Raw genomic sequence first — 144,179 nt, forward strand, 5'->3', positions numbered from 1 at the left:
GTCGAGACAGATCCCCCATTGGGGATTAAATCAGTTCTGAGCTTCTTCTTACGGGATCTGATCACAGCGATGGTGGAGCTATCCTTGAGATCAGGAGCATCAGGAGGTAATTATCTCCACCAGAGATCTGGAAAAACACACATTCCTGCAAGCTGATGAGACTTTTCTCAACGACTATATATATATATATATATATATATATATGTATGCCTATTAATCTTCTGGACACTCAACATAATACACCTGCAAACTATATTAACAGAGGATTGAAGCGTTCCTTTGAGCAGCTAGCATCTCCATTTGCTGTCATTTGTGTTTCAAGTAGACTGATTTCATTAACAAGGCAGTTAGAGGTCGGCCCTTTTCTCTGCCATATGACCGCTACGCGAGGGGGGGGGTCTGAGAGCAGTCCTGACTAAACGCCTGCATATTAAGTCAATCAGTTACAGACAGCGTAGCTTTCGTTTACTCACTGTTTTGTGGTTAAGGTCATTATCGTTTAAATAGAATGTCAGCTCCCAATGTACAGGTAGCAGTGTGGAGTAGTGGTTAGGGCTCTGGACTCCTGACCAGAGGGTTGTGGGTTCAATCCCCGGTGGGGACACTGCTGCTGTACCCTTGAGCAAGGTACTTTACCTAGATTGCTCTAGTAAAAACCCATCTGTATAAATGGGTAATTGTATGTAAAAATAATGTGATATCTTGTAAGTCGCCCTGGATAAGGGCGTCTGCTAAGAAATAAAAAAAAAAAAAAAAAAAGGTACACTGCTGAGAAAGAAAGAAAGAAATCTTTTTCCATACCGAGGACTAAATAAATTTGATTTTTGTGTGTGATTATTAACACATTCGCACGTGGTATTATTGTGTTCCTCTGCTTATAAATGGTTCATGGCATGTACGGTAGACCAATTCTGTAACACCTACATCTACCAGCAGCACGCAGAGAAAATTGTAATCGTCCCTCAGTGAATGACCTGTACCTCTTTGTGTCTCTGTGTGTAATTAGCTCAAAACAGAGTTGTCATGCATCGGAACCAAGTAATTACATGTAAGCATTTCAGAAGTATACCAGACGGAAATAGAAACAGCGTTTTTTTTTTGTGTGTCGTTTTGTTTTTTTTCATTTACAGAAAAAGGGAAAATGCAAAACAGGTGCTTCCGAAATCCTTCAGTCATCCTCCTCTCTCCCTGCCTCTCCCACCCCGCCTGTCTGCTATGCTGCTTGCCTATAGCTGCCTGAGCACTAACATCTTGTGGAAAGATGTACAGTACATGTTTGGTGTTTGGGGATCTGAATGTTTTCTCATGCTAAAGGATGTAGAAAAATGCTCTTGGAGGAATGTCCTCCTTTATTAAAATCACCGGCCTTGTAATCACTCCTGATGTTGTCTCCCTGGGAGCTACCAATGCAAGCCTCCAGAAGCGAGCCGCTGCTTTCAGTTGTCTTTGGTGCACCGACTTAGGGGGCACGTGGAGAGGAAAGCATGGGAAGTGGGCCCTGGGGAAGATTTCAGAAGCTACTGAAGAGAAGCGGTAATTGCAACACCCACTTTCTGGTTTCTTAAGAGGTTACCCCACAAACCAGTCTGCCACAGGCATACAGCTACTTAAGACAACAACCATTTGACTATATAAATGATTGGTAAAATTGACTTTAAATGTACATTTTGTTATTTTCTTAACCCAGCTGGAATTGCTGTCGAAGGCGATGGGGGTGGAGAGGTTTTTTTACCTAATTCACATACCTTTTTATTTTTGTAAGCTTGATTAGAGACTCTGTTAAATCACAGGAGTAATGGCTTTCGTTTTGTGAGCCTGTACCAAAAAACAAATCGCCCTATTGCGAAGCTCACAGCTAAATATTATATTACAGCACGCACATGTTTTCAGGTGCATTGGAAGGCTTTTGTGAAGAAACTTACACTTGTTTTTCAATAATAATAATAAATAAATTGTCATCAATGCAGCGATTATTGGAGAATATCACCTGACCAATATTCAGTAAGGAGATTGGTCGCCGATTTCTCCTCCCGTACTGACCCAATTTGTTTGCTGCTTGATAAATACATTTGGCACACATGTACTGCATAACGGAGCCTGGCAGTCACACAGCTGCCTTCTGTCTTGGGCACAGTCCCTGGTTTTGTGATTAATGCCCTGGGGCTGCTGTTTCCCTACCTGAGCACAGCCATTAGTGTAAATCAGCCGCATGATTACACAGCCCCCCCCCCCCCCCCCCCCCCCCCGATTGTAAATCACGGGGTAATTTTAAGCAGCTCTGTATGTTTTTACAAAGTTAACCACTATGTGTGTTACATATCACAGCCCAGCGTTCCAGGGTATGGGAACATTTTTCAGTTCTCAACGCCCAAGCCAAAATACACAAGACAATTACATTGGTTTTTGACTTAGCAATGAATACATTTCTTTATAAAAAAAACAAACCTTTCTTTCTTTCTTTCTTTCTTTCTTTCTTTCCTTCTTTCCTTCTTATACCTTCTTTTCATTTGGAAACAAAATTACACTGTCATGTTAAAAAATCAGAGCTTTTAGAGAGGAAAATGACACTGAACATGATTAGAAAGGACCTTCTATTTCTGATTTTAAAATGTAATCTATGCCAGAGATTTCAATGGAAAGAATTTTTATAAACAGTTCCATCTGAATCATTTGGAGAGACTCGAGGCTAATGGCTTGATTGTGTATGCGTGTGTGTGTGCGTGTGTGCGCGTGTGTGCGTGTGTGTGTGCTTGTGCGTGTGTGCGCGCTGGATGAGGATATGTACAGGGTATAGCAGTGGAAGATTTTAGAGTTTTACTGGTTTAGATTTATTGCTGCGGTGTCGCACATTTTATCTGAATCTCAGTTACATGTGCTTCAATGTTCCTTCATCACACATCCTGGGGAAGTGATCAACTGGAGGATTGCTCCCAGATTAACTTCACTGCCCACTTTCTCTTGCTATTGAATATATATATATATATATATATATATATATATATATATATATATATATATATATATATATATATATTTCAACTGGTTTATTTTTTTATGTAAATGCATTTGTTTATTTAATAACTTTATTCATGAATGCACTTGTTGTTAGAAATAATCCCTTCTTCAATCAAGTCTTTGGAAAACAAAGCATATTTCAATATGTTCAGAGCTTCTGAATTCTGGAATCTGTTACCATTCGAAATGCAGCTTCACTGGGTACATTTAAACATTTGTTTACCAAGCTTTGAAAATACTGTTATTACCGTAAATCATCATTTTAAACTACAGATAACAAAGAATGAACAAATCCTAAAAGTGGGAGAGTGGCAAATTCAGAAGTCCAATGTGTTCTTTTCCCACGAGAAAGTGACAGGATGTAGCCGATTCATTACTAAATTGTTTACCCTGCCTCTCCCAATGTGTACGCATTGCATTTCTTGTGTGTGTTTGTGGACCAGCTTGGACATTGCTTTACAGCTGCGTCTGACAGAAGCAGTAGATTTTGGGTTAAATTCTGCTGAACTCTATCGACAAACAAAACTTACAAGGACAGATCGCACTGTATAGTATGTCGAGGCATTGCAAATAATAATTATATAAACGTTGTCAGTTTTTATTTTGGTGCAGCAGTTCCACGTTTTGAAATAAACAGTTCTCTGTTTTTCAATCCTGGGTTCCAGAATTCATCTTGGGTTATCATTTACAATGATATTGATATTTACAATGAATTTGAGCAATCAGGCTAAACCTCTTCAGGGTGTAATACGTCTTACCTGTTGATGCCTGTACCTGTCTGGGGTGGAGTGGGCAGCTGCAAGGGTTGATGAACAACGGTCTTGTAATCATACGCAACAGTTCGTTTTGTAATTGATGGTTTTGAATCCAGAAACAAACATACTGAGTTTACAAGCCAAACTCAGCTGGGTCCGAAGCAATCAATGCTACTGAACCCCTCCCCCCACCCCCAAATGTTTTACATGCAGAATAGAAAGAGGATGTGGGACTCAATTCCTGAAATAGGTAGCTTGGATCTGATTAGCTCACATACACAAGGCTAATGATGGAGGCGTGAGCTGAAACAGTTTGCTGACTCTAAATGTATGTTTATTTTAAGTTATAATAAATGAATAATTGTCATTTCTGCTGAAGGTAATGTGCAAAATAAAAAATAGGCCGTCCCTTTAAGGTGTTGGACCTGGGTGGGGCCACATGCTTTAAGACCGCATGCAGTGTATAGTAGCCCAGTGGATTTCCTGCTCTGGCTAGCTGCTGGCCAAGCTTTTGTTTTAGGGAGACAGGCTAGTAAACGTTATTGTTGGACGGTGAATAAACCTTCTTGTGGTTTTTCCTTTCTCTGTGGAGAGTGACAGAGCGGGGTGATGTTTGTTATAAAATAAAATAACACCCATTACTCATATTCTTCCTCTTCCAAATATTGATGCAGACCCTCGTTCAGAGTGAGACGGCCTGTCTGTGCAGAGTCTGCTCTCAGCTGGGATCGGACCGTTGCTCCGTCAGGCTGTCTGTCTGTCTGTCATTACAGAAAAAGATCCCGTTTACATTGTGAATTCAGGGACCTGCCACTCAACGTGACAGGCTGCAAAAGTCTCTGCTAATAACGAGGCAAAACAAATCAATGGAATGATCCAAAATCAATAAGATGTGTACAGGATCAGTAAAAGCCTTGCTGGTCTAACGGGAACAGTAAAAACCATAAAAATGATTGTGCGACAAAGTGCATAGTGTGTACAGTATTTCCTCGCCTAACGCTTTGACAAGTAGTATTTATGTTGCTCGATTGCACAACCAATCAATGCACTAAACTGACCGGGAGTTGGTATACAGTCTCTTTTCTGTTTCCCCCGTGTGCTCAAAGCAGTTTTCTTAACATTGTGAAATTCCTTTTTTGGCAGCTGTAAAAAGCCTATCTATCCTCACCCTTCCACTTGCCCACTAGCCTGCCAGCTGTATGAGGCTTGTGTTAGCTGATCTGCAGAGCCCCAGCCCAATCCCTGGTGCAGCAGCAGCCACCGCACTCAGCCCTGCCCAAGTCTCCTGTTCCTCTTAGCTCTGGGTTCAGCCTGTTCTCACAGTCCGGGGGTGAGGGAGGGGGGGAGAGTCAGGTGCAACAATAACATCAGCTTTTCCTGTCTCTTTTTGGAGGAGTTGGCTGGAGAACGGTTATTTTGGTAAAACAGAGAGGTGAGCCCTCCTTCTCCAGTTCTTTACTTGCTTCCATATTCCATATTTGCAGTGCATATCACTTCAAAGGAATGATTGCATCATTACAAAAGGGGATTTGGAAGTGACTGTACTTGAGTCTCATTCATGTAAATGACTCTGGTACCCGTTGAAGCTTAAAAGCAACAATTGCACCAGTAGCAGAATAATAATATTATAATCACTTATAACTTTCTCTGTTACATGGTAATACCTGTTAATAATGCTCAGGTAAAGATAATATCACTTGTGACCCCAAAGACGTCCATTGATCGGATTTCGTTCCCCTTTGAATTATCTATAAGAGACCCAAAGAAATCATCTTAGCAAACAGTAATAACTAAAAACAATGTAGGGGGCAAGAGGATACCTTAAAACAATAATGATCTCTGGTAACTGTTTCCCAGATAATGCAAAGCCTCACCAGTGCTTTATAACACGTTATTTTATTTTCTTCCCGGCTGTCACAGGGTTGTTCATCATCATCGGACAGACACACAGATAGTTGCTCGGTGTCTCTGTGGTGTAGACAGGGCTCTTGGCAGGTTCACACGCACTCAGGAAGGCACTAGGCTCTGAGTCTGTCATCACGTTCCGCCCAGGTGAGACAGGATGGCCTGGGGTAGGAACTGCTAGAAATTCTCACACATATCTTCAAATGTATGAAACATATAATGATCATGCCCTTGAAAGAAAATGTATGAAACAGAAAACAAAAGAAAAAGATACATATCTATGTCTATGTGTGTGTGTGTGTGTGTTTGTGTATGTGAGTGTGTGTATTTCCATGCAGTAATACAACGATTAAAATGGCATCTTGCTTACATAAAAGCATGTGCATGTCATCCAATTCCTTGTCTGCTGTCTGTGTGGTTGATTCCTTGTCTACTGTCTGTGTGGTTGATGTGTAACTCTTGGAATATTGTACATAGCCAGTTTGAACTTTGCAAATCAAATTCCAAATACATTTTACTCAACTGTATTGTTAAATTATTTAAAAAATGTTCTTTATTTTTTAGCAGACGCCCTTATCCAGGGCGACTTACAATTGTTACAAGATATCACATTATTTTTTACATACAATTACATTTTTTTTTTTTTTACACACATTATTTTTACATACAATTACCCTTTTATACAGTTGGGTTTTTACTGGAGCAATCTAGGTAAAGTACCTTGCTCAAGGGTACAGCAGCAGTGACCCCACCAGGGATTAAACCCACAACCCTCCGGTCAAGAGTCCAGAGCCCTAACCACTACTCCACACTGCTGCCTATTTTTGATTGTAAAACGTGCTTTTTGCCCTTGCCTGCGGTTGAATTTCTCATCTGAACGGAGGCCGGTGTGTATGCCACCTTCTGGAACCAATTTAATATAATAATCCTTGCATTCTTTTATTCAGAGATCCCGACTGATTAAAACACAGCCTTTTCTCTTTTGTGTTTGATTCCTACAAAAACAGGGGTCAGATTTCCGTGAGTCAGTCCAGTATATGAGTACACCTGTGAGCCCCGGCAATGAGCCCCTGCCTGCCTGCCTGCTCAGCAAACTACAAAATCCAGTGCTGGAATAGCAGCTGAAAACAAGAGACAAAAAACACATCCATAACTATATATATATATAATGTTTATAGTGGCACAGTATTTAGAGAATGTTATACTGGCACCAAAAGTGTGAATTTAGGACTCAAAATTAGAAAATAATGATATATCAACGTGCCATTTATAAATAGTGTATTACTAAGTTATAGATGCTAAAAACAAATATGTATTATAATGTCTCAATAAACGCATTTTAATTGTTGTCAAATATTGTAACTATTACTGACCACAGTTATTTGCTCCGTTATTGAATCGTATTTTGTCATATACTTGTACTTGCTAGAACCGAAGTCATTGTATTTATCTTGCTCTTACTTGTATTAATACTTGTACTGTGATTCTTGAAATGTATTTTTGTTTACGACTGTAAGTCACCCTGGATAAGGGTGTCTGCTAAAAAATAAATAATAATAATAATAATCATTTTTGTCATCTATGAGGATACACTTGGATCCAAGTTCACATTAGCTATAGTCCTGCATATTATTTTGAATTCCCTGTATGTATGGTGCATGTAAAACTAAGCCTATGAAAGCATCCTGTCTTTGAGCCCATATCCACTAGCAGCCTAACCCATAAACCCCATATGGGTCTTAGAGCTCCCCTAGTGGCCTAGCTTGAACAACGCATGTCAAATGTTTTTTTTAGACCTTGAATAAATTCTTTGTAATACAGTACAGTCCCGTTCATTCATATGGGCTGCAGGGTGGGTCTGTTCGACAAGCAGGTGGAAGGTAAACTATTATTAGTTTTATTGTTTTTTTTTTAAATAACAGGTCCTTTGAGATAGTGAGAGTATCCAATTTGTTAGAAGCTGTTTATTTTTTTTATTGATATATTCAGGGGAAGCCAGAGACTCCACAGCTTGCTTTCCAAGGTGTGGCCATGCAGACTCATATTAAGCAATACCAGTTACAAAGAGCCTGCTTTTCAAAAGTCGAGATTACGTCACATGGCAATTTGCTCGCTCTGATTTGCACATTCGCTCTGCTTGGTTTACATCATCATAGTGTTCTGTTTTCTACAGTAATCGTCTGTCCTTCAAAACCAAAGTCGGAGCAGAGATTGATGGCCGGGGAAGTATTTTTTGTTCTCCCAAGCAAACCTTATTCCTAGACCCTGTATCACAAAAATAGCATTTGAAAGGTAAACATGATTTTAATTGCACTATTACATGTTTAAATGGTATATAATGTAAGGAATTTTTCAACAGGAGTAAAAGGTGTGTATTTTTTTTTATAACAAGACCCTCTGTAGTCCAGTAATAATTAGGGACGTGCCGAATACATCCTCAACGAGTATGTACATTTTTACTCTTATAAGAACATAAGAACATAAAAAAGTTTACAAACGAGAGGAGGCCATTCAGCCCATCTTGCTCGTTTGGTTGTTAGTAGCTTATTGATCCCAGAATCTCATCAAGCAGCTTCTTGAAGGATCCCAGGGTGTCAGCTTCAACAACATTACTGGGGAGTTGGTTCCAGACCCTCACAATTCTCTGTGTAAAAAATTGACTCCTATTTTCTGTTCTGAATGCCCCTTTATTTAATCTCCATTTGTGACCCCTGGTAATTGTTTATTTTTCAGGTCAAAAAAGTCCCCTGGGTCAACATTGTCTATACCTTTTTAGGATTTTGAATGTTTGAATCAGATCGCTGCGTAGTCTTCTTTGTTCAAGACTGAATAGATTCAATTCTTTTAGCCTGTCTGCATACAACATGCCTTTTAAACCCAGGATAATTCTGGTTGCTCTTCTTTGCACTCTTTCTAGAGCAGCAATATCTTTTTTGTAACGAGGTGACCAGAACTGAACACAATATTCTTGGTGAGGTCTTACTAATGCATTGTAAAGTTTTAACATTACTTCCCTTGATTTAAATTCAACACTTCTCACAATGTATCCGAGCATCTTGTTGGCCTTTTTTATACCTTCCCCACATTGTCTAGATGAAGACATTTCTGAGTCAACATAAACTCCTAGGTCTTTTTCATAGTACCCTTCTTCAATTTCAGTATCTCCCCTGTGGTTTTATCTCTGTCTATTTCCGTTGTGTAACAAATATTCATCAGGGCTTAAACCAATCAAAATCAATGTCAGATAATCTTAAAGCACTGCCTGGTGTCAGAAATTCATTTTTACCTCAGTTTCAACAATGATACAACAAACTTTTTAAGCAAAAAATGACTAGTCTTAACAGTTCTGTATCTGTTGAATTTGCAGACATTCTCAGAGTCATACAAAGTATTAATCAAGGTTTTAGAGCAAAACTGGTAACAGAACAGACCCTTGCACTTAAACAACATCAAAAGGAAATACACTGCACTTAATTGGTGAAGCTAATGATGCCATTCAAAGACTGAGTCTCATTGTAAAGTACCGTCATTACAAAACTATGTATTCAAAGAAAACATACTCTGTAGGAATAGAATAGTTCAGCAGCAAGATCTTTTTTATCATGCATGCATAAAACGCTGCTGTCTGAAAAGAGAAGTCAAAAAGACTGAAAGTAAATCTTTAAATTGGACATTGGAGGAGTCATTTCAAATTCCCTATTTGCATATTGCAGGATTCAGCATTGTGATAAGAACTTTTAGTTTCCCATAAGGATGGCCTAATATATCACACCAGGATGTAAGACTCCTATTGCATCACAGTTTCACCCATTCCAGTTTTTAATATGTTCTTGATTTGCCCTAGTGTATAGGTAACAAGCTCAGGTGTGTCTTATTAAACTCATAGGAAAACCAGGAATGGATAAAAGTGCTATGCAATGGGAGTCTTATTTCCATCCCTGCACACTCGACCAAAGTTGCTCCTATTGTTCCAGCATTCCAAGCTGGCCCTAGTCAATGCTGACACTGTCGCTGCTACGAAACAATGTTGCATTCGGAGCATCACATTGGATCTGGCCCTCCTGTGAATTAGGGAGGAGAAGTCAGCAGGGACGTAGTCACCTCGTCATGCTATAGCGGCCCCTACTGGCCAGTCACCCGGAGAGCACAAGCTGGCACCTGTCGGGCTGGCCTTTGTCCCTTGCCGGCATCCGCTGTCGATCTCCCTGGGTGCAAAGAGGTGATTGGCTTGGCTGTGTGATTGGAGGAAGCCTACTGACCTTCAGTTCTCCTGAAGGAACATAACTGGGCATTCTAAATTAGGGAGGAAAACAGGGCAAAATAATTCAGCACTCAATATATATCATGCCCATTTCCAACTCAAGCAACAACATGGCAAATCTACCTTCTACATCACGTTTTGTTCTGATTAATAAAGACATGGATTCGAGTTACAGTAGTTTTTATTAAAAGAGATCCAAGTAAGGCAGTGGTGTTAGAAACATACAATTCCTGATGCAGGGGGGTGGGGAACAGGAGCTATCGAATATAGATTCAAATAGATGAAACGGAAAAGGGATTTCCAAGAAGGTATCTGACGTCTTTCCAGTGGTTCAATCAGCCTCGGGTTCACGGGTTGATTAATTTGAACACATGGGTAGTGTTAGAACTTTAGTGGCAGCATGTTCTTACGTCACCCTGGTGCAAAGGGCTGGATACACAGTAGAGGTCTGTTGGGTACCAATAGGTACCTTGTTTTAAGGATTTTGTTCTGGCTTCCTATCCCCCTATTAGGCAAACACTCTCCTTTTGTATCTGGGGAACTAGGAAACAATCCTTACTTGGAAGACGCTCAAAAAAAAAGAAAGAAAAAAAAGAAATCCAGACCTTTGGTGTGGGCTTGCCCCATAACAATCCTGTGAAAATCCTGCTCTCTGTGTCCGTAACACCCATTTGCTGCAAAGCTGTGCTCAGTGCCCTACCTCTCTCTCCCCGGTCCTCTCTCCCTCCTACTCACTCACTGACTGCGAGCCTGAAGGTGCCTCTGAATGCTACTTAAAGGGAGAGACTCAACAAGACGCTGAAGAAACCGAGTCCTTGCTTATTGCAACCCCGCGGAGTAGCCTTGTAACAGGAGCACAAGACGAAGGAGAAGAAAAACATTTGTTTATTTCTGCAAGCAGCTATTGCCAAGTTTTTCCAAGCTTTGCTGGAACACAAAAAACGAAAAAAAGAAAGAAAGAAAGAAAGAGAGAATTGTAGAAAACTAAAAGCCTGAAAAAAATAAAGTTCCCAGCGGATCCTGCAACAGAGAAAAGAGGTAAGAATATATTTTGATATTCATATCCACTCCACCTATTTAATATCCCATGCTGCATTAAGCCATGCAATTGAAAAGGGGGACAAAAGAAAAAAAGAAAACAGTCTCTTTTATTTTCTAAGTCACAAGACCAACTTAATTTTAAGTGGTACAGTAATACCAAGCAGAGACTAATACGGTGGAGAGATTAGAAGCAGAATGTAGATTTTCTTTCTTTCTTTCTTTCTTTCTTTCTTTCTTTCTTTCTTTCTTTCTTTCTGTCAGATGCAGAATGATTATTCAAAAGCTTCAATAACTATTGCTGGAGCAGTACTCTGTGATTCCATTTTAATAAACTCAGAACTTTACATGTTTTGTGAAGTGTTGAAGGAAATAGACAATTTCCAGTCTTGTTCATTTAACTCATGTGCTTATTTTATATTTCCGAGCACATCAACTGGAAGTGAGTTTTCCGAACGAGCACATCAGAAACTTCTGCATAAAAACTGAACACGTAGTTTCATTCTCTCAGCCCGGAGGAGAGTGCACATATATTCGGTATATCATTTTATGTAAATGCATTTTTCTCACTTTTGGCATAAGCAAGCATGTGTGGTTCGTATTCTCTTAGAGGCTACAAAGGTGCGTACACCAGGTTCATCCCCCTTATATTGCAGGTCATATGTTATTGTTCATGTCAGATATTGGCTCTAGCATCAAGTGTCTGGACTTGAATTAATGCCGGGTAGGCTATTGGTAAGTCGTTGTAAACCCATTCCTGGACAGTTAGCACATTTGGATTAATATTTGTTTTTACAATGAGAATAGGAAGTGCCTGATCTAACTGGGAAGGGAACCCAGACCTTCTGGTTATAGTCCAGGTGCTAAGCTAACAAGGCTGCCAGGGCAACTGGCTACTTAAAATCAACATGTTTTTCTTTTTTTTCAATGCATTCCACTCCGCACATGTTTAAATGCTGCTGTCGTGAGAGGCAGTACAAACTTGTTTTTTTTTTTTTTTTTTTTTAATTCAGCTGCATATTTAGATATCAAAGAGCTGGTAACTGAACCTAAATCAGTCTTTGCATACTGGCCACGTGCCTTTGTGCTACCCCCAAACAACTTGAATTCGACATATGTGTTGGGTGGCAGTGTAAGATGATTTGTAGCTGTTAAATCAATGTGTAACTTATAGGATAGTGCATATAACCAAATAGGAGACTTGAACCCAGATCCCATGCATACTGCTCAGGTGTCTTTAACAGTTAAGCTACATGTTCTAAACTCATTGACGGTTCAAGATTGTTTCTAAGTATTTAAAAAGGTAGATAGACATGCAGAATATGACCAAACTGCGATTTGAACCCACATACCATGCTGGCCAGGAGCAATAGGCCTCTTCCAGCTACACTTTGTTGCAGACATAGTAAATTGTGATATAAAGCATGACAGGCCAAATACAATCCTTGTAGAAATCTGCATCCCCCTCATCCAACCATGGACTAAACAGGCACACTTGCTGGCACTTGAAGAACATAATTACTATTTCAGCCCGTCAGTTTTATTATTCCTTTTGGCAGGGAGAGCGGCACAGTTTTATTACATTCTGTCAAATTGCTTGTGTAATTATTTAATGTTGGCTGTGTGTGAGACCCAACAAAAACCAACAAAGAGGCTTCAGTCCTGTACCCCACCAAACACTGTAACACAATTCTCTCTGTCTTTCTGCATACACGTGTTCTTTCAGGTGAAGCTGTGGTCTTTGCAAATAAAACAAAGTGCCATAAATTGAACCATTTAGCTTTCTGTATACGTCTCCAGCCTGAGTGGCCCCCATTCTTTATTCTACCCACGCCTGCCAAATGCTGACCAGCGTCCTTCCAATCAGTGTCAGTGTGATGTCACGTTTGGACCAGTCTGGAAGTTCATCTCTATTCCCAAGGGTCTCGCTCGGACGACTGTAAGCTCTCATGAATACAGAGGCCTGGGAGGGTGTGTGTCAGTTTGTCGCTTTTTAAACGCTTCAAACCTGCAGTTGTTTTTCGTGCACTGAGATGACTCGGAGTCCAGGGGCTTGCTTAAGCCTCTGCCTTGATTGCTGTACAGCAGGGAGAAGGAGGGACTCTTCTCTAGTGGTTAGGCTTGGCACAGTGTTAGTGTAAAGCATGTGGATTGGTGATCTGTATCACTCTGTCTATTGTTACAGAGTGGTGATTGCAGGCATTATTTATTTGTTGTAATGCTGTAGATTATGGAGCTTAGTTAAGCATGTAATAAAACACGGTAATAACTGGGTAGCTACCAATGTTTCTTGCTTTTGCATAATAGCTATTGGTGCAGTAAGTTAGCAGAGGGTTCCCCCTTTGGAAAGCGATCATCCAGAGCCACAGCGAGACCACGCTTTTTGTGTTCCGACTTATATCGAGAATGTAAGTGCCTGTGGAATGAAATAATAGATCAAAGGGGAGCCACCTTAGAACTATTTCCACGGTATGAAGGGACCGCTGATAAAGAGGCAGATTTCTTTATTAGCTAAAATTATTAATCAATAACAACAACCATGGCTTGATAGGCTTCCGCGTGCAATGCTTCATCTAGGGGCGTCAAAAGATAGTTATTAAGCAGGGTGAATAATCATCTCAGCGAAAACGACACAGCCCACGTACAATTAAACAGGTAAGAGAGTAGAAATGTAAGCAACATGTGCAGTATATGTAAGGGTTTCTGTTTTTCTGTTTTTATTCATTTCATTTTTCTGTGCTTATTTTGTAGCTATTTTCGAGTTTTATGTAAATCGTTTTTTTTTTTGCTTTTTCTATACTGTATGAAATTGTTGTTTTCAGTTACTTTCCAAAATGCTTGGGCGTTTTTTTTTTTTTCTGTCACAATATGTATAGTGACTCGACAGTACTTGTACACTTGTGCCTACTTTCCTTTGCTGTCTTCCACAATGAAATCCTTATGGTCAAGCCACTAGCATGTAAAGCAACTCTATCGAACTCTAATATAGCTTCAAGTCTCTCGAGCAAGAACAATGCTCCGTATTAAATTGTAATCTCGTTTTTAAATCTCACAAGCGTGTACAATCCTCCAATAAAAATGTAGGAATTTGCTGCCACTCAGTAGTTGGGGTGGGTTTAAAGTATTCTAAACAAATCAATGCGCAATATCAGTCAGGAAGAAGGGACATTGTCCAAATACACTGGGAAAATATATATATATATTTTTTGTAGGTTATTTTATTTATTTTTTTCACTGGGAAATGGGTCAAGTCAACGTGAATTGAGGAACCATTTCCAATGTTTTTTCTGGTGTTTATTTGATAAACACCGATTTCATTTTTCTTTTTTGTATGGGGGGTGTTTTATCCTTTTTTTATCGGTTAAAAACGAAAATCAGAAACTCTAGGTATATGATATAAAGTATCCCTCTTAAAGCGTTTTACTACGTTTCAATACGCTCTCTGATGTTCACTTGTCTTGTTTCATCCGTTTGCTGTCTGCTCCCCAATTGTAATAAGATACAGCTGTCACTGTATCACTTCAGCAGAACCACAAAATCTGTTTGAGTTATAGATCTGGTTTAAACCGCTGCCAAGGAGGATAAGCGCAGGTGGTAATTCACAGACAGGACAGGTTTCTAATCCTTTATGAGAATACCTGTCGTCAGCCCCTCTCAGATTCGAAGCTACTGCTGACAGAAGGGCTTTGTCCTTGACAGGACAGAGCCCTCGTGGTAGTCAGACTGATAGGAACAACTTTACTAGGCTGCAGTCCCACGAGCAAACAGCTACATAGCAGCATGGTGATCCTTACAGAAATACTGCAGCACAAATAACGGTGCTATTCAGAATGCACAGCCACATATGTAAGCAGAAACTGCCTTCATTTTAATTGAGTGATTAAGCATGTACAGTAGTTGCTGTGGCCTGGATTTTCCCTTTTTTAAGTCGTGTTGAAAATGTCCCTGCATTTAAAACCAAAGGAACAGGTGTAATTTCAGAGTCATTTTAGCATTTGGACCTCACTGACTCATTAGTACAACACAGTGGAAAATAGGGGTTTCAGTGTAACTTCACAAATTATTGTGCATTTACTGTGTTATCACATGAAAAAACACCCCCAATACGAATTTTAAAGTGTGCGATTCTTGATTTGCTAACTGAGCCCTGAGTTGCTGTTTAGATTCTCCTGGAGGTTTTGAACCAGCAGGAAATGCTTTGCATTCCCTTCAAGAACAAAAGCCGCCCTACCTTGGAGCAGCTGACGCCCTGATCCGTTACTCCGGACTCCTGTTCCTTTCTGTACAAAAGTACAGGAACTCTGTTCCGCTAAGCAAATAAATCGAGGAACCCAGTTCTTCCTCAGTTCAGTCGCAGGGCAGCACCATTTTATTTACAGAGTAAAATCCCATCATCGGCAGTGTTCTGCAAATGAATCGTTTCATTGTGTGAAGACATTCTGGGGTTTTTTATCCCTTTTTAAAAAAAAAAAAAACAGTCTTTGGAACATTTCCTAGTTATATCCTACCCAGAATCTCAGAAGAAACTGACAGGGGTTAAGATCATATTGTTCCTGACAGAGTGATTATGTTATGTGCGCTGCTGCTGCTCCTGCTTCTGTCCTCCAGGACTCCCCTGGAAACAAGATTCCCTGTCCAAACAATGAAGTATCGAATTACCGTAAATTATACTCTTTTAATTTGGGATAGGTCTAAACTGTTGGCTTCAGTAATTGCCCAGCTGCAGTTGATAATACAAAACATAGATGACTGAAATACTCCTGGAATTACCATAGTTTGTTTCTTTGTCAAATGGCGTACACTAAAGAGACTACCATGTGTCCATATGGCCTTTGCTTATATAGTCATGTTTGAATGCGTATTGGACAGTTTAACGCTGCCGCTCATCCAAGTCCATAAATGCAAGTTTAAAATAAGAACAAAGCAACGACGATACAGGGATAAAGAAGGATTTTGTGCATGCCTTAAAAATACATTACAATGCAAGGGTTATGTATGGGTGAAGGATAGGATGCAGCGGTCCTTCCTGATCTCTGTATCATCCTTGTTTAAACTTGCATTTTATAGTCTGGCATCCTAACATATTCTTTGCATCATCGGTTCTGAGGTTCTGTTCTAGATAGATTCTCACCAAGATGAAAAAGAATGTCTGCAGTGTACACCCCATGCATCACGCTATACAATGAACTAATTTTGCTTCATGAAGTCGAAGGAAATCTGCTGCATAATGCTATGTTAACATATTGAATTCCATACCACTTTGTCGTTTTCCATATACTGAACGAAAAACTGACAACAATGGAAAAATGTGATATTTCTAAATCTAACATGAAATACTGTACTACTATTATGGCTTCCGGTAGACTTTTGCGATATCATTTTGTAGTTTCTTTTATTACATGATGTTGAATAAAAGATCTATAAAATATGTTTATACAGTCTTTTTTATTATTATTACGTCTCAATCCTAAAATTCTAGATGATGCAAAACATTTGGCCGTAGCTGCACAGTATCTTCACAAAGTAGGAAGAAGGGATTAAATAAAGAGAAGGACATTTGGGACTCTCAGGGAGGAGGTACACAAACTTTACTGTGTCTTCCAAATGGAAACATATAACTGTACAGCATGTTCACCTCCAGGCAACCCAGCATTGAACTGAATTCATTAATAGCATGTGATTCCAGCTTGGTCCAAGTCTACTGCGAGACTTCAGATACTTGAAAACACTTTCTAAACTGCCGATCACAGGGAGACCCCCCCTCCACCCCCCACCAGTCCCCCTCTTGTCAGTTGCAATTTGAAGCGTAGATCAGTAAAGCGATTTGCTTTTCGAGTGGGACTTAACAGAAAACAAAAGCTTTGCCATTGAACTCGAAGGAGGAGACTCAACATGTGTTGATAATTGTCGGTTAAATTCAGAAGAGCATGTGAATTGGCTGCAGAAACTCAAGGGGCTGCTGTATAAGTATGAGGCTGCAGCGCTGTATGGGTTAAAGAACCAATGTGCATGTTTGTTCCAGCTTTTTGGATGGGGGAGCCTTTTTCCGTTGGCAGGATAGGAATCGGAGCTTGGCAGGGCTTCATTATAATTTTTCCTTTACCTCGCTGTGAAGTCTGTCAGCAGTCTCTTTGTCATTGTTCTGTTTAAAGGCTCCATATAAATCAAAACTCTTAACACAAAATATGCTAACCTAACACCGTATGTCTTTCATGCAGGGGACAGCATGGCTATTGAGATACATCCTATTTGGAGGTCTGCTTTGTGCATATACAATATTCTTTAAGTTCAATACAACATATGCACCATGCTTTTGAATCTAGAGGAGGTTAACTGTTGGAAAGTTCAGCTTAGATGCAACATCTCATTTCAGGTGCATGTTTGAAGGAAAATAAACTGTGTTAATGTATTGTAAACCAGCTGATAAGAATCGAGACAGGATACCATTTAATATGAGCACATGACCCAATCTGGGCTGAGTAACCGTGTGTGACAGTGCAACTACGCAAGCCAACAGCTGAGACGGGAATAATTTAAGAATCACACTGCTTAGCAATTTGAGCCACCCCAGGTTTCCCAGTGACTCTCATTGTAAGCTACCAGTACAAATGGTGTGTGGTCTATCTGAGTAGGGTACCATCCTTGATGGTCATGGAAGGGCCTCTTCTTGTTCCCTAAATTGTCTTATGTTCTTACGTCCTTCTCATCTTTGTCTAATAAGCTCACACAAAATGCTGGAATGGCTCAAACTGTTATGCAACGGCAGTCTTAAATGATACCGTTGCATTGCTTCTTCCTTAGAAGCGGGGGAGCAGGGAAGCAGGGAAGGGATTCAACAACGTGAGCGACAGCACTGTTAAAAATCTGTAAGTCGAGAGGACTGTGTATAGAGAGGCTCTGTCTGCAGTCCAGCAAGCTTCTAATTAACATCCTGCAAAGCAGACTGGAACATTCTGCTGTGGAACGCTCCAGAACATGGTGTACCTGACAGCCACTTGCTTTAGTTGAAGAGTAAGGGCTGAGGGGGTGGGGGTGGGGGTATTGATGTGTAAATGACAATTCAGCCAGATCAGTGTCATGGCAGCAGCATTTCAGTCACAGTGTATTTTTTCAGGCGTTGCTGATTGGATTTACATGTGTGAGCGAATGACAGGCTGCGATGTTGACGGGATGCATGTGAGACCACTTTGTGCTGGTGAATTAAGTATTAAAAAAGAGGGAACAGCTGTCGTGTCGGAGGTTTCAATAAAAAAGCAAGTTATATGCAGTTCCAGTTACCTTATTACCCCTTCCTCCAGCTTCAGCTGAAACAGTTGCCTGTCCTGATCCAAGCAAAAAAAATGCAGCCTCATCCGTCTGCAAATCCTAAGGTATACCGCAATTTTCTGCACCCTCAGCGTAAGTAAGTATTTATAAAATATAGTATTTGCGTGCTAGAAAAGGCGTAGGACTGCCTTGGGAAAAGCATGGTAAACTACAAAAAAAACCTGTAAATTTTCTATGACAAACTCTAAAGGGGTAACCTCAGTTATTATGGACTAAACTGCATTTAGTAGAACATATGAAAACTTAGGAATGGGATTCAGTCCATCGCTAGTTGATCTCAAAACTCAAGTTGGTTCCCAATGATTCAGCACCAACAACATGTCTTGGTAACCCATTCCATACACTCACCACACTCTGTGTAAACTCTCCCCACCTGTTTCGGTTTGGTTCTGTGCTGAGAGTACTGGCTGGGGGTTTAGTGAAGTACCAAACCCTGTTGTTGATGCTTTTTTGGGATCCTTTAAGACACGACTTGAAGCAGTTCTAAGATCAGCCAACTATTCTAGGAACCAGGTGAGCATAGGTGGACCACATTCCTAAAATATATAGTAACCAAAATATGTACCATACAACCCATCCATTATTCCATCAGCTAAATTATCCCATTTGCTGTGTAGATTTTTCATTTTAGTCTTGTGTGTCTCTGGATCACAGACACATCTCTCACTGACGATAGTCGTGTGCAGCTGAAGAATACAAGTATAAGAACTTAACAGCCTCCTTCTGTTCTGCGCTGGTGGAGCAGAGCAAGGCAAGGCTCTTGCAGCATATTCACTTAAAACTGATAAGATTCAGGAGCAGAAGTGAACCAAGCAGCTGTCTCCTCCTTCCCCATCAGATACTGGGCGCAGCTCATGCAGAGCAAAGCGTGCTAAGGCACAATGCATCTATCCACATTGCCCATTGAGCATCCCTACACTCAGTACATTGCAACATGCTGTGACGATGGAGTGCGTCTGACCTGCCAGACCCCTTTACTAAACATTTCATGGGGTCCTAATGCAATGCAGGCTTCGTCTACATGGGACCAGCAACCTGCTTTATAGAGCGTGGAAAAAACAGAATGAGCATGCCAGGAGCAATCCAGAAATGCAATTTTAAATCAAAGGCAAATTGCTTGAATGATGCCAGGGTGAGGAAGGATTTCATGTATAAATCTTGCATAGCTTTTTATTTCTTCTGTGTGTGGTCCTTGCAGCATCCAAGCACATCCCATGTATATGTATTGCAAGGGAAGCTGGTGTCCCGATAAATCCACATAAGGGTTTATCGTAACACTACTGTATTAATATAGCTCTTCTCAGCCAACTTTATACAGCAATTTAATTGTATTAAATGATGTCAATAAAGGAGTCAATAAATCAATGAAGAGGGTGACGTTCTTTAAATCCTTACCATGGACCCCGTACTGTTTTATTACAGGATTTGAACATTTCAGCGATGTTTTTTCTGGCAAATTCTCCTAGTTGTTAATTACTGGGATTTCAGTTAATTACTGAAGAGTTTTCATGTGGTTTCTAGCTGGCAGGGTTTGCCCTAATTCAAAACAGAAATCTGAATGCGCTTTCAATGTGCCACATCTTTCTAATAGCAAATTAATGACTTGCAACGTACACAGAGAAGCAGAGAATTTAACAACGGGATCAAAACCCAACTTAGCCAGAGCGTGTAACATTACAAACGACAGTATCAGTGGATGGCGGATGTCATCTGAAAATCATTTCCCAGGCCTTGAATTGATTGTCCGTGGGATGTCTTTGATGTCCTTGCTTGCTGGTTTGATTTCGGACCATGTCAATAGAAATGGAATGGGTGTTGATCTAGGCAGGTGTACTGCTGTTTGCTGATTGGTGTACACAGTTCCACTCTTTGTCCTTCTAACTTTCTAATCGTTGGCTTGTTGAGTGTACAGGGATCCTATGCCACATGCAGCGAGACACTAATGTATTGGGTCAGGTTGGATGGCTGTTGTGGGTAATCACTGAAATTTTGTTATAAAACAATGTATCAGTCATTGTACTATATGGCATAAGCCGTTAACCTTCTTTTGAAAATTGCGGTACTCCACTTTGTGTATACAGTACTTGTTTTAGGGTCAGGGGGTGATGTCTTACAAAATAGGCAGCACTAGACCTCTGTAGCAAAATACAGATCCCAAGCAGAAATACATTGCTAAAATAAGTAAGGCCTTCCAGAAAGGCATCATACTCTTAGACTGCATGTATGGAGCACAGCTTGGGCCAGGTTTGCTGTGTGGTCTCTGGCAAATTATACATAAATTGATGTTCCCATCCAATTTCCCATCCAATGTTGTTGGCAAGCATGGACTATATAGACCTTCCCTGGGTCAGCGTGTGTGCTGCTAACACATGAGAACAGCTTAGCATGTCTGTCCCACAGTGTCTGACAGTGCTGACTCCCTTTATAGAAGAGGTGGTTTGTGCGCTGAGACGCGCCGAGTTTATTGTTTTGTCTATTTCTGGAGATCATGGTTTATTTTTTATCTTCTCTTGTATGTTTGTGTGCTTCAGCGGAACCTGAATGACTGTCAGTGAGCTTATCCGGGATAAATATTTATTTTATTTTGTTTTTATTTTATTTTCGGGGGGGGGGGGGGTGAGAGATTTGGACAATAGTGCACCGGTCTGGTGGCAGCCGTAAAGAGGGCTTCCCCTGGGAGGTCTGAGTAGAGCCAGTGCACCCAAATCCTGACCTGAACACCCCCTGCCATTCATCACCGGGCCTTAATCAGGGTCTGCCGAATTGCAATGAATTGTGTGGTGGCTTTGTAATGTGTTTTCTGAAACAGTCCCAACAGTACAATAAATAAAAAACAGCACTTTAACTGTAAACACACTTTATATGCCAGCTTGGAACCGCAAATGGAGATCAAAAGAAAACAGTGGCTTTGTGAATTAGATATATATATATATTTTTTGTTCTGGGTCTGTTTTCTATCCAAAGACCCTAAAACCCTGTGATTATTATTTAATGTTTGTTAAATTGATGACAACCGCACACTTGGATTGTGTAATGCGAGTATGGATTCCTCTTTCTCTCACAAGGGTGCAATTATCTTCTCCCCCCAGATTAATTTTTTATTTTTTTTGCTGTCGTAGGATTTTGGAGAGTGGCTTGTGTAACTGTCTGTTATGTGTGAGCCGAGATTAAAACTGAAAGGAGACAAAGCTTGACGCTAAAGATAAACTGCGACATCCTGGTACCATTGCTGTAGATCGCATGGTCTGATTACAGCTAGACCACTGGAGGTTTGAATTGCAACACAAGTGACTACGAACCAGGAAGCAGCAACAACTTGTAGTGTTATCTGTAGTGTTGTCTTTGATTGCAATTGTAAATTGAAAAGACTCAACAAAAGAAGATTGGGGGGGGGGGGGGGCAGTGATAATTATGCAAGTCCCAATAAGAAAATGAATTCTGTAAAATCTTGGGTTAGCAATCCTTTTATTTTTTGGTAACACTGTACATTGTGTCTCTAATTACTGAGTATTTACATAGTAATTACTTATTAAATGCATACTTACAGATCATTACAATGTTATAATGCATAGTTACAATGTTCTTAATGTGTAAATCTGTTTGCATGATATAACCCTAACCAGTTTCTGATACAATTGTGTAGTTACATAAATTGAGCAAAAATATTTACACATTAACTATATTGTAACTATGCATAATAACATTGCAATTATGTGTAAATACACATGTAACCACTTTGTACATACACAGTAATTACAGACTCTTTTAATTGGAATCACAATTTGTTAAGTGGATTACGTGCCAAGTGGATCTCAAGCTAACTTGAAGACTGATTTGTGTATGTTTTTTTTAAAATCATTTAGCTGCTTTGATACCCTTTCATACAGTAGTCTGTTCCCCCTGATTGGCTGGCTGTTCAGACTTGAATGCGTTGCTTCTGTTAAAGAACTGGATCACCTCTGTTTGTATTTCTGCTGCCATCACCTAGTACGATTTCCGATTCCCTTTAAAAAAGAAAAAAAGAAGAAGGAGATTGAGGTGTTATATCTGGGTTGTGTTTAAGACTACAGCTGCAGGGAGATCCAGAGTAAATTAGTTAATCGTATTTTTTCAGACAATACCCTGTGGTATTTGTATTGCAGCAAACTGTGCCTGTACTCCATTTGAGAGGAATGACCTTAGACCAGAGAAGTCTGCTGGAGAGCAACAGTTCGAACAAGTTTCTGGGATTGTTTTGTTTGATTTGATTTGATTCGTGAGTGCTGTAGCTTTTCCCCTCACAATGTGAAACCGCATTCCCCTCTCATTCCTCCAGGGGAGTCCTCGAGCTCCTCTCCTCCCCAGTTTAATTCAACTCTTTGAAGGTGAGGATTTTTTTCAGAAAGGGTCGTGTTCAAATATCAAAGGATCCTTGTTAAAATTTTACTCGGCTCTGATTTTTATGATATTAAAACAACACCCCCCGAGTGCCTCTGTTTATTTTCCTTCAATTTTAGTAATTCAGCTTCCCCCAAAGACTCCCCATTTTCAGACAAGGGGAGCTTTGTCAAAGCTGACACAGAAAAATACAATTATTTAGCCTAACATTTTGCATCACCTAGAATTTTAGGATTAAGACAAAAAAAAAAACTATATGAACATAATTTAGATATTTTATTTAACGCCATGTAATCAAAGAAAATACAACATGATATTGCAGAAGTCTACTGGAAGCCATAATAGTAGTACAGTATTTCATATTAGAGTTTGAAATGTCACATTTTTTTTTTTTTTCTTTTTTTTTGCATAGCATATAGAAAACTACAAAGCGGTGTGTAATTCAATATGTTAAAGTAACATTATTCAGCGGGCTTCATTCCATTTTGTGAAGGGTGATGCAAACCTTTTTTAATCAAAGTGACAAGCACTGTGTGAGGTTCTGTACTGTTGGGTGAGGAAGTGGTCAGGTAGGTTTTTACGACAGCTATCACCCGCCTTCATTGTCCTTCTCAATCAATCACAAGCCAGATGTGCACATTGTAAAGAGATGATATGGGTTTCCTTCAGTGAAGTTAGTCAGAAAACCACACAGCGCCAGATGCACGCCATGTTTCAGCTGAGAGTGGTGGCACTTAATAGCAGATTTATAGAGCTGTCTGTGAAGAACAAGAGTCCATAAATCCAAACTTCAGATAAAACGTTCAGCGACCTCTTCATTTCAAGCAAAAAAGCTGTCTACAATTAGGTGCTAACTGGTTCTCATTCAGTCAATAGTTTCCCTTCTAAATGTTTACTCACTCAAGAGATTATAAAACATACTGCATGGGGTGGTGTGTGGTAAATGAGAATGTAATGCCTGCCCTCGGGGCGGGATGCTTGGATAATGTAGCATCCCACCCCTCGACGGGGCATTACACTCTCAAGTCACACACTACTCCACGCATTATTCTCTATATGCTGCATTACTGTGGCAGCATTAAACAAATACTTACTTACTCTAAGAGATTAGCCCCACATGGAGGAGGAGAACTGAGGGGTTACCAGAAAGTGTTAATGGCTAATGACTTCATCAGAGCTGTTGATGGAGTTTGACTCACAAGGAAGTTACGCTATGCCATGTACAGCTTCCTGCAGAACACACATCTGTACAATGGTGACCCAGCAGCTGCTGTTCTTGTAAGACACCATTCAGAGATTCAGTTTGCAGGGTCCGGCTGACAGTGGCTGTTGTGGATTGGCATTTTGTTAGTTAAGAATCTGACTGTAGGCTGCAAGTCTAGTCAGCACTAACGGTTACATGGCAAAATGCAAAACAGATGCAGCTAAACTATATTAGATATAATCGCAGACAGAGTAGTTATAGACTGATATTTACCTGCAGCTGCATTGTGTAACAGAACAGTCATTATCAAGCAAAAGCTGTCTGTCTTTTCACAGGCTGCAAACTGCTGCGGGCACCGGAATTGTTTGGACTGAAGCGGTGAAGGGTGTGCCTCCAGAGCTGGTACTTGGCTCCTGTTGTTTTTCCATGTGATAGCAGCTAGGTTTTTTTTGTAAGCGCTCCATTAGGAGCTAGGCTTTTGTTTTCTGTTTTACTTTAAAAAGTGTTTTGTTTTTTAATAAAAGCGCTCACAAGAGCTTTAACTGCATATTTGTGAGGGTGCTTCCTGATACACACCCTCACCAGCAGATCGGGACATCCACGGTACAATTGTAACATTGGACGTAGGGATTGGTTCTTAAAGAGTGCTTAAAAAACTCTTAGATTAAACAGTGCTTTGAGAAAATTTGTATACACTTCCAACCGTCTCTAAAACGTTTGTGATTAAATACTCAAGACTTAATTAGAGAGAGGTCTGCCTCTCTTCCGATGAATTAAACAGACTCCCCTACCTGTCATCACTTGATCGTGAGAGTCTTGTGTAGAGTTTGGGGGTTCTAATAACTGAGCAGGACAGCGTATATGTCTCATGTGCACACTCGATCTATTTAAAAAACACATGTCTGCATGGTGGTCCACTGTTTTCCTGTTTATTTATGGCGAGCGTTTACTCTGAAATTGCTAGAACCCCAGCCAGATGCACTCACTCTCTGCCAAAGTCCATCAGACATCTAGACCAGTGCAACCCAGAGCACAAAAATGTAATAAGACCAAGGCCCATGGATGTCTGAGCATTGTATTATTTTACATGGAAATTAGTGTACCAAGAAACAGGCTGGGGAACGATTGGCACAGGGGAATGGAAACAAGCGCGCACACACACAGGCTCCGAGACATGGAGCAAAGGGCAAACCATAAGTCATTCCAATAAAAACTGCAAATGCTCCGTAATAGAGCTAGAAATTAAGAAAGAGAGAGAGAGAGAGAGGGGTGAGATGAGGTAATAGGTCGCTTTCAGTTTTCCTTTTCTTTTTTCTTTTCTTTTTCTTTTGTTAGGAGTTTTAATCAGCTGGCTTTAGCTTCCACGATGCTGCACTATTAATCCGCACAGTAAATTAACCGGGAGCGACAGATTAATAAGGGTCCATTAAGGTGTAAATCTGGGAGGATACAATCGCACTTGTTTGCTTTCTCAGGCCGTGTCCCAGACAGCCCGAGCTCCAGTTGGGAGAGTAAGCAGGGGAGACGCAGTCAAGGGATGAAGTGCTCCTTTGAAGAAGTTTCTCACGACTTCAGCAGAAACATATCATATAAGTTAATGGGAACAGCTGCCCGTGTCTCTTCGGTATACAAGGGTCTTCTTGCGAACACCTTGGGAAAATTTTGTCACCCAAACTGTCCATATCACCTTATTATTAATCACGTTTTATATTTATTTTTAAAAGAAAAATCCATAGTCAATGCTGTTTTCCGTGTCTTTAGAGGGGTTTTTTTCTGCTGGTATTCTGCCATGGATGAGGTGACACTTACAGCAAAATAAAATGGGCTGGAATATTGTGAAATGATTAGACTGGTTTTGCGATTTGCTGGAAAGAAGTTTCTGAATTTTGGGGTGTCCTGAAAAAAAAAAAAAATGATATCCCACAATTTAATTTTCTTTAGATCTTTGGTACCTATTAAGAAAAAAAAAATCTGCAAAGCGGGGAGGGTTATGACATTTTTCCAATATATCTTTTTTTTTTGAAGAAAGTAGTGCTGTCTTCCTCTATTTTATCAAAAAAATGCATTAGTTTGTCAAGCACACGAAACTCAAAAGGTTCCCCTGATCAGTCCCAGCTGCTAAGGTATAACAGCTGTGAAAGCTCCATGTGTTACCCAATCACATCTTCAGGCAGGAAGAGCAAAGAGACATCAGTTATGACATTGCCGTTGCGGAATTCATATATTAAATATTTTTACAGCACTTCCCTGTGTCTAGTTTTTAAATACTGTCCGCTCCTCCATGCTGTTAAAGCAGATTTTTATAGGACAGCCATGGGTTCAGATCTGTTGTGTGTTAAGTCTCATTGTGTGGTAATGTTTTTTTTTTCCCTGGGTAATCACAGCTTACTGTAAGAATGACGTTTCCCAATGTGAGAACAATGGCCCTTCTATTTAATGCAGCATTTGCTTAGACCCCTCCAATTTCGGAAGTGGTTCTTACTGTATATCTGAAAATCACTTCCTAAGGGGAGCATAAGCCGCTGATATTTGTACTGTACTGGAGTTTATTGTACAAATAACGTCAAGCATGAGTAAAAATCACGATGCATGTCTTTAACTGAGCATTTCTGAAACACCTGTCGAAGTAATACTCCACTACTGTAAGACGTTCCTTTTGAAGTCAATGCTCTTATTAAACTGGTCAGACCAAGAGGCACATGCATACTTTGGCACCAGGCACACATGCTTCTATAAAGTGGCAGCTTACGGAACAAGGTAATTGCTATTCCAGAGCCTCTCTCTCTCTCTCTTCTTGCTTTCTCCATTGCTTTTTTCCTCGCCTCTCGTTCAGGCTGGGCTGTGGGTTTGTGGGTGTTGCTGTCGTTTGCAGTGTGATGTCACAGAGAGCAGATGAGTCACCCGGGACGAGGGTGTTATAGTAAAGACATGTTAACGAGAATCTAAAGACTCTGTACATGACGAATAGAGTGGGCATCATCTGACATAATTGAGGGAGACTAATGAAACTTGGTAACAATTGCATAATTGGTGAAACCATGTAAGTAAAGGGTTAAAAAGGTTGTGAAATACAGTGACCGTTTGTCTGACACATGTCTGTGTAAAAATTAAACTGGTGTAATTATGTTCTGTTAATCATTGTATTTCCTATTTTAAATCAGTATAACTGTACACTCTACAATCAAAACAGCAATAGTGTTAGTTTTTCTTACATTATTAGTAAACCCTGTAAAAATGAAAAGAAGGGAACATAACTTTCTTACATCTGTTCCTGTGCGTCCTGTTTGTGTTTTGGAGGTCATGTGACCACTCCCCATGACGTAATGTATATTTTTGGTTTTCAAATTCACTGTTCCTTATTTTGATAATAAATAAAATTGTACTGCATTCGATACCTATATTGTTATTTTATTCTTACATTTATTTATTTATTTTTTACCTATTTTGACCTTTGACCTGCCCACATGTGTCATGTGATGCAGAGTCCTGTATATAAGCAGGCAGAGCCACAGAATGGAGTCGGCTGATCTCTAACTGTGGCAGAGATCAGAGCTCTGTTTAGAGTGTGTTTTGTACATGCTTGTCACTGTGATTGTGTACTTCTCTGCCAGAATTGCAAACAACCTGGCAATTTCTGCAAATTGAGAAACCGCCCAACCAGATTAAAAACTTGCATTTTTGAAAAATCATCTTGGCAATAAAAGAATGCAATGATTTCCAAATAAATGCTGCTGTCCTGGTTTCATCCTTACAAAGTGTGGCCTTGAGCTACGCTGCAACTGCTCGTACATTACTTACTACACCACAAAATCACTTCTAAAATATAAATGACGGTTGTTACTAAGTGGTTATCAAGCACAGTAATGCTAGTAATAATTGCCTGATGATTACAGTATAATGACTAGGAAACATAGGAACTGAATGTAGTGTTATTTTGTATATGAGGCACCTGACAAAACGTGTCCAAAGCCGACCTCTGTCTCCAGTGATAATGTTACGCTAACCCTTGCCCCCTAACCAGCCGCTTCCTTGCCATGTCAGTCCCTCCCTCTTTATTGGAAAGCAGTTACTCGTTCAAGGTCTGTGAATGCTGGTGTGGGCCCTTGCGAGCTGTAATGTGATGCGTATAGGATTTCTGTTCTGCATTCTCCACGGTGCGACTCGCTTCAGGCACATTCGCTGAGCTGTACAGAAGCAGGTCTGTGTTGCACAATGCTTCGACTATGGGTTTCAGCACTCCAGGCATCGATTGATATCTCACTTCAGACCAAGCGTCAGCGCTGAGGAGTCTTTTCAGTTAGTGAGCATGGCAAACGATGATCTAAGCAGTGTCAAGAATAGAGAAACACAATCGGGTTCCAGCAGGTAGGGAATGCAATATGAGGGCATGCTGATGATGTAAAGGTTTAGTTGGTGCAGTTTGACCCCACCTGGTGGCTACAGTATTACTGTATTATCATGAAGTGACCGGGTTGAATGTATTGGACTTATTTATGTATATAGTAAGAGGTGATTACATTTCTTTAGGTGAAATTGTGTGTGATTTGTTTGCTGTTGTGAAAACTGAAAGTAACAGAAGGCAGTTCAAAACTGCTGAACTGGCAGCGGGATGAAAAATTTCATTGAAGCCTCAGCCTCATTAAGAATAACATCATAGCCTTATTAAGTATTTTGAAAGCCGAAAGAACCCCATTGGCACCCATTTCGAATCCAGCTTGAACGTCAACAACATAATCACGGCCACTTTTCAACAAAAAAAAAAAAAGTCTCTTCTAAACAGGAAACTTCTCATAAAATACCAGCTTTTTTTGCAAAGCGGCGCCATCCCAGCCAACAGCTCTGCACCTGGCAAGCAAGAACACGGCTAGTGTTCAAAGAGAGAGCCAGTCTGGCATTTGCAGAAGGAGTTATAAATCAAAGAAAGAATAAAAGAAAAGAACAAAAAAAAAAAAAAGGTTCTCAATAACCTTGAGAACTTCAGAAATATTCCGGAACCAGATGAAACAAAAAAGCGATAAATATGGGACTGGGAAGCATAGCGTGTGAGTATGTGTGAGTGTGGTGCTGTCCCGAGGTCTAGCCTTTCACATGTCTCTCAGTGGATCACAGAGCCTGAGCAGGACACAGACCATAAAGAATGAAAGCCAGAGAGCCAGGTGATTGACGCTGGTTTTGACTGTACTCAATCGCAAGCCATGTGTGTTTTATTAATATCAACTTCAGATCTGAGTGATGAGAATAACTTGTTACACAATAGTCCAGACTCCTGTTAGCATTTACTAGAAAAATGTTGAGCATACAAAACTTTGAACAGCGAGCCTCTTAACCACAATGCAAAAGAGTTGGGCTCATGTGTACGCATTGTTTTAACCTCATCTCAGCGACCGGGCACAGATTGCGCAAGTGCACTGTATCACACAACACCTCCCGTTACACTGGAACACCACACCCCACACTACAAAATGCTGCCCATACATACATGCATACATACTGTGCAGTTTATAAAAAATGCTTTCAATTGCAGAGGAAGTAGATGCTTATAATGGAGCACTGTAAATAATAAAAATCACACTCACTCACTTCCCACTGGATCTGACCTGTCCGGTGTCTGAACCGTGTCAAGTCTGGCAAAGTAGCTACTTCAGCTGATTCATTACTGACATCAATCACAGAGGGAAAGTGACCCTCCCAGCACTCACTGGCCTAATGAACTCAGAGCTGCAGCTAGTAAACCTGATTATTACTCCAGGGGTAGTGTGTTCAGAGCAGGAGCTAATGGTGAGCGATGCCGCCACCTTTGACCTTCACCGCGGTGGGAGTTTGCTGGGCTGCTGTATTGCATGTTTATCTATTAAATGAGGTGGCCTTGAAAAGGATACAACACAGCTGTGCTGACCATCCTTATCTGCCTTGAGTCTCTTTGGTTTAATTCAGTCGTTTCCTCGACACCCACACCCACCACAATTTGAAATCTCACTTTTTTTTCATTTCTCAAGCTTTGAAAGCTCTAAAGAGCACTAAACTGGAGTATTTAACTTCTTGAATGCAGAACTTAACACAGTGAAATGATAGAGGAGTGCGGTAGGTTCAAGACGGTTTACGAGATCAGTGAATAACGCTTGAGGAGGAAGGGTTTCACTAACCCTGTCACCAATACAGGCTTGACTTTGTCTAAATATCTTTCTCTGAAAGATTTATACCAGGCAAAGTGAGTTCCCCTGGTTTTCAGCAGGACGTTTGAGAACAATTTTTTTGTCTAGTGTTTCCAACTCTATTACAGTCTGCGAGCGGGCCAAAAAGTTTTTGCTAATTTTTTGCAGGATGCCATTTGACTCTAACAAGACTCAGCAGCTTGATCATTTCAATGTTATGGGGCAGTATTCATAAAATCACTCAAGTTTTGAAATGTTAAGTGGGGGTGCTTATCTGGGTCACGCAAGTAGGGCACTTAAATATTGCGGAATTCATAAAAAGATCTTAATCGTAGTGAGGTTCTTAACTTGTCAAAGTAACAGTAGTACCCGAGCCTGTATTAAAACACATAACTAAAACATGTACCGTGGTATAGGGTATCCTATATGGAGAGACACAGCTCCATACGGCTGATTAGAATGCTTGATTGCAAGCTTGATTGAGTTGTGTGTGTGTGTGTGTGCGTGTGCGTGTGTGTGTGTGTGCGTGTATGTCTGTGTGTGTGTTGTTAGTGTGTTGTGCATAGGAGTAGTTTGCAGTGTCGTAGATGACTCCTTCAGTGATAAACTTATTTAATGTATCAATACTGTATCCTATTTGCAGACAATAGATATTAAATTAAAAAGTGTTTACTATAAATATAGGAAGGGGTCATTCATAGTGACCAGCTAGAGGTGGAATCGAGTTTACTACAGTCCATCCTTCTGCGCTAACCAGCTCAGCAAGGCTAGCGGATAAACCACTCCAGACCACTCTGAATCCAATGCTACATACAGTGCAACTGTCCTGTGCTAACATACGTTCAGAGTTCACCAATGCAGAAGAGTTCAACTGGCGGCAGTCCCTGGTTTACATTTTTTATTGTATTTATTGATTTATTATTATTATTATTATTATTATTATTATTATTAGTTTATTTAGCAGACGCCTTTATCCAAGGCGACTCACAGAGACTCGGGTGTATGAACTATGCATCAGCTGCAGAGTCACTTACAACTACGTCTCACCCGAAAGACGGAGCACAAGGAGGTTAAGTGACTTGCTCAGGGTCACACAATGAGTCAGTGGCTGAGCCGGGATTTGAACCGGGGATCTTCTGGTTACAAGCCCTTTTCTTTAACCACTGGACCACACAGCCTCCTATTTTTTAGGGTCAGGGCAAGGTTACAGGTTTTATTTTACGAAGAATTATTTGACACAACAATATCCGTCTATGTCTAGGATAGCACTCAGGGACCAGGGCTGAAGACCACACAAGAGTCATAAGCAGTTAATGTGAAGTGAGGGACAGGTGAAACTCCAGGGCTGTTGAGAAAGCATTGACTCAAACGTGAAAGACGAGTAGGAGGGTTATACACCAGTGGGGCAAACACTACATGAAGAGAAATACTCTCAAGCAATGTTTTCACTCTGTTTATTTATTATTTGAGAAAGTTAAACTATTGCAGATTGGGTGAAGTGTTTGCACTCAAAGACACACAAGAAGAGGAGAAATCATGAAATGAAAATTATTAAACTAAAGCAGGGGACAGGAGAGCCATCCGTGGTTTTAAAAGAATAACTGTCTGTCTTATTTCTTTTTATTATACGACTAAGAGATTTATTATTTGCCAAAAGTGGATCAACACAGCTTAACATCAACACAAACTAAGAAAGTTATTGACCGAATGAGAAAGATCTTTTCTGTCATGTGGCCTGTCAGGGGGGAAAAAACTAAAGCAGCAGTAACATTCCTTATTTCAGCAATAAATGAAGAAGTATCGGATTAGGACAGAGTGTCACTTTAATCACTTTCAAGCATAAAAATCCTTTAAAATGCAGCCCATGCTGCCTGGGACAATGGCACATAACACATTGCTTGTTTATTCATTCAGTTGTTAGTACGAAAGGCTGTCGACACAGGCATCATTCAGGACTCTAGTGTGAACTTGAATGGAAGTTTGGTCCACTTTAAGAGCCCCCTTTATAATAATAATAATATCTTTATATAGCACCTTTCATAGTGTGTGGGTTGTGCATTATATGCAGAGTCACTTACAATAGGACATTGATTTAACATCTCATCCGCAGGATGGAGCACAAGGAGGTTAAGTGACTTGCTCAGGGTTGCACAGTTTGGTGACTGTTTGATGACTGTTTGGTGTTTGATGTGAAACAGCAGAATGGAGTTTATTATATCTGTAATAGAACAGGGTGACATTTCACCTTATTGAAGAGATCTGACAAAGATTGCCTGCCCCCTATGGAAATGCAATCCCTCAGAGATGTAAGCGGTGCTCATTTTAATAGGCTCTGCGTTCACACGGCTAGCGCAGTGCGAGGAGCAGGAAGAGGGATTACAGCCTCACAGCCCCTTTCTCTTATTGTAACTATAAAGAAGTGGCATTAACCAGGATCTGACACAGTCAGACTTACGAGATGCTAAGTCAAGAGGACAAAACGCCTTGGCAAGGGCCTCCATCAGTGTTATTGAGGTAAAACTTACAAGAAACTAACTCAAGAGGACAGACGTTTTGGCATTGATGTTTGTCTGCTTGACTGTAACGCTGGTCTACTGGAGTTTCTTGTAAGTTTTACCTTTGTGATGTTTTTTTGAAATGATGAATGTGTTTGCCATGGCATCAGACACAGTTTGAGGGACACAGGAAAATATGGGAATGCCACAGTTTAAAATTACATATATTTATAAAGCATTTGTAAATGTGGTTTATAACATACCCTATAGTGTCTTATTAAGACACTTGACATAATCTATTAATCACATATAATAAGTCTTAACGTGCTAAGGGGGGAGGAGGAGGCGGGGGGTGGAATTAGTGACCCACACATTGCAAACAAACATCCAAATAATGCCATTGTTTCTGGCCTGAGGAAATTGAGACCTACAGCAGGGCAGGAAGGATCTATAAGGAGTAAAGGGTTGATGACACAAGTCTTGTCCTTGCACTTCGAAAAAACAAGTTATTTTACCCTCCCTCGACGCCTTTAGAAACTCTACAAAATAAGCACTTTCTCCGCGAGCAGTGCATGTAAATGTTTAAAGGAAACATGCTAAAGTGGTATTATGGTATGCCAGTGGCTGGCACTGCATGATAAAAGTATTCACCCAGCAATGTGCACTGCAGCTGGAGAGAGGGAGAGTTTGTAACACAGGAGCGAGAATTCCTGGACGCAGAAATGCATTTATAGCGTTGCATCCGAAGAAACAGCAGGCACTGAATCGATGTGAATAAAAATAGATTAAACAGGGGGCCAGCTAATAAGAGGTATTAAAATGGACTGTAAAGCATCGGTTAGCAATTTAAATAGTTCAGAAAAGAAAGTATACCTACAGGATATCCACCACGTAGATCATGAGCTGCAGATGCTGGCTTTCCTCAAATGAAGAAAGGCTGAAACAGGCAGGCCTTTCTCTGGAAGGGTGACCACTTAGCTATCTTGGAAGCCTTGGGTTTCCATGCTGGCTGTCTTCACAAAGCACAGCGAAAGCATGGCCAGGCCATGTGACTTGACAGGTCTGGACAAGCATGGGCCAAGACTGAGCGCATTGCCAATGGTCTGTCGTTTTAAAGATGCAGAGTTTGTTTCATAGATCTGAAAAAAGCAGAAGAAATAAAGAAGACTAAAGAAAAGTAAATCCTACTTTTTTAACCTCTAGATTTGTGACGAGGTTATTGCTAGTATTTCTTTTATGAACACAGCCCTTGTTTTCCATTATATGATCTAAAAAGCATAGTTATGTTAACAGTTAGAGATTATAAGAAAATATTACAATTACATAATTTTTTTTCGATAACATTTTATAAGAATGTTATAATACGTTGTTTTTCAAGGTCCATCTCTGTAACCACTTAGTGTAGCTGTAAGATGTGCATTGTCCAGCAGGTGGCGAGTGTGAATATCAGAATAATGCAGGTGGGTTGTCTTGAGTGTTCACCAGGTGTTTAAGCCTAAGCTACAATGTAAACGATGTATTTATTCTCAAGTACAGTACAGTACAGTAGAATCCATAATGTGTATTCCTTCAGCAGGTGGCTAGGACTAATATAAAATGCTGGTTTTGCGATCCCAGCAGGTATCTATTGAGAAATACAGTAAAGAGTCAATGTGGGTTGAATCCTAGACCCTTACATCATGCTACTGACAGTGCTATTGTACAGTGTCCCAACAGTGTTGCTCAGTAACGCGACATTCAGATGGCCAGTAAGTGACTCAGAGGGAGATCAGACTGGAAATCACACCTCAGCTGGCTTTCACTTACTCACACACAGTTTTTCTTTTTTATGTATATACACATATTAAGTGTGTCATATCCTAGCAAGCTGGTTAGCTGCAAGGGGTTGCCAGGGTTAGAGATGGCAAGCCCAGATTCACACCCGTCGATGGAAACGTGTTAAAGTCCGTCCGTGCATCCAGCCAGCATCTCATTCTCCATGAGAATTACGAGGTCACATCACAGCTGGAGTGTTTTACTGTCAGGAATGCAGGGCCTGTGTTTTCTCTGCACTGTGTCAGTGGGATTCTTATTTGTATGTACAGGTGCTTCAAAAGCTGCTTAACAGAACCACTGGTTTATTGAATCAATCTCATGTTTTGATAAAAAAAAAAATTGCACTGCCTGTTCAACCAACTTTTAAAATAACTTTTAAAATAACGCCTGCAGATATATAATGAATTCCAAACAGAGTATCCAAACATTAGAAGCTACTGCATCGGGTTTCATGAAAATCAGCAACCATTATTTCTTTCTTTTGAGGAATGCGTTTTCAGACCTCCTCCTGGCTTCAACTCGTGGCATTAATGTTATTATTATTTATTTCTTAGCAGACGCCCTTATCCAGGGCGACTTACAATCGTAAGCAAAAACATTTCAAGCGTTACAATACAAGTAATACAATGTTAAATGGTTTTATTCATATTATTATGACTGTAAAGTTGCTTTTACTGTTTGGAGTCAGGCGTCTCACTTGTCATTTTTAGTTGTATTAATGAAGTGTTATTTCTTGGGTTGTAAGCAGATTTGGGGTGGTCATGACTGGATTTTGTGGTGTCTCATTGGCTGGTGGATATGTCAGTTTTCAGAAATCTCTGGATATGGTAGCTCCTGGAAAAATTCCCCCGTGAACGGTTTCCCCAATCTGTTTCAAATGAAACGGCAATACCGACAATTTATTTATTTTATTTTTTTTAAAACAGTTCTGAACAGTTTTAATTGCTTTTGGTTCATCGGGTCTCGAGTGCTGCATTATTAGTTTGTTGACTTGCTGGATTTCAGTGATGTGTTGAGCATCTGGCAGCAGCCTGTTGTCTCGTTTTGTTTCAATGGCTGTTTGCACAGAAAACAGACAGAGGGTTTGTGCCAGACCACTAGCGTGAGACACTTTAACTACGTCTAAAAGCAGTTCAAACAGGATTTAATCAGTTCTGTTAGAAATCTAAAGAGGAAAAGAGTTGCTCCTGGCCAGACGTTTTATAATCATATTTACTCTAGCGTTGGCTAAAAAACTAAATAAATACATAAATACATAAATGCCTTATTGACGTCTCTAAAAACAAGGAATAGTGATGGAATTCTCTTGGAATGTTCAGTATACAGACACGGGTCCCACATCTGAGTTTAAATGAACAGTTTGACAGGACAGTACAGTAACAAAGAACAGCTTTACCTAAAAAAAAAAAAAAAGTTTAAATAAGTTTCTTTATTTGCAAATTGAATATAGTCCAGCTGCTTCTTAACCCACGTAGCCACGTTGCAGCTATTTTGCAGAACAGGTTATTGTAGTTTTTTTTATTTATTTATTTATTGATTGATTCTAATATGTTGTGGGAATGAGGAAGCGCTCATATTTTTCCCTGAATTAAGACTTTCCGTAATTCCTCCTCAAAATCATGTACAGATGCTGCAGTACTGTGAACGTATCCTGGCAAGAAAAAAAAGAAATTACAAAAGATCCAAAATCCAGACACAGCAGCAGAGCCGTTTTCTAAAACACATTCAAAACACTCAAGGGCAATCGTTTGTTACTTGATCCGGCATCTCTACATATTCATTGCTTTAACTCAAAGCAATGCATGGCCGTGAATACAAATCTATTGCTCCCTGGTGCAGGGTATAGGCAGTGGGTCCGAGTTGGATTCAAGGTGGAGGTGTGTGGGACAGTGCAGCTACTTGTAATTTAATTAACCCTTCTAGCTCTTGAAGTGTGCTTCTGGGCCCTGTGAGATTTTGATATCATAAAGATATCAGTTTGTCAAAATACCGAACCTTGAAGAGGAAACGCTTCCCTCTATCCCCAATGATCCAGGTGGTCCTGTATTGTACTCACCTGCTGTTTCAGTAATTCAGTTCAGCATCATACTATAAAAACCCACTGCTTCAGTGTCCTTTTATATCTGCCGCTAATAAAATCTAAACTTTTGAAGACTTTTTGAGGGGGGGCAGGGGGTTACAGGCTTGTTCGCAGCTCAAATGCCAGATTGGAAGGATTGTGCAGCAGGAGACTGGTTTTCAGTCTCTAACCCATCGGGTGGAGACCTATTGAGATATCAGATCACATTCTCACAGGAAAAATAAATAGCAGCAGTGAAAACGCGAGTTTAGCAGCTTCACACCGGGGGTGCACTGGTTATCTACAGCACACACTCAGTGTGTAAATACACGTAAGTCCCTTAGAAAGGTTTAACACAGTAAAAGCACAGAAAAGTCTAATAAAGAAGAGTGAAAGCATGGCACAGCATAAGTGTTGTAAAGCCCAGAGAGGTGTGGAAAAGCATATTAAAAACAAACAAACATGGCCAACCATGGTAAATGTCAGTTTTAGTCACTATCAGCAATCCTACCCTTGCAGGAGGATGGCTATCTAAACCTCTCAAACAGGTTGAAAGGAAGAGACTCCCTGGGGTAAATGAATGGCTTAGTGTCTGAATGTCTGCGTTGTACCTGATCCTTCCTCCCCCTGCTGGGGTTGCCATGAGGAGGAGATGACCCTGCCTTCCTGGAGTGCATTACAGAAAGCACCAGGCTGCTGTCTGGAATGGCAGGTTAAGCAAACTGCCCTCCGCGTGACACCGGCTCGCTCTGCTGCGGGGTTACAAAAACTTCTCAGGCTTAGGAAGGAAGCGGGGAGCTGTTCGTGTGAGACAGACAGAAAGGGCCGGGGTGCTTCTTGCAATGGAAATGTGGGTTGCTTTGCATGATAGATGGGCTGCTGTGAATTACACGGACGTTCCCGATTAACTTCCCAATCTTGCATTTCCAATCATGCCCGTGTTCTGTTCTCACGTGCAGTGCATGTCCCAACCCTTGTGCTCTGTGTGTCTCTGCAGGTTTGCACCCAAGACCAAGGCAATGATGCTGCTACTGCTGCCTGCCTGTCTGCTGCTGGCCCTTGGCACTGTCTCGGGGGGAGGGTACCCTCCACTCCCCCAGATGAAGTACACGCAGCCCATGATGAAGGGGCCTGTGGGACCCCCTTTCCGAGAAGGCAAGGGACAGTACCTCGGTAAGTGGCGGACTGCGGAGCTTCATCGGGGATCTCTGGGATAATTCCCCCTAGCAAAAGTCCTTTCTCCTGTGGAATAATGTTCCCAAACTCAGATGTAGGTACAATCCCTTTAAAATTTAACACAGAGACTAGGATGAGAAGGCAAAAAATAGAAGCTGAATAAACGTAAGTTTAAAACAGAAGGTAGGAAAATTTATAAATGCATGGAATAACATACCAGGTAAAATAGTAGCATCCAAAACACTAACAAGACTCCAAAAAACAATCTGCTTCCGTCCTGTTAAATTAGACGGCTTCAATTGAGGGAACTGAACGACTATCGTTTCTAAATTCTTCTTCTTAAATTCCTAAAAAATAAATAAATAAACCATCCCAAATTGTGAATTATAGATTTGAAACATCAACAGCCTTTTATTTAGAAGACAAAAATGGAGTTAGCCTTTCTCTGGAGACCTAAATCCAGGACTACTGTATATCTTAAGCTATTGGTGTTTTTCCACGTGTGGTGGAGCAGAGAGCAGAGGGAGTGAGGTGGGTTGTTGAACCTGAGAGGCCTGCTGTGCGAACAGAGAGAAGAGCCTCTGCCTCACTCAGGTAGAGCCACTCCAGCAGCAGGAATGCTGTGTACGCACTGGGAACATTCCCAGAATTCCAGAGCACTCGTGTCTCGGTGGAACAGAGGAAAATACCACAGCCGAATTCCTCGGGTGCCTGGGGAGCAGATCCCAGATCAGATATGGAGAGTGCCAGACAAATTCAGGGAAAACTCAGGGGATCTAAGAAAATCACTATAAATATTAATATTACAATGAATAACAATGGCCCTCGTTGTATTTATCAAAGCTTTAAGCTCCCGGGACCATTTTTATGAAAGAAAACTAGCACTGGTAATGTTTCAGAACTAATGAGTAACAATCACAGTAGCAATTTAGTAATATATATATATATATATATATATATATATATATATATATATATATATATATATATATAAACTGAAAACTCACTGTTTTAGTAATTAAATAATCAAGAATTCCCTGGACATCAGTATCGCTCTTTCAACCAAAAAATATTGAATAGCTCTGCTTCTTGTGTTTTACCTTCACTCAAAGTGAATTGTATTAAAAGCTCACTGCAATTGTAGAAAATTATGGCTAAGATTAAGATCAAATAACAAATTCAGAGACTATAAATTACTTAAATATCCAGGAGCCTGGAAAAGTTAAATATAATGAACTGCCGTTTCAAACCTGGCAGGAGAATGTACTGACATTAATCTGAGAGTCAATATAGAATGTTTCTTGAAGGACCTTTGTTAGAAGGCTTTCCAAGAACATGCTACATTACAGGAAAGCCTCAAGAAACAGTTTTCTCTTAAAAAAAAAAGGTTACTGTGGCACACCAAGGCAGAAACAGGGTAAGGTCATGGTAAAGCACAGGCAAGGGTGGTACTTCACAGATAAGTTTGGCAAAGCATATTAAAACCCAGTGGTTAACCATGATAAATGTACACCTCAGTATGGCCATTTAAAAAATTTTTTTTTTAAAAAGCAGCAAGGATCAGGCAAGACATGCAGACCAAATCTTTGTCGTCCCATAAGGATTATGCTGGGAGACATGCAGGTTAAAAGCGAGAACACACAAGGGACATACAAAGATAAAGAAGGGTTTCATGCAGAAAACATGCCAGGGTTCTTTTGAAAAAAATTGTAAGGATCATGCATGTTTTGAGCAAGGCGTGCTTGAAATCTTTATCGTTAGCTGTACGACCCATGCACAGTGCTCACTCTAAAGCTGCTTGATCCTAGCATAATCCTGGTGGGATGCCAATGAACTGGGAATGAAGAAGTTTGACGGGTCTTTGTTTCTGGGGCTGTGTGATTTATGAGCTGCTCCGTCGTTGAGGAGAGGTGCTCGCTTGCAGACTCAGACTCTGATGCTCCACGGGTTGCTGTCTTGGCAGAGTGTCCAGAATGCAGAAGCAGAGGTGTGTGGAGAGAGGGAGAGGGAGAGAGAGAGGGAGATAGAGAGATCTACTGAATCAGAGTGATGGTGATGAGAAACGCACGTTCACTGTGCATATTCACCACTGCATGTGTGTGAGTGTGTGTGTGCCCTTGCAGTTTACTGCAGTCACCAAGGTCAAAGCATAGCAAACAGATGTAAATATAAAATCAAGGCAAAGCACAGGACGAGAATGCTCAATCACATGCCATGGTTAAAGAAGATGAATGCACCCATACTGTGCAAATGTAACCTTTATCTTTATAAGGGTAATGCGAACAGCTGGCGTTAGGTGCCCACTATTTCTCCTTCAGAAAGATGAGAGAGGGCTGGTCCCATGAAACACAGCGATTGTGTGTCCCTTTCAATCTTGAGAAGCCTCAATGTAGCCCCGCTTCCAGGGGACCGATGAATGGAAAATGCCATGTGTCACCCCTTGTTTTTTTGGAAGTTGCTGTGGTGATTTGCTAGTGAAAGCCCAGGGTAAATTAAAATCAGCGAACGACCCACATCCCTGGCACTAAATGGTGCATGAGCGCGTGATTTATTGAGTGGCCAAGACCAATGGAAGCTGTATCAATGGCTCTCTGGAATTGTATTTTCCTGCATTTTCCAGTTGTAATTTTCTGCTAAATTCCTGGCCTTTGAGCAGCTTATATAATCAAAGTGGGGCTGTGGGATTCTTTGTTTCAGGGCTGGGGGTGCACAGAACACAGACCTATTTATCAAGGTCTACACACAATTTCCACCGCTTTGAAAACCAGAACAAAACTGTTAATGTTACAGAAATAGTAACTCAAAAGGTTCCATGTAGGTTTTGACTGAAGAAACCATTCAAAGTTTATTATCGAAATAAGTTAACCTTTGGCAGCAACATTTTGTTCCATGTATGCTCAGCTATGCTAATTTAAGCATTAACAGTTAGACGTTACCATAGCCAGCACTGCACCTGAATCGCCCTCTGACCACCGTAGCACACAACCTTATAGGCTCATTAATCCTAGCCTTTCCCCCAAACAAAGGCTGACCCTAGTAAAAGCACAGCAAAGTGTCAAAAAGCATAGTGTAGCCATGGTAAAGCATAAGCAAGCATCGTGAGCCGAGAGAGATATGGTAGAGCACATACAAAAAAACAATATAACAAACCATGGTAATCTGAGGTACAAGCATAGCATAACCATAGGAAAAGCACTGGAAAACTGCAAAATGACCATGGTATACTTTAATAAGGCAAGTCCTTCACACATCACACACAATCCGTGTTGTTACTGTTGGCTTTATTATTGCAGTTTGCAGTACAAAAAGACACAGCTACATTTACTGGATATTAATGCAGCTGTAATGTGTTGAGAATACCGCAGGTGGCTAGAAAAACTAAGGGTCAACAGAATGCAAGCAGCTCCAACGCAATGTCTATACCACCACCTGCTGGTAGTTATCCAACATGACAGCCATTGGCTCTGTAATAAAATTGCTAAGTTTTGGGCCAGTCTTTAAATCCGTCTTCTGAAAGCCTCCTGCATGCAGCCCAGCCTCGCTTTGCTGACAGACCCTCGACTGGAATGAAAAGCTACTTCTTGGCCTCCTGGTGTTTGGTATCCAATGGAGGGAAATTTTTAAAGCCAAAGGCATTCAGCAGAGACACGCCAGAGAGCTGAGATCCAAAAACCACAGACGGTAATACAATATTTCATCTGGGTTTATTTTAAAACAAAAAAAAAAAAGAAAAAGAAAGAAAGAACTTTCTCTTTTTTCATCATGCCAAACCAAAGACATTTTTGTTCATTCACTCAATACTTTTCAGGAACAACTTCATTGACCACAAGGAGAAGCAAGCTTTTAGTTGACACCCAGATTCATTATAGCGTGGGCACTGTCTGTCTGTCTGTCTGTCTGTCTGTCTGCATGAAGCATTTTTACACTGGGGTTGTAAATCGAATATTTAACCCTGCAGTCGTCAGAGATTAGCGTTAGCTAACTTATTCTATGAAGTGATGTTAATAAGTGAGTCTATAACTCACCACCTGGGGGGAAAAGAATCAGACTGGAGTTCAAGAGATTGGTAGATCTGCCTCTGTTTAGATCCATACAATAGTCTTACTGTATGTTCACTTTGAAGGGAAGTTGAATTAGAAGTGTCTGCAGATGTCTGATTCAGACCAAGCAGTGTGTGGGTATCCCCCGGAGAGAGAGAGAGAGAGAGAGAGAGAGAGAGAGAGACAGAGAGAGAGAGAGAGGAGGGGGGGAGGGAGGGAGGGAGGGAGGGAGGGAGAGGAGAGAGAGAACGAGAGACAGAGACAGAGACAGAGACAGAGAGAGAGAGAGAGAGAGAGAGAGAGAGAGAGAGAGAGAGAGAGAGAGCTGTGTTTCAAGCAGACCCACATTTCGACTGAGGGATTATCAGCAAGATGAAAACATCAAGCAGTGTTTATCACAGTGTGGAGGAACTCTGGTAATAACTATAAAAGCTTAACGAGGGGTCTCATACAGACATAACCTGCAGCAATTACCCGCGCAGGCAGCTACTGTGTGTAGTGCAACTATGTCACAGCAGCCTGTTTTTGACATTCAAATAACTGGATTCCTCGCAGGCGAGTTGTGTAATAATGTCATCAACAGAAAATCTATACGCAATCTGTCCCCCTGTCTATCTGACCTGACCTTTGCAGAAAAAAAAAAAAGATGACTGTCTTTGATCAATTCCGAAACTTACGTGAAGGTTCTGTTTTGGTCAAAGGTTCCAAGAATTATATTTGGGCTGCACTTTGAGATCAACATATACAACATGTACAACTGGGGCCCTCTTGTGGATATGTATAGTCAAAGCAGTTGGTTGGATCTCTAGGGAGAGCAAATCTAAATTAAAAACTGTTTAGAGCTAGTTTACGAACAAGTTAACACAAGTTGCTCCTTTTGTGTCAAGAATATGACCAGCTAGGAACGACTTGACGTCAGTTTGGGGGAGGGGCTGGAGCATGAACCCAGCAGGCCCCCTTAATCACAGACAGGCTGCACAAAGCATAATGCCTCACAGTCATTCGAAGTTCACCAGGCTTCTGCTCATGAGGGTTTATCATTGTCGGCTTGGACTAGCGTAACAAACAACAGCCATTGCTCAGTAGCAAACAGTGCAGATCTCCAAATAGCTAGCTGTGTACAATAAACAATGCATTTAAGTTTAAAAAAAAATAAAATAAAAGCATATGTTTCCTATCTCCTAATCAGCAGACGCGGTCTCATGTAAAATTACAAGCATGTGCGCAGTGATTGTGAAACACAATGATGATCCTTTGACACGACAGTTTAGTCTACACAGCAGCCAGGGAAGTTTTAGCAGGTTCCTGTGGACGCTCAGAATGATTCATTGCGACAGCCCCAGGTACATTTCAATGATGAGGTCACAGTGCTTCTGTGATTCAAATCCTTTTCTACCACAGAAAGGTTTCGCGGTCTGTAGTTTCTTACCTGGTGCATGTTTAGTAGAATGGAAAAGGGTTCAAAGCAATGGATTATTCTTTCACCCACGTGTCTTGTTTGGTTCCCGATTCTTGTCTCGTTTCTGTTTTTTATCACATCACTGAACTCTGCAAGAGTCAGCCACAAGCCTTGCTCCTAAAATCAATGACATGGGACCTTAGTTCATTATCCCGCAAGGGCTTTTTGCATCGTCATGGTTTGATTAAAAGACTAACTTGATTATTAGTCCCACCTTCCACACCTGTGTGAGTGCTAATAAACAATGGTTTAAATTGTTTTCTTACCTCTTTATGAAGCTGTGACTGTTGTAGTTCTTCAGTGTTTTTCTTTAGTTGTTTTAATAACTGCTGCACCCTGGTAACTTTGTCGTAGGTCACATGGCCTTATTGCTGCTGTACTATTGGAGTGAGTGGAGCGTGTACGGTGTTGTCTGTGGTTAAGACATCACTTTGCTGTCTGGGTAATTAAGACAGACCAACTCAATGTTTTTTTTTTCTCTTGCCCCTAGACATGCCCCCAGTCCTCCCAATGGGTGAGCCCGGACCACCAGGAAAACCAGGACCAAGGGGCCCTCAAGGGCCTCCCGGAATGCCAGGGAAGCCAGGAGTCGGAAAACCAGGGCACAACGGACAGCAGGGTCCCGCGGGGCCGCCAGGATTCCCCGGAATAGGAAAGCCGGGATTGCCCGGCCTCCCGGGGAAGGCAGGTGGGAAGGGGATGCCGGGACCCAAAGGAGAAGGGGGCCTCAGAGGAGAACTTGGGCCTAGAGGCTTACCCGGGCAACCTGGCCTTCCAGGTCCAGTCGGTCTGTCTCTGAACGGCAAGCCTGGACTTCAGGGTGTCAGAGGAAGCCCAGGGTTGAGAGGGGAGCCAGGACATAAAGGGCTCCCGGGGAGCCCCGGAGAGCGTGGACCTAAGGGGGAAAGTGGAAACGGCAATCCAGGTTTACCGGGGGCGAGAGGTCCAGTCGGTCCGTCTGGTCCAGCAGGGCTCTCTGGCCCGCCAGGGCTTGGCAAGCCAGGGCTGAATGGGCTTCCAGGACCAGGCGGGCTCAATGGAGAGAAGGGGAATCCAGGAGAACCAGGCGCACCAGGGAAGCAAGGAGATCAGGGGTCACGGGGGCCCCCAGGAGTAGACGGGGTGGGGAAACCTGGTTTAGATGGACTTCCAGGCATGTCAGGGCCACAGGGGCCAAAAGGTGAGCTCGGGAACAGAGGGGCTCCTGGATTCCCAGGGGCCCCTGGCTATGGCAAGCCAGGGTTGCAAGGCATGAAAGGAGATAAGGGCCCCAGTGGCATTCCAGGACTACCGGGGGACAAGGGGGAATCAGGGATGGATGGACTGCCAGGAGAGATGGGCCAAGAAGGAATTCAGGGGCCCCCAGGAATACCGGGCCACATGGGGCTCCCAGGGAAGTACGGACTCCCTGGTCTGAAAGGAGATATTGGCCCTGCTGGGCCGCCAGGGGCCCCCGGCATCCTAGGCAATCAAGGCCACAATGGCCTTGCAGGAAAACCTGGGGTTCCAGGAGAAAGAGGATTATCGGGCCCTCATGGACCACCAGGGCAAAGTGGACCTAAAGGAGAACCTGGACATTTCGGTCTTCCAGGGGCCCCTGGGTTATCAGGTGCGCCCGGGACCAAAGGACAACCAGGGAGCACTGGCTCCCCGGGGCCGAGAGGCATTTCCGGCATCCCGGGTATCCAGGGCCCAACTGGTCCGATTGGTCCCCAAGGAATCCCAGGACTAAAGGGGGAGCATGGCCTTCCTGGCCTCCCAGGGGAGGGGAAACTGGGTCAAAAAGGAGCTCCGGGGCCCATGGGCCCCCCCGGCAAGGAAGGTGAAGCCGGGCTCAACGGCCGTCCCGGACCCCCAGGGCCGCCAGGTCCTCCCGGCCCGCCAGGAGCCTTCATCAATGGAGAAGACACCAGCATCGCTGGGCTGCACCTCCCGGATGGCGGGGTGGAGGGCGCCTCGGTGCCGGGGGGTGGGAAGCCGGCGAAACCGCAGTACGGCCGGGGTGAGCTGTCAGCCCAAGTGGCTCCAGCCTTCACCGCCATCCTGTCGACCCCCTTCCCCCCCTCCGGGATGCCCATCAAGTTCGACAGGACTTTGTACAACGGCCTCAACGCCTACAACCCTGCCACCGGAATGTTCACCAGCCCTGTTTCAGGAATCTATTACTTCTCTTACCACGTCCACGTAAAGGGAACAAACGTCTGGGTGGCTCTGTACAAGAACAATGTGCCGGCCACGTACACCTACGACGAGTACAAGAAAGGCTACATGGACCAGGCTTCGGGCAGCGCCGTCCTGGAACTGAAGGAGAACGATCAGGTGTGGATGCAGATGCCTTCGGACCAGGCTAACGGAATATATTCCACCGAGTACATCCACTCATCCTTCTCAGGGTTCCTGCTCTGTCCTACATAACAGCTGTTCACAGGGGGCATCGCCTTGGAAGCCATAGATCTGAAATAACAACAACAAAAAATACAACTTAACTGCTTGAAATAAATGAAGAGCAGGAGAGCAGAGCTGGAAAGAGAGCCAGTACTGTTTTTACACGGCTCTTTCCAGTGTTTTTTTTTTTTTTTTTTTTTAGCGGATACAGTTATTTGTTTTTAATTCATGTCATTTCATTTCATTTTTTTAATTATTATTATTATTATTATTATTATTATTATTACTATGTTATTACATTTTGGAATCAGCCTATTCATTATATTCCTTCCCTTGTTACTGCATGCCTTTGTTATGTATTTAAGACACCAGTGTATGCTGCAGGCGACTAAACGTCGACAGGGAGGACTAAAAAGATTGACGATTATAGTCTTCCAACTTCCAAAGGACTTGAATTAATTTTCAATCACTGGCAACCCATGCCAAGCTCCACAACAGAACCTATTGCATAACTGATAAGAATGCAGTATGCTTGAGTTACCCGGCCATACGTGTGTTAATGTTAAAAAAAGGGACGTTGTAAGGGGTTGAAAATATGTTTTCCGATTGGTTGAAATTATTAGTCCTGCCCCAGGCCTCTTCAGATTGGTCCAATTGTTCAGAGATTCTACTTGTGCACCCATGCATATTTACTGCGGTGAACTTTTATAAGGGACCAACAAAGCATGAAATGATGCTTCACTTTATTTCAATGTGTGTGTGTTTTTTGTTTGGGGTTCAATCTGTCATTTTAAATGTGCAGACATGTGTTGCATTACTGGTGAGAATGAGTGAGTTTACAGGCTTCAGAACCCATTTTTTACATTTGACAGCAGCATACGTTTAATAAACTAGTGTGATTACCACTGTATCTCAGCCCTGTTTGATTAATATTATTAATCCAGGCCATTTGAGCTCTACTGGCATTCAGTATATGTTGCATAACATGGCTTACGAGAAAAAACTTCCATTGTGATCCTTTATATGCGATCCTAAGACATGTCTAACTGATGCTGTACTAATACACTGATATCAGTGACAGCTATGCATTAAAAAGTAACCAGAGAAGGACGGGGTTGCAAAATAAGATATTATACTACAGGAAGCACTTACTTGAATAAATGAAAAATAGATTGCAATGGTCATCACTCTGGCAATGTATTATTGCTTCCTGTAAGTTCTTGATAAGCAACAGAGTGGTTACACAAAAAAGAAAAAAAGATTTGTTTTTTGCCTCTATTATATCATGCATAACTTTAAACATTTAACCACAAACCCCTTTAGTTTAGTAGTTTTAATGCATGCCTTCTTATACAAGCACTGTCAAGGGATCAAACCATTCTATGCTGTTCACCATTGGACTGCACCTGCCAAGATTGTTCCACCGCACAGCACAGACAAATATATGCATGTTAGCAATGCAGCTTCATTAAGACCCAAGAACAACAGATAACGGAGAACTCTGTGTTAAGTAAAGCTACTGTAGTTTAATGCCATGCACTGTCACATCTTTTTGTTCCTTGGTTTTTGCTTGCAATGGCCATAGTTTTTGCAAATGCTGCGACCCACATTTATTAACCATTGTTCTACTTTCTCATTAATATCTGTGATATTCTTCTTCTTAAAAAGTTTTAAACATATTTCTTAATATTGTGTACTGCTCTTTCTTGTGTCTGTCCTAGAACACTGCAAGGCATGTTATTGTTATTTATAATGCCATTTGGCTTTACATTAATTCATTTTTTCTAATGTACTTTAGATATCATGACATACATTTAATCATTTTCTTGAATTTAAGTGTCATAAAAAAAGAACGCAATGCATTAGCATCGTGGTACATGGTGCTGAAATGCATGAAACTGTATGTCACATGTACCTATGAAAAAGGGTTATTAAAAGCAGTGTATCTGTAGACTACTTTAAAAAAATGCAACCAATAAAAAGTGCCTTTTTTAGACCTTGAAGGAATGTAATGTTTCTGAATCTTAGTTGACAGCATTCACAGTAGTGTCTTTCTTTCCTAGGAATAGGAGTTAGGATTTATATAAAGGAACAGAATTCAATGCCATGTTTCTTAAAGAATTGCCTTTGTGTATATACTTTTTTTTAATTAAGTTTGTAGGAAACTGTAAGTTTTTTTTTGTTTTGTTTTGTTTGTTGTAAATATCTATTACCTGAACTGCCTGTAATATGAAGTGGGTTTAAAATGCACTCCTTTGTTTAATTGTGATTGAAAATAAAACTGAGGTGTTTCTGTCAAAAACTAAAACTACACTTGATACAACATAAATAAAACACTTTCTTGTACAAATTCTATATTATTATTATTATTATTATTATTATTATTATTATTATTATTATTATTATTATTATTATTGACAAAGCTTTTATGTTACAACAAGCTACAAAGTTTAGCAGTCTTAAACTTAAATTTTACTTCTGCATCTTTAAAGGGGAAAAAAGGTTCAGCACATCGAAGTAGATGATGTGCAAGTTCACAAAGCGGAAGCATTTACTTCTGAACCATGAAACCAATCTGGAAAACTCAACCACATCTCGTTCCCACTGCCAGTATCAAACAGGGGGTGCAGCTGATTCTATCTGCAATCTACAATCCCATCTGCAACCGGGTATTGCACAAAAGTCAAAGATCACCTACATGTAGAATTCTTAAGTATAATTAATGAATTCACTCATTCATCAGTCTCCAGTATTTCCCCGATAGTGTAATACAGGTATATTCACAGCCATCATATTTCTCTGTGCAGTCAGAGATTTCAAACCTGCCTCTTGTGTCCAGTGCATTGGACACTCAGGAGATAACTTCCACCACCAGCAATGGAGACACCGAGTTCAGCCAGCCTGCAATCCTGTACTTCTTTCCCTCTATCGAAGGAGGCAATTTATTTATAGCAGGAAATCATGCCAGTTATCAGCCTTAGCAGCAGTAGGAAGTTATAAATTAACTCTTAAAGCTATAAAAAAAGGGGCTAGCCTCTTCTCCATGAGGTTCTTCTCTAAAGATCAAGTTTACAAGAAACATGTGCACATATTTTCACTGTTTTCCCATAAGATGAAAAACTTCTGCAATATAACCATATAAAAATGCAGGCTGTAATAACACACATGACCCCCGACCACAGTTAAAACATTACAGGTGACAATGCCATTAAAACGAGTCACTGCAGCTCACACACACTCAGCAGAGCATCCCAAAACACATTGCAATGCACTGGTTCATTCAACAAAGTGTTACCGTTTCTCAAGATATAGCCTACAGTTGCTCAGCCAATCAAGTTTCAATACCGTTGACGGGTTTTGCTGGGACTGACTGAAAATAAGAGAAGAAAGTGATGTATGCCCGTCTTGTTGAACGTCACAGAGCACACGAAATTCTTAATGCAATTACTTTATTTCTCCTCCAGGTGGCAGTCAAAAACATCCGTTTGGTTGGCAAACAGTACTGTACTGAGAGTTTTTCTGGCAGTGTGCACAATTTGGGGACAAATAGTATTTTGGTCGTGATTTGATTATTCCATACGCATGAATTTCAATTTACCCCCGAATTGAAACTGGTGGATTGAGCACAGCAGCTGAACGAACATGGCTTGGGTTTAATATTAAACCCCAGATTAGCTAAATAAATAATTAAACAACCACAAGCGTGTTCATTCTACAGGTCGTGCGAAAAGGTGTCAGGATAACTTACTAATGATTGAACAATCATTATCAATTGCCTACCAGGACAGGACCCCCCTCCCCCAGTGCTTCCTATAAAGCTGCTATGGAAAACCAGGACGCTTTGAAGTTACAGTGTTTCACCATGGTGTTCAAATGTACACTCAAACAGAAACACCATGACACCTGCTTTCTGCTTCTTCCTTGGTGGCACACACCTTATTGACATCCCAGTTTGATCAATTTGTAAATGGGCTTTCACTGCCCAGCAATAGACAGGTCAAGCAACCCTTTGCAAATTAGGAAGCTAGTTCTGGTCTTCTGTGTATTGCAGTGTATTAGATCTGCAGCTCGTCTTCATATTGATGGAAAAGTAGACAGACACAGGCTAGACAGAGGGCTAGTGTCTGTTCTGATGAATCCCTTTGAGTCTCACATTACTGAAAGCTTGCTTGGCCCCTCTGGTTTCAGCTCTGGAAGCTGTAAGAATCAGACAGTGCCTAAGGGCTGGACTCCGTGTCATCTCTCCCCTGTCTTATCTGTGGGAGGAGCAGGAGAGGTTCCTCTGAAGCTGCTCCACATGTTATTGCTCCTTGTCAGACTCAGCAGTGAACCTGCTGCAGATGAGCATGTTGGGCTTGTCAGACTGAAGACAGGTGGCCTTGATATCGAATGTGACTTTGCATTATCATCAATAGGAGCAAAGAGGCATCGCAAAAAATGCAGACACGCTAGTTTAGCTTATCATTATTTCCATGGCATGCATTTTTAATGTAAATATATATATATATATATATATATAGAGAGAGAGAGAGAGAGAGAGAGAGAGAGAGAGAGAGAGAGAGAGAGAGAGAGAGGAATTAAATGAGTGTATTAAATTAGTTCAATGCATGTATGCAGATAATACATAATGCATCGTGTTGTGAGTTGAAAAGCCTGAACTGTCCCGCTAAACAGGATTTATTTACATATCACCACACCGAACAGCTCACGTGACACTACCAGCAATGGCAATCTACAGTCTCTGAACTAATCTGCTCTGTTCAATAATAAACTAGCGTTGCTGGAGAGCTTGATCATGGCATAAGGATATTTAATAAAAAAAAAAAAATGCGATAAAAGTGATTTCTGCTTTTTTTTTTTTTTTTTCAAATCCACAGTTTGACCTGGATTATAAATGCAATAAGGCCCTTCAGGGTGTCCGTATACGTCCAAGATACCGACTTCTCGGGGGCAGAGTTTGAAAATTCGTAAAATAAACAAAACACAAATAAACAAACAAAGAAATAAATACATACATAAAACAGAATATATACGCCTGTAGCTTTAAGTTGTGTGAAACGTCATCGATGACGTCCGGGCGCAGTGCGTGGCAGTGACGTTTTTCACAGGCAGAGTAACCTCCCATAACCCAACACACAGCCACTGGGAGAGATACGCTGTACCCGAAAAAAAAGAGAGAGAAAGCCACAATTAAACCGGTCTTTATTGTCCACATTCTCTGGGGTTGACTCGGGATTTCAATGAACAGCCTGCTCTTTGTAAGTCTGACTATGTTTTACATTTATTTCCTTTTCCCCCCTCCTAAAACGAGCAGGAAAAATATGTGCCTTGAAGAAGTTTAAACCGAAGAAAGTACAGATCTGTCTTCAGTAGGAAGAAGGCAGCCATTGTGTATAGTAGTAGTATAGTGCTGCTGTTTTACTACGAACGCCGCTGGACTTTACTTAAAATCACATTTTAAATAAAGCATTTGTATTTTGTTTACAGCTACGGTCTCTTTTTGTAAAATGCGATAGTAAGCGCGAAAACTCACGTTTTTCAGTTGCTGTTTGATTGCCTCTTTGTTACTAAACTGATAGTTCAAATTTGGGGTGTTTTTTCTTTTTTGTAATCGGCAGTTTCCTTACAAACAGCAGTAAGTACGTTTTGGATTGCAATTGAATTCCAGACATAAATAACATTGCCACACGTCTGATTTGTAGGACTTCTACAAATAATAACAGGCATTAACACAATTAAACCGTCTTATTCGGTGTGGATTTTCAGTATGCGTGTTTTTACAGTAATCTGTTACGGTTTTACAGAATCGGGACCAAATGTCTGTGGTTTCAGTTTGTCTGTACATTTCGTGTTTAATTCCTAGTCGTTTAGATTTTATTTAATTGTTTATTATTGTAAAGAAATGAGCACAGTCCTTACATTTTAATATATTTTGAATTGTAAGCAGTTAATGTATTCGATATAGGCTGTATTTTAATACAGACGCGTTAATCTGTAGTTCGGTATCGGCATATGTTGAAAATGGGCGGTTTTTGGCATTGACGACAGACAAGGAAACCACCCTTGTTAAGCATGCTGCACCCTGAACAGAACGTTGTCTATTATATTTCAGTAGTAATAAACCAGCCGGTGCGCCACAATATTCCTATCCTAATTCCTTGAAGTCGGAATTGTTATATTCCAGCACGGGTTACCATTAAATGCACAAGGCGTGCGTTGTGAAACCGACCCCAGGGGCCAAGCAAGCCCTGTAACGCGACACTCATGGCTGGTGTCTTGGTTGAGTTAGATATTGCAGCTTTAGTTTTAAGTTTTGTGTAATCGTAGTATTTGCAAGTACGATCGGTGTAGCCAATCTGTCATCCGGCCGATCCCGTGTATTTGTCCTTGTGTTTGAATGCATATAGTCGGTGGTGTGTCAGTCGGTGTGCAACAAGGCCCTTCTCACTACAGCAGGCCTGCTGGGTGCCTCAGCACAGTCAGACCTGACCCACTTTTTTTTACACAGGAACTAGTACTAGGAGCACGTTTCTAGCTGCAACATTTTTAGATCTGCAACTAGATGTGTATGCCCTTAAGCGTGCTATCTATCAGATTCAAAGTAAGGGACATGATTATACTGCAGGGATTGGAGTAAGACTCCCATTGCATAGCAGTTTTCATCCATTCCTGGTTTTACTGTGAGTTTGACACACTTGAGCTTGTTAACTATACACTGGGGCTTGCATTAAAACCTGGATTGGGTGTGACTACTATGCAATAGGAGTCTTATTTCCATCTTTGTAGTATAGCAGAGTCCCTGATTCTGAAGTCTGATGGATGGTAAGCTGAAGGGCATAAACATTGAGTTGCTCATGTCTTGACCGTAGCAAGTAAAACAAGCATGCTTTCTAGCAGAGGCTACTAACCTCTGCTCTAGGGGCAAATCGCACACAAAAAAATAACCAAAAAGTCAATTGCATCTAAACATTTCCACCCAAATTAATACTTTGCTGCACTACCCCTAACGGGTCTCTTAAACTAAAAAAAAAAAAATACATGTTTATTTTCTAGAATTGACAATTAACTTAACAGGTTTGGAAATGCAGTACAGTTTTGCAACATCGACAAGGTGGTGGTGTTGCGGGTTTAAATCTTGCACTTTTTTTATTTAGAGGAACCAGTCTAGTATGTAGTAATATGTGGGGGCTCATTTTTATAATTCTTTTGGTCCTGTGCTAGCAGTGGACTGTGGGGGAAGTCCCTGAACAAGATGTACCCTACACTGAAAGTTTGACAAGGTCTGCTCTGTTCCGCTCCACAGCTCTGGTGCTACACAATAGACCAGCCCACAACATCTTTAACCAACAAACTATATAAACTTTATACTTTCAAACGCATAAACAACTTCAATACAGTGTCAAACAAGGTTAACGAAACCATTGCACGCTGCACTTTACTGTACACAGGAGCTTCAGTGAGCAGCGTCAGGTACAACAGTACCTGTGCAGCTGGTTCCTGCTGGCTTTATGAGGATATCCCTACCAAAAATACAGGTGTTTCTAAAAATATGTGTGCATTAATTCAGTAAGGGTTTGGAGGGAGGAGGCTGCATGGTGGTGGTGTATATTGTACTCCTGTGAAATGTGTTCACACCACCACCTTTTTCGTTCTCTAGAAGCCAGCTGTATAATATAGCAAGCATATTTCTGGGTTGTGACTGTGCTAGATGTGAGCAGTGGTATTGTATCGCAATGTAAAGCTAGCTCTGCTGCACACTAGACCTTCCAGAATACAGTTGTTATATTTCATTGTAGTATCCTTGTCTGTTGTATTCCATAAATCCTATTTTAAATGCGATGGCTTAATTCACTTTAGATGTTTAGGTTGTCCCACGTGTAGCTGCATGTTTGCACTGTGTTTTGTATTCTTTTTATTATGAAATGTTTAGTTTGTGTTGGTTAAATTCTTATCAGGGGGACCATCTAGTGGTTCTGTATTAAATGCTGTCACATTTAATAAACCAAACACTGGCTGCTGCCTGTTTTCAAGACTAGTTTTATTGCTGTCCAGCCCTCTCCAACAACCATACTGTATCTAATCAACCAGATGATCCACTTCCTCCCCAGAAATTTCCAGTCACATCCATTTATTGAAATGAATCTGTTGTTTTTTATTGAGTGTTTGTAACGACCTGAGAAGCAGCAGCTGACAGATGTATTTGTAATCCGGCCATTTTTAATCATTATTATTATTATTATTATTATTTATTTCTTAGCAGACGCCCTTATCCAGGGCGACTTACAATTGTTACAAGATATCACATTATACATTATTTCACATTATACAGATATCACATTATTTTACATACAATTACCCATTTATACAGTTGGGTTTTTACTGGAGCAATCTATGTAAAGTACCTTGCTCAAGGGTACAACAGCAGTGTCCCCCACTGGGGATTGAACCCATAACCCTCCGGTCAAGAGTCCAGAGCCCTAACCACTACTCCACACTGCTGCCCGTAATGCAGTTCTTTCTTTGGTTTTATGTCTTTTACTTTGATACTTTTTTCAGGTTTGATCACCTTTTTTATGACCCAAGTAGACCAACAAGATATGTTTTAACATACATGCAGAAGGATTTAGTTTTTAGGTACAGTAGAGGTAATTCCTCTATAAAGCCCTGCTCTGTTTGAGACCATGTGCAGTCCCCCCTGTACCACATGTTCTTCATATCTTGCCTGGCAACTCAAAAAGACGTTTATTAAAAATTAAAAGCCGACAGCTGTTTGGGGTTCCTCACAAGACCTTGTCACAGCGTGAGCCCAGTGCCTTCTGATGTACCATCACAGACCACCATGCATGAGACGAGATTAAGTCTGCTTTCATCAAATCCTCTGTCTTGGTGGGTGTCAGCTACTACCAGAATTGGCTAGCCTGCTGAGACAAAGCATTCGCTAGCCCATTCAGTTAACAAAAAGTGACTTTTCGTTTGATTTGAGTATGAGCTTGCTGTAATATCTTTAAAGATTAAATATGCTGCATATTTACAGTATTGATTTAAAGCGTGCAGAAATCTGGCCTTGGATACCTTAAAGGTCAGAACAAATCTATTTTTGGCTCGCAGCTCTAGCAACCAAGCACCTCTTGCCTATTGATTCAGTAAAACAGACGATGTAGAGATTATTAGATGCTTTTACACGTAGACTGTGTTAAGAGAAGTTATTCCACGTTCTTGGACATTTTTAGAGACTTACTTTTGTAACTGCATTTGACATCTGGTTTGCTGTTGATGGCTATATTTTGTAATGCTCACCACTCTGTTGTAAGTAATTGTCTCCTTCCCTCTGTCATTCTCCACTTAATTTCGGCATTATGCATTCATAAAGTTAATAGGAACTGAAATTCTCACCTTTTTATTATTTATTTATGTAGCGTGTTTATTTCGGAGTTGTATAATAAAACACATGGAATCTTAGACAAGCGAGTGGGCAGAGAGCAGTCATCTCTGGTTTGTCCCTGGTGTGTTTAAGTGATTAATCCGGGACTGTATCAGACAGGTGACACGGCGATTAGAGCTGGCAGCGTGGCTCGTTCACATGCACACTTCTAAGCCTCTCCTGTCTGAAAGGGACGCTGTTTATCCCAGCTGGGACTTTCCATTCCCAACCCTCTTTCTCTTGGCACTGCTTGCTTCATGGTCTGCAGCTTCCGAATTTCATTTGGAAATGCCGCAGCGATAGTTTAATTAGGGATGTTTCGAGTAGGTATCGCAGGCATGGTCAAATCCAGCACCAGACATAAATGCCTTGTGTTTTTATTACTTAAATGATGTGAATTCTTGCATTTTTTAAATTTGAAGAGATAGGGGGGGTTTGATTTCATCCATAGGAAAGTGTCGCTTTGTTTGTGACTGATAAAAAATAGTTTGAAAATTTGAAGCTAATTGTCTGTGGAAAGTCACCAGAATCTTATGGAATAATATCATTTTGGTATTAACCTTTTTTTTTTTACTTACGCCCAAATGAACCTTTTTTCCCTTTTTGAAACATTCAGTATTGCATATGGGTGTTGCAGTACAGTACAGTCTGTACATAGTGACCTGAGCCCAGCTCCACCATGCTGGGTTGATTTGGGCTGGGATCCTAGTTTGTGCCTCATTTGAAAGTGCTTTCGGCACTCATGGTTACTGTAAATATTTAAAAGTCCAAAGCGACTAGGGGGTGAACTATGCATCTACGACTGCTGCAGAGTCAGTAAACAGGTTACTTGGGGTTCAGTTTTCACATCCTTTTATTTCTGAACTTGTCCTTCACCCAGTCCTGTAAAATATAAACAGAAACTGTAATGCCAGCAGTAAGATAAACAGGTCTTTTCAAAACATCTTTATTTGTAGACTGAACTACAGTGGCAGTGGAAGACTGTAAATATGATTCTCACAACAGTGCTCAACATGTGTTTTCTGAACTGTTGTAATATAATTAAGTTATCCTGCTTAATTTAATGCCAGCAGTGAGCCAAGTGAAGTTTATAAACACTTACATGTAAATGTCTTCAGGTGCTTTGCTTACTAATACAGCAACAGGAGTCTGATTGAAAATCTTGGGAACCAAATTATTAAACTTATTCGACAAATTAGCTTGACCCAAAAGACAGGTTTGAGCTTGCCTTTTAATGCTGTTTGCTTCTGCATGCTCAAGTTTATTAGGGACCTGCTCATTTCCTGTGTGCCTGTGGCTGTTCCACACGCAACCAAAATACTACTGTCTGGGATATTTTCATGCACTGGGGATGGTTTCTAATAAGGATTTGAAGAAGAACCTTGCTGACTGATGGGGGATACTTTACAGATTTTCAGCTTACAGATCCGGGAGATGATCTCGGGACATGCCTTGCTTATAGTTGTAATGAATTTCTCTGACAATTAAACCAGAAGGCTAAAATATGACACGCCCCTTTGGTTTCTGTTGAGTCACCCAATTCCTGAAGATATTCTGGTTTGTAATCCTCTGCACCAATCCCTTACCTACTGGCTACCAGATGCCAGAGCTGTTTTAGATATCCCTATTGTGTTTGTAGGTTAAGTCTTTCTACCATACACCTGTTGCTTGGTTGTACCGTGGCCTCATTTAATAGGACTAGTTGTTTGCTGGAGTGCTGTTGGTTTTTACTGTATCTTTTGAGAATCTTACTTGGATCATAGTGGGCCATTTCGACAACATTCATTGTCAGTCTTAGTTTGCTGTGCATGTCAGTAGGAAACAGCAGAATTTATAAGCCCATCTAACATGGAAATATACGCGGTCCTGCAATGCTACAAAGAAATGGAGCCGCAGCAAGCAAAGAATGACTTTAACACACTGCATTTACTGTGAGCTGCTCACAGCATATTGAAAGTGACTTCAGGTGATTCAAGCTGCATGTTAGAAATGTCGCATTACATTGTGTTTTATGAATTTCTTTGGGCCGGATAATGAAAAGCTGCAGGGGATTAGTACAGTACACAGAATTCTATTTTTGTCTGTGAAAGAATGCGTGTGAAAGTTCTGAACTCGTGGCACACCTGTATTATGAACAGCACTTGCCTGAGGCACACATTCTTTATAAGAAATCAAAAGGGGCGTAATGTCCCGTACCGTAAGCATGGTAGGATTAAGAGTGACGTGAGAGGTGGGGAGTGAGTGTCCTATATAGCCCGATGAACAGTGGATCTTCCTCATTCCAGTGTGTGTTTGGCACCTCCCCCTCTTCCACTTTGTAGGAATTAATCAGCCCCCTCACGCTGGCCTCTGGACTTCAGCACTGATTCCTAACCTGCAAACAGGTTTATCGACTTTGCTGTTCTAAAGCATTTCCGGTCCAGTTTCAGTGTCACACTTGCACAGGAGCACCACAGGACTTGATGTTCTTTTAGCGTGTTACTTCCTCATGCAGTATACTGTAAAATTGTGTTTTTAACCTCTCTGCCTCTGTAATCCTCTTATTTCGAGTACCTCCTGTGTCCTCCCCCTGCACTGCAGTACCTCTGGTGCCTTGGTACACTGTTTGCTCAGGGCTGGCTCAATTAATTCCAGTCCAGGACCGTGTTCTTTGTCCTTCATTTCAGAAGTGGACAGCCTGCAGGAATTATTTAATTGAACATTGGCGTTCAGTTTAAACAATTCCAAAGACCTAATGGTTGGATTAAACCAGGTTTAATTGGAATGGGCTGAAGGTGAGGACCACTGTTCTATGCGTGCTGCACAGTGATGCTGTAGATGTCAAGACCGGTGATGTTTTATTGCTGTTTCCTGCTGACAGCTATGTCAGAATGGAAGGTTATGGGTTTAAAAGTAAAACCTGTTGAACAGGACAGGTCACGTGATGTGTTCTGAAGGGAGGTGCTGGTGACGTCCCCGTGCTGTTTCGTACTGTACCAGGGCATGTACTGGCATCATTAATACCGGTACCTTCCCAATGCAGTCACAAGAAGGCTCCAATAAAGCCTGCCTCTCTGCAGAGTTTCTGCTACAGAACAAATATATTGAAATCAACCTGCAAGATTGAAAAAAGAAAAAGACTGGCCACCTGCCAAGGTACTTTTTAATTTTTTTTTTAATAATTAAATTAATACAAAAAAAGTATATACAATGGGATAAAAATCTAAGAAGTGGTGTGATGGGTTACTCCTGAAACTTTTTATCCTAGATTTTAGAAGGGACCAGAGACTGATAATAACTACAGTATAACACTTTTACATTGTGCATTCTGGTCTCTTAATAGATGCAGTAAATCTCCCAGTGCTGTGGTTATAGCTCTTAACTGGAGCGTGGAGTGACACAGTTGCAAGCCCCCCTACACACACACACAGGGTGCTTGTTATTTGTTAACCCCAACAATGATTGATTGGTTTCTTGATTGCTAAACCTAAAACAATTGAAACCCAAAGTGCTGCAGCTCGCTGTCGGTCAACTGTGTTTGTGGAAAGTTGCTGGGAAATGTTTGACATGAGGTTCTGGCAGGAAGACAGCAAGAAATTACCTACCGTTCACGTGGTACCATAGACCAGTGACTAAATTAATCAGATTCAACTCAGACCAGTGACTAAATTAATCAGATTCAACTCAGACCAGTGACTAAATTAATCAGATTCAGATGTTATTTGAGCACAAGTCAGATTTGACAGAACAGACTTGAATATGCCAAAATAAAGAAATAAAATTAAGTCAATTTCTGTAGAGCTGTCCTTTCTTTTGAAAAGGTAATAACTGAAGATTCAGTTTTTTTTGTTTTAAAGGCTTAAAACTCAAAGATAAGCAAGAACACACACTATCAAATAGTTTGCAATTTCATTTTTGGTTTCTGCTGATCCCTTTCAGAATTCAATTCCACCTTTTTTTTTTTAATATATCTAACTAGCACAGCCGGTTATTTGAATCCTTTGTTTTTGTACTGTGAGTTTCCATAGCCGTACCTCAGTCTATTTTAATTTTACTCTGGAATTCAGTGTATCCAGTGTATGTTCAGCAATAAAGCACATTGATTCCTTTGACAGAAAGCTAATAAATAAAAAAAGTAACCATCACCTAAGCTGGACAAAATGCAATGCAGGTTTAGTGGTTTAGGGTTTAGGACTAGGAGCCAGGAGAACCTGATCTTGAATGGCTAACCAGAGTTGCACCCAGACTGGGACCTTGATATGAGCTTTGAAAAGAGTTTGTTGGAGAGTTCAGCCTTTTCTTTACAAAACCAAATCTGCACAGAACACCCTTTTAAAGGAAGTCCAGTGATTGGGATGGCCATGCTGCCCAAGAGAGCCCTGCAGCATGCTCAGTGCTGGGCACATTACTACAGCTTAAATAGCTGGAGCTGCAGTTTCCTGATCTACAGTAGCACCTCTCATAAGCAGTTTAATAGGAACGACATGCATCCCAAATATGCCTCTTGTAGTTATTTGCTAGCTAGCCCTTTCCTCTGGTGCCACTCGTGATGAGAGCTGACAGGTGTGTGTGTGTGATCCCAGAACCTGACAGCCGAGGCAGGCCGTGCTTCCAGGAGGCAGCATGTCAGGTGCTCGAGTGGCAAGCCAGCTCGAGTGCCTGGCACCTAATTCCATGGGCTCATACCAAATTAGCAGGTCCCCCACTAGCTGTTTTGAAAGCCGATACCTGTAACCTTTCCTGGGGCGGGTTCTCTGTAGAGAGAAATGTTCAGCTGCTGCCGTCCATGTGAATTGACTGTCAAGGCCCAGAAGAATAACCTATATCTGTGCCCTGAAGTCTTCAGTGGCCTTTTTCACATTGCATGGTTTCAACCGTTTCCTGATGATTGACTAGAATCATTCAAGCTCTTTTTTTAAACATGAAGCTTTTCATTCTAAAATGCTCCTTTTTTTCCACGAAGAGCTCATTTTTCGAGCTTGCACTTTTTTTTCCTGTTTTGTAGTCCGGACTAGTGTGATGGTAACTGACCTGTACAGTTTTAAACAGTATGGGAATAGCTCTGAGTTAGATCTGTGCAGTCTCTACAGTACAGTGCAGTGACATGAAAGACCTTATCAGAACTCAGGGACTGTATTAAGCTGTCCTTGACATAGAGTACCATTCTCAGTCACTGTCCTAAATCGAAGAGGAATCAGGCTACAGTATCTCAAAGACTAGCACTGAGATTAAAGGTAACCTCCTAATTGAGGAACTCACAGTAGATTTACAGTTCTGTTTTGACTACCTTTTTATAATCCACTATTAACCCGACATGTTGTGAAGTGTTCATCTGACACATTTCTCTAAAGAGAACGTGAAAGCTTTTTTGGTTTATTGCCCTGCAATCTCACATTTTCATTGAGCACAGAGTTTCCTGAAACCTCTTCTATAGTCCCTTAACTAACCTGCTCCCACCACAGTTATTGGCTTATGTAGCAGTTCATCACTGGTGCAAGTAAGATTGATTTTGCCTTGCCGCTGTTGTCTAAATTAGGAGAAGTGTGGCTAATTTCAATTCTTGCAGCTAGTAAAACCTTCATGCCTGTGTTTGGAAATGCAGTTATATTGCACGATGATTGCTTGTCATTTTAAATTAATATATTTCATAATTGGGCTATGTGTTAGTTATTTGATAGAAAATTGCATAGTTCCATTGTCTGGGATAAATGTAAATGGTGTCCATGAAAGATCATGTGTGCCATAAAGTAGTTGTGTGTGTCTTGCACGAGAGGCAGTGCTGGTAAGCTCCTGGGATCTCTGGCTGCTAAGTGTATTTTGGAAATGTTCTGTTGTCTACCTGCTCTAGGTTTGTGTCGGCTTTGTGATTAATGGTGCTTTTAACGGAGTTGCTAATCCACCGGTTCCTTGCCTCTTACCAGGCCTCTCGGGATCAAGACTTAAGTGTTCTTTCATAGGGATTAGTTTTTTTTGGTCCCTGGAAAAACTAAAATATGTTCCGTCTAGTCTAAACGATTTAAAAGTTTCTTTTCTTTCAATTCCTTACCTATTTTTTGACCTGGGTTTTGCCCCTTTAAGAAACACATAAGTAAATGCATGCCGTACGCACACAGTTTTTATAAGATAGACCACGCCGTCCCTGGTAAGCGTAGTGACAGCACAGTCCCCACGGTTGAAGTGTTGTGAGAGAGGAAAGTGTCAAAACGTTCTGCATCTTAAATTCTAGGAACATGTTGCTTCATTCTCAGAGGCTGTAGCTTGAAAGTGCAACATTACTGCTACTAAATGATTCTGTGTAGTTTGTGTTTGCACATCTTGTGTTCCTGTTTTAAATGTTACTACTGTTACCAAATGTACTTTTTAACTAATGTTTAGTAACCGATGTTCTGTGAATAAAGGGTTTTTGTTTTTTGGTGGGTGGGTCTGCAGTGCAATGCATGACTGTTGGATAACGCAGCATTGAATTGATACAATAGCATTTGAGTCAGTATTGCGTCAGCCAACTTTTTGCATGCGTCACTAACCATTTTAAAAAACAAAACACTTGTTTAATCACTTTTACTGTAAGCGTATTTAAATGCAGGGTTAACACCCTGACCGGGTTGTATTGTTGACATTCTTTCCAGAACCAGTTTGTCGACAGCAATTTAGAACGAAAATCAATCAGACAACTTTGTATTTCCTGCTGCTGCAAGTTTTGAATGATGTATTAAGATGTCGTTACAAATTGTATCCCAGATAAACAGGTACCCCCCCCCCCCCCTGCAATGGGAGATCCCAGAGGGAGCCGTGTAGCGCAGTGTTAAACTCTGGGATCACTAATGGAGGAAGCTCTGAAACAGACTCCCATTCGCTTCTACAGTAAATATGCAGTGTTCAACTACGGCATGCAGCAGGTGCCAAGATGGCTTGCAAAGGGCAGGCTCTAAGTGCTGTTGGCTAAGCCCGAGATAAAGGAGTTTATATTAAGGTGTTGGGCATGTGCTTTGTAGTTTCCTCTAGCAACACCTCAGCTCTCGTTGCAAGTGTGGAAACGCCTTATCGCCGAAGACACAATTGAAGCAGATTCGCCAAGCCAGACTTTATTAATGCATTGGAACAATTCACAGTTAAACAGTGGCCCCCAAATTTTATACAGATGGCAGCTGTAAAGATATCTATAGGAGCTAACAGCCACTCATTAGTTACTGTTAGGGATGGGTCAGTGTAGTTGAATACATGATTATACGAAAAGAAACTAATAATTTGAATAGCATTTTATATATTCTAGTACACAAAAAAGCCTTGTATGTTAGCTACTAGTAGAAGCAAATGCGTTTTTGTTTTTTGTTTTTTTAAATGCTGACGCTTGATTAGTGTTTGTTTTAAAAGTCATTGTTATTTGCATATTAAATGGAAGGACAATTTAATTATGCAGTGCTTGTAACAGCAAAATTCTACAGTAAGTATATTCTGTTTTGAAATTGTTCCCAGTTTTGTTGCCTTGTTTTTAGCTAATGTTAACAGATCCTTGCTTGACTTCCCCTGGAGTGACTGAACAGCAGTTGCTAGGCAGTTGTGAAACAGCTTCCGGGAGCATGGGACTGGCGAACTTTAAATGTGTAAACTGAAATAAAATAAAATATATATAGCATAGGGTAGCATTGCAATTAGAACGGTCATTTTAACGTTTATGATGAATCGCTAAGCAGAACAACGCAGTGACTAACAAGAAAAAGCAAGAGTTGGAAAGGCGTTCTTTTTTAAATCTGGACTGCAGTTCAATGTGAAACATCTACTGTTGACTTTGTGAATGGATGGAGTAACGTCAACATTTGCACTGACCTTGAAAAGTACAAGCAGGTATGTTCCTTGAATAGTTTACAGCTTATTGAATAAACAAAGTAACTTGACTTAGATTCATCCAAGATCAGTACTTAATGGCTAGTTGTAATTGGTAGTAATGTTAAACTATTGTAACGTTGGAATGTATTTTCTCTTGTTTTGGCCAGGTTACAATATTTGCACTATTCACATTATTTTTTATGAATGTTATTGTTTGTTAGAATTGAACAGATGTAGAATATTTAGGTTGCTATATGAATACAGCAAATATGTGGTACTCTGTTTTGTACTGCACAGTATTATGCTACTGTTGCTTTAATTGGAAGAGATACACGCTGGGACGTTGCTGCTTAACTGCGTCTTGGTTCAAGTTTCATTGAGTTCTCTATTAATTGGATAAATGTAAAAACGTGTGCCTAAGAGGGGTTGGTTTAAAGGGCCCTTGCTTTATCTTGAATGTAAGACTGGCTTACTTGACATCTGCTCTATTCTACATTTATAATGTTTGTCCTTGCTAACAGTATGCAGCACGATACAGTAACACAGAGGGAGTGGGGGGTTCATTAATGTATGGCGTGGGATGCAGACTGTAATGGCAGTTTGGCAACCAGTTTCAGGGGAGTTTAAGAGTTTCTGGTCACTGCTGCTTGTCATGTAAGTAAGTGATAGATTAACTTTTAAAAACAGAGTCTGGTTGGAAACGGTGCTTTGAGCATGAAAGCGTTAAGCCCTTTGGGACAGGTTTAATTAAACCTGTGGGGAAGACTGTGCAGCAGATCGTGATCCGTGTGCTGTAGACTTGGAGGTGCACCTGCCTATTGCTGTATATGCGCATGTGTGTCTTTGAGAGTGTGTGAATGTGTGTTTTCTGAGTGTGTGGTTAATTTGTTGAAAGTGCAACACTTGCAGAATGTCTGTGCTGAGGTTGTAATTGCAAAACTAACTTGAGCGGAAATTTGCATGACTTCCCGGCAAAGGGGAACACAGCGACGCTAAGTTAAGTAAAGCTGTGATCACACTGGTTCTGTGGCAGCTGTGATGCACTTAGTGAATGTAGCCTGGGCTGTTTCACTACACTGGGGAGTGGCAGTAAACACTTTGAAAAGTGTCAGATGTGAAGTTGGGCTTTTCATTTTTTAAAATGTTTGAGAAGGGGGATTTTAATTCAGGGGTACCAATCCAGGAAAAGAAGTGAATGAGTAAAATGCATAACTGTGAAGTAAAACAATATTGATGTCAATCAATGCAGGTAGTTCCATAGGAAGGCAAATTACTATAATAATAATAATAATAATAATAATAATAATAATAATAATAATAATAATAATAATAATAAGGTTGAAAATGAAAATGTTAAAGTGAAAAAATAAGCATTTGTAGTATTGTATCTTGCTGCATTGTAAAACTAAAAGTAAAGTGTATGAATACGACATCATGTCTACTTGCTCTCTCCTCTTTCCGCAGTGTTTCTGTGTTGATTTGGGTCGCACATTTATGGCGTTTTTGAGCGTCAGTGGGGATTTCTGCCAGGCTCAGCACCTCGCCTTTGCAGACAAGTGAACCGACGGCACCCCAAGGCAAGACCACGCCAGCCGGAAGCCTCCCTAGACAGACACCAGGGCGAGAACACTGGGACTGAAACGCTCCCGCGGCTGGGGAATACCTCCTCGCTTCTACAGACTTGCTGTACTGGGCTCCCTGCTCTCTGTCTCCTCCCTCTTATTTACTCTTCCTGAATGGGGTAGACATTCCCTGGATCTCTGATTGGATGACTGAAGGATAGTAGGGTATTTTTTTTCCCCTCCCTGGAAAGGGGTTCAGTGGAATTAACAAACCCTCCCCTACACATTTCTGCGGCTGCCATTTATTTAAATTTTTTTCATTTTATTTTGTATCGTCAGATCTACGTGTACGAAATATCTCGAAGCCACAGAATCGTTCCTAGCTGACATCTGAGCCAAAGTTGGGGATTTGTCAACCCTACTACTTTGCTTTTTTTTTTAAATTAATAAAACAAAGTTTATTTTTATTATTATAATTAATATTTTTTGAACCTTTTTGCTTGCCAATATGAACCGTCCTGCTCCTGTTGAGATTACATACGAAAGCATGAGGTTTTTAATAACTCACAACCCAACCAACGCAACCCTCAACAAGTTCACTGAGGTAAGGCCTGCAAGTAATTCTGTTTATTTGTTTATTTATTTTGCTTGTGTCACTGAGCAACATTTACAGAATGTGGAATAACTAGCAGTTATGAACACAAAGTAATTTTCCATGCAGAGTTTCCTCATTGCATTTAGTCCAGCTGTATGTAAAATGATAAGATTGACACACTGGTGTCACTCCCTTTTTATTCAACTGAGAAAAATTTACTTTTAACTGTCTTGTATCCACAAAACCTGAGACACCAACTTGTTTAGGTATCATCTGGTGACCGCCTTGCTTAGTCAATTATTTGACTTGGGACACTATTTTAAGTCTTGCATGGACATTTTGTTACAGCTAGTTGGTCCACATGCTGTGAAAGCTTATGGTGTTTCCCCCTGGTTTTCAGTATGTCATCGATAGTGTTCATGCATGTGGATGTCATTTACTGTGATCACCTTTTTCATGTTGCTGAAACCTGTGATGTTTTATATCCTTGGCAATGGACGAGGGATGTTGCTCACATACTTTGTTACTATGGGGTTCGGCCAAACCCAAAGGGGGGGGCTTGGTTCACAGTAACAGACGTCAGAAAACAGCTTTGTGTTTACTTGGAGACAACCTACAGGTTGTTAACGAAGACGACTTGCACGTGATCCAAGTGTTCAGATCATTCCCTTTGTAGCATTTCTGTGTGGTCAAGCATAGGAATTTAGTGTTGTGACTGCCTTTTTTTTTTTTTTTTTTGGTTCTGTGTCTCGCAGGAACTAAAGAAATATGGAGTCACCACACTGGTCAGAGTGTGCGATTCCACCTACGACACGGCACCAGTGGAGAAGGAAGGGATCCAGGTGGTGGTAAGTAGCCTGTTGACTTGCATACACAGCAGATCATCGTTTGTGGATCTTGCTCCCATCCCTTTCACCTCTGTCCTTGTTTGAGAGGGATTGTTTGGAGATGACAAAGCCCACGTGATTGTGCAAGGGATTTTTAAACCCTTTGCTCAGTCGTTATGAAGGAAGACGTTAAACAACCCTCCGCTTCCAAAAATGAGCCACAATCCTTTTTTTTAATTTTTTTTCTCTCCCTCCTTTTGACTATCGCTTCACATTTCATAGTGTTGCAATTTTTCGTGTGTTGATTTTACTGAATGAGCTGTTACCCCTAGCGTTTTTGTATGTGTGTGTTTCAAAAACAGTGCTGTAACTTAGTAACCCATCTGGTAACACTGACCTGGTCACAGCTGTAAAAAAGATGCTGCAACTCTGTCTGCCTGCCGTCCTGGAATCTATTCGAAATAGAAGACGTGTCTGAGCTCTGTGTTCATTCTTGACCTTTACTGCCGTCCCAAAGTGTGATCAAGAAGATGGTTCCTTTACACTAGTACTGCAAGCTGCGTGTACTAATAACCTATTCCAAATCCTCTCTTGCTAAAACTGGACATTTCACTAATTATTATTAAATATATTCTGCTCCTATTTCCTAATAGCTTGTGAAATTTAGGAGCATTGTTTGTGAGGGTTTTTTTTTTTTAAAATATATCTCTCTATCTCTATCCCTGGTTTCATTATGACTCTTAAAAGAATCCTACGAGGCTGGTAGATTACTAGGGGATTTGTGTTTTGGTTGTGCAGTGATTTTCCCGTCTATAGTCCTCTAATCCCGACGGCTCCTGTAGAAAGCTCCATGCTGCAGCTCGGCCCTCTCTGAACAGACTATCGCAGGCAGCTGTGCCAAGAGCAGGGATGCATATCTGTCTGTCGGGTTCCTTGCGTGTGAACTTATGGCTGGTCTCCCAGTCTGTGTCTCTCTCTCTCTTTGCAGGGCTGTAGTCTAGTATCAAATCCCTTTTTATCATGCTTGTCTTAATGCAATGCTTTTTAGACAGGGTATGATGCAGACGTGTGTTCATAAATATAAAACGTACATTTGTTTTTTTTACAATTGAAACTTTGCAATACAAAACTAGTGTGATTCAGCTGTGCTGTGCAGAGTGAGATCCAAAAAGGCTTCAACATTTGTATCCAGGGTAGACAGACACAGGTGTGGTTTGCATTCCAACTTCATTCTTGGCAAACATGGGTAGTAGAGTGTAGGTAAAAATCCAATTTTGTATTTAAACGGCAGACAGCTGGTGACCTTATAAGGTTCATCAGTGTGCAATGTGTATGTGTTCTTGAAATGATTCCTGTTTTCAATGCAAATATATATATATATATATATATATATATATATATATATATATATACAAATGTTTGCACTTGTCTTTCATCAGAACTAGATGGTATGGCATAGCCTATATTTCTACAGTTGTGACACCTATAATAGAACAAGTGCCAAAGCACTGTACCCTACAGTAGCTTGCAGGAATTAAGTATCACATTTCCAGTGAAGAGGAAGAAGGTTTTTATTGAAGTAAGCTGATATTTAGACTAGTAACATTTTTTGGGAACATTACAGCAGTAAAATTGCCCAGATACTGTTCTAGTGGCTTTAACAGCAATTTCAAATCTTCCTTTACTGTAAACAGTTCGCTGTTTTCAGAGGCTGTATTCTTGGTATAGGAACTTGTGAGTTTTCTTCCTCAAATCAACATCCCCTTAACCTGTCCTCTCAAAGCCACTTAATACTGCACTACAGGACCTGGCAATCGCAGGCTTCCCTTCAATAGCTAGCTGTTAACTTCCGTCTTGGCTGGCTAGTCAAAGTCAACAGACTTTTCTTACTGCACTACACGCTTCAGTCGGTTCCAAATGTATCCAGGTTGCAAATACGAGTGCAGTCATGGATGATGTTTAATACAGTATCTTCTGATGGACTAAATGCTTGCTGATCATTTCTGATAATGCAGGAAGTATTAAATACAGCAATACATCTCTAATGGCTGCATTTTGACCGTTTTGTGAAACGTCTATGGAGGTATGGTCTTTTACAATATCAGTCATTTCTTGTAGGTGCAAAAGTCCCACAAAAAGTCATAGAAAATTCCCCAAGGACATGCAAACTTGTAAGATGTCATATCCAAGACTTGCTCATTGCTTGCCGAAACGCAGACATTTATTGACGGATTATCCAACAGGATAAAGTGAATCTTTGCTCAGCGCAACATAAACATGGTGAAGAAGAGACCATACAACCTTATTCGATTTGTTGTTTGTTTCAAGATGTAGTTATTTTATTTTTTTAAATTATTTTCTGTTCTGGTAGAGTCTTTGCTTTGTCACTGAAAAGATTTGATTTGTCCCGAGATTAACTTGTTCTGGAAATCGTGCTCCAGTACAGCAAAGCATCTCCCAGGGAGCAGTGCCCTGTGCCCATCGGCCACTTCACTCACAAAGACAATAATCTGGTGCCTGTCGGTCTGTGGAAAGCCGATTCTCAGAGCTTGATAAATTGTTGTTGTTTCAGCAGCTGTCCTGGCTATATATAGGACTGGCTGTGTGTGTGTGTGTGTGTGTGTGTGTGTGTGTGTGTGTGTGCGTGTGCCAGGGTGCACTGCATGAGGAGCAAAATACCTGGATTAGTGTGTCGGGTCGCTGCTCAAATATAGGACACGTTTTATAGAGGCTGGAAATAGCTTGCCTCCTGCGATTGCTGTTAATTTAGAACAGCTCTGTGCAACAGCCGTTTTAATCGACTGAGGCATCTTACCCTGTGTGTTTTTTTTGCTTTTGTTGTGGTAGAAGTGGACATTCGCAACATGTGGGTGTCATCTTCCTGCCAAAGTAGAAAAGATGAAGAGGGATTCAATGTTTTTTTGCAGACACACCTAGAGTACCACCTCTCTTACCGTCACCCCAGCACGATATTCAATGTGGGTCTTTACTCTCACAGCAGTTGTTTATGCTTGATCTACTCCCTTTCTGTCTTCCAAATTATCTTGTGTAGCATAGCCAAGTTGAGGGTTACGGTTCTATGTGTGTCTTTCCATGTGCAGTTATGATGTTACAGTAGTTAGTTTGACTTTACTGGTGGATGTGTGTGTGTGAACTAGGTTTGTATTTTATTAATAAGTGCGATGTTGTTCCTGAGGCAGTTTCTCCATATCTTTTTTCCTGTCACTGCTGGAAAGTATTGTGTGCTTCTGACTGGAGTTTCTGCTGTCAATTTGAGCTCTGTCTTGCTTTTACTGTCTGCTTGCCATGAATTGAAACCGATTCCTCCCTGCATTAACATACCGTCTCCGACAGTCACTCCTCCTCGAAGATGTCACGTTGCGCTTTGGTGCAGTGAATAGTCAACTGCTCCTGGACTACTGTTTTCTGTGCTTTTCTCAATATATGAAACACACGTTTGGTAATATAACAGAGGTGTACGTATGCATAGTGCATTTTAGTCTTGTGAACTGCTTGTTCAGTTGTGTTGAAACTTGGTACGGGCATTCCTTAGAACAAGTTAGGTTTGTATGCCTTTTAAAATCCTTGGCATATCTGATAGGGCTTCATTTTTTGTGCCAGGTGTGGTAGATAATAATAGTTTTTGATGTGCAAAGTAGCTGCTGGTTTGTTCGAACCGATACTGTGAGCAAACGATGGCCAGTCCTACACCGTTCGGGAGCACTGAATTAAAACTAGATGTATTTATGTATGTAAAGGGTAACCTTTGCTTAAGGAAGCTCATAGCGTACAGGGAGTCCAAAGGAAAGCCCTGCTGCAGCCTCTGCCCATGCTGATACAGTGTCTTGTAATCAAAAGAATACAAAAAATGGATAGAAAAGAAAGGCTATACACCGCAGTATGTTTGTGAAGCCCAGCAGCGTTTCTTTGTGGTGAAAGCAATGAACCTGTTGAAACCAACAGAGTTAGCAAACACACAGCCACAGAGACAGATGAGGAGAGAGAGAGAGAGGGGGCTGCCCTTGTAGTGTTGAGCAGAGAGCCAGCATGCAGCCAGCATTCTCTTGTCTGTGTGGGCATGTTTTTATAGTGCAACAGGACATGCACCATGTCCCCGTAATATTGTTAAATACAAGTACCACTTTAAATAAAATAAATAAATAAATAAAAAAAGTATCAAGAGGTCATTGATGGAATTAAAAAACTAATCCCGCAACGGCTACATTTTCTTTGTTGATGATTTTATAAACATGATACGAAGAGTCACTAGTTAAGTAGAGCAATTAAACCCTACATAATTAATACTCTCTCACTTTCCCAGTATCAGGCCAGCCAAAGGACAGGCATCAAGTATATGCTTTTCACTCCTTGATTAATGTTTTTGCTGCAGAAGAGCCTGTTTGCATCTGTGTAAATGCCAGCATTTTTATTCCAGCCTTTTGAAAGCAGACACCACAACGACATACTGCTGTTTAAATGTGCTCTCGCCTTCGTGATTGCATGTGTGACCTCCTCCTAAGAGAATTGTTGTCCAATAACAAAACAAGCTTACTGACACAGGGCAGGAAACACATAGCCCGGAAAGATCTTTTGAACATGCAAATTAGTCTGTTTCCTCCAGGTGCTGGTTTCAAGGGACGAGGGAAACAAATTAGGGGAGATCCCACCTATCCACCCTCCCCACAGACCCCACACCCGGTTTGGTAATGGCTCAGTTTTATCAGCAAGGTTTTAGTTTGCTTTTTTATTTGTTTGTTTGTTTGTTTAGTGTGTTCAAGAGATATAAAACCAGATCCTTTTACCTGGAAACTGTCTTCGTGTCTGTCGTCTTTTACTTAGCGGTAATAAGCGGAGTCCGAAGAGAAGGATTTGCATAGTGGGTTTTGTATTTGCAAATTGCAAGCTGCTTTTTTTATTTTTTTCCTCCCATAGGGAAATTTCAGCTCCAACAGCATGTTAATGATGGTATGTGGTACTATGGTTGAGGTACAGGTTGTGAAATTTAATATGCCGTTTTTAACCCTTAAACACCCAGCCTTTTTTTGACAGGGTGTATATGATGTATATAATATTCTGTGTAGATTAGTGCACAGGATACAAGAAGGGCAACATGGGAATTGAAATCCCTTGGGTGGCACAGATGACCACGACCCCACATGGTTGTGATACTGATCCTGGAACAGTGTACCCCTCCCTAGTTTACTGATGGATTTACAGCTTCTTCCTGTCAATTCCATTGTGATTTAAAGCTCGATATTGTAATTTATTTGCCCTTGGTTATCATATTCAAGGTTATGGTGATCTAAGTGTGTGTACGTTCTTGCATCAGATCGTCATATCTTCGTAGCACTTGGGCACGTGTTTACAAGAAGACTCCTTTCTTTGTAGTTTTGTTTTTGGATTGATGTGTGTGTGTGTGTGTGTGTATTTAGTGCACAGGTAAAACAATATTTTTTCACCCAATAGGACTGGCCCTTCGATGATGGAGCACCTCCCCCAAGTCAAATAGTTGACGATTGGCTGAACCTCCTGAAGAACAAGTTCCGAGAAGAGCCTGGATGCTGCGTGGCAGTGCATTGTGTTGCCGGGCTGGGCCGGTAAGTCATGCTGCTGCGCCCTCAGATGTCTTCACGTGTAGAGCATGCTATCATGTTGGTCATAGCGCCTGTGCATCTGCCCACACAACACCACATGAATGTCATTACGACACATTGCTTACCGCTGGATGTGCTGTATTGCAGTGACCAAGGCCATTAAAGAATTGCAGAGCGACCAAGGGAAAGAAAGGATAGGGTTTGTATTCCTTTGTAGCTCTCTAGAGAGAAATTATGATGCAGCTTGGTTCCAAGTATAACATTGGTAAAGGCTTGAAAAGCTACCTAAATACCAGTGTAGGCAAATGGGGAAAACCAAACCACTTGGCACGGGGGAGGAGCGGATTTGAGTTCAGCTATTTATTTTTTATTTTTGTGTCTGTCGGCCAAGTTTGATCCCATGACTGTATATTAGTAAAGTGCTCTCTGCCTCCGGAGCAACATTTAACTGCAGTTATCTCTTCTCTCTCTCCCTCTCTCTCTGCAGTATGCGATTTAGAAGTCACAAACTAGGAGACTAGAATTTCCCCTTTTGTTAGGTATTGTACCGTTTTCACCTGCCCCCTTATTGTTAGGCAATTAACTTTGCTTGATGCATTTGACTCCCCTTCTAGTCTTCTGAAGTCACCCATTGACGTCCTCCATGTAAAGTTTGTTGGGCAGTCCGAGCACCACCTTGCACATGCTGTGCATTCTCTGGGATGAGTTCCTCTGAAAGATGCACTGGGGACCACGATTGAGGACGGGAAAGCTTTTATTGTGCTGCGCGTGTTTTTTTTTTTGTTTATTTGTTTTTTTTGTTTTTTGTTTGTATAACTTTTTCAAATACATGATCCTAACCTTATTGCTAAAGTCATTTATTTCAATAAAATGAAAAGTAGGTCATTTTATCTTTGCCAAAGTGTCATTTTATATTGTTTTTGAAGAGCTGGCAGTGAGTAGCCTTCTGTGATAGTTTATGGCCAACTGAATATTTTGACTTTTTTTTCTTTCACATGAACGTCAGAGTTTTATTTTTATCCAGACAAGCTGCGACGTAGCGTTTGGGGATAACTGAAAGAAGCTCTGAGTGTTCTATAAAGATATTGCAGAAATCTGTGCGCGGTTAATGTAGAAGTTCCCCGGAGATCTCGTTATTTGCTGGTTCACATGAGTTCAGATCTTATTTTGAAGGAAGAAGCTGGATTGTTTACCGGCTATATCTCATTTTTCTACGGGGCAACGTTTTAAATGGGTGTTTTTAATTTAAGCAGAATTTGGTCAAGGTGGCAGGCATGTTGCAATACACGGTTATGTGTCTTTATACTTTTATCTCTAAATATTTAACACACTGGTGCAAGTACAAAGTAATCACAAGGTTAATACAGGGATTGCTCAATGCATGTCGTCTTATGCAATCTGAAGAAATCTGTTGCACGCGGTTAATGGTTAATCTTCATGTTGTGGAATGCATCCCTAACCCTACTCTCTCTGTACCTTCCTTTCAGAGCGCCTGTTCTGGTGGCCCTCGCCTTAATAGAATGTGGAATGAAGTATGAGGACGCAGTCCAGTTTATACGACAGTAAGTTATTTGCGAACCCAAGATAAGACGGACCAAACTAAAATAGAATTGACTGCAGCTTTCTGAACTGTTAAAGCCAGTATTGCAGAATGTAGAAACCAGTGGTAAATTACAATCCTAAAATTCGAGTGCATTGCCTTGTTAAATTACGGTATAAATGAAGCTTGCATTTCATGTTCTTTCTTCTGGGTTACTATTGGCTTGCCGTTGAGTGTATTTCTTGGAATGGGCTGATTCTCCTGGGAACGCTGTTGCAAAGATGTAAATGAATTGCACTGAAACTCTGATAACTTATCTTGCAAAACTTGGCACAACATGATAAGATCACAGTTCAATTGATATCTGATGTGTCGGGGAAGTATGGCAGACAAAACTTGGGTAAGACCCAATTAAGGATGAGATTGTCACATGAGATTAGGAGAGAATCCCTCTGCACATGGTATACCAGATAGAACTGTTTTAATACATTGATACTTTTTTGAGTTGCAATGATAATAAAAGGGTGCAAGGTGGCTGTGACCAGGATGGCTGGTGGTGATGTCAGATTAAAGACAGAGGACACATACAGACAGCAGTGCTGGGATATGAATAAATGCGCTGATGCGCCCGTTTATTGTAAAAATAAAAAGGGTTAAACAAAACAGAACACTTACTCAAAATAAACGGCATGTTGGCCAAAACAGACAAACAAAACAAACACGAAACCAAACAAGTATCGTGCTGGTGTATAAACCAGCAGGCGTAGCAATTGTTTATTTAATAAGCTTTACTTGGCTTTACCTCCCAACCCTTGTTCCACCTCCGAACACACACACCAAAGCTGCAGGACTTTTATATTCTGCCCGAGGGATTAACTGGCTATTAATGATCTTATTAACTCCTCGGCCATAGTCTGCAGGAGTTTAATAAATCTGCGTGACTGTCAGCTAATTAAATAATTACTTGCTGACAGTCACGCGTACTTACAAAACTAGCCACGTCACAATTCATTACGAATGGCACTGGGCATCTTTGCAGGCACTCGCATTAGGTGTTCAGTGTTTGGATGCTGATGAAGGCTCAGTTGCTTGTACTGTCACTGCTCTGTGGATAATATAAATCAGAACTTTTTTTTTTTTTGTCTTTCAGAAAGAGACGTGGCGCTTTCAACTCCAAACAGTTGCTTTACCTCGAGAAATACCGACCCAAGATGCGTCTACGATTCAAAGATGCCAACAACCACAACTGCTGCATCCAGTAAAGCGAGGAAAACGATCAAAGGAAAACGAAAACAAATCTTAGCCTTTTCGGACTGTGCTGTCGCCTGGGAATGTCAACGTCGAATCGAGCCAAAGTCCAGGAGTGTTTTAATCATGAATAAGGCTGCCACGTTTACGCTTTTTTTGTAAACCGTGTAAACCACCACCCGCAGTAACTTTTAAACGTCGGGCGGGGCCTTTTCAAGCAAAACGATAATTAGAAAAAAAATCATTGGGGGTAGTAAGCGGAACATAATACGCTGTAGTAAAAAATACAAGTGGAGCTAAAACTTGACAGCTTAAAGAATTATTTGCACAGGAGCTTCTCTGGTGGGGTACAGAGAATTTGGAAAAGTATATGGCTAATTTCAATACAATGCAATGTTAAGCACATAACTGCCTTTTTACTGTCAAATACTTACACGCTGCAGCTTAATGCTGATCATCTGACAATTCTGGGAATTAAACCTACACCAGCAAACTAAAAACAACTGTCAACCAAACGGATAGAGGAATAAATAATCCCTACGTCATGAAATCCAAGCAAGGCACTGCCGCTACACACAATCCACAGTCTTGGAGTATTCATTTGGCAGTATCTCTGCACAAAATGGCTAGTTTGTCTAATAATGGACCTGCGTGTCATAGAGTTAGAATGGCATTGCAACACAATATTAAAACAAACCAGAGGTAAATTAAGAAGACCGTCAGCTGGTCAATATTAGTTTCTAGTTTTATGAAATTAAACAAAATAGAGACCCTTGCATGTTTTTAAAGGTGGCAGCCTTAATCACAATGTTGTTTTTTTTTTTTTTTTTTCTTTTTTTTTTTTTTTTTGTAAAAACCAAACTGGGTGGGTGGGATAACCTCTTAGTTGTAGGATTACATTGTCCTTTTTTGTATTCTGTTTGATCTGGTCAGATTGTATCAAAGGAGAATGTAGAGTGTGACTTGTCTGAAATCAGGGTAATGGTGCAGGAGTACACTTCTGGGTTTGGGTTGGGGAGTGGTTGATTGGTGGGGTTGACAGTCCAGATTTAGTCTGTGCAAATCTCAGTGATTTGTATTTTTAATTAAGCAAGACCGTACTTTAACGTAATTTAAATAAAGTCATGATTTTTGCACAAAAATAAAAGCTTCCAAAAGGATTTCCTTCAATGCAGTAATGTATTTGGCCCCCCATGCAATGCACAATGTTGGGGTGGGGGTGGGTAGATTTGCCAGTTAGCTAGCCATATTGTTCATTACAGTATCTTGTCTATCTTGAACACGGATTCCCTCCTCGCTCCTGTTTTGTAATACAGATTTTTATTTATCTGTACTGATTTGGGAATACTCATCAGAAGTCTCAACAACAGCAAAAGTCCTTTTGAAAACTGTTACCTACCCTCCTCCGAACAGCTACCTTTTCAGACTGGGAGGAGATCAGCCAATGTGATTTTCGTCTACCCAAGTGGGCACAGGCAGGCTTCCAGTCACCTTACTGGGTTACAGGGATTTTTTAAATTTTATTTTAGGGTGACGTTTTAGTTCAAGAGCAGTCGTTTGTACGTTGCAACATGCATAGTGGAGAGGCTTTCTCTACTGCCAGATAAATCCCCTATGTTTGTGTGTGTGTGATTATATATATATATATATATATATATATATATATATATATAAACTCCAAAATAAAATCTTTTTGCTTTTAAAATGTCAATTCTCTCTCTCTATATATAAAAATATATATATATATACCCACACACACAAAAGTAAATCTGTATTCAACTTATTTAGCATATGTTTTTGAGAATCTTGATGGATAAGTAGATTCTTAAAGGATAGATGTATTTAAATTAAATTAAAAAAAAAAAAAAGGTTAACGGGGGTGGGAACACAGACCCATTTAAGCTGCATTTTCAAAAGAAGAAATGTTTTACAATAATAAAAATAAAACAATGTTGCAGTTGTGTCCCAGTAAGCCTGTCTGAGTATTGGTACTGTGTGTCGTTCTAGTACTGTACGTGCTGGTATCACTTGTCATTGTAAGGCTGTATGGTTGGTTAAACTTTGATGGTTCTTTTGTACCGAACATGCGTGTCCATAGCGTGGTTGTGTATGTCCATGTGATGTTTTGATAGCAATGTGATACCAAAGGAGGGGAGAGGGGAGGGGAGGGCGTTCTCCTGCTTCTAGCATTGTGCCCACAAGGCAAAAGTGATAATCTATGTAACTTTAGTCAAAGTGTTTGGTCAGCTTCACAATGTTGTCATCGTTCTGTTAAATATAAGTGACCTGATCTATAAGATAAAATATGATGTACTCCCTGACCAAATTCTTGACTAATGGTTTTTGTTATACCCTGATTTAACACTAGTTTTGGACTACGTTGTGTTATTTAAGTTATGGTAGTTTAAGATCAGTGCTAATCTCAGGGTCTATGAAACCAGTCGTAAGGTATGTGCAGAAATGTCTGTATGTACTTCACTGTGGTAATTACTGTGTCAGCCTGTCGGGGATATGCCCCCAAACTTCACCTAAATGGACATGTTGTGCTTTTGATTTATGTATGCAGCTTTTAAGGTAACCAATTAAGACTGCAAAATAATATAAATACCACACACACACATTCGCATACAAACACCTCAGCACCAAATGTGCCAGGAAAAAAAATATAAAATCCTGTTTCTTTACCAGAGAAATGCAAGCTGTCTTTCTCTCGATTTCTCTTCTGCACCAGTAAGCCTCACAAAGTGCTGCAATCATGTGATATCATAAGCTTGTGTGATTAAGGCTGAGCTGTTGTACATAACAAAGGGGCAGGTGGTCACAGAATACTAGCAACCACTGACCAAGGCTTAAAAAAAAAAAAAAAGTGATTACAAGTAGTCTGACAAAGTGGACACAGAGGGGGATACAAATATTCACTAAGCTTTTTTTAATTTGTCTAAAGTGGCAACGTTGGGCCATTTTAAATCTGCCTTGCATTCTAGGTCTGTTGGGAACTATGTATATTTGGAGGGGTTTACAAAACAGGTAGCAGAAAGAACGAGCAGTTTTGTATTATAATGTAGTTGGGTATACTGTAAGTGTTTCAGATACTACTCGCTGGAACATACTTTCTCTGTAACCTTAGAGTGGTGAAAGAATCGTGCCCAGAAAGATGGAGAGCGCCCCTTTTAACTGAGCTACTGCATTCAGGTGCGTTTGGTCCTGATTCTGCTTTTTCATTGCTAGCTACCACCTCCTTCCCATGGGCTCTCGTTCAAGACAAATCCCAATATTGAGCTTGGTACACCTGCCTTAGCCCTGTGGTGCACCGTGAGACACATTGTTGCACCCAAGAGACCATCTCTGCTCGGCTGAGTGGCAGGGAAGGGGAAAGGTGTGTCAAAAGATAATGCCAAATCGGCAATTCATGCATTATGGCTGTGTGGTGTTTTATTAATATTACTATGTGCATACTTAATGCACAAACACAGTATCCCTGTTTCTCTGGACAGAATTGCGACAGAAGCAGCCAGCTCTGCTCCTGGAGTCCCAGCGCTCTTTTTGCTAGTGTATTTTACCAGTCCGGTTTTGGATCTTGACCCAGCTCACAGTTCCCATCAACAGATATGCAAAAGGCTGAAATGTAGCATTTTAGTGCATCCTCAAACCTTACTTTGTTTGCAAACGGTCCAACTGTGAATCTTAGCGTTCCCCAAACGCCACAGAATTCCTGCATACGTTTTGGGAAAGCTTTAATTGGGAGTGTCTTTTTCAGAAATCTATTTTCCAGATGTTATGTTTGTTTTTGTGTGTATGTGTGTGCCTGTGGGTCGATTGGTGTTAGATGTGATTGAAAGGGAGGGCGGAGGTTCGGTGTTTTTTTAATATTATGATGGTCCTAATATCATTAGTATTTTAAGTCGCTTTTTTAATTTGTCATTGTATAAAAATAACCATTCAGCTTGAAAAATGTTTGCAAAGCTTCCAGAGCGTCTGCCCCATGCACAATGTAACCTGGACCCAGTACTGGTTGTTCAGGCACGTTTCAAAAAGGGTGCAAAACACATTTTGAGGATGTTGCTGTCAATGTTTATTCCTGTTTTCTGTGGGTTAAATTGATTCCGATCAGTTTTTGCCAAGTACCATCACAATTTGAAAATCTCACTTTTTTTTTTTTTTTTACGGCTTGTACATTTTATTTAGTAGACCCTTTTAAATAAAGTTTGAATGAAAGAATACCCAGAATTTAAACTGTCTATTTTTACACACCTTTACACTCAAATACAGGACCATTGCATCATTATAACCACTGAACAATACAACAGAACATTGTCAAAATGATTGAAATGTGGGGCTCTAGCACTCAAGGGTGCGTTCAAATTCACATCCTAGAGGAAGAAGATGCAACGTTCTTCATTTTGGTCCAGTAGCACTCCAGACTGAATGTTTTTGTGTTTGACACTTTGCCATGGTCGACCAGGCATCAAGTATTTTCTGGGGTTTTTTTTTAAGCATCTTACAAGACATCCAACACACACAGCCACCTCCGGAACCTAAAACAACAGTGTTGAGTTTTAATACTGGCACAGAACAAGCCATGTGGAACACAGTGATACAATTAAAAATACCCCACTTTTGAAGCTCATATCAAATAGTTATTTAACTGAATATCATGACGTGATGTGATGCTGGGGGAATATGGTAGGTTTGTATGAACACAATCAAGAATTTCTTTTTACAGGCCAAAAAATACCATTGAAGGTATGTGAGTGTATAAAGAAAGCTGCATCAATTCAAGTTTCCACTGCATTGCTCGTGTCTGCTTTTTCCCATCTCTAGATGAGCTGTGGCCTTGTGCTGTTTGAAAAGCGTGTTCCCCCACGGTGCAGTCTGGGAGTTTCAGAATTCACACTGCAGCACCTGTGCCCTGCTATGATAACGGTGTACTGTATTCGGAGGAAACGCAGAGATAGGGAGCGTCTGTGTGATAGTGCTGCTGTGAGTGGAACTCCACGATAACAAACACGTATGCCTGGTACACTGACAGCACTACCACGGCTGAAAATAAAGACTTAGAGCAGCCCCGATGCTTGCCTTTCAGGTCTGGGCTCGGGTTGCAAACAGAGACTTGCGTTTGTGTTGGATTGTGGGGTGGTGGTGGTGGTGTAGTCGAGGGTATAGCGTTTGCCCACTTCTATATAAAGGATATACAGTTTACTCATTTCTACTGTCCTGTGATATGCACATCCTGGATTAAAGACCCGATATTTTAACAGTAAATGTCTGTGTTGTAGTGCTGCACTTGTGACTGAGAGCTGTCAGTCAGAACTGTGGCGCGAGCAGGGGGCGTGGTCACTGGGCTGCATGATCACTTTGTGTGTGAGTGTTCTATGATTGGTTGTTTATGTTCTGTTAATGTTCGTTGTTAGGCACACTGGACCTGCAGGGCGGTGCTAGTAGCCTTCATCCTAGTCCGTAAAAGGACGCTTACAGAACTGTTCATGTGAAGCGCACCCTCGGGTGTGTGACTTTTCATGCGAACAGCACCCAAGAGGGGCCGTAACTGTGTGGGGGGGGGCTCTGGTTGGCTGAGAGTCCATAACAATGTATCTGTTCATGTTTATCTGTTCATTCTATCTGACTATGAGTTATGTTCACATAACCGGCTAAGCAGACTTCTACCAACACTCCATTGCTCATTTATTATTATTATTATTATTATTATTATTATTATTATTATTTCTCTCCACAGCAGCGTCAGAGAGTGGATTGGCCAATTTGTTTTACAGTTTCCATGTGGTTTGGAATCAGTAACTATTCAGGGATGAACTGTACACGTGCCTGTAAGATACAGTCAGAATCAGTCTATTGCATTTGTTTTAATGCAGCCTGGTCAGTTTTCTGTCGTCACAGAGACGTCACTGGTTGCAGATTAGATACAGCACAGCTCTGCCTGGGACTGGAGGGGGATGCTTGGTACAGAAAGCATGAATCGACACGTCTCCTTTTTTCTTTTCATTTTCTTTCTCCATCCCCTTCAATGACAAGCACACTTAGAGATAGAGAGAGAGGCTCTCAGAGTTGGCAGTGCAATTGCAAGCTGCTTCAAAGAATAAACACAATTATCGCTGTGAAGAAGATTACTAAACGCAATCCCTGTGTGTGTGTGAGTGTGAGTGTGAGAGAGAGAGTGTGAGAGAGAGAGTCAGCTCCATCTCCAGTTTGGCTCCCTGGAAAAAGAAATAGTTCAGTGTACTATAAACCTTGCTTAAGTGGTGCTGGAATATAAAAACATTTTTCTTAGCTTTTACATTTTCACTCCTCCCGAGATCATCGTATAGTTGATGTTGACACGTGTATCGCAAGCTTGTCCAGATCTCGCATGTCAATCCGTCATTAATATTTTGCACAATTAGTGAAGAGGTAGGCAGAGGATCGTGATGACGAATGTGTCCCAAACATGCTCAATTGGATTGCGGTCCGGGGTTTGTGACACCAGTGGAATATGCCTGAAGTCTATGTCATGCTCTTCGAACCATTCTGACACAGAGGAGAGGCATGGTATTAATTTGCAGGCAGCTATTGCCGTCAGGGTGTAGCATTGTTGGGTGGACTCAATCTGCAAACTAGCAGGAGGCACACGTCACGTCACACCATGAACCTCGCTTCAGGGCGACGCCAAACCCAATCGGGTAGACAGGTTGTGATGCAAAAACAAACTGAATAACGAGCGTCACCGACATGCGAGAAGTCCCTGCCAGGCCCTTCGGTGAGCTGTATCCTCTCAGAGCCTTTCAAACACCCCTCCTTTTTTATCACAGCCAGCAGAGTGCTGGTGTCCATTGTTGCTTGCCTGGGTAATGACATGGGGAGTTCCTGTAGGGTCCCAGGAGGGGCTGCCACACGCCCAGTGTAATAATACAGGAAGTTATGATGCATTAAATATGAAAGGGAAATGACTGACCTGCTGGTCACCTCTTCACAGCTCTGAACCAAGCAGACCCTCCCCATCACTGGAAGCCAGCAATTACTCCTGCCTGCTATCAGCTGACGAGGGTGTGTGTGGAGGGATCTGTACATACCGTTTCCTAAACTATAATTCGGTATTGGCTTCTCGACTAGTTAATGCGCCATCGATCCACGATGCCTTTGCACTGCAAGCCAGTCCAGAACTCACTTTGAAAAAAAGAATTTGCTTACACAATCGCGAGTTAAAGAAAGTGTTTAATACTTTTTAACTTGAGGCTGAATGAAAGCAATACACAATGTGTGTGTGTGTGTGTGTATATATATATATATATATATATATATATATATATATATATAATATAAAACATATTTAAGTAACATTCGCTGTGGTTAAAGTGCTGTTTCTTAAACCATATTAGTGACATGGTCTTGATGGCTTTTCTGTTGCTGGTCCTCTCTGCTGTCGCTGCCTCTCAAACCAGCTCTATCCAGTCAGATCCAGTGCTTTCAGTTTTTGTCAGGTATTGGTAAAGGAACCTCACAGATAAGAGAGGTGGGTGACTCAGATTCTCAACCCTCTATTCATTTATCTCTTTCCCTCTCTCTGCCTCAAACCAGTTGTAACCGGGTCAGTTTTTCAGTGGCTGCTGAGGAACCCTTTTGTCTGTTTCTCTGTTTCTCTCTCTCTCTCTCTCTCTCTCTCTCTCTCTCTCTCTCTCTCTCTCTCTCTCTCTCTCTCTCTCTCTCTCTCTCTCTCTCTCTCTCTCTCTCTCTCTCTCTCTCTCTCTCTCTCTCTCTCTCTGAGCTTGATTAGCCACAGTGTGTATAGGTAACATCAGGTGTGACTTACTAAACTCATAGCAAAACCAGGATTGAATCTATATATATATATATATATATATATATATATATATATATATATATATATATATATCTCAAAGTGTTGACAGTTTTCTGCAGGTTATTTGATCACCACAACACTGGATATAAAGCCTTTTTAAACTGCTTTGGCATCTACATGGAGGTCACTGTACCGTAGGTGTTATACAGTCTTTATGCATTGATTCCCACTCAACCTTTCCCTTGATCCCAGAGGGAGGCCCTGGAATGTGACAAGCAGTACTTCTCAAAGGGGAAAGGAGTTCACACATTAACTAAAGGAAGTGTTTCCTCCACTCATGTTTAAAACCACTGTACTGTAAGTCACTTCACAGAAGAAAAAGAGTATCACTATATTAACCAGACTGGAAAACAGGCTGAATCCAGAGGGGAGAGAGCTCTGAGAGTTTCAAAAAGCAATCCTGAAAGCATTCCTTCTCATTGCTGTATGGGTCACTCAAGATAAAGTAACCGGTGCTACCCGTAGAGAAAGGTTACAAACGGAGAATTTCTAAATCCATTTATTTGGTAGTTGATCTCATATACATGCACTTCATTTTGAAAAAAAAAAAAAAAAAAAAACGCCTCCTGAATTATTTACTGAAACTTTAGACACTGTTCAACTTTCTTCTCTAAAAAAAGGACTTCGGGGGATTCAAATAACATTGAGGAGGGCTACTTAATAATAACGTACCTTCATAGATAGTGTTAAGAGTTCAACAAAATGACAAGGAATGAGGCAGTGAAAATGGTAAGCTAATTAAGGCCAGAAAAAGTGCAACACCTTCAAGCAGTTGGGGACATTTCCCAGGAACTGTGGGGGTGTGTGTGTGTGTGTGTGTGGTCCCTACCCATCCCTTTCGGGTATTTCTCATTCATTCTCGCTGTGGTATATAGACAGCCGGTTGGTCTCAATGTTTGTGCTGAGAGATACAATGATTCATTATTGCTCACTCTGTCGTATTAAAGCTGCCAATAGGCCACAGGGTGTCGAGCATGGAGCGATACAAGATCATTTGTTACCGATTACCTCTAATTACTTCCTTGTGAAACACCAGCAATTTGTATAGTTTCGGTTACGTAAGCACCTGCCAACAAAGCATCTACTATCAGCCTTCTTTTTATTGATGTGTTGTAGGTCTGCGGTCCTCGTTTTCTGGGCTTCACGCTGCAGAGGAATCTAGCAGTGCCACTCACAGTATATTCAGGTACATAAATTTCGTTTAGGTCTGAAAACAAATTATTTTATTCTCTTCACTTCTTTCATGGGCCTGGAGTGCTAGAGGCAACCCTGTCTGTGGTTGCCAAGGTGTTCTCAGAACTCCCAGAACTGTTCCAGGAAAAAGTCAGTGTCACAGGTATCAGCTGACAGCTGTCTGCTTGTGAGGGTGGAGCCACACGCTGTCTGGGAGGAGGCTGTGCAGCAGGAGGAGGCTGCAAAGATCAGCAGGCTGAAAATAAAAGTGTGCATTAACCCTACTGTACTTTCAGGAAGGACTTGCTGTACTGTACTTACCATCTTCTTTAATGATTTCAGCAGTATACAGTTTACATGAGGGCAGCTAATTAACAGCAAAGCTCGCTATCCTTGGCTATTCTTGACAAAGCTAAAATGTTGAGGCTGTTTATTTCTGTCTAGATTCTCAGTGTGGGATAGCTATCCTGAGTTAAAGCAAAGATAGCTATAGGGAAGACTGGTTGTGGACCTGCCTTAATTCTGATTTAATCCAGTGCCCCAGTCCTGTTAAATGAGGTAGCACACATTGAGAGCATTCTGTCACCTTCTAGAGGGAAACACACAGCAGTTCACCAGCATTTGTAAATCTGCAGGGGAGCTTTGCAGTTTATCAGTGCCTTTTCCAGGAGTTCCTATTGTGTGCAATAGATTTATTTTTATGTTTAAGTGTCTCCTAACTACATTGCTTGTTTAGAAATACGGAGTGTAGTTATTTTTCAGTTTTAACTACACAACCATGTGTGTCATAACAGTGCAATTACAGTGCAGCTAGGAACATAATGTATTTTTTGTAAGTGCATTACGTACATCTTTCTGTGCTGTACCATGCTTGCCTATACTTTTGCTAGGACTCTCTATCCTTACTAGGCTTAAAACAACTTTTGTATTGCAAAAGGGAAGTTCTGTTTTTGTCAGAACACTGTCAGTTTGCATAGGTTTGCCAATCTGTAATTACTGGAGCTGAATCATTATCCGTGGAGATGTAATTGGCTTCCTTTGGGCTTGGTGGGTGAATCAACACGGCATTCCACATTAACACCCACAAAGGCGCAGCCGAAATTCGGGATTACAATGCAATTAGCCTGTTGATTACTGCAGTCATTTTACAGCATGCATACATCTTTTTTAAGGCAGCAAATTGCTCTCGATTGCTTACAGTTTAGTTGGCAGTGGTGGCAAACGTTTGCTAATTGAAAAGAGACACAGGTGTGCTGTGGTTTTGAATTGTGGGTTTCGCTTCAAAAGCCACTTCATGAATACATTTAAAAATGCATAATGCAAATATGAAGCTTTTGTGCTGTTTCCCTGTAATCTCTAGAGTTAGCTCTAGGGTAGTAAAATATCCAAGATAACGATAATGTTATAGAACAGGTAATTGTGTCATCATAACATAGCATTGAAAAAGAGACACATGCTTTACACACACTAGTGAGCTGGCATTCATGTGCTGTAACATCTCTGCCATCTAATGGAGAAATTGTGCATTGCTACTAAAACTAAATGCTGCTTGTAACGCTGGCAAGGCATGTTTGCTGTTAATCCAGTATAGAGTCCAGACACAGAGTGTGGGTACAAGCACAGAGCATGTTTATTACAGTAGTCAAATGCTTCAGACCATGCATAGCCTAGTCCCGCAGGTCCATTCTATAACATACCTGTCACACTATTATTCAGCCCACTAGATAACATCCGAGGCACGTCTACACAGCTCTGTCCTCCTCGCAACTGAGAGATATTCCAGCAGGGGGCGCAAATGAACTGTATATGTTGCTTAAAGGTAAGTAACCAACATGTAAGGGATCATTACATGCTGGAGACTTGTTCTATTGCAGTGGGACATTTTAATTCATTACAGCATGTTAAGGAAGACATCCACACTATTAGACAGACACTACCTCTCTGCCTACCTGCCTGTCTGCAGGTCTCTTTCATCAGATGTGCTCTGGGCTAAGGTGGGATGATAGTACAATATCATTTTTGTATGCATCACTGGGGACTAAACCACGCATACCTGATCAATTTCACGCTACAGTGATCCTGAACTCAGTGTGCATTGTTGTGGTCTGAGCAGAAATGTTTCATTTACAACCTGGGCATTAACAGCTTGATTGTTACTTAGATTAAGCTCTTCTTTCTTTCTTTCTTTCTTTCTTTCTTTCTTTCTTTCTTTCTTTCTTTCTTTGTAAATAACATTTTACTGTAGGATGTTTAAACACCACAGACTCTCAGTTTAAACAAGCTACTCTATTTATTACATAAGAGTAGCGCCTGATCCATGCTATAAGGCACATGGTACCTGAGTTTTACTGCCAACATATCTCTAACGAAAGCATGCATTGCTATTTTTAAAAGTGGCTTTCTTTCTTTATTTATTTATTTGTATCATCCAGCATAAGTAAGGACACTTTTACAAACACAAGAAATGCCATTTTCATTTAGCTTTAACTTTGGCTAAATGAGTCTAAAAACCTGACAAACTATCATGTAGCTCTAATGCGTGGGTAACACTAGAACAGTCAGTATGAAGGGGATGGCGTCCCCCTGACAAGCCTGGAGCAGGCAGGAACAGATGGTGAGAGGGAACCTTTCTCCACACACATTTCTCCGTAGCGCTGTACTGACCACTAACAGCCCTTGATCACTGCAAAAAATGACATGGTGACAAGGAGCTCACGGAACAGAAAGTCCAGTAACAATGGAGCAGCTCAGTGTGTTCATTTTCATGTCTTATACTGAAGTACAGCAAGTGAGGCCAAATGAACTAGCGACAATAAAAACATATGAACTGGTGTATAGAAAAACAAAAAAAGGTTTGCTTGGCTTTTGTTTATTAGAGAGCTATCAGACTTACACATCAAAAACACTGTGAAATATGGGGACAGTGAGTTAGCGAAGAGTCCTTATGCAGGAAAAACTAGTGCTGGTTCAATTTACTGTCAACACGGCCTAGCTGTGAGTTAATATAATAACTATGGGACGGAGCGCTGTATATATAATGGTCAGTGGAGCCACGTGGGCAGCTTGTGCATCTCTCTGTTAAACTTTTACAAAAGGTCATGACTGTGCTGTACCTTCATCGCTGTTGACCAAATGACTTATTGAGAATTGCTCAGGACAGACACACAGGACCTCTATCAGCGTTGCACACAGAGTTCAGGACAGACACACAGGGCCTCTATCAGCGTCGCACACAGAGCTCAGGACAGACACACAGGACCTCTATCAGCGTCGCACACAGAGCTCAGGACAGACACACAGGACCTCTATCAGCGTCGCACACAGAGCTCAGGACAGATACACAGGACCTCTATCAGCGTCGCACACAGAGCTCAGGATAGACACACAGGACCTCTATCAGCGCCGCACACAGAGCTCAGGACAGACACACAGGACCTCTATCTTCTTATTAAATGTACTTCATTCTGTTTCCAGTAGGTGGCACCAGAGCTCTGTCTAATACGCATGTTCTGTTCCGGTTGCTACAGCACAGCAGCAGAAATCCTCTTCTATTCCAGTCAGTTGCCTCTAACTTGTGGATACAAAATGCTCAGGTGCTTCAAAGAAGTCCAGCCTCCAGCTTTGTAGCTGTGTGCCAGATGGGCCTTCCCACTACTGCTGTTTGGTAGCCAGGTCTAGCTGATCAGCGGAACTCAACTTTTTTTGGCTCTGTATTTTTAGCCAGAGGGTGGAATGTGACTAATGAAGCTTGCAATCTACTGCTCTCTTCAGTTCTGTATATATTTAGAAATGCTGCTCCATCTGTCTTCTCTTCCCTTTTAAAAACTGTAATGATTAAACAAAATAAAAATATGATCTTACCATGGTACGCTCCTGTAAGCTGGGGTATCTCTATTACTACTGTAATACTTCTGTACCCCTCAAAACACTACAGAATCCATAACAGGAAGTATTACAGGCAGATATCGGTCATATTGTAAGTGACTAGGCAGCAGCAGTTGTGATGCATAGTTCACCCCCTAGCTTCTGTAAGTCGCTTTGGATAAACGCATCTGCTAAAATGACTAATTAATAATAACAGCATGTTTCCCTTGCTTAGGACACTGGTAGCTTAAACCTTTGGGGCTGGTTAGATATTAGACAATATTTTAGAACACAGAACATAGAACATAGCCAACGGTAATAGCAAGTACCATTGCAGCTTGTGTTCCGGAACTCCTGCAGCACTGCAGAGCTCTGTTTGTTAGGCTATACTGCGATCCAACCAGATCATTATATCTGGTAAGTGTGCAGGTATCGCCTTCAGCTTCAGCACAGTCCATTTATAATAAATGTGTTTTTTTTTTTAACATGCACGCTCCGTGCTTTACCATGTTTTTGCTGTAGAGTGGAATTAGGGTACACTGGAAGGGAAACGGTTTACTGTGGTAATGCCTACACAGGCGTTTCACTGCAGTTCAAAACTAGCGAATTAAATGTAAAATACATGTTGCAAGTGCACCTTTAAACACCCTCAATGTACCTGCCTCTCTTCCACCATTTCTGATCCGGAGATTTATTTGTGTCTAACTGCAGTCATTAATAGCCTCCTTGCCTTGTCTGCTCTTGTAGAATCCTGTCTGCTTTATTCTAAATCTTTTGGACAGTGACAGACCATCAGAACCGCTAATTATTCCATGATACATGTCCTCTAGAAACTGTTGCTCACCGTTTAAACAGCAGCTATGAATGCAGAGCACTGCAGCATAGCAAAAGCACAGCAGAGTGTTATTAACCAATTCAGAAAATGGTAAAATGGTAAAGCACAGGCAAGCAGGTTAAGTGGAGTTAATATATGTATATATATATATATATATATATATATATATATATATATATATATATATAGAGATAGATAGATAGATAGATAGATAGATAGATAGATAGATAGATAGATAGATAGATATGCATGGTAAAACCTAAGCAAACTACAAAATGATAATACAAACTAATGACCACAGCAGTGTTCTAGTTGCACTGGATTTGTAATTGCAGGACTGGAAGCATTGCATCAATACGTTAACACATTCAAGAAAACACTAGAGCGTGGAAATGTACTCCAGGAGTCCCATTTTAATACCATTGTGTAGCTGCAGACCACAGCATTAGCAGCGATGGCAACACAATGGACTGCATGCACACTGGTTTAGATATAGATTTCTGCTTAGTGGTGGAACACGTGTGTAATTACATGGCAATGACACATGCTATGCTGTTAGCATTTAATTACATCAAGCCTGGTGTTCACAAGACAATGTGAATGCATGGTAGCTACCGTGTTAGAGCAGGAACCACTGATTATTACCCAGCTATTAAAATGTAATTACACAGCTAGCAATGCCCTGTGCTCTACTGTGCTACTGTGGAATTAAAGTAGTTTTTAAAAGATGGTTTATTATTGAACCCTATAAAGGTACCGGTACTGTGCACATATTAATATAACATGGGATTTAGTCTAGCTTTGGCAGCAGTGCTGCTGGGACGTGTGTGCCTTGCATCTGATTGCTGCTTTTCTTTCCCAATTTCATTCCACACGTCGCTCCAGTGGGCTCACCCTGGAGTAGCTGCCTCCAGTGCCCCTCAGTTCAAGGCTGCAGTGAATCTGAAATAAAGACATCGCCGATGCAAATTGGTGTGATTTTCTGCTATGTATCTGGCTGACCTTGCTCACTCTTTAATCTCTGTAGCAAATGATGTTGGAAGCAATTTGTGCTGCTTAGCCCGCTGGTTCAAGCTGCAGGTCTATTAAAAAAAATAAAATGATCAGACAAATCCCTGACTGGGGGTCAGTGTGTCTATCCCTCAGGAGCGATTGAGGGCTGCGTAGTTCATCATTACTTTTTTTTTCCTTCTTCTTGATCCAAATTGAAAGTCAACAGAGTTGGTCTTTAAGAATGATATTCAGATGGTCTCTCAGAAATGGAAAACTATTCAGTCTTGAAATATATTAGGCGTGCAATGAAAAAAAAGTTGAAGTAAAAATAAAGTAACATAAGGGATAGAAAAGTGCAAAAGAGTAGTGAAATCAATGTAAAGCATTGTAGAAATGTAGATGATAACTATGGTAAAGTGTAGTAAATCCAAGGTAAAGGTACAGTAAAAGAAGAAAACACAGCTTAAATCTTTGCAAACCACTGGGCAGCTCATCTCACCTTCTCAACTCCTCAATTTACTGGAGAACGTTTTACAGGAGGACGTTTTCAGCGTGCAAAGGAATCGCCATTCACGAAAGCAGTGCCACTCAGACAGTGATGCCGGGCTCATTGAGCTGTAATTGAGATATTTACAAGCCCATTAATCACAGTGCAAGTGATGGAGAACGTTCTCTTAGCTGCCTGCAAGACAGGTATTTGCTGCGTCAGGCGACTGTAGTAACCTTTGCCTTAGCGGAAAGTTTTGATCGTCCTTGGTACAGTGAGCTGAAACAAGTTATCTTTTTAAAAACGGTAAAGTAGTTATATATACTTTAGAGTTTACATGCAGTAGCTATAGAACTGATTATCCAATTGAGAATAAAAAAAAAAAAACATTCTTATGAAGGGTAACAGAATCTTGCACATATGGATTAACCTGTTTATCTCACTGTCCGCCCGTATGTAATATTCCTATGTGTGGGTCGTAGTGATTAACTATTTAATGGTATTCATAGCTCTAGTTTTATACAGCCCTGATGGGGGATGTACTGTATTTTACTAACATACTGTCTTGATTTTTTTAATAAAAGGTTTAAGCTGACTTCAAACCTCTGGATAATTACAGTGTAGCAATTACCTGCAATGGACCACATTACTGGGAGTGCAATTTAAAGAACTGGAAGGAACAATGCCCTCATTCCGACAGTGAGCAAGTCTAATTCAGAATGCATTTGGAGCTATCTACCATGATTATGGTTCACATTGGTGTGTTATCACTAAGGAATCTATATCGTTGGATCCCAAGGCAGTCCAGTAATCCAGGAGTGGACAGCTGATTAAAAGGGGGCCTTTTCCGAAGGGCTTAGAGACAAGGATAACAGGATTTTTTTTGGGGTTGTTTTGTTTTAAGTGAAAATCTCATCGTTTTGGATCATTAAAACAACACAGCATGATAAACAGCGAACAGAAGACCTTTTTAAAAAGCAGGGCTTTGCTGGTACAGCATAAGAGCCTGGAGGATCAGATCAGTCTCACACCCTTCAGGGAAAGTACAGTTTCAGACTCCCGGTCATTTCATTCACTGACAGTTTATACAGAACATCGAGCAGACCTATTTACTACTGCATGGTTTTACTATTCTTTACTCCATCACAATTGGCTAATGCAAGGTCACATGACCAAAAAAAAAAAAAAAAACGGTCTATAGTGGAATGCTCATAATGCCCTCTAACTTCAACCGACAGGAAACTAAATACTGGCCACAGCATCACAGATTTATCTTGAGGAATATGTATATATATATATATATGTATATCATTGACTTAATTCTTCACACTTCAAATCACATTAAATCGGTCAACACTCAACGCATCCCCTTGTCTACCAATCCTTTTCATTTGGTCACTATATTTTCTATATCCTTCCGAGTCCGAATGCTGAGTTCTCTGTCTTTTAATTTACTGCCTCAGAGATCTCGGTATTGACTTGTCTGAATTGATGCTGCTGGCTCAGAGATGCACAGTTGTGAGTTCTCAGTACAGCACTTACTGTCTCAAATATCCCGGCGTACTATTGAGATGTCCAGATGCAATTTATTGGCTTAAAGACTGTGATAATTGCATTGAGAGACTGTAAGATCCCAGTATGTTACTCGTTGTGTGGATGGTGTTCACTGCTTTTAAAATACTGTTCAAGCACAAGAAAGAAAGCAAACTGTGCTTCTGTGCGTGAGCTAGTTTATTGGATTGCAACTAACTTGTCTGGAGAAACTGCTCATTTGAATCACTTGATTTGAGTTTTAACTGGAGACAGATGCTAATGGATTTAAATCCTGCAATCCCCAAGTGATATATATATACAGTATATATATAGACACGAGTGCCAGAGAATAATATTGCACCATTTGGGTATACCTACGTATTGCTAAAGGTTACCATGAATAACTAATAACTGTACAAAAAATATAATAATGTTGTCCTCCTCCATTGAAAGACAGCAGTGCAATGGTATTAAACATCCGTCACTTCTGAAGGACAGAGCTCACACAGAAGTTATATTTTTTCGAATATCCGTGCTCTCTTGTGGAGCTCTCCAGCCCTGTCCGCTTTTACGAGAACGCTGCTGATCTGATGATATTAAGATTACAAGGAGAGACAGCTTAATAACAGGGAACCGCAGGGGTATCACTCAAAGGCTGTCGCAGGGCTGCTTTTAAGAGGCTATAACAAATCATTTGCTACTGTTGCAGCCTCTGTTCAGCCTGGCTGGGGGTTGTGAGCTGTGGTATTGTTTCCGTCCTCTAATAAGCCCAAACTCTTCTCTTTTTGATGGACAGAAAGATCATTGGAATGGGCCTGCGCCTTTAAGTGTGAATGGAGACTGTCACACGCTTGGGCGTCCTTTGTTAATGATGGCAGGTGCAGGTGGGAGTGTTTTGGGGGGTGGTTCAGATTGTTACATGGGGAAAGGTCAATACATTTTAAATCTGTGAGCAAAAACCAATACAGTTCTGGGGCATTTCCAAGTATTTATTATTTTTTTTTTTTTTAAATATGGATGTACATGCTTCTGTTAAAGTGCTATTGAACACACCCATTGCTTTGCCATCTCTTGCGCTGTACATATCCATGTTCTGCATTCAATTCTTATCTGTCATGTTTGGCCAGGGTGTCCAAATCGATCGATTGCATTTTTAAGGGTCCTGGGTGACCAAAGCACACGATCACTCTCAATTAGTCACAAGCAAATCACATTGTTAAAAGCATTATCTAATATGATGCTCTGGGACCAACATTATTTGCAGGAGCCTGTAGAAAGTGATCCGTTTTTCAGACGAACATCATTTCCCTAGTGGTGTCTCTAACAGCTCCAGGGTTTTACAGCCATGCTTCTGCTAGTGTTGTGTTTAGTCTAGACACACAGTACAGTGCATCACACTCCCAACGCAGCATCTCGAAATTTCAAACACTACACCAGCATACTGTGGAACTGACATGGGCAGCAGGGGAGGGCGTGGACGTTTCAACTGTTATGATTGGCTGTAGATTTGCATCTGGGAACACGTTGCATTCTGATGGGGCACCGATTGGGTCAATCAAAACCTACAGAATGAGGTTAATTTGGCTAGCAAGTTCCTGAGTGGCTCACCTGGTTCAGCAACTGTGAAGAGTCATACAGTTAGGGAATGCATTCTACTTGTAGACTCAGCAGACACTGAAAATAAAGCTGCTAACTCTTTTAGTGCACAGTGTGCAGTACATGCAAAGGCATGGTGCCCACCGTCTCCATTGCTCTGTTCCTCTGAACACCTCACTGAGTCCTGACAGCTCTCATCTAGCCCTTCCTTCTACTTTCAGCTGAGCCTGACACAACCTGTCACAAATTTGAGGAGCCCACCGTTCTATATGTTCATTTGAAATCTGTGAGATATTTCATTTTTGTCTGGCCCAGCATGCAGAAAACAAAACGTGTATCAACCAGAAATGACTGAGTGAGTCACCTTGTGAAAAAAAAGATTGCCTGTATTTCTTTCTTTCTGGGGGGAAAAGAACTGGAACTGAAGGGAGTTAGGGAGGGATCAATTGGCTCCAAGGTCAAAGAATTTTTTCAAAGGCACAGGTCCAGAATCGGATCAACCAGGGAGAAGAGGGAGCAGTTCAGTCTCCACGCTTATCAATTTCAGATCATGATGTAAACTGCTGTTCACTAAGAGCTATGTTTAGACCACCAAACTTATTTCACCTTTGCCTTGCGCTAAAATTGAACCCAGGCCTCCAGAAGGGAAAGTCACCGAGCTGTTTTGCAGTCATCGGTTTTCTTTCTGTGAGGTTGGGGAGCGTGGGTGCAGACAGCCAGGCGAGATGAGATTGTCTATCACATTATTTTTTCTCCTTGTTTTCAATCAATAACGCAGTTATGAAGGAGACATCTTTACACTTTACGAAATGGTAAATATTGATTGAGAAATGGGAAGCTGTACAGAACTACAAGCCCCTGTGGGGAAATAGACAACAAATCCTAGCACTACCAGATACCCTGTAATTAAGCAATGCTATCAATCACAGCGGGCATTGCCAGTGATTGCGGACTGGTTTCTGGAGTTACAGTGGTGCACAGTTCAGAGCATTCCTGATGGGGAGGGTGTTTTAGCCATTTTACTGCCAGTGAAGATGTAAATATGTATTTTTATTTTTGATGTATTTTACGTCAAAAGTAATTCCTCTGTAACACTTTTATAATTCCGGTCGCCAATTCCTAATGAATCCCGACTGAATCCCACAGGAATACCACCTGAATATCTTCTGCACTTCCTCTGAGTTCTGAAGTAATTCATTTTGAATTCAACCCTTGTTAATTCATGTGGATTCATTCCATGCTCCTTTGTAACAAATTATGTTGATCACATGTATAATGCATGCATTTGTGAATTAATTAACACTTCTCACAATCCCCTGGTGGGCAAGTAAGAGGGCATTAACGCATGCCTTATACATGGTTATATCTTTCTTATTGCAAATGTGTGGAATGTTTATTAACATGTTACTAATTCAATACATGTTTACTTGCATAATTGATTCATGCCATGCAAAATGGAGTTGCAAAACTGTTTAACTCAAGTTTATGTTTAGAAAATGCAAATCCCTTTAGGTTTCATTGTGATTTTTTAAAATACATTTTTGCTCAAAAGCCCTGCTACTTTTCTCACTCTGTCTTGCCATCAGAAGGGTTAAATCTCAGCCGTTGGAATGCAAAGAAAGAGAAAGGGATCTACAGCAGGGGATCTAAATCTCAGTGCCTGCTCACACTCCTAGCTCTGTTACTCAGGAAATTGATTTCTGTTAGATATGTCTGTCATTGTATAAGAAGCGATTGCAGAGCTTACTGATTCAGTGGCCAGACTGTCACAAGAGCAGTTTAACAATCAGCTCAATGGTGTTGCTTTTTAACAAAAAGATACGTTAAAAAAAAAAAAAAAAAACACTGTATGTGAGATTGGTGGCTGGCAAGTGGGGTGTGCACAATACCAAAACTGTCGACCATACCGAATAACTCGATATTTGGAGGTATTGTGGGATTTTGCCAAACTGAAGCAGATTTTTTATATATAAAGAGTGAGAGCGAGGATGATTTTCATACATGTGCGGCAGAATCAGCAATCCCTAAATATGGAAAATGTTAATTCAAGTTTCTAAATAATACTGGTTTTCAGAAGAAAAGAAAACAACAGTAGTTTCCAGGACCATTTTTTATAAAGCTTTGTAATGCCCTATTGTGATTTTTTTTTTCTAAAAGAACACATTCACTAATGTATCATAAGCAAGCCGTGCAGACAGACGGGTGTTTGTGTTTAGGATAATGCAATTCTCTTGAAAGATTAATGTGTTTGTTTGGGTCAGACAGGGTGTTCATAGCCCATACTTCACTGGACCTGAGTGACTGAAATTCATTTTAGAAGGCAAAGAATAAAGCAATCAGCTGGAATCTTTTCCGAGGTGCTGCAGCTGCACTGTATTAATTAATAAAAGACACAGTAATGAACCTGGTGAAACCTGCAGGGAGAGGGAGGAGGGGAGAGGAGAGGAGAGGAGAGGAGAGGAGCACAGCATGAAAGGCTTGATTGAGGTGGAGAATATTCTTTCCATACTTGTCCTCAGCCCCTGATGAAGAGTTTGTAATGTCTTGCTTTATGGCAACATGCATTAAATAAACAAAGCCCAAATGCAAATGAGCTTGATCTTGTTGAAAGCACTGGTTGTCTGAGAAAATTGTCTGGGTCTATTCAGTCTCACGAAGTTAGGATTAAAGTCAAAAGGGCTTGACTTCAGAAAGCATGTGCGACATTAATACCCTGGGGGTTGTTCATAAACCCCAAATGTCTGTAACTCTGAATCATGCATATTTTTTCCCCCATGCTGTATTAAAAAGAGTTTAAGCTGAAAACTAAAATTAAGCCACAAGCCCCTTTTCTGTTTTTTAGAGGTGTTTTTGGCTGACCCTTCGGTTCATAAGTGTGGGGCTCATGACGTTGAAGCTCTGCTGTAGAAGGGAAGTAGCGTTATATCCAGCTACTGTTAATCCACAGCACCATCAAACCAAGGCAGTCTGGACTCGCTTGCTATTGTTATCTGCACTAAATCCACTCATTTTCAGAATGAAATGCTGTGCTGTGCACTGTTCACAGAACCACATCCTCAAATACTGCAGAGGCTACACAGAAACAGGGGACAGGAGAAATCTAGGCAGATAGGCATTTCTAAAAGAAACTCTGATCAATGGGCTTCAGCTCAGCCATAGAGCTAAGAGAGGCATGTTCAATAATATCCCAGGGTGTCATCCAATTTCCATATTCATGCTACTTGACCCTTCTCCTTCATTTTATTCGTGCAATTGAAGCTTTCGTTGCAGCTGACCCCAGACAATATTTGAATGCACGTGTTTTATTAAACAAGGTTCAACATGGTTAAATACATTCAACTTTGGTATTCAGATGCTGTCAGAGAACAATGATTGTAAGAATTCAAGCTATGGATGGATAAACTGGTATCATCTGTACTGCCTGTAACATGGGTTCAAGAGCCATTGGTATCCTTGGTCTCAGCAGCGCGATTGTTAATAGCACGTGTATTTTTGCTTCAGTAGAGAATATTAGTCTCCTGTTAATATTTAAAAGGTGAGTGTATCCATTCTTTATGTATTTATTTAGCCAGATAGAACAGGCTTGCATTTACAATGGAAGTTAAATGACATTATTGATCCTCATTTGTTTTCTTCTATTTGAGACCCAATAGTGGTTTGTAAGTATTTTTTTTTTTGTATTTAGCCCAATTTTGACTTTGAGAACAGAAGTCAACTTAAAGCATACGATGATGCATGTGTGTAATGTTTGAAAATAGCATTTCAATTTCGCTAAAAAATGTAATTAATGGCCCACATCCCGTTTCCAGAACTGATGATTTTTAATCAAGAGACAAAAAAAAAAAAAAAAATTTGAATTTATGAAGTTGTGAGTAGGTTGCCTGAGTTTTAGAAATTATTCTCTGATGTCTGAATTGACTCGTTTATATATTATAGCTTGTCTGAGGTGTAATAACACACCAACACTAGCCCCCCCCTACCCTTGGCAGACCTAAATGATATCAATTGCACACTCCCTTTCCCATCGCAGACGTTTAATTAAGTAGTCTAAAGTCGTTTCATATTCATTTTAGACTGTAAGTGCTGTTTTATTCATGTGCTTATGATGATAGCTTTCAGAATCTACTGCTCAGTGTCTAAAGGCGACCTCACTAGACTACACAATTCCGGATCGAACGTTAAGCACTAAAGGGAATGAGTCGGCTGCTTGACCAATGGAGTAAAAAACTCTGGAGGTATATAATAGTAATACATAATCAGCAGTCAGTCATTAACACGTATGAAGGAATGCAGATTACCCTCGTCGTAAGTCTATTAGCCACCCCTTTGGGCGATAACAGTAACGACAGGGATCGTTTGCATTGATTTAACTCCACCTGCTATTAAACTTCACTTACAGCCCTGTCAGTCAACCCCTTGCATTTATCAATATCAGTGTAATTATTCCATCAGGTTAAAATGCAGGAGTTTGAAGAGTGCTTTTCACTAGGAAAAGGCAGAGTGGATCACCAGATTCGTCCCCTCTCTATTACTCTAACCACAATTATCTTGCTTTCATTTATTTATTTATTTTGGTTCTTGGTTTGTTTTTTATTGTACCGGCAGGGAAATGTATTCCATCAACAACAAAAAAAAATACATACAAATAAAATAAATAAGACTGATAACTGTACTCTCTATCGTAAAGGTACCTGTATGTACACAACAGTTTACATGCTTTAAAGTGTAGCCACATAACAGCACGTTTACAGGGCTTTAACAGTGTTGACATCTGATTGGCTGAACTATTGATGGCTATATCTTGGGATCCACTGCAATGAGATGTGCTGGTCTCAGTGTTGATCTGAGGGGCACACATCTAGTTCATTCAAATTCAAAAACATATGACAAATAAAAAAGTGACATAAAACACAGACATTTTAATGAGGAAGATGAAATGTATCATCTCTTTTATTGAAGGCATCATGTTGACTGACAGGAATATAATATGCTTTATACCAAGTCTAACAGTGCAAGGAATGTCATAATTTGTTGCACTGTTGCTTTTTCAATTTGACAAATGTATCTACACCTCAATGCTTATGAGTTTACCTAGGACATTACTGCAGTTATAACAAAACACATTTTAAAAAGGTATTTATTTAATGTCTCTAGATAAAAATTCTAGGTAAAGCCTGACTGGTAAAACATTGGTGTAATTTATTTTAGCTGTATTTTTTTCGAGTAAAATTGGGTCATGGATTTTAATATTAGACCTCTGGTATGATTTATTTCATACCTGATTCTAATTGTCATTTTTTCCCCTCTCACAGAATGAATCACTGATGAAAAAGCCTTTTGTTGATTTGAATACATTTTAAAGTAAAATAAATAAATAAATAAAATGGTATTACGTCCCAAACTTTGTCATAATCATGGCAGCTGTTTTTTAATTCTAAAGTTTCCAAGGCTGTGAATTACATCACTCGCTAGTTTTGTAAAATATAATTATGTTTATGAAAAATTTAAGGAAAAGCATTCAAATGCCTTAGTTTTACCTTATATTCTTATTTCCGTTGTTAGGACAGAGTGCAAGAGAACACGAATGACTGGACACAAGTGTCCTCCCATTGCTACAGGTCTTTCCACAGCGAGCTTAGTCATGCTACAACATGTTTATCATCCCTAATTAACGCAATCCAATGTACAGGCTGATCTGTCTGGCTTAAAATTGCTTTAAACTGCCTAATGGTGGTAGAGGTGGTGTGCGGTTTTTCTTTTCTTTTCTTTTTTTTAATTCATGGTTGAACTTTCATGTCTTCGGGATTCATGCATTATTAAAAGGCTATATTGTATATTGTATCGAAAAAAGTGAGGGTTGGGGTTCAAGGTTATATCATGCAGAAAAAAATACACATTAAGTAAATTGTAGCTATGCATAATAACATTATAATTATGCATCGCTTATCTGCAAGATTTGTTAAACCATTACACAGAATTCTCTCTTCACTTGGTTACCCCAGTCCCCTTTCCTTGGCTCATGTCAAGAACAGCGCTCACGTGGCACAGCTTCAGAGAGCCCCCTGTGTCACGTGTGTCACGTGAGCCTCCCAGATGCGCTCCGGATGAATTACTTCTTTTGCTAGCGGGCTGCTCCAGCTGTCGCAGGGAATTGATGTTTCACAAAGACAATGAAGTAAACAGCCTGGATTGCAAGTTAAGACGGCCACGTGAAAAACGAGAGACCTTTTTGCAACTTCTCCTCTCTGGAGAGAGTTTGCAAACGTGTTCAGTTAATGTAAACAAACACAACCAAGCCTTTCTATGTGTCTTTCTGTCTGTGTGCTGTTCTCTCAATCTCTACTTAGAAATATATATCCCACTCCTAGGCTCAGGAGAGGCAATGTAGAAACCATATTGTACAATGCAATGGATTTAGAGCTGAGCAAGTGGCTACAAAGACAACCGAAGAGCATTATATTAGTGGTGATCTGAAGTTCACTTAGATGCTTGGCTCAGCCTCACTTTCTTGAACTAAGGAGATAAGAGGTATATTCTGAAAATAACAAAACCGTGATTAGGTACATGCACGCACCATTCTAAACAAGATTTAACCTTCATTCTAAAAAAAAAAAGATCGATTTCCACAGGTGAGTTTGTGTTTGATGGCTTCTTCTTATTCTTTTCAGATAGCAAACAGAAAAGGAGCCCAGCCACGCCTCGCTGTTCTGCTGCTTGGGAAAGGTCAAGCACTGCTTTCCCTTGGAAAGTGAGACGACCACTTGAGGGTTATTAAGTCTTTATTTGAAGAGGAATCTCCGAGCTCGCGATAATAGAGGCTCACTTTCGTTCGTCACAAGCCTTCATCCACCTCTGTGACTACCAGCTATTTCCAGCTACTTAAAAAAAGGGGCAAACTCCACTGCTGATGACAGAGTCACCAGCAGAGGGCGCTGGCAGTTATCTACTGGGGTGAAATCTCGAGGTGTGTAAAATGTGTTAATTCCAGTCAAGCAAAAGCACAGGCTGATATTAACAGGAGTGATAATAAACTACTCAGAGTGTAGTTTGTTTTATAGTGTAGTTTATTTAATCTTTATTGCAGACTATAGAACGGATTCTCAAAGTCTATATAACAATAACATGATTGCATCATCAAGTAGAAAAAAGTACCGTATACTTACAGTAGAACAGCAGAGATTTTTTTTTATTTTTTTTATTTTTATGGTCAATACAAGCTTGGCATGGATTTAAATTCACTTTGAAACAAGTCATGCTGTTATAAACAAGCGAATGGGTGAACTAATTAATTTAAAGTTGTAACGTTAGTGGTGGCATTTTAAAACAAATATTTTTAATCATTTCTTTTTTGTACTTATCAAGCCACACACTGCGAATTCAAATGTCTAAGTAGCTTCAAATATTAATCTTTTTTTTTTTTTTTTTTTTTTTTTACATTTCGCTTGAGTTTGTATTTATGTTTTAAAATCTGCCTTGACTTTGACTAAAAGCGACAGGTACAGACAGATTTAGAGACCACTGATAATAACTCAGTATCAGCCACTGCCGATTCTCACCACCTATACACTAAATAATTAAAGGAGAGAGAGAGAGAGAGAGATGCAGCAGAAATGCTTGTGGCAATGCGATGAAACCAAATATCCTGTGAGAATGCAATGTTACTTTCTGAAGTTTACAATTATTATTTGTTTATTTAGCAGATGCCTTTATCCAAGGCGACTTACAGAGACTCGGGTGTGTGAACTATGCATCAGCTGCAGAGTCACTTACAATTACGTCTCACCCGAAAGACAGAGCACAAGGGGGTTAAGTGATTTGCTCAGGGTCACACAATGAGTCAGTGGCTGAGGTGGGATTTGAACAGGGGACCTCCTGGTTACAAGCCCTTTTCTTTAACCACTGGACCACACACCCTCCTATTAATAATAATAATAATAATAATAATAATAATAATAATAATAATATTATTATTATTATTATTATTATTATTATTATTATTATTATTATTATTATTATTATTATTATCTGCTTTTGTTCTTTTCATTCATGTTTTCCATAATAAAAAAACACACTTCCCATAAAGTAAATAGCAAATAACAAATAGAAACAGGGCCCAGATTTCAAGGTATGTGGCTCAGTGTAAATGTGTCTCTTCAAATTGTTTGATATATATATATATATATATATATAAAACAATTTTTACTTCTATTTTGTTATTTGCCTTTGTCATTCTCTTGATAAATACAATTGTCGGTTGCTAGGAACAACCATGACAGCAATAAAGGAGTAAGCAATTACCAGTGTCTCCGCTGTGCATGTTTTATAAAGGGGGCAAGATAGGTATTCATTACTCATACCGCGGATGAAAAAACGAAGCTGTGATAACAACGGTGTCGCAATAGACAAAAGCATTTGAACAAAAGCAAAAAAAAAAGTGGAGATCAGATTAGGCACGCTGTCAGCCAAAAATAAATGTGGCCATGGCAGCTTCCAGCCAGTCATTCTGGGGTGATTCAAAGCGTGATGTGTAATACAATTTAAACAGGACCCAGCTGCGCCAAAATGTCATGAATGACGTGTAAAGCTTTTTTGTATCATGAAAGAGTTAAGGTTAGTGTTAGGGTTAGTGGGGTTGGGGTTAGGGTTAGAGATATGTTCACGGTTAGGGTTGAGGTTGGGGCTGGGGTTAGGTTTATATCATGCAAGAAATGTACACATTAAGTAAATTGTAACCATGCATAATAACATAGTAATTATGTGTAAGTACACACGTATTTACTAAGTAACTAATATGTGAATACACAGTATTTAGAGACACTTAATGTAAAGTGTTACCAAAGAATATTTCTGATTCAAACCACAGTTTTTCGTTTCCCATAAGATGATTCGTAGTGCTGAGTTCGATTTTCCTAAAGGTGACAATTATAGGATGACCCGGTACAAAATGAAGAATAATGATTACAGCAGAAAAACAATTTAAAAAAAAGCAAAGCCGAATGATACAGAACATAAATAAGGAATATTAATTTACATACACTGTCTCCAATCTTTCCTTCTGTTAATCCTTTAGTCCCCTACAAAAAGATTAAGGATTTCCGCAGCTTAATTTTCTTGCAGGGTTCAATAAGCTGCAATATATTGGCAATTTAGTACCGGCATATTATTAACACGCAAGAAAAGCAGCCATTTTGTCTTTCAAGGAAAGTTTCACTTTTTCTTTTTTACAAGCCCCAGTCTCGACGCTACCGTGCTACCAGCATGCCTTGTGTTAGTGTAGCCTATAAAACTCCACCGTGCTAGACAGCTTATTGATTTCAGTGTTTTGCTAATACATAAAACCCAGAGCTCAGGCTTGTCACTTGTGTTTAGAATAAGTACACACATAGATTTCCAATTAAAAACCCCGGGGGGGGGGCTATTTATTTCATTTAAAAGTAGCTGTCGATACGTTCCACAGAAGAGCAGAGAGTAAACCCCTCCGCCAGGCAGATACTTAGAGGCCGCTGGAGAATGGCTTGATCTGCACTTTGAAAGATACAGCAGCCGGAAAGAGAAGAGACTTCAATGGGTTTTAACATTAAATCAAGTCTTTGAAAAAAGTGCACCATGACAGACTTCTATGAGGGCTTCCTTCTTTCCCTTCGAATCCTTTCTTTGCATTTTTGCCTGGGTACAGTTTAGGAGGAGGAGTGATTAATTTACATGTTGTCTGTGTTTGTTGCTGCTTCCATCCATTCAAAGTAATTTGGCATCCACTTGGCATGCGAGCAACCATGTCTAATTGTCTTCTATTTATCCTTCAAGAGCAGAAATGAAAACGTATGATAAGTTCTAGAAGACCATTTCTATTCTTATAGTAACAACAAATCTCCTGATTCGGTATACGTGTCTGTACATTTCCATATATGCATGCATGTCTTCTTGTATAATGACACGCCTTTTTGCAATGGGATGCAATCTATACATTTATAAGATCTACAGCCATGCCTGTCTGAGCTCCGTTATTGGGAGTGATTCAATTAAGAAGAGAATTAATGGCTACCTGATGGTTCCTTGGCAGCTCGGTACAGTGTGTTTTTATCTCCTGTTAATCCGTGGATAATGTATGTCGCTATTACTGGGTGACCAGTTTGTGTTTAAGTCAATTATCCTCTCCCAGCTCCTTTGTGTGTTTCTGTCTTTCCAGGACCCTTGTGTTTTTTTGGGGGGGGTTGGTAATAAATATAAATAAAAGACATCTTTCACGTTTCCTTTTTTTACATTCCCTCTTGTCGAACATTCAGCTCTTCCTGCGTGCTTGACTGATATATCAATCTGAGAGTGCTGGAATGGAAGCATTGGACTTGACATGTACATCTTTTTGCATGATATATTGTATCAGAAAAGAGTTAGGATTGGGGTTAGGGGGCTTAGGGTTAGAGTTTTATCATGGATGAGACATAAAACCAAGGTCTTATTGTAAGTGACTCTGCAGCAGCAGTTGTGATACACAGTTCACACCCAAGTCTCTGTAAGTCGCTTTGGATAAAAGCCTCTGCTAAATGACTAAATAAAAATAATAACAATGCAAAAAATATATATTTAAGTACGGAAACAAAAACCGAGTAATTGCAATCACTCAAAACGATTGTAAACATCACAAAAAGACAAGGGGACAGAAAAATAACAACACTGAAATGTCATTTTAAACTATACTCTTTAAATAGAATCGATGAGCGGGGGGAAATCGAGAGCACAAGCACAAATATGCGGTTAGACCAACAACAAAAAGATACTGTTTTCTACAAAAGAAATCGTGACACTAACCTCCACTACCTCTGCAGATGAAGGCATGATGCAATGGGTGTGCTGTGTGCAGATCTGTAGGCGCAGGGCAATACATACATAAATAATATCTTAAAAGGTTTATGAAGCATCCTTCAATTAAATCTTGAACAGAGGGTCTGTCTTGCTGTAACCAAACCGCTTGATATACAATGTATGTTTATGAGAGGTCACCCACAAAATCAATGAGCAGCAATCATAAGTAGCCCGGTGGTTTCAACAAAGTTTACTCACCGAGCATGGCTTCATCCTGCACATAAATATAACCAGGATCCTATGTAAAGCCACTAAAGCAATCAAGTTTAGTTTACATCCAATATAAATCAATGTCCGCTATAAAATACTCGCAATAGCCCAAGTGATTTATCGATCTCTCGAAGACATTGTGGGTAATAACAGTGTAGAGTTAGTGATGTGTAAAGAAGTAGGGATGAGGTCTGGAGATAGAAAGGGTCTTTGGTAGGATAAGTTACTGAACATGGGGCTTTCTGTGATTGCTGTTATAGTACAAGATCCTAATGGTCTATCCAAAGCTGTTATGCATCTGTTTAATGAATGATCAAAAGTAAGTAATAAAAAAGGCAAGCGGAATTCGGAGATGGTATTAAATAAACTTTTGAAATTAGATATCACTGTCTGTGCAAATGTAACCTATTAAAATATATGACTTTTTCTTACAACAGTTTAACCAACCAACAATTACAAACCCAAATCTCAATTAATTTGAAATGCTGGGAAACAAAGAAAGATGTCAAATTATTGCCTGGTTGAACTAACCTTTTTTTATTATTATTTTCAAGAAGAAAAAGAAGAAGAAGAATTTAAACAATGAATGACCTTTTTCCGAAGTTTCATTTGAATGCAGCGAAGACCATGAAATTAAGCCATAATTAAGCACTTAACTGAATGGGGACATAAAAAAACGGAGAAAAACATCATTAAATCATTAGCAAATACCACTGCTCACATTTCATTGCACACAGCCTTTGCAGCAAAATGTAATTCTGCTTCCACTGCATGTTCTAGACATCCCAGGTCCCCCAGACCTTTTGAGAGATGCACTTGCATAGAAAAGGAAGCGACGGATGAATATAAATGGCCTTTTAACTAAATTCCCAACCTTATAAATATTCATCTACTTTGATCCAAGAAAATCCATTATTTCTTTAATGGTGGCAGTATATTGTAAAGCTCATTAATAACTTGTTGATCATATGTTGCTTATCATTTTCAGTGAAGCTTACAGTTTATAATTATTTCTGCACAGCTGGTGCAAGGAATAAAAAAAAAAGCTTTTTGATATATCAAAAATATGACATTATTCTCTGATTTAATAGCATACTCTCCTAATCTCACCTTTTTGTCTGGCTGTAAACAAAAAACAAAATAATTGTATATGACTGAGATGATTGTTCATTTCCATAACTGTGAACGCTTCATGTGGGGAAAATTCAAAGTGTAAACGTAAATCTGTGTTAAATTAACTGTGTAATGACTGCAGGTGCTTTTTCAAAATGTAATTTCCGCAAATATTGACATTACTGTGTTGAGGAATTGAATTACATTGCACTACATTAATCGTGATAAGATATCTGAAGAAAAAAAAAATGAAAGCAATGTGTATTTTGACCAACATGTGTAACATACAGAAATGGATAGCTGTTCCATGTGTCATCCTCACTATCCTCTCCGCACTGCATTGTGGTCGAAGCTGAGCTCCCCAGTTGTATGTACCACACTTTTGTCAAGGTGTTTTCATAAATAAAGCCTGACTAATAGGAACATATACAGTACGTCCCATAGGAGCCTATCAACAGAAATGAAACGTGTAAGAAAAATGAGGAAATTCTACTCTCAAGTCTGCAAGGGTGTGTCCTTTTGGGTTTGCTATTTACTTCCATCCATATTTATTGTACAGTCCCCAGAGCCTCTATTAGATTAGCTGTGCTTTATGTATTTATTTTTTTGTTTAAGTTGGTTTGCAGGGTTTTCTAGTATCTCTGGCATATACTAATTCTTGCACTGATCTCTCTTCATTTAAATACAAAATCTGTTGGCATCCCATTATCTAGTTGCCTGAAACGGCTATTGAGTTCTTTGTAATAAATCAGCTGCCTCTTGGTATGGGCCCTGGCAAATGTATCTTCTGGCACATTGAATTTGTATTGCTTTCTCTTTTTAATCAGCTCATTGTATGAGCCCATATGGCTTCTAAGGTCCTTTATTGTTGGTTTGTTTTGGGGATTTTAATTGAAACCAGTGGTGTTGCCAGACCTCCTGTTGCACTGAAAACAAATATATTTATCATTGGTTCAGCTTTCCAACCAATGTGTCTGCACCTGTGCTCGTTGTATTTGAGAGACAGGACTTGGCAAAATTTTGGCTACATTCTTGGGCAGCTTCATTTTGGCACATGCCCAATCTTTAGCAAAAGAGGGGCTGCCAGAAATGCAAGAAACTGAATTGTACAAACCCTTTATATGTAACTAATGCTGCTCGGAAACAAAGGGAACCAGAGTTTATCTTTAAACTAGGAACTTCAGAACCTGTTGGAATGGACATTCTATTCTGACATAATCATGACATCATCCACAGAATTCTTGGAAAATAACACGTTTACCTGTCCTTCTACACAGCTGATGAAGGGCTTTTGTCTGAAATAAATAATTTTCGTGTACATCGCCCCCCCCCCCATGAATCAGAATCTGAGCTTACAAAATAATTAAAATGTTAAGCATGAGTTTGCACTGCGAATAGTTACCAGTGTTGTAACAGTGCCAATCTTCTCAATCCCAACATCTCCCACAGTCTTTAACCCGATAATAACCTGATCCTGTTCACTCTGGAGTTGTGAAAACTAGTCAATTTATATATATATATAACAATACTATGTTATTACGTGTTAATAAAAGTCAACATCTGTAATAACACATGTATAAGAGCGTTGTTAAATGAATAACAATAACACCTTTTTGTATGCATGTATTATTATTTGTGCACATTAATCAAGCTTGAGTAAGGAACTCTCTTGATAGGTTAAGACTTGGTAGCCAGACTGCAAACAGGTCTTATTCTCTTACGGCTGGATCCAATGCCTTGGCCACGCTTCCTTGCAAAGTGTGTCATACGATAAGTGTAACTGCTGTAGTTGTCAGGTTTTTATTTAGTATTTTTTCAAACAACAGTATTCATTAGATAACTCCCACTTGGGGTTACAAAATAATGTGCATTCTCAGCAATCAACAGCATGTCTAATTACTAGATACGAATTCATCTGGGTTGCATGTTTGACTCTTTTGGTTTGGTAATTGGATACCAGTTCATGTGTATCGGAATGTTAACAGCTGCTCAATAAGCATGGAAAACAATGGGCATGTAAACAGCTTATTGGAAAGTTTGATCATAAGGCATTTGCACAAAATGTTTTATGTATGGAAAAAAAAACTAAACCAACTGCTGTAACTAACAACTTTCAATTATAGCGAGAGGAATACTTCGCTTAATACTAAATGATGTTGTGCCAATAACAGTTCTATCACATTCTAAGAGGTTATGAATTCAACCTCAAAGGAGGGACATTTAGAAGTGTATTTATTTATTTATTTATTTATTTATTTATTTTAATGCTGTTGGTTTGTTTATAAATGAAGCTGATAAAAGTTGTTAGTCACCCTGGACCCCTGCCTCTCTTATTCCCAGCACATCTCCACTCTGGCACGCACTTGCCGATTCTTCCTGAGCAACATACGAAGAATCCGACCCTTCCTCACCAACTATGCTACCCAGCTCCTGGTCCAGGCCCTGGTACTCTCCCGCCTAGACTACTGCAACTCCCTCTTGGCTGGCCTCCCTGCGTCCGCCACCCGTCCGCTCCAGCTCATCCATTACTCTGCTGCCCGCCTGGTGTTCTCTCTGCCTCGCTTCGCCCACGCTACTCCACTACTCCACTCGCTCCACTGGCTCCCGATCACCGCTCGCATCCAGTTCAAGACTCTTGTACTACAGATGCCTTGACCAGACTGCACCCAGCTACCTCCAGACCCTCATCTCTCCCTACACCCCCACTCGACCTCTCCGCTCCGCCTGCACTAGACTGGCTCTACCTCCGCTACGCTCCCCTGCCTCCAGAGCCCGCTCATTCTCCACCCTTGCTCCGCAGTGGTGGAATGACCTTCCTTACAGATGTCAGGACTGCCCAGTCCCTGACCACATTCCGGCGCCTCCTTAAGACTCACCTCTTCAAACAGCACCTCTGTTGTATCCTGGGACACAATCACCCTTCATTTAAATGTGCTTTATTTTGCTCTTATCTGCCCCCTATTTTACTGCATTTAATCCTGTACTTCAGAATACTGTAATCTGCCAAGTGTTTAACCTGTAGTATTTTGTACTTAATCATATCCTGATGTAACTATCACTATTTAATCATATCCTGATTAAATATCACTATTATCTGCTGTATTATTGAATTGTGGTTTGTCACACTTGAACAAAAATTATTGTATTTCTTGCTCTTATTGTAACACTTAAAATGTATTTGCTTGCGGTTGTAAGTCGCCCTGAATAAGGGCGTCTGCTAAGAAATAAATAAATAAATAAAAAAATAAAAAGTTAGCTCTGTGATGTCAATGTCATACTGGGAAGCATTGTTTGCAAAAACATTTTCCCTGGCAGATAATATGTATGTGTGGATCATTGTTATTTTCAATGCCAATAATTTCATCATATATATATATCTATATAATATACTATATGATATCATTGATATCATATTAAACCTGACTTGTTCACATAAACAGATACATACATACATAAACGTACTTTAAAATAGAGAGTTAGCTGATATTTACAAATAAAAATGTTTGAAGAAAGAAGTTTGGAACAATATGTGGTTTGTAATGGTTGATCAGGCCAAGAGGAAGTGCAGTACCAGATATAAAGCTGTTAGGTTGTGATTGCTGTGGATTGATGCTGTTCTGCTGCTGCTGCTGCTGGTATCCAGGCTCAAGAGGAGCTTGACTGAGTTCCTGTCATCCCTAAACTGATGGGACAAACTTCAGCTTCACTCTCCTCTCCTGCCTGTCTGCAGGGTTTACTTCAAAACGTTTTCCCAGCAGGCCGAGCGAATTCATTTGCTCTAAAATGTGGAGCACAGTAAATACAATCTGTAAAAACTCACTTACTCCAACACCTGCCTGACAAAAATGCTTAAAAACTGTTTTAATTGGTCAATGGAGACCATTTTTTTCCCCATCGCAACTGTACTCGGTATAAAGGGTTTGTACTGCACAGTGCTGAAACTTTCAGTGGTGACAAAACTAGTTGTGAAAGTCAGTTTTTAAGTGTTTTTTTTTTCTTTTGCTTGCGTTCTAAACACAGGGCATGTTTCTGCTATAACAAAAACTTCAATCAGCATTTTTCTACAAACAGAGACAAGGTTTTCAGCCGAGTGCCTTTGATTGAACAGTGTGTAAAAAGCAGCTTCATTTATACAGACGAATGAGTCAGAAAAGCAATAAAATAAAAAGAAATTGAATAAAAAGAAATTGAATATCCCTTTAGGACTTGAGTGTTCTGCTTATTTATTTATTCCTGTCATTTTTTAATTTGGTGATGCATTTCTTTCTTCCTTCTTTCTTCTTTTTTTCTTTCTTTCGTTCTTTCTTTCTTTCTTTCTTTTTTGACACATGCACTTGTGATCTGTCAGTATGTCAAAGAGTATATACATATATACATATATATATATATGTATATATATTGCATTCAAGCTGCACAGGCAGTCAGTCATGCTGCGTGGTTCTTGGTATCATTGAATGTGCTGAAGTGCGTGATCTTCCAGACTCCCACTGCTAACAAACAGGAGCCCTGGAGCAATAAGCTGCTGATCCATAAACAAACTACTTAAAGACTGTCCATTGAGTCTGGGCTGCTGAGGAGCCTTACAGAAAAAAGATTCATAATCCCATCTGGGATACAATTATAGAACAGCATTACCCCAGCAGAGCCAGGCCATAGCACTGCTATCACTGTAAGGGGTCTATTGCCATGTTACAGGTTGATATACCTAAGTACAGTTTATTTTAAAATATTGATAATGCTTTACTGTGTTTTTGTATAGTAGTTACTTAGTTAATACAGGTGTACTTACACATAGTTACAATGCTATTATGCATAGTTACAATGTACTTAATGTGTACATCTTTTTGCACAACATATGTAAGCACACAATTGTATTACAAAAGTTAGGGATAGGGTTAGGGTTATGGATAAGGTTAGGGTTATATCGTGCAAAAAAATGTACACATTAAGTACATTGTAACTAGAAGAAGAAGAAGAAGAAGAAGAAGAAGAGGAGCTGTTGTTATTAAGCACCAGCATTACATGCCACCAACTTTAAACAATAACTCCAAAGCCAGGACTTTCTGTAGCTATCATACATCACGCAGTTCATTATTAGTGATTATTACCCGTATTATTACTGTGAGCCAGCTGCTCCTTCCTGTTTTAGGCACATTAAATGCCACGGCAAATCACACAGCTATGTGCCCACCATCCTGAATCCTACATCAAAATGAGAAATACATGGGGTAATGTAAACCAGCACAGTGTTATCAGTGACACTCCAGGCTCTAGCCTTGCGTGGCTTCTTTCGAAAAAATGTTTGCTTCTCCAGGAAAACATTCCCCTTGGGAGCCCGGCCTCTGGAACGCTGCAGGCCGTTCGTTGTTTCTTGACAAAATGTTTGTTTTGTTTTTTTCACGCCCTGATGCTTTTCCAGCATCTAAAATCACATTGCCGGTACAGTGAGTGCTTATCCATCATAAAGGACAACATATGGCTGATCCCAGCTCTGCACTGGGCAGGTACTTCGGGTCACAGAGAACGGTCTTGCTGGGCTTTCAGCTTTTTAAATATTAAAAGGTAGCACTTAGTTTCCACCAGCCTTTCACCTCCCATGTGAATACATAAATATATTATGGATATGTGTAAAATAGGTTTGAAGAATATTATCCTGGAAAACAGATTGACTATATTTCCTACAAAGCAGGGTCACAAAACTAAAGCATTGTAATAGTATACACTAAGTACATTATTGTATATGATGCCAGATGTATTTTAGATCTATTCCTGAGCATTCGTCTCACTATGTAACTGGTTGAATATCCTAGACACCTCAGAACTGTAGTATTTTTAAACGCGGTTACTCACACAGTGTGCCTAACTTTTCACAAAAGCTGCAAGAATTGCAAGCATCGCCAGAAACAAAACATAACACTCATATGGTACCTGGAGGGTGCCTCAAGCTGCCATGTAGTGTTCAGATTTGCTGGTGTGGTGATGTCCAATCTTATTCCCCTGTGAGCTCATATGCTAAGCAAACACTTAGCAATGCCAATAGAAATCGAATTTGCAGAAAAGATCCGTTTTATGCATTTTGCTTGTCCTTGTGGACCTTGCACATGCGGGGAGGATAACACTTGCCTGTTCTGTTTGTAGAATCCAAGCCTCAATACTTTTGATATGGTATAAATAAGTACAAACATAATGATGATAATAATGATCAACAAAAGAACAGTCTCTCTGATGAGATGCTAAAAGCAAGGTTAAAGACTGAGTAGCTTCAACAGTCACGTTATTGCTTTTTTTATACTCTCCCTACTATTTTGGTATTTAAATTACAATATATTATTATTATTATTATTATTATTATTATTATTATTATTATTAATAATAATGAATTTATTTGGCAGACGCCTTTATCCAAGGCGACTTACAGGTGTTACAGGACAGTACAATATTACAATGCAAGATTCATATTTAATCACAGTATATATATATATATATATATATATATATATATATATATATATATATATATATATACACACACACAGTATATATATATAGGGTATTTTAAAAAGGTGCTTGGCAGCTTTGTATGCTAGAAGTCTTGTTTTAAGGACTTTTGGTTCCCTAGGCAGGTTTTATTTCTAAACAAACAGGATGCATGTTAACAAAGTCTAAATTCTTCAGACAAACGGTAATGGCAAGCTCTCATTTGCTGTCACATTTAGTTTGGAGACTAGAAACTGTGATACTATTAGGGGAATCCCACCGGCCATATCCACAGTCTAGACAGCGGCACCCACACAGGTACCGGGGATCAGCTGGCATGAAGAATGAGTCTCCACTGCAGGATCATTCAGAGCATTGAAGGCAGGCAGCGAGACAGCTTTGTGTCAGCGTGTCACTCATTGCTGCTGCAGGTTGCAGGTGATCTGAAATTGCTGCAGTAGAAATATATATAAGAAGATGCACTGAGAAATACTGTTCGTATGGCAGACACAAAGTTTGGTCATGTATCTATGAAATTATGTTTTGAAAAAGGCTGATGCTGTATTGTAATTAGTTAGCAGTTTGATTGATTTTCACTATAAATAATTATGTCAGTACACCCTCCCCCCCCGCCCCTCACCTCTATGCAGTACATTCCCAGAATCTTATACTCTCAATAACGTATGCTGAATAATGTTAATGCAAAGTTTCATGACAATGGGATAAGTGGTTCTACAGATATATGGGGATAATGTAAGAGTGACATGCAGATGGATATATCCTGCAAAGCACAGGCATTTCCAAGTTATATGAAACAATGTTGTTGACTTTTAAATCGAAGAAAAGGCCAGAGCTCATACTGCAAAACAAAACAAAAAAACACGTACAAAGGAATGTACAAACGTAGTCCTCAGACTGAGATGGCTGGATGGATACACACACACACACGCACACACATACACACACACACACACATACACACACACACACACATACACACTATATTCTGTCTTGCCCACATACAGTACTCCTCTATGCATAATGTTTGCACAACATTTTGCTTGCATAATTTGAGAACACAATGTGGCTTTAATGAGATCCGTGCCTCTGGCTATCCAGCAGGACCCAGGGGAACCTGTTTCAGTCCAAACTCACAATGCTTTCACTGATGGGGAAATGCTGTTCTTTTATCGGATCTGGATTATTTTTTTTTAAGACATATATTTCATGGACAATTAAACAGCAATTACAGTCCTGCAAGTAGCAAGATGCAATTAGACATACAGAGTGGTGGAGACCACGCATTGACCTTGTATAATTTTATGCCAGTTTGCTCTGCAGATCTGTCTTCCCCCCCCCCTTTAACTAATGAATGCTAAAGAGCTAATAACTATGGAACAAATTGGGTCTAGTCATGCAGATTTCTTATAATCATTGGGAAGGGAGCATAGTACTCATCCAACCCAGGAATGCATCACTTAAGTTGTAATCAAAAGATCAAAAGCAAAGCTCAGTAGTGTTTGTTTTTTAATGAAAATGCTCAAATTAAATTAGACATGGTTGCTATTTGAGATACAGTCAACCTCGGTTAACTTGACAGGTGGATAACTCGACACCTTCGCTTAATTCGACAGACAGTCCTGCCTCTCTTCATTTTTTAATTCGACAGCATGCTTCACTTGTAACTCGACACTTATTACCAGTACTGAAGGGATAAAAGCGATTAAAAAGAGTCACTAGTGAATAACTCGAAACTATCGTTTCACGTGACTGACCTCTTCATTCATTCACATCTACCAAGTGCAGCTGGTTACAGAGTCAGTTCATAATGAGTGAGCTCAGGGACTGCTTCAGACATGAAGGGCAGAAGCAACAAGAAACCAAACAAATAAACAAACAAAACAAAACACTTTGTAATGTCTTTATTGTCTGTTTTTATTTTTGCTGTGCATTCCTTGTAGGTGAAGCAAGGAAAATCTATTTTCTTTTGATACACAAGCCCTTTATGTTCTACTCCTGAGCAGTTACATCATTACGGAAACAATAGGAACACTCCAACGAGAACATTTCAATAAGAACACTCCAATAGGAACACTCCAATCAGAACACTCCAATAGGAACACTCTAATATGAACACTCCAATAGGAACACTCCAAGCCCTGTTTTCAATGGCAAATTATCTGAGACGAATAAAACAAGTACTGTGGTATACAACAAGCCAAGCAAGAAACAATTTAGCAGCATGAGAAGCAGTTTAATTATTATCCGCAGTTTGCTGTTTTGTTTACTGTTAAAACACCATTCCTCTCTTTATTTTTGTGGGTTTTTGTTCTTTGAAGTTTTGACCTACAGAATGAGCCAGTGGAAACCAGTAGGGTATAAGGCATTTTAAAGATCCATGTACGATATGTCCCCATATGTTAAATCAGACATGGACATATAGTAGGCTGGTGACCGGCACTAACGTCAGGTACCTGTACCTCATGTACCCAGGTCTCCAGAGGTGCACTGCATGTGAATCCAATGAACTACCTTCTTCCTCTATCTAAACTCCTTAATACAACTTTTTATTGTTCACAGAATGGTTTGGGGAAAACAATCCTGTTTATGGTTATATGGTTTATTTTGAGCTTAGTGCAATATATATATGTTTTTAGAGTTTGACTCGCCTTGGGAATGGAGGGAAATTCTCCGAGCTCTTAATAGTTTTAATCCAGTATTAAGACATTGTGCTCTCTGGGTGAGTGTGTTCCCATTGGAATGCTGTAGCACAGCGGAGCTTGAAATTGGAAGGTAAATTGTTCAATTTATGTCCCAGGTCAGCACCTAAGGCACCTTTTATTGTTTTGTGAGAACTGCAGTGTTTATAATCAGTCATAAAATGCTGCAGTAAATCAGAAAGCTATATAATGATCTATAATAAAAAACAGAAGCTGGGGACATGTCATATGCTCGTTTGTAGCATGTCGTCAAACTTTATGAAGTGACTCCACAATAAATCATGGCAGAATATTCCATTTTTTATCCCATGGTCACTTGATAAAGTATGGACACACCATTCATTATATTGGTGCTTTTAATTTGTGCGTTTCCGGATTGGGATGACTGCGAAAGAAAACGAGTTTACAAAGTGAATCTACACAACAAGGAGAAGAATCACACAGGATAACTGATATTTCAGACACACGTCAAGCTTTCAGAGGGTTAAAGACGATATCAGTGTTTCTCTCAAGAGAAAGGAAACATCTGAATAGTCCACACAGTTGCTCACAATGACTTTTTAATGGCAAATTGAAACAAACATGATTTCTACCAAGCATTGGTGACCCCAGTCACACCTGTCAGCTGCTTATCACAGACGAGTGTCTTGGTCTTCATTCAAGATGACACAGAATAGTCCTATCCCTTTAAACAGACCATCTCTCCATCAACCTCGCTTGTCATAAATCTCTGTTTGATGCTGTGGCTGCCTGTCATGTTCTTACAAAGCATGCGGCAGGCACTTCTATAGCACTGAGGCATGTGATGGATAGCTTCTGATATGAATAAAGAAGTCAGATGCAAATATCTTCAGTGTGGTGCCACTTTTTAAAGAAGGCATGATCACGCCATTGCCAGATCATTCCTCTTCTTAAAATGCAGCAATGGGATGCAGCATAACTTTAGATGACCCGTCTAAGACTTTGCATCCCTTCCTTTTGGATAAGCCGTGGTTTCTTCCAGCAAAGAGATTCTGACGATGAATTAATTTAAACTGAAACAACAGACTGAGGAGATTAACAAGATTAAAACACAAGTGCATAATGAAGAACCCATGAATAATGGATGGGAGACACCAACACATTGCTATAGGCATGTTTATTTATTTTCTCAAAAACAGATTTGGCACTGGACTGGAAATTTAAAAGAGTACGCCTTCTTACGTCAAAAAAAGTAAATGCAAAACAAAAAAAGAAGCTTTTTTAACACAGATTTATGAGCTTAGAGGAGGGCATAAGCTGGTTGAACACAGTGTTAAACACTACATGTTTCAGAAATACTTTCCTTGCAACGTATTTGTTAATAAAAAATGAAGTTTGTCGTCGTCCCCTGGACAGACTTTCTAAACACAGTTTATTTGTTTAGGATGCACAATCGTAGGCATTAGAGCGCATTATGCGGTTATATGGTACAGTGTTATGTAACAGAAAGACAGTGCATACCTGAATACAGGTTAAACAGCAAATTAATTAAGTGAAACTGATCTCACCCCACTAACTGAACAAACCCAAAACAGTGCCCGACTCACCACCCCTGCATGTTACTAACCCATAAAAAACAATACCATCTTCATTAATGGTGAGGGGGGGAAAAAATCATACAACACAGAACTCTCTGGTTATAGTGCAAAATCGATAGCGCAAAGCTGGTAACAAAATGACGACTTCCACTTCCCTGATCCTGACATTTCGTTGTTCTTATTCTAAAGCAACACTTTTAAACGCTTTTACAAAGTTAACGCAGCTCAAATTCAATGGCACTGGTTGCTGTGCTGTACTGGATTGCATTGTAGCAAACATAAAAGGTGGAAAAGGAGGGGGAATTGTATTAATCCCAACAGATTACAGTACAAATGCCAGCCAGAGAGCCCTGTGCAGCATATGTGTGCCCCTCCAGTGGAGGTACCGTGGGATCGGTGACAGAGGAGAGCACAGAGGCCTGTGCTGCTACTCAGACTGCAAGCCAAGGTGCTGGAGCCAGTCATTGCACAATTTGTTTGGAGAGCCTCTGTGTGTCAGCAGCAGTGAAGATAAAGTCTATTCAATTTCAGCAAGACTAGAACCGCACTATTGAAACTGTCCGTCAGAAAATGAAAGCGCTGCCAGTCTCCAAAGCAGAAACGCTTTTTCAATTACTGGACTTGGCAATTACAAGTTAGTAATTGATTGTAACCCAAAGTAAGGTCATTACACTGCAGTCATGTAATTACTTTAATCTAACTTGGTAAGTTATTGCTACTATTTATATTATAGTGTTTAGCAAAAGAAAAGATCAGTGCTTCTACAGTAAAGAGTGTATGACCGTGTTTATATTGTAATTACGCCCTGTAAATCATCTGAAAACAAGATTCATGATGCTGCTATCACACAGTGAAGTCACGATATGTACTCTGGAAGTTAGCTTTGTACCCATTGCTTGGAGGGTAACACCAAGTAGTTACCCTAAAACAATGACATTATAGTTGCATTCATTTATTAAACGCTGTTTCAAAACACAAACTGTGTACAAACTGCATCTTACATTTTAGGGTCTGCATGAACCCAAACCCCAAATAATACTGAGTCTTCTGGAAAAGTGTATGGTGTAAAGTCAGGTGGGTAGGGGCATACATCAAAGGAAATGATACCCACAATATTGCACAGCTGTCCGTAATAGCTATGACACAACCCAACAACTGGGACGAAGCTTCAGTCAAATTGTGCAGTTCAGCGTATACAGTAATGCCACTAAGCTGCTGCAGCATTCACGCTAGAAATGAAACAATTGGCTTCCGGATGAAGAGAATTTAGATTTTTATAGAAAGCATCTTTGTTGCATTCATTTACAAGCTTTATATCTGGAGTGACTGGAGTGTCACCCCACAGCGCTTGTTGAATTAAATGTGCATATTAAATTATTCGTTATGCACCCAGAACATGGGACCCATAATGCCTGAGATACATAATATATATATATATATATACTGTGCTGCCTTGAAATTTACATTGACATCTCTCAGTCAGCACTGAGTGATATGCAGAGAGGCTGTTGGGACTTAACACTCAAAGCACAGCACTGACGGAGACATTTACCTGGCTTCAATGCTACTGCTAACTGCCACTGATTGAAGTTACTTCCTTGGTCCAATGTCTGCTTGACTTTTGGTGGTGGTTGCAAGGATTTTCTGAAGCTTCACTTACTTCACATTCAAATGCAAGTCAGATCTCCGTTACCCATCTTTCTGATAATGTATGTATCAGCTGTTGGAGAATAGCATTCATGTGTGCAAAGGTCAGTCGTTCTGTTTATTCCTTGCCCTGGGTGCTGTAACTACAATTTCATATTTTTCTGTTCTGAAGATTAAGTGTGCTTTGGGATGATCCTCTTTGGGTATTGTCACAAGCTTAGCTACCTGATAATCAGTCCCTACTTAAACTTGAACTTTCCCTAGGTGGTTAACCCCCATTTATTGTTTGTAATGGGAATTGCATCCAGTGTTGCACTGTGAATAATCACACACCACAGCTGGTTGCAGATTGACTGCAGTTTAACTACACAGCAAGTGCCATTTTAATCATTAGTGCGTGATATCTCAAATGATGTTGTTATGCAAGCATGTGGATTATATGGTAGGACTATGTAATTAAAGTCTTGTAAATCCAAGTACTTAGTCAAAACTAGAACACTTTGTGTTTCTAAATACCGGCTGAAATAAAGTGTTTTAAAGCAGTGGTAACCAAGGTTTAAAAATAAGTTTTCTTTCCTCTCATTAACACGTTCAACATTATCGCTGCCTGCTCTTTTCTAAAACACTTTGGTTCTTATACTTTCACTTGGCAGGTGCAGATATTTCAAATATAGTTTGGTAACACTTTACCTTTAGCGTCTGTATTTACTGTGTATCTACACAGAAGTTACTTAGTAAATACATGTGTGCTTACGCATAATCACAATGCTATTATGCATAGCTGCAATGTACTTAATGCATAAATATTTTTGCACAATATAACCCTAACTCTTTTCTGCTATTAGTGTGTACTTATACATATTGTACAGAAAGATTTACACATGCATGATATCATTGTAATTATGTGCACGGGCACATGTATTTACTAAGTAACTACTATATAAATACACAGTAATTAGAGACACTTACTGTAAAATGTTACCTATAGTGTTATACTGTAGATGCTTCCTGGTTCCTAACCTACTGGTGAAGCTCACTCAAACGGAATGCAATCATACCATGTGACCTCCAGCACAGGTGCCAAACTCAAACATCAATATCATAGTATTTAAAACATGCTGAACTAATGAAGAACAGAACAAGTGAAGGACCAACAATTAAACCATTCGTAATCCTTCCTTTAAAACCACTGGCCTTCGAAAGACTAATCATTTCCATTATTCCAAAAGCCATGCTCTTTTTGAACATAGAAGAAAGCTCTATTAATGCCCTTAGTTGTTGGTGCTAAAGCGTCGCTCAATGTGTTTTTGATGAATAGGATCCTCAGAACACTCGACAGCGCAGATGCATGGTACTTAAAGGTGTTTCATTTCTCAATGCATTGTAATAATAATAATAATAATAATAATAATAATAATAATAATAATAATAATAATAATAATAATAATAGTGCATATAAGCAAAGCATATTGCTGATGGAAAACCATTATTAATGCCTTTTGTTTTGTTTTACAAATATTAATGAAAGCAAAGAACAGAGAAAAAGGAATCCGAAAAGTCCTCTCAATGTAGAAAATGTGCATGAGGTGTGATCCAGATTTTTAATTCCCATTAGCATTCCTGTCAAGCTTCAAGGATGCTTTACTTAAAAAAGGAGGCCTTTGAGTTTCAGGTTTCTCTTTCTTGACAAGGACATGAGCCATCAAACAGGAATGCTATAGATAATGACCTTCCATACTGCATTGGCATTAACACATCCTTTCTTTGTTTCCCCATCAGTCACAGCGACTAGTGAAGTTCCTTGGAGCTCTTCAAATGTGGCTTCATACTTGAGCCCCTCTCTCAAGAACATGATTAAACCAAACCAAGCTGGATCTCAGATGAGTTCACCTAGACTTGCTTTTCCTCTTAGCAGGAAGACCGTTTAATAAAGGATTTTAAATGAGGTATCCACTTAGGGAACCGCAGGTGGACCCCCCCCCCCTCCCCCTCAACCCCCTCAACCCCCTCCCCTTTTTTAATAACTTTGATCTTTTTCATTATAGCTGTTATTATTACAGCCTTGTCTTGCTGTTTTCCTTGTTAGGTATTAGACCTTGTTGGCTCTCCTGCGCAGCACCTCTTATAAAATGTTCTTTACTTGATCCTCCAGAGTAAAGCATTATTAAAGTTGAATTACAGCGAGCCCTAGTTACGGAAAACAGAACAATCAAATTAGAAACAGCCCCCCCCCCTCCCCCTTCAATCTCACTGACTCTCCGCTCTGCAGACAGATAGGCACTGCAAAATGTAGGTCAGTGATATCGGTGAGATGTACTGTGAGCAATACTGACTGAAATCACCATTTGTAAAAGTTTACCATGGTAAATGTGCAGTTCTCCCATGATTTTGGCAATTTATCATTCTTTACCTTGGTTTGCCATGTTTTTAAATATGCTTTACCATACATCTCCGGGCTTTGCAATGCTTACCTGTGCTTTACTGTGCTTTATCTATGCTGAATTACATTGTGGGATGCTTTTACTATGGGAAAAGGGCAGTGCACTCACAATAATGTGAAAACTTGCATAAAATCTACCCAAATTCAATCCGAAGGGAGCTACAGTGGGTTAGGAGTGCATGGGATAATATTCCAGTACCATGCAGAGTAAGACAGCTGGACTGACAGACAGACACAATCAGTGTCACATTTTCAATGCATGTTTAGTATGTTTAGGATCTCAAGGAGAGACTGAGCAGGCTGACACCACTAAACCCATTACTCTAGATTGGAACCCAGTCCTCCATCATAGAAAAGAGGTGAAGTGCCCTGTTTTAATATGCAAGAGATCCTTTACGGACGTCTTTCCGTTTAGATTTGGCACAAGAAGAAAAGCAAGACCAAGCTTGTTCACAGCCTTCTGCACAGATGAATCATAATTAAGCTCTTCATTCCAGCCTTCAAACCTGAGAACATTAAAGTAATGGATTCCTTAAGAAAACTGTTTACACAGGCTATTAACTTAAAATAATGAAAACGAATGGCTCTCTTAATGTAATACCTGCGAGCGAGTACATTAGCATCTAATGGGTCTTTGCCCTAGACTAACTTCTTCAAGAGCCCTCCACTGCTTGGCATCAGCCCATTATCACCTCGTACTGTCAAGGCAAGGTCACTTTCCAGAAATATATTCCGCCTGCCTGCTAATTGCATACGCAGAGAAAGTGGTGTTTGGACTGCATTTTCACAGCTGAGGTCTGTATGTTGAGCACATGCACAGTAGCGTGCTGTTTCACTAGCCTCTCCTGCCTTTCACCTTTGGAGTGCTTGGGTTCAAATCCATCAAAACAGGTCACACAATTAGCACCCTCTGCTTGTGGTAATACCTGGACTTGATGGCAGGCAAAGGATGTTCAGGTCAGGATTAAGGTATGCACTCTCTCTTGCACGCTCACTGGCCTGCAGAGCTGTGAGGAGAAACTAGATGTTAAAAAAAAGAAGAGAAAATATATTTTTATATATTTCAACATGATCAGCAATGTCAGCATCTTGAACGACTGCTCCCCCTCTGGTGGTTTGTCAGAAATGGATCGCCTGGGCAATATCCTCCTTCATTTTCTGAGGACGTAGAAGCCTCTCCCTGTTATTGGTCTCTTTTAATAAACAGAGCTCATTTGTCATGTTCAATAGGACATCAATAAGCAAGTGGATTTTTAGCAGTATCGACCTCTGTATCTTCCAAGGTCAATGTCACCACCACTCTCCTATGTTTAGAATGTAATAACTTCAGGTTCCACTTTTTCTGTGGTCGTGTGATAAGCATGTAGACTGAAAAGGTCATTCTTTATTTTAAGGGGCACATTTAAAAAAAAAAAAACATATGTTATATTAATGGATTTCTAAACTAATGCAAATAGTATAATAAAAGATTAGAACAGTAATGCATCTTTAAAGTCATTTTAAACAAATTCAAACCAGTTTCAATGCTTTCATTTACTTGGAGTTAATAATCCTGACTTGATGTTTATAGCTTAGAAATAAGTTACCACATACTGTATTAATTAACCATTAACATGTGTTAATATGTTAATAATCTAATATATAAGTTAATATATATGTGAATAATTTAACGGCAATATTTAGATCCACCTCTATCCATTGATTATACACAATTATGTTCTCCATTTGGCTCTTTTCTGAATTCTCAAAGAATATTAACTGTTTTAACACATCTTCCAGTGAAAAGGAGGACTGGTTGTCAGAGAGTGAGCTGGATGAGATGTGAAATCCTGCCCGTACTCATAGGCTGATCAAGCACCTTTGTAGAAAAGTTCTTTGTTCTTTCAAAGGTCTCTTGTTCCACCACAAAGAATGCATGAGCCCCCCTCATACCAATAAATGACATTGTGATATTTGTGTGTGTGGCTGCATTTCCTCCAAGCAATTTTTTCAACGAGATGGTTTCATTAGATTAGAAATGCATTTTCTACACCTGCTCCCCAACCTCCTTTAATGTACTGCACGGGAACAATCAGGAGACAAATGCCACAGTCAGGCCTCTCCAAACAGATTAGACATGTGTGTGCCTCTAAATCTGAGCTCATTATTAAAGATCATTGAAGGCGGGGGAGAGAGAGAGGTTTGGGACAGGATTGTTTCAGATGAGATTCGTTGCCAGATTTTTTTGCTCATGAAATGGATTATGAGAATGGAGGGGCCAGGCTTTCTCTTAAGAGGTGAGGGAAGAAGTTAAGTCTCCATGCCTCAAGTTTGCTCGGGACAGAAAGAAAGAAAGAAAGAAAGAAAGAAAGAAAGAAAGTCGATTGCTGTGATCAATTATAAATCACTGTAATTCAACCAAATCAACTTAATCATATGAATTGCTGTTAAAGATTCTCAGAAGCGCAGTACATCTTATCCTTTTTACAGATGTCACCCTGTGCATAGAACTCAATTTGAATGTTTAAAAAGCAGCAACACTTTAAAAGCAGGTCCTGGGTATAATAGCAGTTTTTTTTATGATTTATAATAAGTTAATATGTCGCCTGTAAGGTGTCCTGCTTTGTAAAAGAAAGAAAGAAAGAAAGAAAGAAAGAAAGAAAGAAAGAAAGAAAGAAAGAAAGAACTGTGTGTTCAGCACATATCAGCTGCCTCGATAGTGTACATCATATTTATTGAGGGAACCCGAAAGCAATCTAGCTTCTATTTATTTCGCTTCTGCCTATTTCTCGTTCATAGCCCCCAAGGCGAGAAGATTCAGGTCAGTGGATAATCTAAGCCGGTGGGGCTGATAATGGATTGAGTGGGAGTATCAATGCGTTTGATGGTCCGTAGTCTGCATTGTTTTAAGTGTCAGGGGAATTGGAGCACTACATAATTTAACTCCGAGGCATCTGATAGTGACTTGTTGGATCTATAGAGTATATAGGAGCTCAATTTAGTATTGTGGACAACACCACTGAGGCAATCACTCTGTTGAATGACTTAGGTATTAATACAGTGCTGTAACAAAGTAAAAATGACAGTTTTACAATACTTTATTAAAATCTGTGTTAAAGCATATCACAAGCATATCATTGATGGAATCCAAAAGAAATTAGGTATTAAATATAGACTTAGGGCTTATACTTATTGTAATCAATATTTCAACCACCAGATTTCCGTAAAACCCTGTCTCTTTCATTTTGTTTTGCTACTGAATCTATGATAATTGCACATTTCCAACGTCTGAACACTGCTGAAGCATTCACTTGTCTTCAATCTCTAATACTATGCTCAGCATCCACACCATTAGCTGTCTCTCTCACTGTAATTTAATGCTGATAGCTTCAAGGGAAAACAAGAACAAAATGGTTTGCAGTGTCTTTTCTGCAGCTAAATTACTGTGTTTCACCGGTGATCCCATAACATGCAAAAGCTGCCCTCGTATAAGTGCAAATGACAGACTTTATCGAGCTCAGAGGAAGTGTTTAATCCTTGTCTATGATAATGATTTGTGTTTTCCTTAGGGATGAATAGTGCAGTTTTGAAGTAAAGGAGAATTTCTTTTGAAGGTAATACTGTATATACTGTAGATCACTGGAGGAGGAACTGCGGGTGCAGGAGGGGGGGATGCGCTCGGCTCTCAAATGAAAACGAAATGAAAAATAAATATTTTCACCTCCCCAATTATTCTGAGTCTCTTTATGGCAGGGGTCTCCGACCCTGCTCCTGGAGAGCTACTTCTGGTTTTTGTTTCAACCGAGCTCTCAGTTACTTAATTGAACCAATTATTGGCTTCATTAGTCAAGATTAGCACACTGATGATGTAAAGACACCTATAAAACCTGCAGGATTGGGGCTCTCTAGGACTAGGGTTGGAGACCCCTGCTTTATGGCATGTAAGAGGTATATCTGTATATTAAAAATGGATTGAAGATTTCTTTTAACCTGAAACTTACTTAAATACAGTATTCTTTTATACATTTGACCTTTTTCTGTTGAAAGAAAATCTCTGTTCTAATAATAATTTATTTCTTAGCAGACGCCCTTATCCAGGGCGACTTACAAGATATCACATTATTTTTACATACAATTACCCATTTATACAGTTGGGTTTTTACTGGAGCAATCTAGGTAAAGTACCTTGCTCAAAGGTACAGCAGCAGTGTCCCCACCGGGGATTGAACCCACGACCCTCCGGTCAAGAGTCCAGAGCCCTAACCGCTACTCCACACTGCACACCCTCTGAATGCTGTCTGTCAATGTCAGCGGCAATAGAATAAGCCCAACAGGAATGGCAGCTAGTCTCCGGTTTGAATGATAAGTTGTAGAAATCAAATAACTGGCTGCAGGCTGATTACTTTGAATAAACTTTATGAACACACTGTGAACAAGTTACTGAACAAACAGCACGATCAGCACTAACACATGCAGGCTACTAGATATTTGTAGTTACTCAAACTTTTTTTTTGTTTTACTTTCGCTAATACCTTTTAGCACCTAATGGTGACTTAAATACATAAATACACTAACGTGCCCTCAACTAACGTCTCAGATCTCATGATGCATCAAGTGAGTGGTGATAGGGGATGCTCACATGTGGCCAGTGCAGTACAGCATGTACATTCTTTTTTGATTTTTGATTTTTTAAGGCTAGTGAAAACGAATCATTGATGGGGACTTTGGAATAAGTCGGTCAATCATGAGAGCAAAATGAAAGTCATTCTGAGTAAGAAGGAAAGTTAGTACAAGACGAAAAGCTTTGGCCTCAATTCTCTTTCCCCTTTAGAAACAACTGGAGGTTCCTTAGGGCGTGCTGCCAAGGAGAAGTACTGTATTATTGATCAGAAGAATTCCAAGGGTCCATTTCATTTACCAGCTGGGATTCAAAACCAAACCAGAGCTTACTATAAATAGTATCTGTGTCAGCTACTTTGCCTTAAGAATGTTTATTTTAAAATGTCTCAGAAGTGAATCTACAACGTAAATAAAACACATCAAACCAAGCTAATATTGACCTCCAGTACTGTGTGCTTGGCTTAGTCTCATCTAAAACATCTGCATGAGAGCAACGAGAAGCATTACGAGAGTACATAAAGGGGGGGATGCGGAGTAGCCTTCTTCATTAGCATTTGCACAAATGCTGAAACAGTTAATAAGACAGTCATGGAAAACAGTTTGCCCTACGGCTATATAAAGCTAAACTGGAAGGTTTATTGATTTCATTTTACGTTTAATAGGATCATCTATTCGTAGGATCAAACTAGATGCTATTTGTCAAACATATAATTAGTCCATGCATAGAAAAATCAATGGCGATCAATAGCGGGCTTAATTGAGGAGCCAAGATATACTGTATGTGCGGACTAACTCCTTGCACATGGAGCCAGACACAAAATTCATGGAGGCTTTGATAGCTATAGGTGCAGTTGCATTAAACACACCTTAATCCAGAGTTATTGCACTGCTATAGAAGAAAAACTGGACTACTGTGCCTTTATTCTTATGACAATGTATTTCAAGTCATGTTAATTTTCAAATATTATTATTCATCGTTCCAGATACATTGCAGCTGCTCTGCCTTCTGTTGTTGCACCCAAGGAAAGCGATCGCAGAATCCATTCAGCACATTGGAAAGCAGAATAGCTCCTGGCCCTGACATGTTTGACCACTGCATGAAACACATTGGAGAGGTCAGGACTTACCAGACGTGAGGCAGACTCGATACCATTAACTTCAGGCAGATAGGATCAAGACCAAGGCTGGGTCTGATTGCTTATAGGATTGCTTCACTTTGACAGGAAATAACTCATCCTGCAGGTACAGAATCACTTCCTAATGGGATTTTATTTTTTTGCCTGTGCAGATATTAGAACGACTATTTACAGTACAAAAAAAAAACACATATTTGCACCCCTTGCCCAAATCCAAATAACTTGTATGTTTCTAAACATTAAAGACCTTTCATCTTCTTCTGCAGAAAATCAACTAAATTGCATCACCCAACATCGCAGGCAATGCACGAGAAACTCACCCAAGAAGTACTGGCATCAAACAGTCAAGATCAGGTATCACAAAACACAAAAAGTGAGCATTGCCTGAGACATTTAATATTGCAGTTTCCTCTTAACTCCTGAAATTGGGGACTGGGCATAGAGTATCATCTACATGATTCAAATAAATCATACCATATTACAATCCCACTCCAAACCATAGATCAAACATTTATCTGAGATATTGGGTAAACCGTGTTTGTTTCATGGCTTATCAGTGGCTGGTTGTGAAGTACTGTACAATGGGGTTGTCTGTGGTAACATATAGCAAGCTGACCAGCTTTAGCGTAATCAAGGCTGACCAGCTTTAACCATGAAACACTCAGAGCTTAAATGTGAACCTGTGTGAAGTGTCATGAAAAGAAAATCGAGATGAAATTAAAGAACAAAATGCTAACCAAGGAATAAATGCCAGCGATGGTATTTGGTTATTTTGTACAGATAAAAAGCTTACACTATAATATGAAGCTAGCAGAGACCATGCATAGCTTCAAGCTCCTGTAATTCTCCTGAAATGCCTCGATAGCATGTCTGTAGCCTTTAGCTGTCACACAATAGATTTTTGCTTTCCCCCCATGCTTCAAAACAGACGTTATCTTTGCCCGTTGTCACTTTGGCTTTAGTTATGCCCATGATCAAAAAAACAGGCTTTTCAGAGCTAAGATTACAAGGTTTATGGAGGGTGTTGAATCTGCCCTTCCAGAGATACTCATCAGAAATGATCAATAATATGCAGTTGAAATTCAGTCGCCTGCTACAGGGATTTAGCCTGTAATTAAAGCACAGTTTGCTTTCAACACAGCTAAACACTTCTCTTTTGTGCTGCTCGATATGCAGTCTATAGTTTCAGTAAGCATAATATATCTTCACATTAACTGGGGATTATGTATTGCTGCATATGGCTACATTTGGAGCAAGTTAACTAAATTTTGAGGGTTATAGAATACAGTGGGGGCTGTCCGGCTAGATTGGGATAAATGGTGCATAAATCTCAATGTATAATCATGCTGCTCGATTCCCTTACAGAATATTCCTCGAGGCTTTCTTTTGCTGTTTTGCTTCTGTAATAAAATGAAAAGAAACTAACTAAACTGTGTCTGCCTTTCTGAACCAAAAAAAGAAAGAAATAAATACATACAAACCAACAACTGAATTATTGTTTTTTAATTCTTCCTACTCCATTCCCCAATAATTCAGTTTTTTACTTACTAATAGGTGTGGTTATGAATCAGAATTCCACCAATGTCCTCCGAGTACCTGTGATTGATCAATGTATGCAAAGCAGGTTTCTCTGTGTACCACAACAGGGCTTATAATTATTGACAGACAGGATCTACTTTGCCTTGTGGTGACAGGGTGTGATTAAACTCGTCAGATGCTTAAGTACACAGATACTCTGCTCTCGCGATCGCCGCATGTAGATGTTAACGGTCTCTGGTTCACTGGCCGGATGCTGGAATCTATTAATAATCTTCACAGTGGCAGATATAAATACAGCCTGCATTTAATCGTGTCTTACTCCCACTGCTGTTTATCTCTTTGGGGTGATTTCTGAACCCTCTTATTAATATAACTAAAATGCAATATGAAAAGGCTACATTGTGTCTAATTACTGGGCATTTACATAGCAGTTACTTAGTACATACATGTACATGTAATTGCAATGTACTTAAGGTGTAACAATTTTTGCACGATGTAACCTAACCTTAACCCTATCCCTAACTCCAAACCTAACCATAACCCTTTTCTGATATAACACACACACACACACACACACACACACACACACACACACACACACACATACAGTTTTATAGTTCAGATTAGAATTTTATCATTCCTGCAGAGAGGGCCAGGATAATAAAGGTTCTTCTGAGAATCAATTTGATTTTCTAAAGGGCTTTATCCACCCCCTTAACCCTTCCACAAAGGAACACTGCTAATCAGCTTTCTACTCATCCCAGATTAAGGGTTTTGCTCTGGGATTTAAAGCGATTTCTCCAAAACGTGCCTTTATCCCTGGATCCAATAGAGCACAACAGTTCTTATTTACAACAAACTGAAACCCACAGCGAAACAAAGCCAGTCCATGTCACTGTGGAGAACAGAGGCAAATCAACTTAAGCTGTCTGTAAGGACCTAATTCGGTGACCTTTGCCCCTATTTATGTCATCATAACAGGCTTCACTCTCTCAACATGTGATTCTATTGGTTCTTTCTTCTAAAACATATTAAACCCAGGACCAATGACAAATCCACTTGACAATTGAACTAGTTTGTAAACCCGATTTGAAACGTCCAATTTGAATGTCAGTTAACAACCCTGTAACCTGCTGATTGATCGAGAGGACTGAAAATCAATGACCATCCTCTGATTCGACTGGCCTGCCAATTTTTTCTTTACATGAGCTAACTGCAAAGTAACAGATTGTATCAAGCTTCTGAACTCTGGAGACGAGGGCCCCGCCCGGGAAGTCTCTGCATGAACAACACACCAACTGACAGGTTCTGAGTTGGGCAAAAGGTTTTGTAAAAACGGTCCTCTCTTTTCGATCGAGAACAGAACGGCAAGACTGGGCAATCAGACATTGAGCAAAGAGGTGGTTCAAGCAAGGAACTCATTTTTTAAGCAGAAACATCAAGCATATTAGGGTCTCCCCATTTCCAGAACATTCGTCAGTCAAATGGCTAGTATCTCATTCGTCCTTCGATAAACAACACTTCCAGTGATCAGCTAGAAAGGGCTTTATATCTTACTTTAATCCATTCGTTCCCTGCTGAATGTCAGATTTCGCCTCCTCCCCAGCCCCCACTTGTTGTTTTGGCCTTGTCTAAGGGGGAGGGCAGCTATCCTGCTCCCTGCCCATACAGTCCCCACAGTCAGCCTCTCCACTATCAGCAAACTAAATTATGAGGTACCTTGAGGGGAGAGGCCAGAGGCCAAATATGCAATGAAAATATGTATAACAATGTATTTGTTGTCTATATATATATATATCATGAGTTTCCTGACTGAACCGACACAATGAGAAAAGGTTGGATTGAAATTTTTAAACGCTTTGGTTGGAAGTGGTTATTAACACTCGGAGACCTCACGACTTGGGAATAGGATGGGATTCTGAATCTTTTATTTTTTTGTGCGTGTATTTTTATCTCCTCGGTCTCCACTGCCCTTCAGGCTCCTCTGAACAGCAGATGCCACGTCCAGTGCCAATTACTGGCAATTTGAAAAGCATCAATAAAAAAAAAGACCAGTTAGATGACTGTTTCTGACCTGAGGGGCAATGGTTAAAAGGGCATTAGATTGATTTGCAATTAACATTTAGTAAACTAAAAAGTAATTTTAATGACTTGATTGAAGGAAGTGGACTCCATTAATAATGAGCAGACATATGCATACATACATTCTTACACAACATACATACATGCATGGATACGTACATGCAAACATACATACTGCGCATACAGCTATAACCAAACATTTAGCACCACCTAGATATTTTATTTAACATCATGCAATCAAATAAACTACACAATTATGTTGCAAAAGTCTACCGGAAGCCATAATAGTAGTACAATATTTCATGTCAGAATTTCGAAATGTCACATTACTGCAATTTGTTTTCAGTTTTTCATTAAGTATATGGATAACTACAAAGCAGTATGTAATTCAATATGTTAACATCACATTATTCAGCAGGTTTCATTCCACTTTATGAAGCACAATGAGTTAATACTATAGGGTGATGCACAACCTTTGGCCGAAGCTGTACACACATACATTCCTCCACATGCTAAGAAATAAATAATAACATAGGTACAGTAATCGTTATATGATAAGTCAATAGAGGTAATAAGTACCTGTGCTGGAGCCATTATATATTTCAGAGCATCTCTTTAAAATGAAAGGGCCATCCCAGTTATTATTAAAGAACCATGCAGAAGGAACATGAATGTGGCGTGCATTAATGGATTTCAGGCGTGTGGACTGTGCACTTCATCGAAACACCCATTATACACAGCGTAATAGATAGAAAGGAATTTACCAAGAGTGATGATCCTGCTAATCCAGGAATGCAGCTTCAATGGTTCCTCAAAGTCATTTGCACTCCCAGATTGAAAAGCAGCCTTTACTTATTCAATTCCATTTATTTCAGCAGCACTCTCCCCCCTTCGAAGCAGAGAGAAACGGATCATGCACTGATTCAAATTAGATTTTTTTTTTTTAAATGACGAAGTCAGCCACAACGCAGAAATAGAAATACATGTCCCTGGATTAGTTGTTTTGTTGCTTAATTCAGTGTTTATTCTAAACCTTTTAAATTGCTTCAAATACACATTCCCATTTGTGTTTTTTTATCCAGTTACGATAAGCCCATTTAAGAAAAGACCATCTCTTTCTGACAAAATACAGCAATCATAATAATAATAGTAATAATAATAATAATAATAATAATAATAATAATAATAATAATAATAATAATAATAATAATAACAATAAATGCAATTTTTACTGTGTACTTTTCTCTTGGATGGAGAGATAATATGCCAGTTTAACTGTACTATAAACTGTTACTAAAAAGTTATAAATAATGAGTTATATTGCTATACATTACTTATAATTGTATCAATAGCATTAGCACAATTAGTTAATATCCTATAGATCCTTTAAAATATTGTATGTGAGGTGTGTTGTAAATAATGTTTGCTTGTCCAGAAAGAGTTAATATTCAGGACAGCCTCCTCTTCCCAACTCTGCCTACACACTTTGGGATTTAAATTTCCACCTCTTATTATTCCCAGTGTCCTCCAGATTCGCAGATGCATTCAATGTAAATGTTAATATCCTCCTGCTTCCTTTGCCCCACAGGTCTGAGGCTGGCGGCTGTGGCATTCGTGACAATTCTGACATTTAGCTTTCTCAAACTTGGCCAATTAATACACTGCACCAGAAAAGTCTGAAGATATCGAGTAGAGTAGAGTAGCCTTGAACTTCTGTCCTGGTCTTTCGAAGCACAATGTTGTGTGATAGTGCATGTGCTCAGTGAAGTGCCTACATTTTTTTTTTTAACAACGTGTGACATTCCAACTCTAGACACCACGAGAGGTGAAGGATGGCCCATGTGTTAACCTGTTAAGCCACCTGGACACCTTTCAGTTGATGCAGAAGGGAATAATATCATTAATTGTGCTTTAAATGTTTAGATATTTCAAACTGTAGACAGTACTGTACACAGTACTTCAAGTATACAAATTCATACAAGTTCAAGTAAGGATATTTGTAATTATATATATATATATATATATATATATATATATATATATATATATATATATATATATATATAATTTTTTTTTTCCAATTTGAAACGAAAACATAATGTAAAACAAAACATCCACACTTATTAAAATCCCACTGCACGTCAATCTAATGCAAAACAACTAAATGCAAGCCACGGTTCATCAAACATTCAATTCTCAGATGTCAACAAATGTACTGGAGCACAGATCTTTACAAAGTACCAGAAATGATGCATTATTCTTCTTGTTATTCAGATTCACTTTGTGGACTCCAAAGTGTAACGATTAGCCTACCACATAGAACAGAAATATCTGTAAACCTCACAACTCTCGACTATATTGGACTATATGGCGCTTCATTATAACCACTTCCTGTATCTTGTATTTGACTTTACTCTCATAGGTATCCGTATTCACGTTTTTTTGTAATGGCTGTTATTGAAATCATTCTCATCCATTCATTGTTCTTACTACGTGCTCATACTGGACTTTACTCATATAAACCAATATTTTTAATATACATTAACTGCTCTTAGTCGAACCCGCTCTTACATGTAATTATTTACTGTAATCTCTATTTTTTGCTCTTATTTGAATTTGATCTTTTGCAACTGATTTTGTGGAGGCTGTGTGGTCCAGTGGTTAAAGAAAAGGACCTGTAACCAGAAGGTTCCCCGGTTCAAATCCCACCTCAACCACTGACTCATTGTTTGACCCTGAGCAAGTCACTTAACCTCCTTGTGCTCCGTCTTTCGGGTGAGACGTAACTGTAAGTGACTCTGCAGCTGATGCATAGTTCACACACCCTAGTCTCTGTAAGTCGCCTTGGATAAAGGCGTCTGCTAAATAAACAAGTAATAATAATTGTACTTTACAACTGCTCTTATCTGAAATGTGATATTTTGTAATGTGATACAGCCAACTGAAGTTCAAAAGAACCATTGTGTATCCCCCGTATATCCCTGATCAGGAGGTTTGCATCACAAACAGAAGAAAGATACACTGTATACAGGTGCATGTAGGGGGACATCTCTAGCTAAGGGTCGAGAAAGACAAACAATAGAGTTGTTTTATATCCCCTTCAGTCACTGTGTGCATGATTGTACCATGTTAAGTTTCCTTTATCTAGGTATCTATTTTCTAATGCATATATGTTTTTTTTTTTTTCAAAGTTAAGGAAGGGCAACTTCTCCAACTCCCAAGAGTTCACGCAAACTGTATTAAAATTTCTAAAAATGAAGATTAAAAAATCGCGATCGAAGGGGATATTGTCCCTAATTGGAGCTTTCCTGAGTAACTGCAGTATAAATTATAAAGAAGTTATAAAGGAATAAATTAGATTCCAGGTTTGTGGTTGTAGCCAACATCCTCAATCTAGGTTGGACAAAAATCATTAAAGGCTTCAAAGTGAAGATTTGGACACATCAGAAATACTTGCAGGCTGTTAGGCGCTGTTTTTCGGAAATGTCAGAAACTCTGAGAAACATCAATCTTTCAAAATTGACGTGAGGCCTCAAGCAGCTCCCTCAAATCAGAGCTGGAAGGAAAGAAGTAGAAATGAAATACCTTTGCTTTAGGGAATTGAAACACGGAACAAAATGTAAGTGAAAGCGAAAGAACTGGCTTCCAGGTTTCAAGAGAGGCTCTGAAAAACACAATCATTTATCTGACCTAGAAAAGGTGGTGCTCTCTGACAATCTGCAGGCTCGCTTTCTTATCTTTCTCTCCCATTTGTGTTCAGGCTTTTTGATTCGCCCCAAAGAGGTGATGAATTGGCAGAAACTGGAAAGCTGCCCTCTCCCGTGAACGTACAGACTTGCTGCTTTTAAAATTGAATTCCCTTCATTACTCTTTCATGGATCCCAAGGAAAAAAAAATGCATTCAAACTGAAAGAGTTCAATGGAGCAAGCTTTTATGATGTTACTGTTTCAAAGCAGGAGAACACTGCAGAAATAGATTGATTATTTGTCACAGGTTTAGTTTATTCACTTTGTGTCCGCAGTGCCAGCACAGGTTCACCTTTATTAATAGTTATTACTAGAAGACTTGTGTAGGAGGGTTGAGTGCAAAATGGTATGTTTACATCAGCAGACTTACATTTAGCCGTAATAATGTGTATTCGTGACAGAGTTGCCCATTGTAGGAACATCGTCTCACAAAGAATGATAATCAGACCCTTCCTCTTGCTCTAGCATACTTGGGTCATTGCGTATGCATAGTTAGGGCTTACATTCTAAGCTCTGTTGACTCTCTTATTATTGGTTTTTCCTCCTTGTATACCCTCGCAATAATCTCTTGCCAATGCATCATGTAATACAATTATCTTTTACAATGACTCCTGAGTGCAGAGCAATGTAGAGAGAGACCCTCCCCGACCCCATCCCACCTCCCAATTCATTAGCATGAAATACACACAGTCAAATGCATTAGTATTAGCGGTATTAGTGGTATTATTAATAAATTGCCTTTCACTGTTGTTTACTATGCACTTTGAACTTCAGGATGACAGGTGTAATACAAGTGTCAAGATGACTCCAACCATCTGTTTAATGAAGCCTGCAGCACGCTAGGAGTGGGATGCAATTCCCACCTTTATTCATTTAGCTACAAATGCACAGTTCCACAATACGAGCAGCTATCAGGTCAGGGGCAAGGGTTCAAAACGAGTTTCATTTGTTTCACATAAAAATAGATAAAACATAATTGCAAGAAATTAACTGAGGAGATGAATATTTGTCTTGATTTGAATAATTAGATCATAGAGGTTCAGCTCCAATTAAAATAAAGCATGACGGAAAATTAATAATAGCAACAAAAAAAGACACAAGAATAATAATTATATTAAAGGTTAACAGGTAAACAATTAACCATACAATATGAAAATCATACCATTGTGGTACTAATCTAGCAATGGTAGGATCATGCAATACTGCCATTACCATATGCACCCTTTAGTTCAAAACCTATAAGGAGTTCTTAAGAGCACTATTTAAATTAAACAGAATGGACAAGGGAGTAGAAACATGATGTCAAATAAAGTTACAACATCTTGATATACATAATCAACATGTTACGGTCCATGGGAGATAAAGCCTTCTGTAGAGCAGCTTCTTACCTCTGGAAAACACTACCCAGCTCCATAAGAGACTCAGAGACTGCTGAGATTTTTAAAATCCGCCTCAAAACACATCTTTTTAAACTAGCTTTTAAGGATCTGTGTTAATGCTGTCTCTTACTGTGTTGAATGTATTTTTTATTGTTTTTTATATTACTGTATTTTATTTTGCCCTGTTGTTTGTTATCTTGTCTTCCATCAACTATGTTAAGCGCTTTGGGATTGGGAAGGTGCTTTATATAAAAGCTATTATTATTATAGAGTCTTTAGGGATGTATATTGTGAAAATGTTTCTCCTCAAACAGAGCACTAAGGTCGCCTGCATTACCATACATATTAAACAATCAGATGAATGTCCGAGTGGCAGCAATCTTTCCTCTCGTGTTTGACACTAGCTGGAACAAACATGTCACCACTGGGTTATTTGCTGATACGGCAACTCTCTCCGTAATTAAATATTTATCGATAATTGATTTTGTTCTCCTGCTGTTGGCATCTGTTTGAGTGAAACAATCCCCTGGCAGTTCAAAACACGGGTCCTGATGAATGATGGTCAGCTTAGGGACAAAATTCTTTATTTCAACAGAAAAAAAAAAAATGTTAAAAAAAAAAAAAGATACGGTGCTTTATGTAGAACGGCTTGTTTTGCCAATTAAGCCCACATCTTTCAGAAAGACATAGAAAGCAAGCTGCAGAAATAGCAATACTGCTGTGTTTATACAGAAGTACAGCGTCTACAACAGCGGACTAAAGAAACAGGGTCCTTGCCCCTGTCACACGTTTATCTGTACTATGAATAAAGTAACACGGTTGGTTTGTTACTGAGTCTAAACATAGCATAGATGTGCTCTATCAATTTAAATGACTTTGCAGAGAGGATAGTATGCATTTTTGTAATACAGTAACAATGCTTCAGTAGGTATTGATATGAGTTTAACTCTAACTTAGATAATACAAAAAGTGCTTATAAATACTCAGTACAGGGAGACCAGCAGTTGGCTTGTTTATTGAGAGGGTAGAGCGAGTTTATGTGAATCCTTGAATCTGGCTCTGGTGGCAACGTGTCACAGTCTCATAGATGCATGTGAATTCATTCTCCAGCACGCTTTTTCATCCTTGACGGATCACAGAGTTACCACCGTATTAAAGCAGACATGTGAATATCCACGTTGAGGCCGACACAATATCGCCTGTCAGATTCCAGGGATCGATCAGAGTGCTGCGAGTAAAATTACAATTTAAAGGTGGCCGAGGGGGAAACAAAATAACCATGACAGTGCAGAGTACGGCTGTTTAAAAGTGATTCATCAAATTAGGGAGGGGTTAATGGTTCATTCGCAACTTAAGATAACAGGTGTTGCAATTTAAATACGTGACCCCGAGGAGATTTCGACTGATGATAACAAACTATCAAGACATGTGAAAATAGATGTCTCCATTTTACAATGCTACCTTGTTTCGCTTTCTGACTTGCACATCGCAAAAAAAAAAAAAAAAGTATGGCCCCCACACTGTAGTAAAAGCGCTAGTGTGGTGTGTAGGGTGGGTGATGGGATTGGGAGGTTGTTTGTTTGAATACAGGTCTGCTCCAGTTGTCCCACCATTGGCAGTTCATGGAGTGTCCATTCAGCTCATTGGGAATCAGTGATCCCTACTGGCCCGGTGCCCGACAAGACCATGCAGAGACTGAATGAGCTGGTTCACACCTCAGGGTTCAGGTAAAATGCGTTGCTTTGGTTTGGAAGGGTAAAAGAGGCGATTAGCTTGACAGTGGGAATGCAGGTCGCCCATTGATCTTCAGTCCTGTTAATCAGAAACTGGGTTGCATTGGTGTGTCGACATTTCATGTTGGATAGAAAGACAGGGCTAAAATAAGTGATAAACATTTTTGATATCTATATATATGCAGTCATTATGGTCTAGCCAAATTTGTGAATCTTGAAACATTGAGGGACCATTAAAAGTTGCCCACAGTGTATAACTTTATAAATTATTATTATTATTATTTGTAGTATTTATTTTTTTCGAAATCCACGTGGAACTGAATCAGATACAATCATAATTATTAGTATGAATTATCTTCCGGCTCAGGCAGCTGCTTTCTCATTATTTCCCCTGGGTCCCTCCATCCCAAACCTAATTACTGCTCTGTGATTAATATCAGTTTGTTAGTCACCTTTATGCTTAATAAGGAGCAGGAGGATCTGCCCTCTTGTGCATTTCACAATCTTGTGTCACACACTATTAAAAACCCAAACCTATTCCCTATAATGGCATCTCGAACCCGTGCTTCACTTTCTAAACTGTGCAGGGTCTACAGAAGGTACAGGAGGTATAGAAATAACTGTCCATTTTCCATTGGGGTTGTGTATTTACAATGTACTACAGAATGTAACCATGTGTGCAAATACAGTGTAAATGGAGATAGTCAATGTGGTGCCGCCTGAGGAATTGGATAATTACCGATGAAATAACAGTTGTAAATAAATAAATCAATGGGTGTTCATATATAACATACCCCCTCCGCAAAAGCCCACATTTGATTATACTCAAGGGGTGCTTTAAACATCAAGAAGACATTTGACATTTGGGATGGCATTTATTAGTTTCTGTTGTGTTGTTTAGAACTATTCTTGGTAGTCTGTGATGACATTTTGCAATAAATATATTGCTCCCCCATTCTGTTCACGTCTATATACAGGACTGTCGTACTTTTTAAAATTTGCAGTTTCATTTGACCTCTTGTCTCCAAGTTGATATTTTAAGTGTGCTATCCTTATATTAACTATTTAATTACCCATTTCCTTTCCTTTCTTTAAGAGGCTTGGTGGTCCAGTGGTTAAAGAAAGGGGCTTGTTACCAGGAGGTTCCCAGTTAAATCCCAGCTCAGCCATTGACTCACTGTGTGGGACCCCGAGCAAGTCACTTAACCTCCTTGTGCTCAGTCCTTCAGATGAGACGCAAAGCCGAGGTCCTGTTGTAAGTGACTCTTCAGCAGCCTGTAAGTCGCTTTGGATAAAAGTGTCTGCAAAATGACTAGTTAATGATAATAATATAAGGGGCTATCGATAACTATTAAACATCTGATTTTAGAAATACTAAATAAATCTTAATAAATTCAATGACAAAACGTTTACAGTAGAAGTCTATCTCAATGCCTTCGCTGTTGAAAAGGAGTCCAGGCTCACATGTTTATACAACTGGGCAGTGGGTCTTTAGCCCTGATTGACAAAGTGTAAATGGAGAGTGCGTGTGATAATTACCCATGAATGGGACATTAACCCGGCAGGCTTATGAACGGTTAGTTAACGCTTACATACTGTTCTTCTCTCCAGGGATATAAATACGTGAACAAAAACTCATTTTCAGCATTGAAAGACATTGAAGAAAGGCTTCTGGTCGAAACGATTGTCATTGCATTAATTAAGTTTCTTTTAGTATTTCTAGATTTACTGAGTTAGAAGGTCTTGCGTATATGTTTGACTTTCTAAGGCAGTTCCTAATACCACAGAACTGAAACACAGAATACTCATTGATGTCATAGCACTTTTATTGTACTGAGTCAATAAAGCTTTATAAATCACCAAGACGGAGAAAACAGTAAAAAGGAAATCTTATTAGGATCTGCCACTGTATGGATCACTAAAATAAAACCCTCAATCTTATAATAATAATAATAATAATAATAATAATAATAATAATAATAATAATAATAATAATATACATTTTTAAATACTCTATCCAAACTTCCGAAATAATGCACAATTAACCTGCATTGAAAGCGAGTGATTGCCATTCACGTCATATATTTCAAAACGTGATGGTGACCCCACATTCTTCAGATCGTGCAAATTGGGAATGAATAAATCATTAAGTTTCAAACACCCCTAACAAGCACACACACACACACACACACACACAAGATAAATGTGACAACCCACTGAATATGGCACACTCATGCTCCCCAAGTTGCCAGTAAAGCCACCCAAGGGAACCATTGTGATTTTAATACCATTTCAGAAAGGACCTGAGGCACGCTTTCCCTCCCCATCAGCTGGAGACTTGCAGTATATTATTCATCGTGCCTGTCACAAGACGGGGACAATCTAAATATGTCAGTTTAGCAAGGATGCCCATACTCCCATTGCTGGCAGTGCTTACAGTATACTGTACTTAGCCACATTCCCAATGACAGATCAGAGAGTTTCAGGATTATGGCTGTCATTCAAAACACCACAGTTGCCTAAATGTATTTTAATCTGGTAAAGAAACAGCTGGGTCTCAAGAAGACAGAAAGGCTTTCAGAGACCTGGTAATGATTTCTATTGAGTGGTCTTAAAGATTTAATATTTACCTCCCAGAGGCCCTCTCAAAGCTGTTCGTTTACAGTTAGGACATAAGTTTAAAAATTTTTTAACAGAGAATAAAAACACTTGACATGAGGATATAGCTCAGCTTTTTTTTTACTTGCTTGGTCTTGGCAAAAAATACGTGGGTTTACATGTATATGGGCTGAGCTTCATGTCTGAAACTATGCATAGCTTTACATCAGGGCTTCTCAAACTCAGTCCTGGGGACCCCCTGTGGCTGCTGGTTTTCATTCCAACCGAGCTTTCAATTACTTACTAGACCTTTAATAGACCTTTAATTGAACTGATAATTTGCTTAATTAGACCTTTTTACTTGTTTTCAGCTCTTGAACAGTTCATTATTTCAAGTTAGCTATAGCATTTGATAAGTCACTTGAACTGCAACTGTTTAGAGCTGAAAATATGTAAAAAGGTCTAATTAAGCAAATTATTAGTTCAATTAAGGGTATAGTTAAGTAACTGAGAGCTCGGTTGGAGTGAAAACCAGCAGACACAGGGGGTCCCCAGGACTGGGTTTGAGAAGCCCTGCTTTACATAAAAAATGAAAATACAACAGTATACATTGTAGCAGCTGCTTAGTTTAAGAATTAAGAGGAGCAGCAGTTGGCAAAAGACAGAGCTATCATGTTAGCTTAGTTGAGGTTTGCAGAAGTGGTGTTGTCCTGATGTGAGTGTCTTGTATCTAACGTGAAATCACTGTTTGATCTAATAGGATTAACCCTCAAGACTGCCAGGTTAATCGCTCCCTCATGATACAGAGGTGATAGCAGACATCTGCATATTATTTCATAATGACCCATTATCACCTTCCCAGTTTCTCAATCAGAGATGGCAGGTGCTGGTGAACATCAAAGCGCCATTCAAGAAACTAAGCATGTTCAGTCCTCACTGAAATCATATACTAATCAGTTTCTTTTTAGCTTGTCCCATGATATACTCTGATTCCTTACTGTACTCATGGACTCATGGGTGTTTCGTAACTAGGGATTGAAAGGGAAATGCAAAGGCTGCTGGGAGAGGAAAGCTTTTGAAACTCTTTTCCAATCGCTGTGTCTCCATCAAGTCACACGGTTATGACAACAGGCCCTTAATTGTAACAGCCAGCTGACCAAATTGATTTTGAACCAACAGTGTGCAAGGAAAACAACTAACAACAAAAATACTGTGTTATAAAAACATATAAATGAGACACATACGAGAAACTGGAACCCTGGCATGAAGCTTTCTACAGTACAAGTAATGTGTCATTAAAATGTTATTTACCTCACCTCAGAAGAGCTTTTTGCTGTAGCAGATCTGAATTAATGATTGCTAATAACCCCAGCCAGCTTGCCATCTGCTTGTGCTCCCTTAACAGACACACAGGTTAATTACTGAATGTCTCTGGAAATGGAAACCTCTCCAGTTTCTTAGGAAACGCATCTTCATCTGTGCTGAGCTCCCAGCGCCTCTGCAGTCCAGCCCTGGAACCTGCAAGCAGTGGGTTAAGCATTCTGGCAACACTGGTAAAGATACTTGGATTGGCCTCATTGCGTCAACCACCTGGTTATCCAAGGATTGCCCCTAAAAGTGGCTGATGCAATTAAGTTGGTGATGTAGAATGCAATAACATATATAGCAGTGGCTTATCCCCTAGGGGTAAAGATTAATGAAATGTAACTAATAGTCAGAGAAGGAAACTTTAATTACAAACACAGAATGGAAGAAAGCTGTGTAGAAAAACACACTGAAGGTTTGAAACCATTAATGTGTTCATGAATTCCTCCTGTTAATTGTATCTGACAGGAAAGAAAAGGTGCAGCAAGATATAACAGTAGACATAATTATTATTACATTGAGAAGCAACAGAGCAGTAATAACCTTGCTTTAATAAGCAGTTCTGCTTTCCTTGATATGAGTCAAGGCGGAGGTGCAGGATCCTGTTAGTCACGAGAGCCTCTGTAAAGCTGAGGGTGCTTCAGGTAATTACAATAATGAGCTATCTTGAATGACACAGAATACAATACATGCAGGTAGACCTGTCTGATTATGGCAAGCATGTCTGATTATGGGTTTGTAGATACAGAATTCAAATAAAGTTTACAATGGTATTAGACATATAAAAAATCAAATGTCAATCTGTAGTTGAAAAGATTTTGTAATTTAAAAAAAGATATATATATATTTGGAGTCGAGGATAACTCAAACCCACAGTTAAGTTAGAATGGGTTTGGATGATACATATGTTAATGGAAGTATGTCCAGGTATGAACTAAGAGGTCAGGATAGAAGGAGAATGACCACATAATTACCAGAAGAGGTCAAGACGTCGGTTTCAACTAGTGTCTTCATCAGTGTTATGTGTTCGACAGTTCTGTGCTGGTGTTTTTAATCAAGACAATTTGAGAAAGGAAACTCTGATTCTTGGCTGATTCTTCTTTCCAAATCAACACACAATCCATTAAGAATCCATTTCAATTATCTTTTCAGCCATAGAACCATTTTGTTTTTAAATAATTAGCTGATCATGTGCGTTACATCGATCCTGAAAAGTCCCTCAGCTGAACTAGACGTTTCTTTGGTTCTCTTCAAATTAAACATGTTCTTATTGATTGTGACACATAGCTAGACAAGAAGAGAGCTTGTGAGCTTCTACACTCAAGGGAAGAGAAGTAGATGTTGTCCTTCCATGCATTAGCCACAGTCCAATTACTGTGCACTGTGCACACCTGTGGCTGTCTGCAATTGTTTGACTCAGTACCGGAGAGTGGTGTGCAGAAAACAACCTTGCTTCTGTTTCTCCATTTACTGACCAGTTTAAAGTATGTATCTGCATGGCTTCCAGCCCTTCAAGCATTAGCAGCTCCTTAGGGACACTGGAACAATACCTCCACAGTACAATATTGATTATGTAAGAAACCACACAGATTATTAAACCATATTAAAAATAATATTTTAACACTAGAACCGCCGCGGTTATACTCATACCTAAAACCACTGGCAGTCATTATGATGCTTACGTTTTAAGCAACATCAATATTAAAAGAAAATAAACTATCCGACACAACTTAAACGTTTTATTCAAGCACATCATATCAAACATCTGCACAGCCAAAACGCAGTATTTAAATGGACAATTAAACATAAAGGGTTCATTTTCTAACTTACCACATATAAAGCACTACTTCAAAAAATGAAAAACTAAAATAAACATTTCAAAAGAAACTAGTGTATAAACAGGTAAATGTACATACAAAACAGCAAAAACATAAATAAGTAGTTTTTAATTTTTTTTTATGTTTTCTCTTGTGTGTGTCAGTTGGGGCAGCACAGAATCCAGGTTGAGCTGCTGCAGCCTGCTGCTTTGCAGTTTTCTGATCGAAATGTTTCTGCCGAAACGCTGTGGCTAGCTTCAGGATGAAATCTCTCCTACTGATATTTTCCCCGTTGCATTCCTTGCACAAAATAAAATAATTGATGGCTGCCAGGTCCAGTAGAGATAACAACAGGTTTGTGTATACAAATACAATAGAATATTGTAGGTTATATTCAAAATAAAAACATGTATTGTAAAAGGCAGTCAAAATGACTGTGATCCTGCCTTTCAAACACCATCAGGGTATTTAATACATGTATTTAGGAAAAGTTAAGAATGGACAACCGCGTCTCTTTCACACACGCAGAGTCATTTCAATTTTAACTGTCAAAACATTTAAAACAAAAAATAAGATAACAAATGATACCTGTTTATGAAATCTCTATATGCAGCATAGTGTTCAAAGAACAAATAACTAAGGCATTTATATATATATCGGTTAATGCACTTAAATAAGCAAGCAAACCTGCATCAGGAACGCTATCTCAGTGCGGAAGCGTTTCCCAGAGTCAGAGCAAGGCAAACCCTGCTTGGCAGCAGTGTGTGTAACCCCACAGGCCCTGGAGGAAAGCACAACCAGCACTCTGCAATCTCATCACACCCCACCTTCCAAGGTGATGCCTGCAAACGACAGATAGCCCACCCTCTGCAGCTGAGATATATAGGACTGGCTGCTGTCTCCCTCGCTGGGGGATAGCGCTAGCCCTGGTGTAGGGAAAAGTTATTTCTCTTCAGCAGTACTTCTAGGGTTTCAGTATTATTATTATTATTATCATTGTATTAATTGCCAGAGCGACACAGTATTGTAATTTTTTTGTCCCAGATAAATTGTAATTCTTAGACACGAATAACTAGCTTGTAATGTTATTCTTTGCACATTTAATGGATTGTCTCATCCCCGCTGAGAAATAATATTTTGTTCTGTTTAGCTACAATATTGCAGTGAGAAGCATATATTTTGAGAGAAATGAGATAAAGTTGGCATGTTGGAATGTTGAAATTTCATGCATTTCATATTGATGTAATCAGGCCCCCAAACTGTCGATAATAAAGATTTTTTGTCACCCCAAATTATGATACGATGACATGTTCATGTGTGACTTTAATACCACATAGCGGTACATTTAGAAACACTAAAAGAAGCTTTGTAAATTCAGGAACAAGTGTTTCGTCTTCAATGACACTGAGAAAAATGTACAGTTACTTTCAGTATTTCTAAACCGTAACATCTTGTATATGTAGAGTAAAATACATTCTAAGATAACGTTCAAGGATGTAAAAGGTCATCTATATTATTATTAGTTTATTTAGCAGATGCCTTTATCCAAGGCGACTTACAGGGAATAGGGTGTGTGAACTATGCATCAGCTGCAGAGTCACTTACAATTACCTCTCACCCGAAAGACGGATCACAAGGAGGTTAAGTGACTTGCTCAGGGTCACACAATGAGTCAGTGGCTGAGGCGGGATTTGAACCGGGGACCTCCTGGTTACAAGCCCTTTCCTTTAACCACTGGACCACACAGTGAGTGTTTATTATTTTTATTATTGAGGCTAGGCACATACAACTACATGCAAGAGAGCCTCTTAACGGCTGTGCAACACAGTCAGGCTTGTGTGCAATTTTGGTTTTAAGCTCATCTCACTGACAGTGGTCAGAATCCGTAACTGGCAGTGCATCGCATAACACTGCCAGCTGCATGTGCACTTCTCCCGGTCAAAGTCTTAGAAGCAGATTCAATCACACAATACAATGTAGCTTTATGACCAGTGAGGGGAAATGCTGGGTTTCAATCTTAGCAGAAAAAAGGGTTTTAAAAGAAACAAAGAAGGGTTTTATTTTTTAGTGAGGTGGTAAGCTTGTTGCAAATCCCAAAGCTTTGCAACAGAGAAGATAAGCAGGAGGGAATAGCAATAATGCAAGATTTACACAGAGGCACAGTGTCTACAACAGCGGGCTAAAGGGACAGGGTCCTCCTTCCTGTCACATCACCATTGCCTATTCTCTTGGCATTCAGCTGCTGGTTTAATGGTAAATACTCCTGTCCCTGTTTCCTTCTTTTAGAGTATCTTGCCCTTGAAAGCAATCATAGTTCATTAAGAAATTCTGTTTAAGTAGCCTGTCATGGACCTTGGGGTGACTAGTATACATCCAGAATGCTTTAGCAGCACTGAAGGCAAAGCACTCAGAGAAGAAGAATGTGTTTTCCTTAATAGAAATATTCTGATCCTTGTCCTGTGTGTAGCAGCCAGACAGACATTAACAGGGTCAATAGAAGACCTAATGGTATTCATACTATACTTTGCCAGCTCTTAGCTAGCATCCTGATGCATTATATATTCAACCATATTGTTGTATCGAAATAAAGGTTTTCTCACAATGCTTCACATAGAATTTGTCTAAGAGGAATTTGTTGTTTATTGTACCTGTGTTTTCTTTTCTTTCTTTCTTTCTTTCCTTCCTTCTAGCTATAATTTGTTAGCCAAAATGTTTTCTTTTTCTCTAAAATTGCCAATTAAACCATGTAGGATGTACAAGGGCACACTGTGCA

The 144,179-nt window shown here is 39.9% G+C and overlaps 2 protein-coding genes across 2 annotated transcripts; both read left to right on the forward strand.

Moving 5' to 3' along the window:
• The first annotated feature begins 10,389 nt into the window (after positions 1 to 10,389).
• LOC117413829 (collagen alpha-2(VIII) chain-like) lies at positions 10,390 to 47,812 on the forward strand. The gene is made up of 3 exons (XM_059000258.1): positions 10,390 to 10,974; positions 37,400 to 37,575; positions 43,568 to 47,812. Exons 2-3 carry the CDS (start codon positions 37,422 to 37,424, stop codon positions 45,490 to 45,492), a joined length of 2,079 nt encoding a protein of 692 aa, XP_058856241.1. The 5' UTR covers positions 10,390 to 10,974; positions 37,400 to 37,421; the 3' UTR covers positions 45,493 to 47,812.
• Positions 47,813 to 50,560: 2,748 nt separating this feature from the next.
• Positions 50,561 to 78,272, forward strand: LOC117413056 (protein tyrosine phosphatase type IVA 2). The gene is made up of 6 exons (XM_034906198.2): positions 50,561 to 50,720; positions 64,151 to 64,852; positions 65,599 to 65,691; positions 71,137 to 71,267; positions 72,752 to 72,826; positions 73,955 to 78,272. Exons 2-6 carry the CDS (start codon positions 64,757 to 64,759, stop codon positions 74,064 to 74,066), a joined length of 507 nt encoding a protein of 168 aa, XP_034762089.1. The 5' UTR covers positions 50,561 to 50,720; positions 64,151 to 64,756; the 3' UTR covers positions 74,067 to 78,272.
• The last annotated feature ends 65,907 nt before the right edge of the window (positions 78,273 to 144,179 follow it).

This window comes from Acipenser ruthenus, chromosome 25 (assembly GCF_902713425.1).
Source record: "Acipenser ruthenus chromosome 25, fAciRut3.2 maternal haplotype, whole genome shotgun sequence".
In the NCBI taxonomy this organism is placed as follows: Eukaryota; Metazoa; Chordata; class Actinopteri; order Acipenseriformes; family Acipenseridae; genus Acipenser; species Acipenser ruthenus.

Bases quoted from the DNA above. Each gene is read 5' to 3' on its own strand.
- LOC117413056 (XM_034906198.2), top strand. From the start codon at position 64,757: ATGAACCGTCCTGCTCCTGTTGAGATTACATACGAAAGCATGAGGTTT. The intron at 64,853-65,598 runs GTAAGGCCTGCA...TGTGTCTCGCAG, and splicing joins CCCTCAACAAGTTCACTGAG to GAACTAAAGAAATATGGAGT. The intron at 72,827-73,954 runs GTAAGTTATTTG...TTTGTCTTTCAG, and splicing joins GCAGTCCAGTTTATACGACA to AAAGAGACGTGGCGCTTTCA.
- LOC117413829 (XM_059000258.1), top strand. From the start codon at position 37,422: ATGATGCTGCTACTGCTGCCTGCCTGTCTGCTGCTGGCCCTTGGCACT. The intron at 37,576-43,567 runs GTAAGTGGCGGA...TCTTGCCCCTAG, and splicing joins AGGCAAGGGACAGTACCTCG to ACATGCCCCCAGTCCTCCCA.